The 144,179-nt window shown below is 37.3% G+C and overlaps 1 protein-coding gene across 1 annotated transcript; it reads right to left on the bottom strand.

Annotated features, from left to right (window-relative positions):
• Positions 1–50,718: 50,718 nt before the first annotated feature.
• On the bottom strand, positions 50,719–140,453 carry CA1 (carbonic anhydrase 1). Its single transcript, XM_059901472.1, has 8 exons — positions 140,390–140,453; positions 60,094–60,154; positions 59,394–59,591; positions 57,935–58,053; positions 55,312–55,407; positions 54,505–54,567; positions 51,783–51,938; positions 50,719–50,835 (listed from the first exon to the last, which is right to left on the bottom strand). Exons 2-8 carry the CDS (start codon positions 60,128–60,130, stop codon positions 50,719–50,721), a joined length of 786 nt encoding a protein of 261 aa, XP_059757455.1. The 5' UTR covers positions 60,131–60,154; positions 140,390–140,453.
• Between the last annotated feature and the right edge of the window lie 3,726 nt (positions 140,454–144,179).

Below are 144,179 nucleotides of genomic sequence, written 5' to 3'. Positions count from 1 at the left end.
TGGTGCTGTTGGAGAAGAAAAGCTAACGTGCTCTCCTGGGAGTGGGCAGACCGCAGGGAGACTGCACACCATGGGGCTTTAACATAGAACCCCGTGCTTTACTTCCATCGGCTGGTGCTGGATTCCAGTCCCTGCCAAAGGCTTCCTCTCCTTTACTCTTTAGTACGAGACAGAGAGTGTCTAATTTGTGCTCATGAATAAGTCAAGTCAGCTCATACTTGGTGTCCTGTAATTCCTTCTCTTTTGTTCTTAACTCCTTTTCTCCCTTCTCCCCCAGGTGCATCTCCAGGCTACCATTCCCTCTGGGCACATCTCTGTCACCTGCTCTGGGTATCTGTTAATCCTTTGGGCACTGTGCAGATCCCACTGCACAGTGTCTCTGCCCCTGCCAAGGGAGAGAAAGCTGAGGAAGTACTCATTAACAGTAAACATTTGATGTACCTACCCTCTGTGGTCTACTTTTACTAGCATGTAATCAGGGGAAGCGGCCTCAGGTGGAAACAAGTTTGCATGAAATTTTCCTGGAGTCAAGGCTGCTTTAATGTTTCACTTGTACTTCTATAAAAATGTCATCCTTTCCTGTGTGTTTTTTGTTTTTTTTTAATGAATGGCATAGAGTGTCATCTGTGACTGTTGTTCTCTTTCTATGCAAAAGGGATGGACTAAGTCAGGGGTCTTCAAGCAGTGCTCAGGATTTATCAGCAGATATAAGAGACTTACTTATTAAAAGCCTTCTTATCAGAGGCTTACTTACAAAGGCATCTGTGTCATTTTTACCACATAGTCTTTCTCTTTAGCATCGCCTCAGTCTTGTTGAGATTCATGGTGGGGTTAGGAGACCAGCTGGTATTCTTTCTTCAATCCTCATTCTCTGTTAGGTCAAAAACTAATAAGAACCTGCTGTATAAAAAAATAAATAAAATAAAATTCAAAACAAGCAAACAAACAAAAATAACCTCATCCCTGCCTTCAAGGCTCAGAGATTTCATGAATGGCAGTCTACTGCCTTGCTCAGCTTAGCTTTCTCCCTCAGATCCCCGTACATCCATTCACCATACACACACCTCTTCTCCTCCCAGGCCATTCTTACAGTTAGGGGAATTAAAAAACAAAATATTCACAAAAATATTCACAAGAAGGGGAGCATAACTAGGATTTTTCTAGCCATAAAATTCTAGAGAAATCAGGTTACTGCTTTCTCATAAAAAGCAATTTAAAAAAAAATCTTTTCTCAAAAAGATAAAGGCTTTTGAAAAGCCTTCAGGGTTTCTGGCCCTACCCTCCCACGCTGAATCACCCGGGACCAATCTGAGCACTTCATTCTGCACATTATTAAATTTGAGGTTAGGGACAGTGGCCGCCTAGGAGTACTGATTCTAATCAGAAGGAGGGAGGACAAAGTGTGATGGCTTATGAGCATGGGCAAGTTTCTTAACTTCTTCAGTTCTCACTTTGCTAATCCACAAAAAAAGGAGAAGAGTTTCAACGTAATAAGTTGGTTGTGCATCTTAGACAAGCAGAGACACTTAAAAGAATCATCACAGGGAAACTCAAGAAATCTCATGGTTTGAATGAACACAGTCTGTCAATGAGGGAGATACAAGAACAATCTAGTGGTTCCAGATTCCTTTTAGATTTAGGCACTAGATGTCACTGCCAATGTTTGGTACTTTCTAGATGAAGGTTAAAAAAAAGTTCTAAAGGAAAAAAAGGGATGGGGGGTTGGGGGATTGCTTTCTTAAGAACATGAGCCCGGAAGCATTCCTTTAAATATCATAATAAAAGTGAGTCAGCTTTAGAAAAGTCATAAGGCTTTAATCAACATATTTAAACATCAAGTAAGCCAGCTATGGTTTGCTGATTAACCGATTCAAGTTGATAAGAAATATATACTGATACTATATTTAAGATACTGCTGCTTCTGATATAAGCCTAAAACAAGGAAATCAGCCTCAGAAATTAGAGGCTTGGATGAGAAGATGGAGAGGGAATGTTAGCAAACAGATGAATAACAGAAGGAAGTAAAACAATAAGACATAAATCATCGTACTGACCCTGTATTTATATGACAGGTGACGTCATATAAACATAGGTCTTTTTCTTCCCATTAAATATTTAGTCAATGTACTTAAACACTGTAGCCTTATTTCAAGTAATTTCTTTGATCCGTATGTGTATAGAATATCAGATTAAGTGAAAATATTCTAAAGTAAAAATTCCTGAATTCAGTATACACCCAAGAAGAATGGAGTTTCAAGTTGTTGTGCCGATTATGTTAATCGCATTAGAGGTCTGAGAGGGAAATACTATTTTTATCAAGAACAATATTAAAAAGGGGGTGGGTGGGAGTCTAGAAACCTCATAAACACTGTTTCCTGGGGTTCCTCTACAGCAGCGGAGAGTCTTAGCTCAGGGGTGGGCCCTCCATAGCCAGCATGGGCAGGCATTTACTGGGTTTAGCAAAAGAGGAAGGAGATGGGAAGCTGGCTAAATCTGAACTTTTCTCTTTTGCTATCACACTTTACCTCAAAAATGTTACAATTGAGTGTAAGGGACTGATAATATTACTACTGATGGCTAATATCTGTTGAGGCATTGCTCTAAACTCTGTACAAAAATAAACCCATTCAAGGCTCACAGTAACCCCATGACACGGGTACTATAATTATTGCCATTTTACAGATGAGAATGCTGAGGAAGATCAGGTTAATTTTCTAAAGAATTAGGGCTAAGCAGTGATGTTGCTAAAATATATTTCCATTAAGTCATGGTGTATGTTTCTAAAACAACCTTGTAAGATAAGACTAATTATGTTCATCTATCCACCATCTTTCCAAACTTCTTAATTATGTACATTTTATACAGTTGTATGTATATATGCATGTATAGTGTGCCTGTGTTCCACTCTCTTCATTTATCACCACTCTATAGCATTGTCTCAGAAATATTTTGTGTGGCTATACACTTATTTTTAGTGACAACAGAAATGGTATACCGTGGTGCTACATGATGCTCTACGGATGTCTCAGAGGTGGTTTGGGGCCCCATGGAGGGTGGGTGGGAGCACAAACAGGAAGGCCTCAGGTCCAACCCCTATCCCCTGCTTCACTTAGAGGAGTTGCTCTTTAAAAATAAAATATTTTACATCAACTTGCGTATTTAGCTTATGTATAGTGTTTCAGTGAGGACAGGTTCCCGCTGCTAAACCAAGTTTAAATATCACTAACTAGGGCTTCCCTGGTGGCGCAGTGGTTGGGAATCCGCCTGCCAATGCAGGGGACATGGGTTCGTGCCCCAGTCCGGGAAGATCCCACATGCCGCGGAGCGGCTGGGCCCGTGAGCCAGAACTACTGAGCCTGCGCGTCTGGAGCCTGTGCTCCGCAACGGGAGAGGCCGCGATAGTGAGAGGCCCGCGCACAGTGATGAAGAGTGGCCGCCGCTCGCCACAACTAGAGAAAGCCCTTGCACAGAAACGAAGACCCAACACAGCCAAAAATAAATAAATAAATAAATAAATAAATTAAAAAAAAAATCACTAACTAAATCATAACTTATAATATCTCTATTGAACATTTAAGTTAGTTCCATTTTTTATTTTTATAAATAATATTGCTAAGGGCATCTTTTATTCTCTTTAATTTTTTCCTTTTGTTTTAATTTTTCCTTTTAAAATATATCATAATTTATAATTCTTCTATTGAACATTTAGGTTAGTTCTGTTTTTTTTGTATTGTTATAAATAATACTCCTAAGAGCATCTCTTTTTTTTCCTTTAATTTTTTTCCTTTTAATTGTTTTAATTTTTTAATTAAATTGTTTCCTTACTTTAAATTTCCAAGAGTTGATTTAGGCCCACAGGGCATGGACGTTTATAAGCGTTTTAGGCAACGTTGCCGAGCGGCCCTGTCTAAGGCAGTTTACAATTAACACTGCCAATGGCAATGTGAGCACACATGCAGTTTGCCCACAACCCAAAAGTAACAGCTTTAAAAAACAAAACAACAACAACAACAAAAATCAAACAAAACCCCAAACAATACAAAAATCAGCAACATAAATTAGTGTGTTTAAAATAGCCTAATTTAAGAGGTGCCTCCAGCTGGAAGTTGACCATGGCTGAGCTGGGTTGGCTGTGGTAGGGTGGCCAGAGGGTCCATGCGAAAATGGTATAACTCTGTCCAAGGAGTCTGTGGAAGTAGAAGACTGTCAGGAGCCATTCCTAAAAGGTTATTCAGGGACCATCGAAAAGGTAGGAGACCCTGGTCCTCCTGGAATTGTGAGGGGCCATCCTAGAGGGATGTCCAACTTGGGCAACTGGACTTGCCCAGAAGATATCTTGCCTCTGAAAGTTAGACAGGCAGAATTTAATTGGTGCAGCTCATTCACAGGCTCTATTGGGAAAATGTTAATGCATTTACCACATGCAGATAGTGGCTTTAAAATATCATTTATCAAAGACAAGAAAAAAAAAAAGAGAAAAAGATCACTCATATTCTTACTTCCACGCCAATATCACTCTGACTATTTTGCCATTTTTGGTTTAAAACAATGACTCTGTAGTGCATCTTGCTTTTATAAAGTTTTGATAATTTGTTTTACTTTTTATAAATTGGATCATGCAGTGGAGAAGTGAAGGGACCAAATAAATTGGGTGTAACTCCATGCTTGTAAGTTCCATATTTGCAGTAGGTTACAATGTTTTGTATAATATGAAGGATAAAGGCTGTTTTTTATCCAAAAGCACTAGTTTACTTTCCTCAGTCAAATATAAACCCTCCAGCAGGCTTTTTTGCCTGCAAGGCAGAAAATAGGACGGGAGGAAAAATTGTACTATTTCCTCACCTCCACATGACACCATCCATGGCAGGGTGGTGGTAAATGGTTGAAGAATGTCACACAGTGCCCTGTGGTGCTAAACTCTCTTCTCATAAAGCAGAAACATTCAGTCTATGGTGTCACACAGATACTAGGATTAAGGGTGGAGCAAACAAGGAAAGAATATGTCTTTTTTGTTAAATCTGTGTGCAAGGAGATGCCAGGATTTTAACTGGCAAAAGTCATATGTTTGCCTTTTTGCATAGAGAAATTCATTTTAAGTTTGGTTCTGTGGGATGCAGTAGGGATTGGACGAATGGGTCCATTGAATACCCCCCTTCACACATTCACACAGATCTGTGAACCTGGGAATCCTGTGTGCAATATGAGGGCCTCTGGAAGCAGGAACTCTTCCTCACACCCATTGCCCAAGTTCAGGTCTTTATTGTCATCACCTCCCACTGTCTTGCCTTCAGTCCAATGCCTCACCGCTGTACTGATCATCTCTTTACCACACAGAGCTGGTGGTTCTTCTCTGACTACACACCTTTGATGAGGACTACACAGTCGACAGAATCTTAACATTCAAGAGGTTTTGCCTTCAAAAGCTTACTCTCTCTGTCTCCAACCCCCTTTTCCAGCCTCATTTCCTGCCACTCGTGCCTGGCCAGCACCTCACCCTTATCCCCCAGCGTCTGGACTCTTCGGACAACTTGCCAAGATCTAAGCAAGCCCTGTTCTTTGCTACCTTTGCTTGTGTTCATGCTTTCTTCTTTTCCATTAAGTTCCCTTTCTCTATTTCTTTGTCCTGTAAGTACCAGCACAAATGTAGCCTCCTCTCAGAATCCTTCTTTGACCATCTCTCTCTGTTGTGAAGAACTAAGAGCTTTTTCAACTCTGCTACCATGTATTTTTTTTGTAGCATGCCTGCCTTATAATACAATTCTTTGTATTTACCTCTTCCACTCCTGGCAGACTGCAGCTCTTCTGGGGCAGGGGGTGTGTCCATTTCATGTTTTTACCCCCAGAACTAACACAGTTCAGACACATAGCGTTTGTTTAATATTTTTGAACAAACTCATTTATTTATAAATAGGTTATAGTTACTGGTGAATTAATAAAAAGTAAGTAATGGCTGTTTACTAATATTTGTTGTTTATTTATTCAACCATTCTCTCCTGAGTCCCTACTATGTGCCAGGCATTGTGATGAGCACTGGTATTGGAAGATGACTAAGTCATTGCTCCTGATCCGAAAGGGGTTTATAGCCTTGTGAGGGAGATAGACATATATGTGTGGAATATATTCATTTATTTATGTTGCAAAATGGAAAAAGGTTCTTAAATTTGGATTTTCTTCTGCATGAATTTAGAGTAAGTAGTGGTATGTTAAGAGTGTAAGTAGCAAAAACATCTAAACTATATTTAATTTCTGGCCTGTACTACTCAGAAAATATATGTTTAAGAGTAATACCTCTTTCTTTTTCCAGCAGAGGCACAGTCCTGGGTGTTTTTGTAATGCCAGGGAGAAGAGCAGTGGTGCTAGAAATAGAGAGAGAGAGAGAGAGAGAGAGACAGAAAGAGAGAGAAAGAGATTGCATCCTTCATTGCCAGAACCCTGCTGAGACTCTCTACTGTTACAGGAGTCCTAGCAGCAAAGCAATAGTACCTCCACAAACATCTTCAGCCTTCTTCTGGTAAAGTGAGAGTTTAACCAGATAACTAGAAGAGAGTCTTGCATTAGTCTTTGATTTCAGTATAACCCTACCTTATAGGCTTGGAGTGAGTGTTTGCTAGAGCCTTCCTCTAGTTTGGCAGTGTGAGACAAGGAGTCCCAGTTATTAATGAACCCTGACATATAAAAGGACAACCTGAGATAGTCAACTGGAATTTAATAAAGGTCAGAGGTTACTATAAAAGGACTTAATGACCCAGCAATTCCATTCCTGGGTATATATTCAAAAAAAGCAAAACCACTAATTTGAAAAGATACATGCACCTCAATGTTCATAGCAGCATTATTTATAACTGCCAAGATATGGAAGCAACCTAAGTGTCCATCGGCAGATGAGTGGATAAAGAAGATGTGGTATGTATATACAATGGAATACTACTCAGACATACAAAAGAAAAAAATGTTGCCGTTTGCAGCAACATAAATGGACTTGGGGGGCATTATGCTAAGTGAAATAAGTCAGAGAAAGACAAATACTGTATGATATCACTTATATGTGAAATCTAAAAATTACAACAAACTAGTGAATATAAAAAAAGAGAAGCTGATTCACAGATATAGGTAATAAACTAGTGGTTAACAGTGAGGAGGGAGGGGCAATAAAGGGGTGAAAAAGTGGATTGCACAAGCTATTGGGTGTAAGATAGGCTCAAGGATGTGTTGTACAACATGGAGAATATAGCCAATATTTTGTAATAACTGTAAATGGAAAGTAACTTTAAAAAATTGTATAAAATTTTTTAAATAAATTTTAAAAAAGGACTTGTGCAGAGGCAACAATCATTTGTCCACTATACAAGGAGGAAAATCTAGATGCATAGAATTATAAGACTAGAAGGGAACATCAGGAGGAAAAGCAGTTCAGCCCTTGCCTTTAAGAAGGAGGACATTCAATCATTCAAAAAACCAAGAGAAAAGAAAATGAACTCAATAAACCAGATCCTATTTTTGGAAGCCAAATGTTTTTCCAGCAAATGGCTCATTAACACCTGCATGGTATATGAGCTGATGTTCTAGAACAGCAAGGAACTCTTAAGACATTTTACAGTTTTCTTACCTGTATTATCAGTTTTCTTTGTTCATCTCTTGAGAGTGAGGTGTTTTTTTCTAATTAAGAGAGATAATACAATGTTGCATCTATTTTATCAGGATGTGGTACAATACAACACTGTGAGATGCAAGCTCTTGAAGATACTGTAGAAACAAATGTCACCTCTACTGTAGGAGGAAGTCTCCTTGGGAGTATTGGGGTGAGTATTGGCTCCAGATGTGCAAATGCAAAACTATAGACCCAGGGTTACTGGAGCATCAGAAGAGTCTATTAAGATTTTTTTTTTTTTGCAAAGGCACAGTAAGCTCTTCATAGTGTAAGTAATAATATTTATTAATTACCAGTTCTGTGGTATTATTTTCAACTATTTTAATGTATTGTCTTTCTTCTCTCCCTTGTCAGCTTTCCCAAAGTTTAATATAGCTTCTAAAAATGTTTTATGCCTTTTGCTACCATTTTCCAGAAAAGAGTAAAAGGCACATTGGAAATTAAGTCTGTCAATCTGTGATGTAGGAGTCTGTAAAAATTGACCTGGGTAATGACAATAAGTTTTGGCTTGGTAATGGAAGAATACGACTTAAACCAAGACTTATTTGGACTAGGTTATGGGTTTGAGATCAGAGCACTCTATGAGATAGATGTAGGGAGAAGCATCCTCAGAGCAGGCATTGCATAGAGATGTATATCCTCATTGTTATAAAATGGCCCTGAAAGATGCTCATATCTGAACGCTCAGAGCTATGGATATATTAGCTCACATGGGAACAGGGATGTCACAGATGTGAATAAAGGCAGAGACACTGAGTTGGGAAGTTATCCCAGATTATTCAGGTGGGTCCAATCTGATCACATAAATTCTTAAGAGCAGAGAACCATATCTGGCTGTGGTTAGAGAAAGAGATGTGACCAAAGAAGCAAGGTCAGAGAGATGCTACATTTTGTGATTTATAATATTAATTAAAAATTTTTTATAATTCCCCTCCCCAGCTTTATTGAAGTATGATTGACAAATAAAAATTATATACATTTAAGTTTTTAAAGATGTATAAAGTGATGATTTAATATATATACATTGTGAAATGATTACCACACTCAGGTTAATTAGCACATCCATCACCTTACATAGTTACCTTTTTTTTTTTGGTGGTGAGAACTCTAAAAATTTACTGTTTTGGTAAATTTCAAGTGTATAATACAGTATTATTAATTAAATTATTTTTAACCATACTGTACATTGGATGCCCAGAGCTTATTCATCCTATAACAAAAAGCTTGCACTCTTTGACCAATATTTTCTCATTTCCTCAATCCTTCAGCCTCTGGAAACCACCATTTTACTCTTTGCTTCTATGTGCTTTATATTTTTAAACAACTTTTATTGGAGTATATTTGATTTACAATATTGTATTAGTTTCAGGTGTACAGCAAAGTGAATCAGTTATACATATACATATATCCACTCTTTTTTTAGATTCTTTTCCCATATAGGCCATTACAGAGTACTGAGTAGGGTTCCCTGTGCTATACAGGAGGTTCTTATTAGTTATCTATTTTATATATAGTGGTGTGTATATGTCAATCTCAATCTCCCAATTTACCCCCACCCCTTACCTCCTGGTAACCATAAGTTTGTTTTCTACACCTGTAACTCTATTTCTGTTTTGTAGATAAGTTCATTTGTACCGTTTTTAAAGATCCCACATACAAGTGATATCATATGATATTTGTCTTTCTGTGTATGACAATCTTTAGGTCCATTCATGTTGCTGCAAATGGCATCATTTCATTCTTTTTTTATGGCTGAGTGATATTCCATTGTATATATGTACCACATCTTCTTTATCCATTCATCTGTTGATGGGCATTTAGGTTGCTCCCATGACATGGCTATTGTAAACAGTGCTGCAATGAATATCGGTGTACATATATCTTCTCGAATTACAGTTTTCTCTGGATATATGCCCAGGAGTGGGATTGCTGGATCATATGGGAGTTCTATTTTTAGTTTTTTAAGGAACCTCCATACTGTTCTCCATAGTGGTTGTATCAATTTACATTTCCACCAACAGTGTAAGAGGGTTCCCTTTTCTCCACACCCTCTCCAGCATTTATTGTTTGTAGATTTTTTGATGATGGCCGTTCTGACTGGTGTGAGGTGATACCTCATCGTAGTTGTGATTTGCATTTCTCTAATAATTGTGATATTGAGCATCTTTTCATGTGCTTTTTAGCCATCTGTATGTCTTCTTTGGAGAAACATCTGTTTAGATCTTTCACCCATTTTTTGATTGGGTTGCTTGTTTTTTCTGATATTGAGCTGCATGAGCTGTTTGTATATTTTGGAGATTAATCCCTTGTCCATTGCTTCATTTGCAAATATTTTCTCCCATTCTGAGGGTTGTCTTTTCGTTTTGTTTCTGGTTTCCTTCGCTGTGCAAAAGCTTTTAAGTTTAATTAGGTCCCATTTGTTCAGTTTTGTTTTTATTTTCATTACTCTAGGAGGTGGATGGAAGAAGATCTTGCTGCAATTTATGTCAAAGAGTGTTCTGCCCATTTTCCTCTAAGAGTTTTATAGTATCTGACCTTCCATTCAGATCTTTATTCCATTTTGAGTTTATTTTTGTGTATGGTGTTAGGGAGTGTTCTAATTTCATTCTTTTACATGTAGCTGTCCAGTTTTCCCAGCACCAGTTATTGAAGAGACTGTCTTTTCTCCATTGTATATTCTTGCCTCCTTTGTCATCGATTAGGTGAGCCGTAGGTGTGTAGGTTTTTTTTTTTTTTAATTTTTCATGGAGTATAGTTGATTTACAATGTTGTGTTAATTTCAGTTGTACAGCAGAGTGAATCAGTTATACATATACATATAATGACTCTTTTTTAGATTCTTTTCTTATATAGGGTATTACAGACCATTGAGTAGAATTCCCTATGCTATACAGTAGGTCCTTATTAGTTATCTATTTTATATATAGTAATGTGTGTATGTCAGTCCCAATCTCCCAACTTACCCCTCCTCCTTTCCCCCGGTAACCATAGGTTTGTTTTCTACATCTGTAACTCTATTTCTGTGTTGTAGATAAGTTCATTTGTACCCTTTTTTTAGATTCCACATACAAGCGATGTCATATGATATTTGTCTTTCTGTGTCCGACTTACTCCACTCAGTATGACAATCTCTAGGTCCATCCCTAAGTGCGTGGGTTTACCTCTGGACTTTCTATCTGGTTCCATTCATCTATATTTCCGTTTTTGTGCCAGTACCATATTGTTTTGATCACTGTATGTTTGTAGTATAGTCTGAAGTCAGGGAGCCTGATTCTTCCAGTCCAGTTTTTCTTTCTCAAGATTGCTTTGGCTATTTGTGGTCTTTTGTGTTTCCATACATATTGTAAAGTTTTTTGTTCTAATTCTGTGAAAAATGCTATTGATAATTTGATAGAGATTGCATTGAATCTGTATTTTGCTTTGAGCTGTACTTTTTAAGATTTCACATGTAAGTGAGATTATACAGTATTTGTCTTTCTGTGTTTGGACTTTTTTCGCTCAGCAAAACAAAATAATGTCCTCAAAAAATAATGTCCTCCAGATTCATACACATTGTCACAAATGGCAGAATTTCCTTATTTTTTATGGTTGAATAATATTCACATTTCCTTTATTCATCCATTGATGGACATTTCAGTTGCCCATTATCTTGGCTATTTATGACTAATACTGCAATGAATATGGGAGTGCAGGTGTGTCTTTGAGATACTGATTTCATTTCCTTTGGATATATACCCAGAAATGGGGTTACTGGATCATATGGTAGTTTAATTTTTAATTTTCTGAGAATACTCTATACTATTTTGCATGGTGGCTGTACCGATTTACATTCCTACCAACAGTGTGCAAGGATTCCCTTTTCTCCATACCCTCGATAACACTTGTTATCTCATCTTTTTGATAATAACCATCCTAACAGGTGTGAAGGGGTATCTCATTATAGTTTGCAGTTCCCTGATGATTAGCATGTTTTCATATACCTGTTGGCCATTTGTTTCTCTGTGACCTTTAAAGATGGAGGAAAGTGACCATGAGCCAAGAAATGCAGGTGGCCTCTAGAAGCTAGAAACATGTTAAAGAAACAGGTTCATTCCTCGAATTACCAAAAAAGGAACTCAGCCTTACTAATAATTTGATTTTAGCTTAATGAGAGTCATGTAGAATTTCTGACCTAGAGAACTGTAAGGTAACAAATTTGTGTTGTTTTAAGCCACCAAGTTTGTGTTAATTTGTTAAGGAAGCAATAGAAAACTTACACAGGAATGCATTATGATAATAATTATAAATATCTGACAAGAAGAGTTGAGTCTGACTCATAGAGAAGGATGCAGTGCACAGTTCATTGTGATTCTTCATGGGGGCCATCTGCTGGCAGGTAGTTCCCATTCAGTAGTGTCGCTCAGTTGGAGGGAGTTAATAATTCTGTTTCCTATGTTTTCCTCTAAGAGTTTTATAGTGTCCGGTCTTACATTCAGATCTTTAATGCATTTTGAGTTTATTTTTGTGTATGGTGTTAGGGAGTGTTCTAATTTCATTCTTTAACATGTACCTGTCCAGTTTTCCCAGCACTACTTATTGAAGAGACTGTCTTTTCTCCATTGTATATTCTTGCCTCCTTTGTCATAGATTAGGTGACCACAGGTGTGTGGGTTTAACTCTGGACTTTCTATCCTGTTCCATTGATCTATATTTCTGTTTTTGTGCCAGTACCATACTGTCTTGAGTACTGTAGCTTTGTAGTATAATCTGAAGTCAGGGAGCCTGATTCCTCCAGCTCCATTTTTCTTTCTCAAGACTGCTGTGGCTATTCAGGGTCTTTTGTGTTTCCATACAAACTGTAAAATTTTTTGTTCTAATTCCGTGAAAAATGTTATTTGTAATTTGATAGGGATTGCATTAAATATGTAGATTACTTTGGGTAGTACAGCCATTTTGGCAATACTGATTCTCCCAATCCAAGAACATGGTATATCTCTCCATCTGTATGTGTCATCTTTGATTTCTTTCATCAGTATCTTATAGTTTTCTGAGTACAGCTCTTTTTGCCTTCTTAGGTAAGTTTATGCCTAGGTATTTTATTCTTTTTGATGAGATGGTAAATGATATTGTTTCCTTGATTTCTCCTTCTGATCTTTTGTTGTTAGTGTATAAGAATGCAAGTGATTTCTGTGCATTAATTTTGTATCCTGCAACTTTAACAAATTCATTGATGAGCTCTAGTAGTTTTCTGGCAGCATCTTTAGGATTTTCTATGTATAGTATCACTCTCTGACATAAATTGCAGTAAGATCTTTTCTGATCCACCTCCTAGAGTAATAAAAACATAAACAAAAGTAAACAAATGGTACCTCATTAAACTTAAAAGCTTTTGAACAGCAAAGGAAACCATAAACAAAATGAAAAGACAACCCACAGAACGGGAGAAAATATTTGCAAATGAAGCAATGGACAAGGGATTAATTTCCAAAATATACAAACAGCTTATGAAGCTCAATGTCAAAAAAAAACAAACAACCCAATCAAAAAATGGGTGAAAGATCTAAACAGACATTTCTCCAAAGAAGACATTTCTCCAAAAAACACATGAAAAGATGCTCAACATCACTAATTATTAGAGAAATACAAATCAAAACTACGATGAGGCATCACCTCACACTGGTCAGAATGACCATCATCAAAAAATCTACAAACAATAAATATTGGAGAGGGTGTGGAGGAAAGGGAACCCTCCTACACTGTTGGTGGGAATGTAAATTGATACAGCCACCATGGAGAACAGTATGGAAGTTCCTTAAAAAACTAAAAATTGAGCTTCGATACGATCCAGAAATCCCATTCCTGGGTAAATATCCAGAGAAAACCGTAATTTGAAAAGATACTTGCACCCCAATGTTCATTGTAGCACTATTTACAATAGCCAGGACATGGATGCAATGTAAATGTCCATCAACAGAGGAATGGATAAAGAAGATATGGTACATATACACATTGGGATATTACTCAGAGATTAAAAAAAAGAACGAAATAATGCCATTTGCAGCAACATGGATGGACCTAGAGATTGTCATACAGAGTGAACTAAGTCTGACAGATAAAGACAAATATCATATGACATCACTTATATGTGGAATCTAAAAAAACAGTACAAATCAACTTATTTACAAAACAGAAATATCGTCAGACATGTAGAAAACAAGCTTATGGTTACCAAGGGGGAAAAGGGGGGGAAGGATATATTGTAAGGTTGACATTGACATGTACACACTACTGTGTATAAAATAGATAACTCATAAGTACCTCGTATAGCACAGGGAATGTTACCAGTACTCTGTAATGTCCTATATGGGAAAAGAATCTTAAAAAGATTGGATATATGTAGTTGTATAACTGATTCACTTTGCTGAATACCTGAAACTAACACAACATTGTAAATCAACTATACTCCAATAAAACTTAATTTAAAAAAAAGAGTTGTGTTGGAAAAAGGAGAAAATAAAATCTTTAGCCACTGCCCAGGAAATCTGGAAATGATCAAACAAATTCTTATTAGCTGATTTTTACTTGACATTACTGGTTCATTGCTGAGAACTAAGATGCTATTGATCACTTTACAAAATATTTCATTTGATCTTCACAACTACCCTGATTTGTATCATTCTTATTTTATATGAGAAAAACTGTGGGTAAAAGTTAAGTGAAACTACAGGTAAGATGTTAAATGGTCCATCCAAAAAGTGGGGAAAAAGGACTCAGAGCCCATCACGATGCCCTACAGGTTCTCCTCATCCTCAAAACAGATGTTGTTTTACCGTAAGACTGGGTCATTCTCTTTCTTAGTCTTGTTACATATCCTTGAGTATTGAAACACAATAAAGATTTCCTCCAAAAGTTGTGTTTTGTTTTCTACCTATGGTGCAAAAATGTATATCTACTATTTTCCCCAAACTGTTTTTGAAAATATTTAAAAAATTAAAAAGTTGGAGTCATCTCAGCCTTAGGTTAGCTAATGTTTGCTTAGCATCATTGAGAATGGTTTATACCCTTTTCACAGCAGGAAGCCTAGCTCTGATGGAAACCATTAGTATCAGCTATTGCTTTATTCAGGTAATGTAAATTAAGCAGCTACATAGAGAAATGTGTACTCTTGTAAGTAAATATAGTCAAAGTATAGCATAGTGCAGGTAAGGCATTTTTCTATACTACCAGGAGCTGTAGGTAGGAAAGAGGAAAATAAGCCACTGAAAGATAATTGAAAAAGTATTAAAAATGTTTGAAATTTACCTGTGCTTTCTTATTAACCACAGTAATTCAGATGCAGAGAGGGAGAACTTCTATAAGTGAACTTAAAAAAAGCACGATTGAGACATAATTCACATACCATACAATTCACCCATTTCAAGTGTAAAATTCAATGTTTTTTATTGCATTACAGTTTTGAGTTTTTTCATTGCAATAAAATATACAAAAAATTTGTCATTTTAAGTGTGCAATTCAGTGGCATTCATTACATTCACAATGTTGTGTAACCATCACCACTATTTCCAAAACATTTTCGTCACCCCAAATAGAAACTCTGTAACCATGAAACAATAACTCCTCATCCCTCCCTCCTCTCAGTCCCTGTAACTTCTTTTATTTTTTTTTTAACGTCTTTATTGGAGTATAATTGCTTTACAATGGTGTGTTATTTTCTGCTTTAGAGCAAAGTAAATCAGCTATACATATACATATATCCCCATAACTCCTCCCTCTTGCGTCTCCTTCCCATCCTCCCTAACCCACCCCTCTAGGTGGTCACAAAGCACGAGCTGATATCCCTGTGCCATGCGGCTGCTTCCCACTATCTATTTTACATTTGGTAGTGTATATATGTCCATGCCACTCTCTCACTTCGTCCAATCTTACACTTCCCCCTCCTTGTGTCCTCAGGTCCATTCTCTACGTCTGCGTCTTTATTCCTGTTGTGCCCCTAGGTTCTTCAGAACAATTTTTTTTTTTTTTTTTAGATTGCATATATATGTGTTAGCATACGGTATTGGTTTTTCTCTTTCTGACTTACTTCACTCTGTATGACAGACTCTAGGTCCACCCACCTCACTACAAATAACTCAATTTCATTTCTTTTTATGGCTGAGTAATATTGCATTGTGTATATATGCCACATCTTCTTTATCCATTCATCTGTCGATTTCTGTTTTTACAAATTTGTCATTTTAGATAGTTCACGTAGTAGAGTTCTTTTGTGTCTGATTTGTTTACTTAGTATAATATTTTCAAGGTTTATTTTTTTACAGCATGTATCAGAACATTTCTTTTTATGACTGAATAATATTTCATTGCATATATATGCCATATTTTGTTTACCGTTCATCTGTTGATGGACACTTCAGTTGTTTCCACGTTTTGACAATTGTGAATAATGCTACAATGAACATTGGCATATAAGTATCTATTTGAGTCCCTGCTCTCAGTTCTTTGGGTATATACCTAGTTATGGAATTGATGGATCATATGGTAGTGTATGTTTAGCTTTGTGAGGGACAGCCGAACTCTTTCCAATGCGGCTGCACCATTTTACATTCCCACCAACAATGTACAAGGGTTCCAATTTCTCGGACCCTCATCAACACCATCCTGGTAGGTGTGATGTGGTATCTCATTGTGGCTTTGTGTAAATGAACTTTTAAACTCAAAGCAATTGCTGAAAGTTTTGACTGCAATGAACAGAAATAATTTATGTTGTTTTTCCATGATGTTTGCTACTACTCCCCAAGTTACTCCCAGATCATTAGTGGTCTAGCTCTTTCCCTTTCTTAGAAAGAGCCAGGTCATCTGGAAGGAGACTCAGGAACAGGAAATAAAATATAGATGTAGGAATTCTGTGCAATAGGGAAGTGTATGTGGTAAATAAAAGAGGGCGAGAAGGGAGTGTACATAAAGAGGTATACAGTTTATAAAGGATTATAAAAATTATGTAAGATAGAAAACATGGGTGTATTCATGGAAACATGATAGAGAAAATGCAAAGCAGCTGCACTCTGTGAATATAAGTCATGGTTCAAAGTTGTCAGGTCTATGACTTTAGGCTTTGTTGTAGAGAGAGGATGGATTTGGATTCCTTAAATCCCACTTAATGAAGAATGACAATATCCCCTTCTTCTCCCCTAGGGCAGGTAGGAGCTCCTGACACCCTGTTAAAGACAGGAAACTCATTTCCCCAAGCCACCTTCAACTGCCACAGATGATCAGACATGGCCCAATGGATCTGCTGTGGGTGCTAAGGCCAGTCTGCAAGATTTAGGGAATCTCAAGTTTCCCTCAAATGAGAGCAAAAACCCGATATTATTTTTTCCTAAGGAGATTCTCTTTATCAAAGCATTAGAGCCTATATTTTGTTGATTGTCCCTGAGCAATGACAACTGTGATCCCATATGGAAGAGGACTCCTCACTGTCCCTAGGACACCAGGTGTGCCTTTCAGAGGAAATTATGCAAATTTCAGAGTAAAAAAGCTTGAAATATGCCTACTCTTTCATCTTTTGTAAATTTATGCCAAGAAAAAAACTGCCAGTGTGTAAATATTTATGTACATGTTGTTCAATACAATCACCTCAGAGTCACCTGAAAAAAAATATTGACAACAACTCAAATGTCTAACTGTAAAGGATAAATTATAGCATTTACTAGAATACTATGACTTACTAGAATACTATTTTGTCATTAAAGATTACCTTATAGAAATTTATTAACTGACATGGAAGAACATTAAAAAATTATTGACAAACAAAACAAGCAAATCATAAAAGCATAAAGTCTCAATTTGTCCTCCGTTCCTTCCTCCCTCCCTCCCTCCCTCCCTTTCTCTCTCTCCCTTTTCCCTTTCTCTCTCTCCCTTTTCCCTTTCTCTCTCTCTTGCTCTCTCTCCAGGTTGATTTTGTCTATCTAGAGATTGTGTACCAAAATCTGAGTAGTGGTCTTTGTGTAGTAAGATTATGGATAAGTTTTATTCATTCATTAGGATGATTTGTATTTTACAAAATGAACTTGTATTACAACACTGCATCCTCTACACACACATCCTGGAAAATGCCAGATGATGGCAACTTCACAGTTCTGTTTATGAAAGGGGATGCTTCTCCTGCACATATATAGCATCACATCTCCTAGTCTCCATATATTCAGAAGACTAGCGTGATATTCTGGGTCTCCTTTAAAAAAAAGCGTTCTAAATTCTTCTTAGAGGAGACCAGCAAGATACAATGCTACAAGGCAGCAAATGCTGATGGGGAGAGTAGAAGTGAAGATGGTTCAGCAATGACGAATCGTACTGGTTTGGTTACAGAAAAGGGGAGCGTTGCCAGTTCCCGTAGTCGGGATGCCTTTTGTGTTCTGCGTCGTTTTTTTAGCTCAGGGATTATCAGAGCAAGGTTTCCATTCCAGAGCATTCAACACGGCACGCCCACTCAAATTCAGAGCTCAGTGTGATTACTACCAGCTTTTAAAAACTTTGCTAGTTAAAGACTTAGCTCTTGTTAACAGGGTCCATTTCTTATGGATAACGTATTAGTTCAGGAAGAAAGGAAAAAATGCTATGGTGACTTTAATGCACCACAAAGGCATTTGCTTAGAGTCAATTTCAGCAGAGTATAATCTTTCAGTTGCTTTGTTACTATAATGTCCAAATCGTCTTTTCCACACTGACTCTTTATATACTTGGCTCTCATAGTCTGTGGGTGTCACAGAGACACACAGGACCTGATGATCTAATTGCCATTTATGCTGTCAGTAAGGAGCAGTGGCAGAACTGAGCTCAATATTCCTTAGTTCACCTGATATTCATTTTTAAGATCTAAATAAAATATTAAAAGTGAACTTTTAAAATGTTACACCACAGAGTGAAATGTGTAGATTTTTAAAATTATTTTTTGTAGTTACTTCTGAAATGTCCCTTGAAAGAGGTTGGGTTGAGCCAGTGTTTAGTCTCTAAGCCTGTTTTTCCAGAGGCTCCCATTAACAAGGTCCTGAAGGGAATTGTAACAAATCTAAGACCATCAGGTCACAGATTGAGAAAGATGTTTCAAAATTGAAGCCATGCACTGATAAGACTTAGGTTCTTAACTCAATCTGGTTAAGAGTGTACGAGAAAAGATCTTTATTCCAGTAAACTGGAAAAGGATTGAAGAACTTTCTTCACGTAGAGTGATTTGGGAAGTCCCTTAGCAAGATCTTTTAAATGGGATCTTGAAGTTTTCTATATCCTAGTTCTCATGTAAACTTGAGATAACTTTCTCTCTTTCTCCTGGAAATATCTCTTCTAAAGGACAGTATTTCTACTCGTTAGAGTCAACAAGATTTATTGAATGTGGACTCTGCCTCTGATTCTTTAATACTTGGTGTCTTAGAATATTCTTTAAAAATCATTGTTGTCTCAGAATAGTCTCAAAAAAGTATCATCAATTTGCACATGAGAAAATGAGGTCCAGAGGGCTGCTTTCGTCTGTCCGCTAACTGGTTTACCCCTCCTCCTGTCTTGCCCAACTCCAATCCATCCTATTCTTGCTGGTAATGTTTCTTTAATTGGACTTGTTCCATATGAGAAGTTTAGGAAATGGAAGATTTTGGAAGTTAATAAAGAACTTACATAGACAACCATTGGGTTGTCTGTGTAAGCCTTGCTACTACCATACTAGAATTCTGGCAGACATTTTCTATATAATTTCACAAATCTGCTCTTTTTTTTTCTTCCCCAAGAACAATAAAATTTCACTCAGAACAAAAACAAAACAAACTTACCTACTGACAAATGTGTTGTCTGTATCAATGAACAAATATTTGTGTAGTACCTACTATGTGTCAGACAGTTGGAATGTGGCAGTGAAATGATAAACAAGGCCTGTGACCTCATGGAAATCTCAAACATCAATCTGTAATTATAAGTGTGATGAGTGCTGGGAAGAATGGCAATGTGGGACTATCTATTGTTTTCTCTCTTTCTCTTCCTTTAATGACTCCTATTAAAAGTTAATGTTATCATATATACAATGGAATATTACTCAGCCATAAAGAGAAACAAAACTGAGTTATTTGTAGTGAGCTGGGTGGACCTAGAGTCTGTCATACAGAGTGAAGTAAGTCAGAAAGATAAAAACAAATACCGTATGCTAACACATATATATGCAATCTAAAAAAAAAAAAAAAAAAAGGTTCTGAAGAACCTAGGGGCAGGACAGGAATAAAGACACAGACATAGAGAATGGACTTGAGGACATGAGGAGGGGGAAGGGTAAGCTGGGACGAAGCGAGAGATTGGCATGGGCATATATAGACTACCAAATGTAAAGTAGATAGCTAGTGGGAAGCAGCCACATAGCACAGGGAGATCAGCTTGGTGCTTTGTGACCACCTAGAGGGGTGGGATAGGGAGAGTGAGAGGGAGGTGCAAGAGGGAGGTGATATGGGGATATATGTATATGTAGATATATGTATATGTATAGCTGATTCACTTTGTGATATAGCAGAAACTAACACACCACTGTAAAGCAATTATACTCCAATAAAGATGTTAAAAAAAAGTTAATGTTGTGTCTTATGCCTCTGTGCTCTAGAATCTACACTCACTATGTACAGCAAATGAATTCTTAAAGAATATATTATGAACTTGTAGACAGTATAGAGTGTGCTCAGAGAATATAAGAGCAACAGCCTGAAGCAGGAAGAATACATTGTACAGTATTTCCAGAATTGTGATATTGGATGTCTCTCTGTCCTTTCATCTATCCTTCTTTCAATTCTAGCAGGCCTCCTCAATTTTCCCATTGGTAAATTATCACTCTATGGATTAGTACAAATCTATGGCATTTCTACTATGACATCACCATCTTGACTAAATCCATTTATATGGACTGTTCTTACTTCAACAGGGCAAGTGGCTTGTCATGTTCCTTCATGTATGATTCCTCTGTTGACATTTGGTCTATTTCTTAGTATGCTTTCTGACTATACTATCTAGTTCTGCCTGCCAGGGTAAACACAGAATTATGTAATATCCCCAGATTTATAAATTTAAATCCCTCCCATTTCTGGCCATGTTAGCAGGTACATTTTATAAAACCTGTGCCTGGCTATTTTATTTTCCTATTAGATTATAAAATCCTGAGGGTAGAGAATATCTCATGAAAAGTTTATAAGTCTGATAGCATAAAACACAGTGACAACACCCTCAAATCCCATGAAGTAGCTTAGTAATACAGATCTATGGAGCTAGGATAATTCTAATTTGTTCAGGAACAAGCATCAAAGTCATTGTCTTAGCTCCAAAGATGACCTGACAGAAGTCATTTCATTTCATTTTTTTTTTAATCAGGAAGGTATCCACGATTTTTATGTACTTCCTGTACCATAAAATAAATATAAAAGTGCTTATAAAATACTTCAATATCCAAAGTCTTTTAGGAGGAGCATGCTGTATTTTGGAGGAGCATGCTGTATATCTAATGACATAGATATTTAAGCTCATTTCTTTTATTCACATTTAGCAATAAAATATATTACTTTTTTTGACTTGTTGTCTACTAAACTTTTATTGATTTGCTGTTTGGATTTAAAACAACTTTCCCCTTGAAATCTTTTTAGAACATCGTGACAATTAAAAAATTAAATAAAATTTAGCTTTAAAAAGAGCACTTTTCTTAAATTTTCATAATTTATGTATATGTACATATATTTCAAAGTGATCATATCTGGAAAGAAAATTCATTTGGTGGTTAAGGGTTCAGGCTCTGCTGCCACAAAAATTGGAATTCCAATCCTGGTTTTGCTACTTTGTGGTTTTTGGGCAAGCATATAAAGCCCTTCAAGCCTCAATTTCTTCATTTGTAAAATGAGGATAATAACTATACATAATTCATAGCGTTGCTGTGATGATGAAATGAGATACCGTGTCTAGTGAAACCTAAACAAATGTTATCTGATTTAATTTAGGGACTGATTTAGCAAATACTAACTACCTAACGTGCAGCCACAATTTTAAGTTTTTCTAAATATTAACTCATTTAATACTGCGTTTAATACTTCAGCGCTAGCAACAAACTTTTGAGGTAGGCACTCATTACTTCTACTTTGTAGGTGAAGAAATCCAGGAGCTGAGAGATGAAGAGGTTACTACTCTAGATTAAGAGACAATATCAGAGCCAGGATTGCAACCTGGGCAATTAGGCTCAATAATTCATGTCCTTAGACAATGCTGCCTTGTTTTATTTATGTATTAATTCAACCAATTTATTTAACTTCTACCACGTGTTAGGAATTTTCCTAAGCACTTGGTTTACAAAGATGAAGAAGTCTCTACCCCTGAGACTACCACAGTTAATACCAAGAAAAAGTTTGTGAAAAAATAATTATAATGCAATATTACACATCCATAGGAGACAAATGTGCAGGGGCTAAGGAAGCATAGTGGAGAGAAAGCTTAACCCAGGCCCACTCATAACATTTGAGGGGCTGGAGAAAGTACAAATGGAGACCCACATTCCGTATGCCCAAATATTTAAACATTAAAAATAAAGTTTCACAAAGCAGTTTCTGTAATGAAAAAATTAAAAATATGTGTAAATCTATGAATTTTTTATTACTAGAAGTTGGCACAATATCAAAGGCAACTGAATTAAATATTAGTGGGCATGTCTGTGTATTCTGTGGAAGGGCTGGCAATATTTGGATGGGTAATAAAATAAAAATAAGCACAATTAATAAACAAAACATATATTTCACAAATATATTTTTCTGGACTTAATTTTAGCAAAATAACAAATGATAATTTAATAATTAAGATTTTCATGTAGTTTGTATACTGTTGATGACTAAATGTCTAAATATACACTGTTTAAAGTGTATAAAATTTGAACATATTTTCATCAAATTGTAAGTTTAAACAAATATAGAAAATTTAAAATTTAAATTATTCTTTCATATTTTTTCAAAAATTTATTTTTATGTATTCAAATATATCTATTAAAAATAAAATAGAAAGTGAAAACTTATTAAAAATTTTTATTTAGCTACAGCTGAAATTTCTTATTCATTCTTTTGAAAATTTAATGAAATTGTATTAAATATTTTTATAAAAATCAAACGAATCCCAATTAACAGTCAATATCCATGTAGTTGTCAGTTGAGGTGATGAGTTACACATGTTACATCTAGACCTATTTATATACAAATTTAAAAGTAATATGGGGCTTCCCTGGTGGCACAGTGGTTAAGAATCTGCCTGCCAATAGAGGGTACACGGGTTCGAGCCCTGGTTTGGGAAGATCCCACATGACACGGAGCAACTAGGCCCGTGAGCCACAACTACTGAGCTTGCGCATCTGGAGCCTGTGCTCCGCAACGGGAGAGGCCGCGACAGTAAGAGGCCCGCGCACCGCGATGAAGAGTGTCCCCTGCTCGCCGCAACTGGAGAAAGCCCTCGCACAGAAACGAAGACCCAACACAGACAAAATAAATAAATAAATTTATTTTTTAAAAAAAAGTAAAAGTAATATGAATTGCAAAATTTTCCCAGCTGCCTGTTGTAAATACTAATTTCTGAGTAGCTCTGGAACCATACATTTGAGCCCACACACGAACAAGAAAATGGATACTTGGCTCTACTGAGAACAGCAGTTTGTTTTGCAAGGACGTATGCTATCTGAAAAGAATGATTACTGTGGCCTTTCTCTTGCCTGTAGCCCATGGTTGCTGCTCAAATCCTCCCCACACTCTGCAGCAGGGGCAGAGCCCACAAACCTTTGTGACATTCAGACACTGTTCCTTTTTGTTTCAAGGATGAAGGGCTAGAGATATGGAGAGGCTCTCCTGGGGAATGAATCATGTTAGTTATGAGAACAGATATTTAGGGCTATGGATCTTGCTGTGCTAGTGCTGAGCACCAGACCCTGAGAGACAGAGGTGTCCATATGATCTTTCATAAATTTATTTTTGCTTATGATGTCTGAGGCCCTCCGAAGGGCAGAGCCCAGCCCAGGGTCCTTCTACCTTGGGTCTAAGGGTGATACTGTGTAACTACTACCTCTGGGACCAAGGAATTTTTAGATGAGGCAAATATTTGGTTGAATCTTGAAGGAAATAGAGCACCATGAGGCATGTTGCTGGCGGCATATGCAAAGGCACTGAGGTATTTAGTTGTGTAGCCTGTTCAGGGAACTGCAGACCTGCCTGTATGGCTACAGCACAGGAGGCCTAGGGAAGTAGTGGGAGGTGAAGCAGGAGAGACCAGGAGGGACACATTACAGAGGTCTTAAGGGCCACTTAGAGTTTATCCCAAAACAAGGAGGAACAGTAAAGGGTTTTATACGGGGGAGGAGTTTGGATTGAACCTTGTTGTGGAGCACAGTTAGAGCAGGACCAGAACAGAAGCAGAGGTACCACTTGGGTCGGCCAAATTATTCCAGTGAGAAACAATGATGACCTTAACAAAGTTGTGGTGGTGGAAATGGAAATGATGAGAGAGGCTGAGGGGGATTTGGGATATCAGATGCCAGATGTCCTGGTAGGCCTGGCACATTGTAGTGGTTTAATAAATGGTTGTTGAAGTGATATGTGCTCCTGTTTCCAGTGCCCCCAGCATTTTCACTATGTACACTATCACATACCTTTGTTTCACTGTGAATTAATTTAAATATATTGTTTTAATACTTTGAGTTGCAAAGTGGGTACATTCTTACCAAGGAAAGATTGATTCCAAGGAGAGTCAGTACTAAGAAGTTCTCAGTGAAACTGGTCTGATGCTGTTACACAACTGTGTTCAATCCCAGTATGAACAGTTTCTTGGCTACTGTCTCTTTGAGTCCAAGATGTTCATCTGACAGGCCTGTCAGGTCATAGATAATTAGGTTATAATATAGCTGCTCATCAAAAATTTTCTGTACATACTATATTGCCCTGCAGTTACCTTTGGTAAGAGTCTTTGTCTACTTTGTTCAGTGGGAAACAGTTGGAATCCTTCTTGAGTTTTCTGAATAGACTTTAACTTTACAGAATGTTCCTTTGTTTTTTAAAGTGCTGAATCATTTATTTATAAATCAAGTTTAACTTAAAATGACTTTTTTGGGTTGCTTTGTTGTGTTTTATTTGACTTCATGTAACCTTTCAAAACTGATTGGGAGCAGATTTATAACACTTGTAGCTTGAAGTTGACCAGGCAATGAGGATTATGCTGTTTATCTCTTCTAAAAAATTCTTTCTTATTCATGCTTATTATATATCGTCTCATCATAGCTGGGGCCACTGGACCACTTGATGCAAATTTAATTCTGCTGGTCTCTAAAACTTATCCTGACCTTAAATAGAGGGATATGATAAATCTAGCCATAACCTAAGACTACACACCTGCCAACCCTGCTACTGACCTTGTTACTACAGCTTCGAAAATTACTGCTTCTGCCCAGACTCTGTATAGCAAATTCCAGGCAATGATAACCCAATTCGCCTAAAATATGGACAACAATTGCTTTAATCCACTTTTAATTTCACTCAGGAATTGAAGTCTGGTTCCTCAATCTCAGATTTCTGTCTGGTGTTCTTCATTCTGTGACCACATTCTGGATTATCCAACTGGTCCTGGTTTTCTCCAGGGCATGACATTAGCTTGTGTTTGAACTTTCAGTATATGTCCACTACTTTTTGTCTGTTGTCTTACCTCTTACATATTTTACTTTGCATGACAAGATGGCCTTTCTTCAATTCACTGAGTTAAGTCTATTCCCCTAGCACATTCCTCATTCCAGGAGACAAGACTGAAAATAGATTCCAAACTCTTCTATTGTGTCCAACTTGTTGAAGCAGGTTGATTGTGCCTTGAAAGATAGACAAATTTGTATCTCATATAATGGTAAAGAAACCTGGCTACATGAATAGAAATAGGAAATTAAAGTTAAATCATTCTTCTTCCTTCCCATAGCATTTTTTGCATTTATATTATTATATTTATATTATTATATTATATATTATATTATATTATATTATATTATATATTTAAGCCTAATTTGATTTACAGTTGTTTACATGGATGTCTCCCTCAACAGATTGTAAGCTCCTCTGTGACCCATTCTATTTTTCTTTATTTCTGTATTTACCCAGCATTAGCATTAGTATAGTGCTCTCCAAGTGGTAAACACAGAGTAAATGGCTGAAGAAACAGACATAAAATTAGAGTTTGTAAGATGCTTATTAATAGGATCAGTGTTTTATTCATTTCTTTATCTCCCACAACATTAGTGTAGTGCTTTCTACATACTAAAATACTTTGTAAATGTTTGAAAGAAGAATAGAATTCTAATTCAGTTTTTCAAATGTCTGAGTTAATAATTTACTGTTTGAGATTTTTCCCGCTTAGAATCAGAAACCACTATTAAATTGATTGCTTTTGCTTAATTTTCAAAGGCAATGTGTTATTCTTTTTTATAGCCAGAATAACTACATGTTTGTTCAAGTCAAATACGCTAAATGCTCATGATATGCTCTAACTTTTTGAGTTGTTCAGGAGACACAAAGATGAGTGGTACAATGAATCACTGCCTTCCTGACTTTTTCTTTCACTTGCTCTTTTTGAGATGTTTATAGGTTAAAAGAAGAGATAAGTGGAGTGTGCAGGAATTATGAAACAAGACAAGAAAGAAGAGCTCAGTGAGATGCCCATGTAATGTTCTCTGGGGAATTCTATGCTAGGGAAGACTTGTATCCAGCTGTGGCAACTCAGGAAGCTTTCTTGACAAGTGACATTTGAAATCAGCCTGAAAGTATGGGTAGGATTTTAATGGTAGAAGGAGTAATAAGCCATTGGAAAAGGGAAGAGCATGAGCAGAGTCAGGGAAGCACTATGTCTAGAGAATGACAAGTGGGTTTACCAGGCTAAATCATAATGTGCAAATAGCAAATAAGTGGGAGGTAAGTCTTACAAGGTAAGGTGGTGATGTGGGTGGGTGGAGCATAATATAAGCTTTAGGGAACTTGTACTTACTTTGGAAGATGATGGGGAGCCACAAACTATAACTACAGCAGGTCATCATAATCACTTGGGGGATCTTTGAGGAAGATATTGAATCATCTCGGGTCTGTAGAATGAGAACATTAGGGTGACTTAGAAAACTATACTTAAAAAACAAACAAAAACTCCTCCGATGATTAATATTTCCCAGGTTTGGGAGTCACTTATGGATTATAGATTACTGGCTAGGAAATTCTATTCATTCATTTATTAAAAGTCTATTGAGTACTTACTGTATAACAGACATTGTGCTAATTACTGGAAATATAGAAAGGAAGTCAACAGACACTGTCATTGATCCCAAATTATAACTGTATTAAGTACTGTCAAGAAGTATAGGGTGTCATGAGAACATATAATGGGGAGCCTGACAACTCTGGCTGGGGGAGACCACCTTGAGGAGGAAGAACTTTAATTAACCTCAGGGCTCAGGTAAGGAAAATGTTTGAAAGCCATTTTACCAATAGTAATTCAGGGTAAAACAAAGACCTGAAATAGAGTAAAGGAGGGGCTTGATGTGTTTCAGTTTCCTCGTGAAACCAAAGGAAAAAATATTACAAGAAAAGTACCAGGAGGTAAAGCAAAAAAAAAAAAAAAAAAAAAAAAAAAAAAATGAGCAAGAAGAACGTGAGCCAACCTATTGATGGAACTATACCTTTGCCAGGTTTTTAATGACACTTGATGCCATTGTCTGAGCAGTTAAATTTTGACTTGAGACTTTGCTCTCTGGAATTGAGAACTCACTAACTGCTCCTTTAGTGCAACAGAAAACTACATGGCTGCTGGGGTAAGGGATTTAGAGTTTACAGATCATTCTTGTACAATGCAGATTTACAAAAAAAACAAAAGGGAATACATTATTTTTCCAATTTTAGAAAGGAAAAAATGGCTAAGTGATCTCTTAGTTTTGAAATATTTCTCCAGATATCTTTTCTCTCTTTAGCTTTCACTGAGTCTTAGACATCTAAGAAAGTGATAAGTGTCACCAAGGACATCAATTTCTTTTTCTTTACTTGTTCTTTAAATTGCAGAACTTTCTGGGTTCCTAATTTCTATGGAACTAACAAAGGCCCCTGTTTAATCTATGTTCCATCTGAGAGCTTAGATATCATTTTGAGTTAGTTTTCTGAAGATCATAACAACTTGTTTTTTCCTGGACCTGGCTTAATGATTAGTTCTGGCACTTACAAAGTAAAAATAATTTCTTGACCTGCTATTCAATTCATGTAGTGAGTGGAAGGAAATTGCTGCTTTTGAAGCCCAGTTGCCATTGCATATATTAGGGAACATTCAAGATTTCGGAGTTGGAGACATCTTTCTAAACTATGGCCAGTTTAAACTTTACCTACCAGTCTAAATATTTCTTTTCTTTGTTTCTCTCACCTTTAAGGCAGTGGTAACCCATTTTGGGGTTTCCATTTGGCTCACAATAACTCTCTAAACTGCATCTGCTCTCAGAGACTATCTGTTCCTGGAAGCCAGTGAATTCAATGGGATCCCCATCCAGTGCCCAGCCAGAGTTGATAGGACCAACACTGAGCTCCATCCAAGCTGGGTCAATTGAAGTCCTTTTCCTAGGAAACTGAGACTAGAAAAATGCAGAAAGTAACTACTAAACGGGAGTTTAGCTTAGTCTGAGAGCACTTTGCTTTTGATGACAGTGTTGACCTAAAACAAATAGAATGTCAGTTATTTCTTTAGAAAAAAAAAAAAAGAGGGGGTTATTTGGGATCAATTGTTTTTTACAATTCAAGGTATGCAACCATGGTGAGCCATGTGCAAGTTCCATACAGCAAGGGAAGGAGAACTCTTACAGAGAGGAAAAGAAAGCTGGGAGGGCTAAAGTAAACAAAAAGTTCATGGTTTTTCATTGGCTGAGTTTTTGCCAAGAAAGGAGTCTTTCTTCTTTCTTGTTGGGCTCCCCCTTCTGGTATCCTGACTCTATTTGATTGAGGTTTCTGTTTATTAATTTTTTACATTTCCCACTTTGATCAAGGTCTTTCTCTGAATGCATTGTTGATCAAGTGTTAAGATTCCTGGTTTCAGTAACTTTTTGTCCCTCAGTAATAGAAAGAACCTTTCCTGGGTGTAATGTCTCATGTTGGAGGGAAATTTCACAGACTGGAAACCTATTGAAGTCACATTTGAGTAACAAGGAAAGGTAGGAGGGAGAACTCTTAGGCACTTTTAATCTAAAATCCGTATGCTATCAAGACCAAAGATCAATGTCTAATTGGAGTTCATCTAAAGCATATGTCGTCATCAAAGGATTGGTGACAAACTTCTAACAGGCCTGATCTGGATATCTAGGGAAAGCTGTGTCATCAGATGTCATCTGCTTCAGTTCTGGATAATGTTTACTTTCAGGTCACCAGATGATGTGCAGGTCCAGTTGGGGTTCAGTGCTTTCTTCAGGTATGTACCCTGAATCCAAGTATCTATTCCTTAGAATTTGGTGGCACAAGAGTTGGTTAGCAGTACCTGATAGGGGCCTCTCTAGTGAGATTGAAGTGTTCTGGAGGTGCCTTTTCCAATGGACAAAATCTTCAAATTGCATGATGTAATGCTTAAAGTCTTCGTCTCCTGAGAGCACACTGTGAAAAGATTGCTCTACCAAAACATGGTTCTTTTTAATAAAAGCAATTGGGCCTTTGCAATAATTGGAATATCTCTCTCTTTATGGTTTGTGGGTCGAAGGAGGCAGGATTGAAGTGCACTGGGCATCCTGTGACTATCTCAAAGGTTAAGAATTTATGAACTCCTAAAAGTGTGGATCTGAGACTTATAAAGACAAATGACAATGCTTTTGGCTGAGGTATTTGGAAGGCCTCTACAAATTTTGCCAATTCTGTTTTAGTAATGATGTTAGTGTATTAGACTAAACCAGAGGATTAAGGGTGGTAAGCACAGTGAAAGTGTTGTAAAACTGACCAAATAGTGCACACTTGTCAAAATATCTGACAAGTAAAATGGTTCTTTGATCACTATGATATTTGAGAGGGCTTCCCCAGGTAGGGATAATCTTTTCCAAAAGGACTTTAGCCACATAAGAAGCAATAGCCTTTCTTTAAGGGAAGGCTTCAGGCCAGTGTGAAAACATACAGACCATGACTAAAATATATTTATATCCATTAGACAGAAGAAGCTGTATGAAATCCATTTGCCAGATCCCAAAGTGCTCATCAAGCAGTTTAAAATGTCTGGAGCAGTAAGAACAGGCTTCCCTGGGTTGTACTTTGGACAAGTGGGTCTAGTGAGGCAGGCAATTTTTGTGACTTTGTTCATTTTTTCCACCAATATTGATTCATGAAGGCTATCACTTTTTCAGTAGAACAATAGTTCAATGCATGTACAGTGGTGAGAAGTGAGAATTTTAGAGTCTCCAGTAGGACTAGGTTGTTATTTGGTCCAAACCAGAGCCTTCTCTTTTTATCAAACCAACAATTGTTGAATTTCCCCCTTTTTTTTTTCCTGAGGCCAGTTGTTGGGCTTCTCTAGTCAGTTTTTTGAAATCAATATTTGGGGAAGTATCTCCTTGGAGCATGACAGAAGTTTGACTGCTGTTGGTTCCTCTAAAGGCAGCATTCCTTGCAGAAATATCAGGAAGGTGATTTCCTTTAGCTTCCAGAGTCAAGTTTAGAATACCCCCAAATCTTAATAATAGCTAAAGCAGCAGGTAAAAGTATTGCGTCTAAGAATTCCTGAATATAGAGGCTATTTAAAATTTTATTTCCACTGAAAGTAAGGAAGCTATGTTGCTTCCACATTTCAAAGTCATGAGGTATACTCTAAAAGTATATCTACTATCAGTATAAATGGTTCTGTTTAAGGGCTTTCATTTGCTGAATTTGAAGATTAAGCATTTTGGTGGTCTTCCTTTTAGGTGCCTTATCCAGATGTATGAGAGAGCTGATTTGCCAGATTAACTAAATCTGCAGTGTACATAGTTTCTCATTCCATTCTGGTCCATTTTACTTGAAGGGAAGGGTCCTAGTTCAGCCCATTAATAAACATAGATAAATAATAACATAACAAACATAAGCTACTCAGGGGGAATCAATATCTGAAGGAAGACCAGAATTTTCTTTAAAAATAATCCAAAGTCAATTGTAATAGCCATGAACATATACATCAGATTTTTGTGTGCAGGCCTGAATTTCGTTCCAATCAACAGGCTTTTGAAAAGCCCTAGGATTTGTCTGATGAAATCATCTAGCAATTGCCCAAACCTGATCATATAATAAGTTAGCTGGCTGGTCTCCAAATTTTAATTCTAGAGATCTTTCAGGATTTTCCCAGTTAGCAGTTTTCATCCAATGCTGCACCTGGCCCTCACCAATGAGCATATGAACTAGCTAATACAAATCAGAGAAACGAGGTTGATAAGTTTGAATGACTATATTAAATTCCTCCACAAATCTGTGAGGTTCTTTGGCTACTTCGGAAATTCTTTGACTATGGCTTGCAGTTCAGCTTCAGTCTGGGGAATATAAAAAATTAAGGGTTTAGCCTCCAGATCCTCAGAAAGCTTAATTTTAAAGGGACAGGCTCTGATAAGTTTAGAGAAAAAGAGAGTGGGGAAAATTCCAGAGAAAAGGGTAAGTTCGATGAGAGAAGTAGTATGGGAGAACTGAGTGTAGAGGAGGTGTAAGCAGCACACAAGAGAAGGAGGAAGATGGTGCTGGTGGTGGGGCTGGGGCATGACCACCAAGACCAGAGAGAGAAAGATAATGCCAGCAGCAGAGCCTGAGACAAAGAAGCCAAGGAAGAAGTCATGAGGTTTTGGAAACCATTTTATCTATCTTTCTTTAATAGTTTGTTTGCCTCAGTTATTCTTTTTTTTTTTTTTTATTGGAGTATAGTTGCTTTACACTACTGTGTCAGTTTCTGCTGTACAGCAAAGTGAATCAGCCATATATGTACATATATCCTCTCTTTTTTGGATTTCCTTCCCATTTAGGTCACCACAGAGCACCGAGTAGAGTTCCTTGTGCTATACAGCAGGTTATCATTAGTTATCTGTTTTATATGTAATAGTATATACATGTCAATCCCAATATCCCAGTTTATCCCATCACTCTCCCTTTTCCCTTTGGTGTCCATATTTTTGTTCTCTACATCTGTGTCTCATTCCTGCTTTGAAAATAAGATTATCTATTCCAAATTTTTGGATTCCTCATATATGCGTTAATATAAGATATTTGTTTTTCTTTTTCTGACATACTTCACTCTGTATGACAGTGTCTAGGTTCATCCACGTCTCTACACATGACCCAATTTCGTTCCTTTTTATGGCTGAGTAATATTCCATTGTATATATGTACTGTACCACATCTTCTTTATCCATTCTTCTGTTGATGGACATTTAGGTTGCTTCCATGTCTTGCCTAATGTAAACAGTGCTGCAGTGAATGTTGGGATGCATGTATATTTTTGAATTATGGTTTTCTCTGGGTATTTGCCCAGCAGTAAGATTGCTGGGTCATATGGTAGTCTATTTTGAGTTTTTTAAGGAACCTCCATACTGTTCTCCATAGTGGCTGTATCAATTTACATTCCCACCAACAGTGTAAGAGGGTTCCTTTTTCTCCACACCCTCTCCAGCATTTATTGTTTTTTTTTAAAAATTTAATTTTATTTATTTATTTTAAACATCTTTATTGGAGTATAATTGCTTTACAATGGTGTGTTAGTTTCTGCTTTATAACGAAGTAAATCAGTTATAGATATACATATATCCCCATATCTTTTCTCTCTTGCATCTCCCTCCCTCCCACCCTCCCTATCCCACCCCTCTAGGTGGTCACAAAGCACCGAGCTGATCTCCCTGTGCTGTGTGGCTGCTTCCCACTGGCTACCTATTTTACATTTGGTAGTGTATGTATGTCCATGCATTTATTGTTTGCAGATTTTTTGATGATGGTCATTCTAACCAGTGTGAGGTGATACCTCATTGTAGTTTTGATTTGCAGTTCTCTAATAATTAGTGATGTTGAGCATCTTTTCATGTATTTGTTGGCCATCTGTATGTCTTCTTTGGAGAAAAGTCTATTTAGGTCTTCTCCCATTTTTTGATTGGGTTTTTGGTTTTTTGATATATAGCTGCATGAGCTGTTTGTATATTTTGGAGATTAATCACTTGTCAGTTGCTGTGTGCAAATATTTTCTCCCATTCTGAGTGTTGTCTTGTTTATGGTTTCCTTTGCTGTGCAAAAGCTTTTAAGTTTAATTAGATCCCATTTGTTTATTTGTGTTTTTATTTCCATTTCTCTTGGCTGGGTCAAAAAGGATCTTGCTGTGATTTATGTCATAGAATGTTCTGCCTATGTTTTCCTCTAAGAGTTTTATAGTGTCTGGCCTTACATTTAGGTCTCTAACCCATTTTGAGTTTATCTCTGTGTATGGTGTTAGAGAGTGTTCTAATTTCATTCTTTTACATGTAGCTGTCCAGTTTTCCCAGCACCAGTTATTGAAGAGACTGTTTTTTCTCCATTGTATATTCTTGCCTACTTTGTCACAGATTAGGTGACCATAGGTGTGAGGGTTTATCTCTGGGCTTTCTATTTTCTGTTTTTGTGCCCACAACGTACTGTTTTGATTACTGTAGCTTTGCAATATAGTCTGAAGTCAGGGAGCCTGATTCCTCCAGCTCCATTGTTATTTCTCAAGTTTGCTTTGGCTATTCAGGGTCTTTTGTGTTTCCATACAAATTGTAAAATTTTTTGTTCTAATTCTGTGAAAAATGCAATTGGTAATTTGATAGGGATTGCATTGAATTGGTAGATTGCTTTGGGTAGTATAGTCATTTTGACAATATTGATTCTTCCAATCCAAGAACATGGTATATCTCTCCACCTGTATGTGTCACCTTTGATTTCTTTCATCAGTATCTTATACTTTTCTGAATACAGGTCTTTTGCATCCTTATGTAGGTTTATTCCTATGTATTTTATTCTCTTTGATGTGATGGTAAATGGGATTGTTTCCTTAATCTCTCTTTCTGATGTCTCATTGTTAGTGTATAGGAATGCAGGAGATTTCTGTGTATTAATTTTATATCCTGCAACTTTACTAAATTCACTGATTAGCTCTATTACTTTTCTGGTGGCATCTTTAGGATTTTCTATGTATAATGTCATTTCATCTGCAAACAGTGACAGTTTTACTTCTTTTCCAATTTGGATTCCTTTTATTTCTTTTTCTTCTCTGATTGCCATGGCTAGGGCTTCCAAAACTATATTGAATAATAGTGGTGAGAGTGGACACCCTTGTCTTGTTCCTGATCTTAGAGGAAATGCTTTCATTTTTCAACACTGAGAATGATGTTTGCTGCGGGTTTGTCATATATGGCCTTTATTATGTTGAGGTAGGTTCCCTCTTTGCCCACTTTCTGGAGATTTTTTTATCATAAATGGTGTTGACTTTTGTCAAAAGCTTCTTCTGCATCTATTAAGATGGTTTTCATTCTTCAGTTTGTTAATATGGTGTATCACATTGATTGATTTGTGTATATTGAAGAATACTTGCATCCCTGGGATAAATCCCACTTCATCATGGTGTATGATCCTTTTAATGTGTTGTTGGATTTGGTTTGCTAGTATTTTGTTGAGGATTTTTGCATCTATGTTCAGCAGTGATATTGGTCGGTAAAATTCTTTTTTTTTTTGTAGTATCTTTATCTGGTTTTGGTATCAGGGTGATGGTGACCTTGTAGAATGAGCTTGGTAGTGTTCCAGCCTCCGCAATTTTTTGGAAGAGTTTGAGAAGGATAGTTGTTAGCTTTTCTCTAAATGTTTGATAGAATTCACCTGTGAAGCCGTCTGGTCCTGGACCTCTGTTTGTTGGAAGATTTTTAAACACAGTTTCAATTCCATTACTTGTGATTTGTCATTCATATTTTCGATTTCTTCCTGGTTCAGTCTTAGAAGTTTGTACTTTTCTAAGAATTTGTCCATTTCTTCCAGGTTGTCCATTTTATTGGCATATAGTTGCTTGTAGCAATCTCTTATGATCCTTTGTATTTCTGCAGTGTCAGTGGTAACTTATCCTTTTTCATTTCTAATTTTATTTATTTGAGTCCTCTCCCTTTTTTTCTTGATGAGTCTGGCTAGAGGTTGATCAGTTTTGTTTATCTTGTCAAAGAATCAGCTTTTAGTTTCATTAATCTTTGCTATTATTTCCTTCATTTCTTTTTCATTTATTTCTGATCTGATCTTTATGATTTCTTTCTTTCTACAAACTTTAGGTTTTGCTTTTTCTTTTTTCTCTAGTAGTTTTAGGTGCATGTTTAGGTTGTTTATTTGAGATTTTCCTTGTTTCTCGAGGTGGGATTTTATTGCTATGAACTTCCCTCTTGGGGCTTCCCTGGTGGTGCAGTGGTTGAGAGTCTGCCTGCCAATGTGGGGGACACGGTTTCGAGCCCTGGTCTGGGAGGATCCCACATGCCGCGGAGCAACTAGGCCCGTGAGCCACAACTGCTGAGCCTGTGCGTCTGGAGCCTGTGCTCTGCAACAAGAGAGGCCGTGATGGTGAGAGGCCCACGCACCACAATGAAGAGTGGCCCCCACTTGCCACAACTGGAGAAAGCCTTTGCACAGAAACGAAGATCCAACACAACCATAAAAAAAACAAAAAACAAAAAACTTCCCTCTTAGAACCACTTTTGCTGCATACCATAGGTTTTGGGTCATCGTGTTTTTGTTGTCATTTGTTTCTAGGTATTTTTTGATTTCTACCTTGATTTCTTTAGTAGTCTCTTGATTATTTAGTAACATATTGCTTAGCCTCCATGTGTTTGTGTTTTTTAGTTTTTTCCCTGTAATTGATTTCTAATCTCATAGCATTGTGGTCAGAAAAGATGCTTGATACAATCTCAATTTTCTTAAATTTACCAAGGCTCGATTTGTGAACCAAGATGTGAGCTATCCTAGAGATGTTCCATGTGCACTTGAGAAGAAAGTGTATTCTGTTGCTTTCAGATGGAATGTCCTATAAATGTCAATTAAGTCTATCTGGTCTAATGTGTCATTTAAGGCTTGTGTTTCTTTATTAATTTTCTGTCTGGATGACCTATCCATTAGTATAAGTGGAGTGTTAAAGTCCCTCAGTATTATTGTGTTACTCTCACTTTCCCCATTTATGGCTGTCAGCATTTACCTTATGTATTGAGGTGCTCCTATGTTGGGTGCCTAAATATTTACAATTGTTATGTCTTCTTCTTGGATTGATCCCTTGATCATTATGTAGTGTCCTTCCTTGTCTCTTGTAATAGTCTCTATTTTAAAGTCTATTTTGTCTGATATAAGTACTGTTACTCCAGCTTTCTTTTGATATCCATTTGCATGGATTATCTTTTTCCATCCCCTCGCTTCCAGTCTGTATGTGTCCCTTGGTATGAAGCAGGTCTCTTGTAGACAGCATATATACAGATCTTGTTTTTGTATCCATTCAGCCAGTCTGTGTCTTTTGTTTGGAGCATTTAATCCATTTACATTTAAGGTAATTGTCAATATGTATGTCCCTATTACCATTTTGTTAATTGTTTGGGGTTTGTTTTTGTAGGTCTTTTTCTTCTCTTGTGTTTCCCGCCTAGAGAAGTTCCTTTAGCATTTGTTGTAAAGCTGGTTTGGTGGTGCTGAATTCTCTTAACTTTTGCCTGTCTGTAAAGGTTTTAATTTCTCCTTTGACTCTGAATGAGATCCTTGCTAGGTAGAATAATCTTCATTGTAGGTTTTTCCCTTTCATCACTTTAAATATGTCCTGCCACTCCCTTCTGGCTTGCAGACTTTCTGCTGAAAGATCAGCTGTTAACCTTATGGGGATTCCCCTGTCTGTTATTTGTTGCTTTTCCTTTGTTCCTTTTAATATTTTGTCTTTGTATTTAATTTTTGTTAGTTTGATTAATATGTGTCTTGGCATGTTTCTCCTTGGGTTTATCCTATATGGGACTCTCTGTGCTTCCTGGACTTGGTTGATTATTTCCTTTCCCATATTAGGGAAGTTTTCAACTATAATCTCTTCAAATATTTTCTCAGATGCTTTCTCCTTCTCTTCTTCTGGGTTGTGTATAATTCGAATGTTGGTGCATTTAATGTTGTCCCAGAGGTCTCTGAGACTGTCCTCATTTCTTTTCATTCTTTTTTCTTTATTCTGCTCTGCAGCAGTTATTTCCACCATTTTATCTTCCAGCTCACTTATCTGTTCTTCTGCCTCAGTTATTCTGCTGTTGATTCCTTCTAGTGTATTTTTCATTTCAGTTATTGTGTTGTTCATTACTGATTGTTTGTTCTTTAGGTCTTCTAGGTACTTGTTAAACATTTCTTGTATCTTTTTGATCCATGCCTCCATTCTATTTCTGAGATCTTGGATCATCTTTACTATCATTACTCTGAATTCTTTTTCAGGTAGATTGCCTATTTCCTCTTCATTTATTTGGTCCTGTGGGTTTTTATCTTGCTCCTTCATCTGCAACCTATTTCTTTCTCCTCTCATTTTGTCTAAGTTACCGTGTTTGTGGTCTCCTTTCTGCAGGCTGCAGAGTCGTAGTTCATCTTGCTTCTGTTGTCTCCCCCCTGGTGGGTGAGGTTGGTCCAGGAGACTGTGTAGGCTTTCTGGTGGGAGGGACTGGTGCCTGCATTATACAATTGCCTGGGTTCAGTCACGTATTCAGTCGGTCTCAACATTTTATTCTCTCAAGGCAGCATCCTTGGAACAGCTCTCACTGAGGGAACGGTGGGCAGATGACTTTCCAAGAGAGCCGAGCTTGTGAGGTGCCTCAGAGTTATATTCAAAATCTTGTAATAAACTATAATGGGAAAGAATCCTCTGGCAAACTGATGCACCAGTGTGTCCCTCTGGCTCATTCTCTCTCTCGCATGTCCTCTGGGTGCTATGGTGGGATGCAGATCTGGCCACACGCAACGGCCGCAGCTTCCACCCCAGACTAGAGCTGCATGGTGCCCCAGTGATGGTGAAGGAGCTGATACAGACACAGCTGCGGAAGGCGAGCAGCGCAGCCCTCCCCGTGGTGCTTCAGCCACGCCACCTCCTGCTCTGGCTCGGTGCTCACCACTGGTGCTGGAGGACAGTGCCTGCCTCAGTTATTCTTAAAATCTTATTTTGCAGAGAGGCAAATTTAGGCTTCTGATAATGTTTGGACGCCTTCAAATACCAATCAAAATAAGCATTCTGTTCAATTTTAACACTATTGTAGTGCAATTCAGTTTTAAGAAATTTAAGTTGGGGATTTCAAAAATTCCCCATAATGGCCACTGATATTCTAAATTATTTTTGGTCAGGTAGGTCCATTTAGCTAGAAATGCACATGAGGAAGGACATCACTTTTTAAACATAAAAATCAGCTGGAATTTCTGTAGGGGGTGTTCCCTTGAAATATTTAGATAACTGGGATTCCATTTCTCAGAGGTTTTTTTTTTTTGTTCAAAGAAAATAAGTATTTTCAAAACCTTCAACAGCACAGACAGCATATAGCTCAAACAATTCAAACAGCTTGCAATTCAAACAATCTGCAGACCTAATACCAGTCAGTTCTAAGGGAACAGCTTGATCCCGTAGGAGCCGAGCCAAAGGATTTTCAGCCAGTTCCCATAGAATAGCCCCTATTTCAAAGGAGTGGGCTGAAGGCTTAACTAGCACAGTTTCTGTTGAAACAGTCTTATCTCAAAATCAGACCAAAGTGCCGAATGAGTAGTCACACATAGAACAAGGCCTTAACTGGAAAGATGAAACCTTAAAACAGATCCTGGATAAAGCCTGGAGAGCTTCAAATGCAAGAATGGCGTAAGTTTGGATCCAGGAGAGAAGCAAACCTTCAAGCTCCAGTGTCAGTGAGAAAAACAGTGAGATCAATGGTCTCAATCGTGGGTACCCCATCTGTGTGTTCACCAGCCCCAGAGCCTATGGGGGTCTTTTCTGGTCCCTGAATGGGCCATCAAAATGTTGACCTAAACCAAATAGTCTGCCAGTTATTTCCCCAGAGGTGAAAAACAGATTTATTCAAGATCAGCAGAGGATTGCAATTCGGGGTCTTCAACCATGGTGAGCTACCTTCAAGTCGCTGCATGGCAAGTGAAGGAGAAGGCTTTTATAGTGGGGCAAAAGGAAGTTGGGAGGCTACAGTAAACACAATCCCTGGCTTTTCATTGACAGAGTCCTTGCCAGGGAAAGTAAGTCTTTGGGGCTTCTTCTTGTTGGGTTCTGCTACTGTCACAGGGCATGAGAGCTCTCCCTTCTGGTCTCCTGACTCTATTTTATTGAGGTTTCTGTTTACTAGTTTTTTTAGAATAGACAAAGAGGGTTATAGCGATAAAGGGAAGGTTATATTTGAAAAGTTAGAACCAAAGGAATCACTTCAAGCTCAGTGGTGGCATCAGTTAGTCAGGGTCATATTTTACCTGTTTCCACCCTGCAATTGCTCCCTGGGCTGTGAGCAAACCATCCTGCCCTGTCACCTCTGTGCCCACTGGGGCTGGTAGGCACCAGGTCTGGGTGGGCTCCAAGAGTTGTGTTTTGAATAGGTTGAGATGTCCTTGTGACAACGAAGTGGAGACATCAAACAGTCAATTGGATGAGAGAATTTGAAACTTGATCTCAGATGAAAATATAAATTTAGGGATCATAAATGTAAATAAATAGAATTTATATAGACTTTGGAACCAGGATAATAGATAAGATAATCACATTATAGCAAATCTAAAATTCTGCAATTTAAATTTCCTTTCCTACATTGAACTTATAGTTTACTTAGTTAATTTTTGGTAATAAAATTTCTTCTGGAACACAACTTTTGCTTTATTCGTGAGCAGACTGTACTATTGATACTTTATGCTCTTTCCAGCAATGTATGAGTTTTTATTTCTTTACTTCACTGACAACACTGTGTATTATATTTAAAATATTTACCACTATTATATGCAAAGAATTAGAGAACATTGTTTAAAGTTGTACTTCTTTGATTATTAAGATTGAGCATTTTTTCATATATTTATCAATCTGTCTTTCTTTTTTACAAAGTTGCCTGTTCATATCTTCTTGCTATTTTCTCTTGGGGATTCAATTTTTATGTTAATAACTAGTGAAAGCTTTTTCTATAGCAGAGACCTTGTATCTGTGGATGTCATTTATATTGAAAAATTTTCCCCAGTTATCACTTTCCTTTTCATTAAATTTTTTTTATTATTGTTGCTTGACCTACATATTTACATTTTTCATAGTTCAATCAATTATTCTGTTATTTCTTGATCTGTGCATTTGGTGTGCTTTTTTTTTTTTTTTGAGAAAAAGTTCTTCTCCAACCGTATATTTAAATATTTACTTATTTTTATAGTACATTAATTATTTCATTGAAAAATCTAACCCATCTCAGATTTATTTTGGTGTATGAGTGAGATAAGTGTCTATTTTTTTTTTTCTGAGTAACAAAGCATTATTCCTGCATGGTATGCTTGTTTGTTTTTGCTGGTAGTTTAGGTGATTTAATAACATGATGGAAAATAACATATCCAAATAGCTTGGCATGTATCTGTTTCTAAAGGGTGTTAAAATATTTGTTGATTATTTGAGGAAGTTATATTCTCTAGTCTTTGAGGGGAAAAAAATAAGGCCACTTAAACTCTATTCCTTTCTGACATAATTGCTGTCTCTACCTTCTCATAGTAAAGGGATTAGTCCAGATGCCATTCTGAGAAACCTTTAGTAAGTGCACTTGTCCTCTGAGCATTCTAATGCCTGCAAACATTACCCTTTGTCCATCCATTTACTTTTAGGATAAAGATACTAAAGATACAAGATGAGGGTATACACGTTTCTTTAAGACTCTAGGTTACTCCTAGGAGTTGCTTCTCAATTGAAAGTGAGATCTGTAAGCAGGAGTGCTTGAGGCTCTTTCTCCTAACTTCTTTCAAGCATGTTACATTTCTATTAAGATCTTTTTTATTTTATGCATTTTCTCCTTAGCTTTATAAATGTGTCCATATAAGCCTAGGAATATAAAATCCACTATCTTCTTGCAGTAGGTTAAATAACCCACTATTATTCTAGGACTGCTCCATTTTGTCAAATAGAGAAGTTCTAGAATAAATGCAATTATCTATTCATTTATATCTATGCTTATTTGTCTATCTGTCTCTTTGTCTATCTAGTGAGATTTAAAATAGTCAAATCTAATAAGAGTAATAAGGGAATCCTAGTACAGTGTCTCAAAGAGAACAGTGGGTAAATAAGTATTTGGTATTTATAGATAATCATGAAGAAAATGCTGAAATAAGTATTTCTTTATGCTTTCATGGTCTTAGATACAAAGTGTGTTGATGACTTTCAGAGTGATTTGGGCCCAGTATTATCTGATGATATCTTCCCCAAACAATTTTTCTTCTAAGCCTTTTTACTCTCATTTGTAACTCTTTGTTTGTCTACCCACTAATAAATGAACCAATTCACTAAGGTTTGGATTATCTTTCTTTTTTTATCTTTTTATATCTGTTTTACAGTGGGACCTCATACCAACTCAAAATAATATTTGGAAAATAGAAAAACAACAAAAAAATAATTCATGAGCTATAGTGGAAATATACTGTCATTCCACCTCTAGGGATCTGCTGTAAAGAATGAAGTAGAAAAGCAAAAATAAATGTTAAGTTAGAAGTGAGATCAAGAGAGACATGGAGTCCATTGTAGCTCAGTTTTTATAGTTTAGAGTCAGGATCTTATCCTGGGGTCCAGGACTGACTTTGTGATGAGGAAGGAAGGAAAGGAATGAGTCCCTACATACTGTAAAACTCAGTGTAAAATTTCAGCTATATATAATTATTTACATTTTGGGGGGAGGTAGGGAGAAGATTCATAGCTTTAATCACATATTTATAGGAATTTGTGGTCACAAAATTGTGAAGAACCACTGATAATAGAGTAACCAGGATTATAATAAATGAATGAAAATTTTCTCTTTTGAGTTCTGTCAGGTAATTAATTCTTTCAACATTTCTCTCCCTTCCTTTCCTTTGCCCTAATTCCCTCTGATGAATTTAATGTTTTTAGAGTTATTTTGCTAAAGCTTACCAAAATGAATAATTTAGAAAATATCTTGAGCTACCTGGACTCACAAATTAGCTAAAAGGTTTCATTAATGCTCAGCATGATATTTATGAAGAGGGAGGTGGTAAATAAGACAAAAAACAGCAGGGAGTAGGAGAATCCTTCTACCCCTGAGCCTACTGCTGAGTCCCATCAGTTGGCATTGTCATTCTGGATGATTAGAAGCCCAATAGATTTGGCATAAAGAAAGTCATGGAAGAGATAGAGAATCCTTGCAGGATGTTCGAAGTCTCCACCTAAGTTGGCAAGGGAAGAGAGCACACAGCAGGAGGGTGAGTCACAGAAACATATGAGTTGCGTTCTCAGATGATCCAGTGCCTGTCCACATACCTCCTTTCAACAGCTGCTTTTATCGGCTACTTCAGAGAAGAGTGGAAAGCTCCCATAATGCACCTCGTCTGTTCTGCCAAATATGTGAAATTTTGGCAGAAGCAAGTAAGGGGAAACATGCTTCCCAGTTGGCATTTAGCTTAGGGATAAAATTTGATGGCCATCATATATCTTCTGTCACTTCTTTGCCCTTTTCATAATAAGACTTACAGATTTATATTTAAATCCTGGAATCCATTTTAACATTCTTAAAGAATATTGGTCATCAAGTCAAATACTTTTCAGGTCCTTGTCATGACATTTAATTTTAAATTGCACAATTTCTTTATTTTGTTTTTTTTATTTTCTATTTTTTTATTTTTAATTTTTTATAACTTTATTGGAGTATAATTGCTTTAAAATGGTGTGTTAGTTTCTGATTTATAACCAAGTGAATCAGCTATACATACACATGTATACTCATATCTCCTCCCTCTTGCGTCTCCCTCTCACCCTCCTTACCCCACCCCTCTAGGTGGTCACAAAACACTGAGCTGATATCCCTGTGCTATGCGGCTGCTTCCCACTAGCTATCTATTTTACATTTGGTAACATATATAAGCCCATGCCACTCTCTCACTTCACCCAGCTTACCCTTCCCCCTCCCCATGTCCTCAAGTCCGTTCTCTACGTCTGCGTCTTTATTCCTATCCTGCCCGTAGGTTCTTCAGAACCTTTCTTTTCTTTTTTACGATTGCATATATATGTGTTAGCATACGGTATTTGTTTTTCTCCTTCTGATTTACTTCAATCTGTATGACAGACTCTAGGTTCATCCACCTCACTACAAATGACTCAGTTTCTTTTCTTTTATGGCTGACTAACTTTCCATTGTATACATGTGCCACATCTTCTTTACCCATTCATTTGTCAATGGACACTTAGGTTGCTTCCATGTCCTGGCTATTGTAAATAGAGCTGCAATGAACATTGTGGTACATTACTCTTTTTGAATTATGGTTTTCTCAGGGTATATGCCAAGGAGTGGGATTGATGGTTAGTATGGTAGTTCTATTTTTAGTTTTTTAAGGAACCTCCATACTGTTCTCCATAGTGGCTGTATCAATTTACCTTCCCACCAAGAGTGCAAGAGGGTTCCCTGACTGGTGTGAGGTGATACCTCACTGTAGTTTTGATTTGCATTTCTCTATGATTAGTGATGTTGAGCATCTTTCATGTGTTTGTTGGCAATCTGTATAGCTTCTTTGGAGAAATGTCTGTTTAGGTCTTTTGCCCATTTTTGGATTGTGTTGTTTGTTTTTTTGATATTGGGTGGCATGAGCTGCTTGTAAATTTTGGAGATTAACCCTTTGTCAGTTGCTTCACTTGCAAATATTTTCTCCCATTCTGAGTGTTGTCTTTCCGTCTTGTTTATGGTTTCCTTTGTTGTGCAAAAGCTTTGAAGTTTCATTAGGTCCCATTTGCTTATTTTTGTTTTTATTTCCATTTCTCTAGGAGGTGGGTCACAAAGGATCTTGCTGTGATTTATGTCATAGAGTGTTCTGCCTATGTTTTCCTCTAAGAGTTTGGTAGTGTCTGGCCTTACATTTAGGTCTTTAATCCATTTTGAGTTTATTTTTGTGTATGGTGTTAGGGAGTGTTCTAATTTCATTCTTTTACATGTAGCTGTCCAGTTTTCCCAGCACCACTTATTAAAGAGGCAGTCTTTCCTCCATTGTATACTCTAGCCTCCTTTCTCAAAAATAAGGTGACCATATGTGCGTGGGTTTATCTCTGGGCTTTCTATCCTGTTCCATTGATCTATATTTCGGTTTTTGTGCCAGTACCAAACTGTCTTGATTACTGTAACTTTGTAGTATAGTCTGAACTCAGGGAGCCTGATTCCTCCAGCTCCGTTTTTCTTTCTCAGGATTGCTTTGGCAATTTGGGGTTTTTTGTGTTTCCATACATATTGTGAAATTTTTTGTACTAGTTCTGTGAAAAATACCATTGGTGGTTTGATAGGGATTGCATTGAATCTGTAGATTGTTTTGAGTAGTATAGTCATTTTCACAATGTTGATTCTTCCAATCCAAGAACATGGTATATCTCTCCATCTGTTTATATCATCTTTAATTTCGTTCATCAGTGTCTTACAGTTTTCTGCATACAGGTCTTTTTTCTCCTTAGGTAGGTTTATTCCTAGGTATTTTATTCTTTTTGTTGCAATGATAAATGGGAGTGTTTCCTTAATTTCTCTTTCAGATTTTCATCATTAGTGTGTAGGAATGCAAGAGATTTCTGTGCATTAATTTTGTATCCTGCTACTTTACCAAATTCATTGATTAGCTCTAGTAGTTTTCTGGTAGCATCTTTAGGATTCTCCATGTATAGTATCATGTCATCTGCAAACAGTGACAGCTTTACTTCTTCTTTACCAACTTGGATTCCTTTTATTTCTTTTTCTTCTCTGATTGCTGTAGATAACACGTCCAAAACTATGTTGAATAATAGTGGTGAGAGTGGGCAAGCTTGTCTTGTTCCTGATCTTAGTGGAAATGGTTTCAGTTTTTCACCATTGAGAATGATGTTGGCTGTGGGTTTGTCATATATGGCCCTTATTATGTTGAGGTAAGTTCCCTGTATTCCTACTTTCTGGAGGGTTTTTATCATAAATGGGTGTTGAATTTGTCAAAAGCTTTTTTCTGTATCCATTGAGATGATAATATGGCTTCTCTCCTTCAATTTTTTAATATGGGGTATCACGGTGATTGATTTGCATATTTTGAAGAATCCTTGCATTCCTGAGATAAACCCCACTTGATCATGGTGTATGATGCTTTTAATGTGCTGTTGGATTCCCTTTGTTAGTATTTTGTTGAGGATTTTTGCATCTATGTTCATCAGTGATCTTGGCCTGTAGTTTTCTTTCTTTGTGACATCTTTGTCTGGTTTTGGTATCAGGGTGATGGTGGCCTCGTAGAATGAGTTTGGGGGTATTCCTCCTTTTGCTATATTTTTGAAGAGTTTGAGAAAGATAAGTGTTAGCTCTTCTCTAAATGTTTGATAGAATTTGCCTGTGAAGCCATCTGGACCTGGGCTGTTTTTGTTGGAAGATTTTAAATCACAGTCTCAATTTCAGTGTTTGTGATTGGTCTGTTTATATTTTCTATTTCTTCCTGGTTCAGTCTCGGAAGGTTGTGCTTTTCTAAGAATTTGTCCATTTCTTCCAGGTTGTCCATTTTAATGGCATATAGTTGCTTGTAGTAATCTCTTATGATCCCTTGTATTTCTTCAGTGTCAGTTGTTACTTCTACTTTTTCATTTGTAATTTTGTTGATTTGAGTCTTCTCCCTTTTTTTCTTGATGACTCTGGCTAATGGTTTATCAATTTTGTTTATCTTCTCAAAGAACCAGCTTTTAGTTTTATTGATCTTTGCTAATGTTTCCTTCATTTCTTTTTCCTTTAATTCTGTTCTAATCTTTATGATTTCTTTCCTTCTGCTAACTTTGGCGTTTTTTTGTTCTTCTTTCTCTAATTGCTTTAGGTGTAAGTTTGGGTTGTTTATTTGAGGTGTCTCTTGTTTCTTGAGGTAGGATTGTATTACTATGAACTTCCCTCTTAGAACTGCTTTTGCTGCATCCCATAGGTTTTGAGTTGTTGTGTATTCTTTGTCATTTGTTTCTAGGTATTTTTTGATTTCCTCTTTGATTTCTTCAGTTATCTCTTGGTTATTAAGTAGTGTATTTTTTAGCCTCCATGTGTTTGTGTTTTTTACATATTTTTTCCTGTAATTGATATCTTATCTCACAGCATTGTGGTTGGAAAAGATACTTGAAACGTTTTCAATTTTCTTAAATTTACCAAAGGTTGATTTGTGACCCAAGATATGATCTATCCTGGAGAATGTTCCATAAGCACTTGAGAAGAAAGTGTATTCTGTTGTTTTTGGATGGCATGTCCTATAAATATCAATTAAGTCCATCTTGTTTAATGGGTCTTGATTTTGTATCCAGTCAGCCAGTCTATGTCTTTTGGTTGGAGCATTTAATCCATTTACATTTAAGGTAATTATCAATATGTATGTTCCTATTACCATTACCTTAATTGTTTTGGGTTTGTTATTGTAGGTCTTTTCCTTCTCTTCTGTTTCCTGCCTAGAGGATTTCCTTTAGCATTTGTTGTAAAGCTGGTTTGGTGGTGCAGAATTCTCTTAGCTTTTGCTTGTCTGTAAAGGTTTTAATTTCTCCATCGAATCTGAATGAGATCCTTGCTGGGCGGAGTTACCTTGGTTGTAGGTTTTTCCCTTTCACTTTAATCACTTTAAATACGTCCTGCCACTCCCTTCTGGCTTGCAGAGTTTCTGCTGAAAGATCAGCTGTTAATCTTATGGTGATTCCCTGTCTGCTATTTGTTGTTTTTCCCTTGCTGCTTGTAATATTTTTTTCTTTGTGTTTAATTTTTGATAGTTTGATTAATATGTGTCTTGGCGAGTTTCTCCTTGGAATTATCTTGTATGGGACTCACTGCGCTTCCTGGACTTGATTAACTATTTCTTTTCCCACATTAGGGATGTTTTCAACTATAATCTCTTCAAATATTTTCTCAGTCCCTTTCTTTTCCTCTTCTTCTTCTGAGACCCCTGTAATTTGAATATTGGTCCTTTTAATGTTGTCCCAGAGGCCTCTGAGACTGTCCTCAATTCTTTTCATTCTTTTTTCTTTATTCTGCTCTGCAGTAGTTTTTGCCACTATTTTATCTCCTAGGTCACTTATCTGTTCTTCTACCTCAGTTAATCTGCTATTGATCCCTTCTAGAGATTTTTAAATTTCATTTATTTTGTTGTTCATCATTGTTTGTTTGCTCTTTAGTTCTTCTAGCTCCTTGTTAAATGTTTTTTGTTGCATTTTCTCCATTCTATTTCCAAGGTTTTGGATCATCTTTACTATCATTACTCTGAATTCTTTTTCAGTTAGACTGCCAATTTCCTCTTCATTTGTTTGGTCTGGTGGGTTTTTACCTTGCTCCTTCATCTGCTGTGTGTTTCTTTGTCTTCTCATTTTGCTTAACTTACTGTGTTTGGGGGTCTCCTTTTCACAGGCCACTGGTTTGTAGTTCCCGTTGTTTTTGGTGTCTGCCCCCAGTGGGTAAGGTTGGTTCAGTGGGTTGTGTGGGCTTCCTGTTGGAGGAGAATAGTGCCTGTGTTCTGGTGGATGAGGCTGGATCTTGTCTTTCTGGTGGACAGGATCATGTCCGGTGGTATGTTTTGGGTGTCTGTGACCTTATTATGATTTTAGGCAGCCTCTCTGCTAGTGGGTGAGGTTGTGTTCCTGTTTTGCTAGTTGTTTGGCCTAGGGTGTCCAGCACTGTAGCTTGCTGGTTGTTGAGTGGAGGTGGGTCTTAGCATTGAGATGGAGATCTCTGGGAGAGCTTTTGCCATTTGATATTACATGGAGCTGGGAGGTCTCTGGTGGACCACTGTCTTGATCTCACCTTTCCCACCTTAGAGGCACAGGCCTGACACCAGGCCGGAGCACCAAGACCCTGTCAGCCACACAGAAAAAGAGAAAACGGAAAAAAATATATATATCATTGCTCCCAAAGTCCACCACCTCAATTTTGGCCTGATTCATTGTCCCTTCAGGTATGCCACAGATGCACGTACATCAAGTGGGTTGTGGAGATTTAATCTGCTGCTCTTGAGGCTGCTGGGAGAGATTTCCCTTTCTCTTCTTTGTTTGCATAGCTCCTGCAGTTCAGCTTTGGATTTGTCCCCACCTCTGTGTGTAGGTCGCCTGAGGGCATCTGTTCTTTGCTCAGACAGGATGGGGTTAAAGGAGCAGCTGATTAGAGGGCTGTGGCTCACTCAGGTTGGGGGGAGGGAGGGGTACGGAATGCGGGGCGAGCCTGCAGTGGGAGAGGCCAGCATGAGTTGCACTAGCTTGCTGTGCACTGTGTGTTCTCCCGGGAAATTTGTCCGTGGATCGCAGGACCCTGGCAGTGGCAGGCTGCACAGGCTCCCAGGAGGGGAGGCGTGGATAGTGCCCTGTACTTGCACATGGGCTTCTTGGTGGCTGCAGCAGCGTTTCATGCCCATCTATGGTGTCCCCGCTGATGGCTGCGGATTGTGCCTGTCTCTGGAGCTCGTTTAGGTGGTGCTCTGAATCCCCTCTCCTCACGTACCCCGAAACAATGGTCTCTTGCCTCTTAGGCAGGTCCAGACTTTTTCCCAGTCTCCCTCCTGGCTATCTGTGGTGCACTAGCCCCCTTCAGGCTGTGTTCATATAGCCAACCCCAGTCTTCTCCCTGGGATATGACTTCCGAAGCCCGAGCCTCAGCTCCCAGCCCCACCCATCCTGGCCGGTGGGTGAGCAGAGAAGCCTCTCGGGCTGGTGAATGCTGATCAGCCCGATCCTCTGTGCGGGAATCTCTCCACTTTGCCCTCTGCACCCCTGTTGCCACGCTCTTCTCCGTGATTCTGAAGCTTCCTCCTGCCACCCCCTGTCTCTGCCAGTGAAGGGGCTTCCTAGTGTGTGGAAATTTCTCCTCCATCACAGTTCCCTCCCAGTGGTGCAGGTCCCATCCCTATTCTTTTGTCTCTGTTTTTTCTTTTTTCTTTTGCCCTACCCAAGTACATGGGGAGTTTCTTTCCTTTTGGGTGGTCTGAGGTCTTTTGCCAGTGTTCAGTAGGTGTTCTGTAGGAGTTGTTCCACATGTAGATGTATTTCTGATGTATTTGTGGGGAGGAAGGTGATCTTCACGTCTTACTCTTCCGCCATCTTGAAGGTCTCCCTGCAATGATCACACTCCAGCTACAGAAGCCGTCTTCCTGTGTGTTCCATTCAATTTATTTTCAGAAAACACTTTCAAACATTGTAGGTCAAGAGCATCTTTTGCAAATATATTTCTTGAATTAAACTCATACTCCTCTTTTGGCCTTCATGATGACCACTGATAAATGTAGATTAAAATCCTATCAAGGTAACTTAAGTGAAATAAGAGGGTCATAGGACAGGTGTAACTGTTTCATGCTTTCTCAATATCTGGTAAATATATATTAATATACACAGTCAAATTACTTTTGCAAAGAAAGTATTTTATTTTTATAGACAAATTATGGGGGTTGAGCTAAATGAAGTGTTACTTGGGTCCATTACAATTTTTTTTTTTTTTAAAGATTTATTGATTGATTGATTGATTGATTGCTATGTTGGGTCTTCGTTTCTGTGCGAGGGCTTTCTCTAGCTGCGGCAAGCAGGGGCCACTCTTCATCGCGGTGCGCGGGCCTCTCACCATCGCGGGCTCTCTTGTTGCGGAGCACAGGCTCCAGATGCGCAGGCTCAGCAGCTGTGGTTCACGGGCCCAGTTGCTCCACGGCATGTGGGATCCTCCCAGACCAGGGCTCGAACCCGTGTCCCCTGCATTAGCAGGCAGATTCTCAACCACTTCGCCACCAGGGAAGCCCCCCATTACATTTTTATTAAAGAAGATTCACTTAAATTCTGGGCTCCAAATAAAAATATCAAAAGATGTCTCCTCGGATTTTTAGGTAGAAAATAAACACAGCCTTTACACAAAAACTCCCTCAGAGCTATGAAAATCTGCTTTGTCTGCCTTTTTAGCTACGATTACAGTTATTGAGAGGTTCTGACTGATTCTGACATTAGACAAGACTAGAACATTGGAATGGATGTGCTCTTTGTCTCTAATATGATTTCTCAGAGAAGAGAAAATAAGTAAATCACAAGACTAAACAATGGACACAAGATTTGTAGAATTCTGAATGTAGATATGGCTTCAGAAAGAACAGCTTCAGGTTCAGGTTATCATTTTTATAAATAATTCACTGGTAACTTTTCTTCCAAATTTGAAGTACAGATTCTCCATGCTAGCTAACTAGTTATAATAATGGAAAAAAGAAAAACAACACAAAAACAGTGACCTTGCTAATGGTGGGTGGGTGGGGGGAATGGAAGCAATAACCAGAAGCATCATTTCCTGTATGAAATATATCATTTTTATCACAGGGTACACGAATGGTAGCAACGTTGGCCCAGCATAATAATATTAAATCCATTGTCATCCTAGCTGTCTTTGTCTTCAAGAGTAAGCAAATGAATTCTCAACATTTCATCTCAAGCTACTCTTAGGTTATTACATTTGAGGCAAAATAATGTTGCAAATAAAACATTTAAAATTCTTGAATGTAAGTGGGGTAGAAACCTAATGCCTTTTAAAAGTAGAGTACATAATAGACAAGAAGAAAAGGATACAGTTATTTTATTAGTTCAATTAAAATGAATAAAATGGAAAGAGATAAAAATCACTAAGAAATTAAGTACACATCACTAAGAAATTAATTGCATTAAAAAGAATTCAACAAAATAGACTTGAATTTAAGCACAAGTTTTGTAAACTTACAGATTACTATTTGAGTTAAGCATTAAGAAAAAAAATTAAAGCTTTTTAGTTCTGCAAATTAAATTTGAAAGTAGGCTGTCTTGCTAGTATTAAAAAAAACTTGTTTCTTAAAACTTGCTTTATTGGATTACATCAGAAGCAGAGTTGTGTTCCTTGAGGGAGGATAAGTTTCTTCCTGGGCCCATCAGAATGAAGCTTTCACTGTTCTGCCCTTCAGAGGCTGGGGTGGTCGGTTGTTGTGCTTAATGGGGACTTCTTTATCACCTTCCACATTTGATAGAAGACTGCGGAACTGTGCCAGCTTGGAAGGAGGATAGAATATTTAAAGAGTCAAAGCTATTAAAGTTACACAGAACACTTTTCTTCTAGTATAATTGATGCACTGATATTTAGAAAATCAGGTTGAAGGTTGCAATGGTTTCACAGATGGGAAGGGAAGAAGCCAAAAATTCCTTCACATTTCTTTGCACTAGGCATTTGGCTTAAATTATCAATGATTGACTGGATTAGAATACTAGCTTTCTCACTCTTGGGTAAGAGACTTATCTGCTTGGTGCCTCAGTTTCCATATAGTACTATATCATTGCATTGTTGTGAAGACTAAATGGGTCAATACATGTAAAGTTCTTAGAATGGTGTTTGGCCTATGGCATATGCTCAAGAAGTGTTAGTTACCAATAGGTCACACCACCTGCCCTAAAGGTTTGTTATGAGAATTGACTGACAAAACGTACATAAGTAACCTAATAAAAGTAGTTGTTCAATCATTGGTAGTTACTATTTGCATAATTATAAACAATAATTAATGGGATATTTTGTTGAACATTTAAGAGCTTAAGTTTCAAAAAAGAATAAAAACCCATGTCAGCTATCAAAATATGCCACTTGAGAGTCACAATTCCCCAAAGTCTTAATAGTACTTCTAGTGCCAGTTTTTTCTTGTTTTTGAAACTCTTAGGAAGATATTTAACAGAGTTGGATTTTTCCTTATTAAGGCGAAAAGAATAGCAAGAGTTCTGAATCTCATATATTTTTTCCACATAAAGTAAAAAAAGTGTTTATAAATACACTTTTAATTTTGATTATTCAATAGACCTTATGTCACAAATAAATCTGTTTCAGTTGGAAGGGAAAATGAACTCTTCGAAATCTAATTGAAATAATAATTTCCCCCAATAATACTAGGAATTGAAATGGTATTCCTGCTTTGCACTTCTAATGCTCACTCATTCACCTTTGAAACTCTACCTGCTCTGAGCTGATACTGATGTTTTCCTTAAAGATGATCCAGATTATACTCTCATAAAGAGGAGGATGAGTCAGAGAGCCAAGGTAGGTCCAGTAATCCCAGGATGAAGGAAGGAGAACAGAGGGGTCAAAATTTGTGAATGGGGCTTTTTTGCCCTGAAAGAAAAAGAAAAGTAATATATTATTATATCATGATATAAACTATTTGCATCATTACATATATGACATATATGTTATATTATTTAGTAGATAGATAGATCTTAGCTAAGAATTTAATCAATTTTTCTACTATATAGTATTTCATGACTGGTATGTTTGTGGATATAAACAATAAAAGTAATAGAAGACTGAGAATATGCTACACTGGAATTTTGACTGAACAATCTGCCTCCTTCTTCATTTGGTTGAAGATAAGCAAAGTTTCAAAAACTTTTTATAATCTGTATTCTTTAAAAAGATATTTAATTTCCAATATAAAACATTTATTGCTTCTCTAGGAATGATACCAGATACTGTTCCAGTGGTAAAGATATTTATTGACATGTATATTGGTATGTTTTATCTTTATTCTATTTATTCCTATTTTCTTTTCTGATTGGTTATATTGGTGTATAGAAAATGAATTGATATTTGTATGCTAATATTTTATGTAGTCAACTTTATTAAACTTGTGTATTAATTCTGTTTTTTACCTGTTTGATTTGTATTTTCCAGGTGGATGTCAATGATCATATCCTCTGCACTTGAGGATAGATTTGTCTTTTTTTTTCCTAATATTTATCCAAATATGTACTCTTATTTCTTTTCTTTCTTTATTACATTGATTAGGACATTCATTGTAATGGTCAGTTGTGGTGGTCACAGTTGACACCCTGGTCTTATTCTTGATTGAAATTGAAAGGCTTCAAATATTTCACTACTAAGTTTGATGTTTGATCCAAGTTGGTATGTGATATTCTTTCTTAAGTTCAATAAGTTTTCAGAGACATTTCTTTCTTTTTTTTATTTTCAGGAATTGGCATTGAATTTTTATCAAATGCTTTTCAAGCATCTAACAAGTTTGTAATATGGATTTTCATCTTTAATTCGTTACTGTACTGACATATATTGGAAGATAGTCTAATATCAAACCATCCTTGCATTCTGGGGATAAAGTCTACTAGTTTGGAAGCATTACTCTTTTAATATACTGTTGAATATGATTTGCTGTAATCGATTTCAATATTTCTTTTAGCTATATTCCTAAGAAAGATTAGCCTATGATTTCCTTTTTTGTGGTGTTCTTACCCAGCTTGGGTATTAGGTTTCATTTAATAAAATCAAAATAAAGTTTTCTGTCCCCTCATCTGAGCAGTTTAGTTAACAGTGGCATGATTGTTTCTTAAAAGTTGTGGAACACTTCCCCATAAAGTGGTCTGGGCCTAGAGTTTTCTTTCATTAGATACATTTTTTACTATTTTTTCAATTTCTTTTTAGATTCTTGATCTGTTTAGGCTTTCAACACATTTTGAGTCAGTTTCTCTGCATTTTCCTAGAAATTCATCCTTTTAATCTAAATTTTCAAATTTACTGGTATAGTGTTATACAGCTGACCCTTGAACAATGTGGGGGTTAGGAGTGCTGACTCCCTGCACAGTCAAAAATCCATGTATAACTTTATGGTCATCCCTCATAACCACAGTTTTGCATCAGCAGATTCAATTAAGTGGCAATTTTGTAGTGCTATAGCATGTATTTATCAAAAAGAAAAATCCATGAATAAGTGGACCTGTGCAGTTCAAACCCATGTTGTTCAAGGGTCAAGTGTACAAAATTTTCTCTTTTAAAACTTTTTACATCTTTAATTATGACCCAGTTCCTTATTTCTAATAATTTTTTTTGTATGTGTACCTTTTTTTCCATCATCAAACTTGCCAAAAGTGTGTTTTTTGTTGTTTTTTTCCAAAGAATCAACTTTTCATTTTATTAATAAAAATTTACCTTGTATTTATTCATTTTCTTTCTTATTTTATTAATGTTTTGCTTCATCTTCATTAATTATTTCCTTCTATTTTCTTTTCATATATTATTTTTTATTTTCCTGAGTTGAGTGCTTATTTATCTTCAGACTTTCCACTTTATAATATATCCATTTGAAGATTAATTTTTTAGACTAAACATGAACTAGATTTATTTTATATAAAAATACCATGAAAGAAAATGACATATCTCTGACATATGATTTAACTATTTACTATTAAAACAGTAAAGCTAAGGTTAAATATATCAGAAAATCCATCTTTTTTTTTTTTAAAGCTGACAGGAGGAATCATGGTTATCAGACACTGCATATTAAAGGGATTTTAAAACAATACCCTTAACTTCTGTATTTTTGTATTGATAAAAAATAAAGATATCTTCCTCCATGATGTAAAAAAATTCACATTTTAGTTGGTTATAGTTTTTAAACAAATTTGAACAGCTATGAAACCCATTCTTCTACAGGCTTCATCGTGCCGAAATAGATGACCAATAACTATGAAAAACAAAACTAAAATAAAACAAATATCTGAGTCAGAGACCGTCTCAGGAGCAAGGAACATCTAAGTAGTACCTTGATTTTCAGATTGGTAGTTTTTGCTTCGGCCTTCCTACTCCTCACATCAAATATGCAGTTAAATGACTTCTGTAGTTCTGCGGATTCTTGTTCTCTGATTTAAACTAACTTAATTAGTCTATTTACCTTAGTTTTAACTGCTTTTAGGGCATCAAGTACTTTCTGCAGGTTTGGATTGGCCTGACCCACCTGGAGATTAAAAAAAAATAAAGTGTGAGATAAAAATTGTTATCAAGTCAAATCCTATTTAGTTAATTTTTTTCAATTTAAAACAGTAACTGAAGAAAAAATATGCAAGTCAAAATATAGGAATTTAGCAAAACGGTAATACAAAAACAAACCTCTTACCTTTTGTTCTATTAATTATAATTAGTACAATGAATGGCATGTTGTAAGTGTTCAATAAAGGTTAACTAGAATCACTATAATTCCAAAAGTTAGTCACCCAAATATACCCACTCTAATAATAACTTCCCTATAGAACTTTTCAGGGACTCTCCTACAGAAGATGTGAACAAATCTTCCATTTTAAATATCAATTGAACTTTCTTTATGGGACAAAAATCCTCTTAATATATTTTTCTTATGAAATATTAAATTGATAAACTCCTGACTCTATGAGGTAGGAAGTTTAGAAGAAAGGGACTTTGGAAGAGCTGAAAAATAAAAAAAAAAATTAGCCTCACCTTCAACACCTTTCCATTTCATCTCTACCTGAAATTTATTTCTCTCTTCAAGTGGGAAAAGCCAAGAGAAAACAAACTAACAATACGCTAGGGAACTGTTTGTTCACCTGTGGTCAGTCATTAGTAGAAGGGGAACTTTCCAAAAAGAAAGAAAGACTCAATATTCTTTTGCCTTATTTCATCCTATTTTGAGGTCTGATTGGTAAGAAATAGTTTTAGCAGAGCTCTGTAACTCTCTATAACTCACCTTCACCAAAACACCAATAAGTGCCAAACCATCAGCCTGTGAGGCAGCTTCAGCAAAGCTGGAGTACTTCGCAGAATTCCAGTGAACTATATGAAGCTAAAAATGACAATGTGGTTGAGTAGTTATTTATACCGTTGTGAAGGTAAAAAGTAAGTTAGACGTTAATGTGTTAATATGTAAAGATATATCTTGGCTTTGATAGATAAAACTTATGTGACCCTTCATCCAGGGCATGGAAAGGGCTATGTTCTCACTCTTAAGAAGGGTTATCTGTGTGTTGAACAGAGTGGGCAAGTTGCAAATACTGGAACCAGTAAGTAAAATTTCTTTTCTAACAATGTCATAACTATTCAATATTACTCCTTTTTTAAAAAAAAAACCTCTTTGGTATAAGAAGATCAGGAATTCTGGCTAACTAGTTTGGGGACAAAAACTTAATTTGCTCTCACTTGAGGTACTTAGTAACTTTATGAGAAGGGGTTCCTGAAGTATCTGGAGTCTTGGCCAAGGACAGATTCTCTTGAGCACATCCAGACACCTCTCAAGCCAACATCTCTAGCCTAACCTCTCTATGGAACTCTAGACTTGTATATCCAAGTATGTGTGTATGTCTTCTTGATATTTTCTTGATATCTCCACATGGATGTTTAATATGAATCTCAAATTTAATATGGCCAAACTAGAACTCTTGATTTCCTCCTTGCCAGACCTGTTTCATTTTCCCTTCTTAGGAAAAGGCACCACCTTCCATCTAATTGCTCAACCAAAAAATACAACAGTTGTCATTAATTTCTTACTTTTCTCCACTTATCAACATCCATCTTTCAGCACATCTCATAGATTATACCCCTTCACTTGGTTCACAACTTTGAGTCTTTGCATTAGCTGCTGATTTTCTCTGGGGTGTCCTTCCCCATAATCTTTCAACAGCAGGATTTTGACTTGAATTAAGGCTGAACTCAAATGCCAGTTCTGAAAGAATCCTTTTCTGACCACCCAATGTAAAGTGATCATCTGGTCACTTGTATCACTCTAAATCAAACCAATTCTCTCCATGCCATGTATCCCTTCCCTTCCCTTCTCTTCCTTTCCCTTCCCTTCCCTTCCCTTCCCTCCCCTCCCTTGCCCTCTCTTCCCCTGCCGTCCCCTCCCTTCCCCTCTTCTCTGTCTCTTCTCTCTCTCTTTCTCCCCACCTCTTCCTTTCTCCTGCTCTCCCTTCCATCCTCCCTCCAACCATCTGTCATATGTTGAACTTTGTGGCTAAGTGCCTGTCATCTCTACCCTGGATTAATTTTATTTTTCTCAAATTAGATGAGAGAATAACCAGTTTATATTTCTTAAATACAACCAAATACCCTCCTCCAAAGATGCTATTAATACTAATTTAGGCTTTCAGCGCATTTGATTGTAGTCCACCTTCAATTTTATGAAGGAGAAATAGGAAAAAAAACATTTAATGGATTTCTGTAACATTGAAAGTTATTAGCCTGGCTTTACAATGTAACATAAAGTAAGTTATATTTGTATACTATTCCCAAATCCTCTATTAAAATGAAAAATGCATATACCCTGTACCTAACAATCTCTCTTATGAAAATCTGCCCTACATAATTGCTTTCACTAGGGTGTAAGATATATGTACAGATGTATTTATTGCAGCATTTTTTTTTCCTTTGGTAAAAGCAAAAAACCCAACAGAACAAAAAGGAAAAGGCATTGTAATTGTCCATATGTAGGGCTCAGCTAATAAATTCTAACATATGCATACACTGAAATATTGTACAGACAGTAAAAGAAGAGGTGCAATTAAACCTACTGACTTGAAAAAATGATCATGATAAATCGGTAAGTGAAAAAAAAAGCATGTTGGAAAACCATATATATTATGAACTCATTTTATAAAAGTAAAATAAAAATGCCAACCAGTCTATATTGGTACAAATGTATTGTATATTCATACATATGAAGAACAAAAGTTCTTTGTTTTCAGTCTTCCATACCCTCTGTTGACAGTTTGCTGCAAATGTTCTTTATTTTTCCATGGATATCAGACAGAATGTCTTGAATTAGATCACAAACTTCCATGTGGGGACGAATCAAGAGGCCAGAGGGGAGTGGCCTGCAGCCAGGGAACCTCAAACCCTCATCTAGAGTATGCTACTCTGTGATGACTCCTGTGATTAAACTTGCACTCTTAGTAGAGTCTTACCAAAGTGTTCCAGCCTAGCTACACCTATGCTACTGGTGTGTCCAAACATGAACATTTAAATAAGAAGAGAATGATGGTGTGTTCCATTTGGGGGTCAGAGCTTTAAGAGGAGAGCAACATTTCCCCTTGAGGCTAGACTGACATCAAGATAAGTTTTCAAGGCATTCTGAAATGAGGGTATTCTGGGGCTCATGAGTTTGACTCCAAGTTCACCTGCCTCTTTCACATGAAAAATTTCCCTCTACTGCCAAACACAGTGTGTCTGTATTTGATTTTAATGGAGCCTGGGAGTGCCTTTCAGGGACCAGAATGCTCATTCATTTGGAGCCATTATAATGGTGTCTTATGTTATAAGGGAGCTGCTTCTGGGAGGACTCTCAGTGTAGTTCTCGCTCACTCGCTAAGCTACCTTACCTCTGCAGAATATTTGACTCCATCTACTAAGTGCTCAGAACCATAGTCATCTTTGACACCCCAGTGAAAATGGAATTGATGGAGCCTATAGCTTTCAGGGAGAGGACCGCCTTTCAGCACTAGAAGAAAAAGGAAACTACTGTTAGTGTTACAATCATAAGCTCCAGCTTATCTTTGCATTTAATATAAACTAACATTAAATTGGATTCAGTAGAAATGAAAACAAACAGTAGCGCCAAAATTTCCATCTTGTTGGTTTTTTTCCCCACATCCACAATGATGGTCTTCATATGTATGGTGCACCCTAAGATAGTGCATGAGTTATATATAATTCTCAGCACATGAGCTGTAATTTTACCTTTTTCTGCCTTCAAGAAAGCATATTGGAAAATGAGTGAATTATATGATTACAGGGCTTTCCTTAAATCTGCTTTAATTTGCAAGTTCATTCATTCATTCTTTTAACAAAGACAGTAGTGGGCAGTATGCATCAAGATCTTTAGTAATTTATTTTTAGTAACAAATTATTCAACACATACCTTGTAACTGATCAGGACACAAGAGGGTATCTTGACAGCTTTGTTGAGAATCCCTAGCCAGGGACCAAAAGAATGTTCCAGTAGAACAGCACGGTCACTTTTAAAATTCTAACATTGAATGACCATGTTTCTTTAGAGAGTCTATCCAATCATATGATTAATAAAACACACATAATACCAGACCTAATCCTAACAGTGGACATAGCAGCAAGGTGTCTAAAATTTAGGCTCAGAACCTTGTAGGAAAGTGCTAAAATAAATTTTGCCTTTTGTCAGTAGAGTTGTTTTATGGAATTGTCATTTAATAAATTATTCAGTAAACAGTTTTGAAAATTTTACTACGTGCTAGATTCTGGGATATGAAGATAATTCAGTCACCATGGCCTAGCAAGGAGAGGGGAATATAGACAAGTATACTTATGCACAGAATTGTTCCATGCAAGATGCCCACAAGATCATTTTCTTACTGGCACTTCACAGTTACGGAGCCATTTTTCTGGTCACACAAAATAAATATATTCTTCACCTCTGTTTTTCTTCCCTGCTAGGATCCTCCACCCTCATCTCGATTAGAAAATATTTGCCTTTTCAGTTTTTATATTCATGATAGTTCATAGACCTTTTTGAAAAGCTACTGTTTATTCAGAGGGTGTGAAGTGAGCAAAAAGACATTGGAAACAAGAAGAAATGGAATAGTGTCCCTGTAAAGGAGAAGGACTGAAAAAAGACAGATCTGGGGGTCCCCCAAATCATCTTTACCACTTGTAAATTTTCTAGAAATTCAAGATACTTCACCAGATTCCAGCAGTGTTACACATGTGCACAAAAGACTGCAGATGGTCGTTTGTGTTTCTTAAAGCCCCATTGTTTTAATTTCCCTAGTAAAGTCAAAGAAAAATTAGAAGGATCTTTTGGCTCACCTGATCGATTATCATTGTCCTCAAAGTTTACATGGAAGGAATGTCCCACGTTGATGATTTCTTTGGCTGTGTCTGGACTGTAGGAGACACTGATAGGTTTGAGAGAGGCATCATGTTTGGTTTCACTGGTTTTGATGTCGATGGGAGATTGTCTATTTCCATTTGCGATGGGGTACAGCTTGCCCCACTGTTCAGGACCTACCAGGACAAACATATGCTTACAATCAAAACTTGATCAAATGCTCAAATCCAAGTTTTAGGAATATAACTTTGTTTATTAGATTAGGATTTACTGAGGATCTTAAATGATATTCTGTTTAACTTCATGGAAATTCAATGTTTGAGAATGCCCCTTTTCTATGCTATACAATAAAATAGTGTATTTGTCAATACAAGTAATATGCTCATAGTCTGTGGGATCAGACTATACATATTTTACTGTTATAGAAATAGATTTCTAATATACACATATGGAGAGAGAGACAGAGGGAGAGAGAGGAAGAGAGACAGAATGCATTTTGTAGACAACAATGACCCAAAGGACAACTGCTAAGAATACATGCAAAGCTATTATAATTCAACGTCAGGCAAACCAAATCATTAATCTATGACTACATAGGTATTTTAAGTGCTCAATATCTCTTTTATTGGAAAAGAGAGGAAGCCGTTATTTGATCTACATGAACAGAAGAACGCTTACCATTTTCACCGTCATATCCCCAGTCAGGACTTGCCATGATCTTCTACTTAGTTTTCTTTTTCTGAAAACAAAGATAATACCTGAAATAAATGACTGCAACTGAATGTGCAATAGACAACTGAAACCACAATTTGTAGGTTTTTATAGAACCATCTCTACCCTTAATATGTTACTATTTCATCACCTCTACCTATCAGGAAGTATATACATGTAAAAAAAATAAGTATTCTAAAAGAAGCCCACAAGGGTAAGGTCAGTTCCAATTGTTTTATTTTCTTATATTGTAAAAGAGAAATACAGAAATCTTAGCTTTTATAAAACCAAGCGCTGTTTCTCTCATGTTAGTAGAAGATATGGCTGAGTATTATCATACATGATTCTTTGAATTTCTAACTGAAAATGACTGTGCACTTGAGATTTCCAATTTTTACCCTTGCTGGACACTTAAGCAATACTAGCAACAGTAATTTAGTAAGAAGAATAATTTGCGTGTTTACAGGCTGATCAGAACAAGTATCATGATGTTAATTTAAAATCAGGTAACAGAATCACTAATTATTTGTAATATATATTATTCATAATGGTACATTTCAAAGACACACATGATGAGAATAAAGTCCTTCATTTTTAAAGGAGTTTGGATTCATAAATGGAGAAGATTTTATTAATATTGAAATTAAATATGGTCCAATATTTATTTTACACATCAAATAGAGGTCTTCTGTATATTTCTATACAATTTATAGAGCACTTTTGTATTATTTTATTTTACCATCACCACTACACACATAAATCCTATACAGTGAGAATTATCATCTTGTAGCTGAGAGATGTTGAGGGTCTTCACCACAACTAGCAAGAAGCCAAGAAGCCAAGACTTCAGCCTCCAAGTGCAGTTGTTTTCTTTACTACACCTCTGCTGAATGCCAAACTGAGCTATGAGGTGGATGATCCCTAATTCTCTATCTATGCCCACAATTCTCTTAAGTCCAATTTAAGCTTGGACCATGGTGAGACTTGCCACTTGTTGAGTGATGAGAAGATCTATAGGACTTTTCAAGGAGGCAAAGAAAACCAATTAGTATGTGTCAGACTGGCTAGGTCCATATTTCCAAGGCTCTAAATGTGCTCAGAGGAAACACAATTGGAAAACATAAGCTTCCATAGTAATGACTGATTTCCATGCCTTGGTAGTCATACTTCCTTTCACACTTTGGAATTGTCTGAGCTACCTAGGCTTTCTGAAATAAGTGAATCTGGCACAATTTTTAGCAAGGCTGACCAGAGGCACATTATTTGTCCCTTTTGGCTAATGATAGCCAACTAGCTCAGATGCAGATGGACTATGTATGGCTCATGAACAAAGTTAGAAGAGGCCTAAGCTTCCATTCCACACTTTAGTAGGCAGAAGAAACTATTACTTGAAAGGGAACTTTTTTTAAACATACCATTTATTAAAGGTCCAGTATTACTCAAATGCTAGGCTAAACAGTCTATATGCAGTAATTCATCTAATTCTCACAATAACCAAATTAGGCATTAAAATGTGTATTCCACATAAGAGGAAATTGAAGACAATTCCTCAGGGTTATGCAAAGCTTGTAAGTGGCTGCTTATATCTTACAAGCCTAGGGTTTAAACTTAGATCTGTCTAACTCCAAAGCTTGTACTCTTTCTTAAACTTCCACTGTCAACAAATGCCCATTGACCTCCACTTGATTCTGTTTTCTGGAGGATTGGATTGGTTGATCTGGTCTGGTCTGGCTCATGATGACCAGTAGTCAGACTTGACCCTTGGGCTATTTCATTCTAGACACAGAGTCTCAGGTTGGCCAGAAGCTCATGGAATGATAGAAACAGGCTACTCTTTGCCAGATAAGTTGCTCCTCCTAATTGCTATTTTGTTAAAAGTAACTTTAAATCAAACTACTATATTAATCAACCTATTTGGAAAAAAGGACAACTTCCAATTGAATCAGGAGCAAGTAGGCTGATGGAAAAACCTATAGTTTTTTAAAAAGTAATGTAAAACTGGATAAATAATTTTGATTAAGAATTGGTTAATTGGTAACTCTTAGAAGTATCAAGTTATATGTCAATTATATGTCAATAATATGGAAAAAAAACCAATTGTAGTACTTTAAATAGAGATTTTTAAATGTTGAAAGAATGATGTGCAGAATGTTTAATTTTAATAATTACATTGGTTTAATTTGCAAATTTGATGAAAATGTTTTAATGGGCTGAGGGTAGAAGGGAAAGAAAGATTTCTTCCTTTACCTTATGAAATGGAATTTTAGAGGCCAAATATTTACTGAAAAAATATTTAAAGATAAAATGTTGATATTATCTTACCCTTAAACCATATGCCATAATTTTATCTTTTGACCTTCTTTCACAATAAATAAAATTCTTGCAACAAACACACAAGCAAAAAGAATTATGAAAAGTGATAAAAGATTTACTATTATTATTAAGGAGAGCTATTTCACCGTGCACTCATCTAGGGGTACTGGAGTAGGTTAGAAAAGACTATTGTTCATTGAATAATTACCATCTGTCGGATCCTTTAAAATAATGACTTAATTCAGTTTCACAGTAGACCTAAGGATTAGGTTAGTCTCACCCCACTTTTAAAGAGGAATAATTGAGGCTCAGAAAATTCAAGGAGAAGAGCCAGGATTTGAATCCATTTCTGGTTACCTCTAAAACCCATAAGTGCATCCTCTTCTCTATTTTATTACACCACCATTTTAACAAGCTGTCTATAAAACATTTGTTTTAAAGTTACTTAATAGGACTTCCCTGGCAGTCCAGTGGTTGGGACTCTGCGCTCCCAATGCAGGGGCTGAGGGTTCAATCCCTGGTTGGGGAACTAAGATCCCACATGGGCCTGTGGCCAATAAAATAAATACATACATACATACATAAATACACAAATACATAAAGTTACTTAATATCTTATTACATTTATTTATTGAGTAGCATCAACTAACTTTGTTGAAGATTTTTTAGTGCCCTGAAATGTTTTCAAAAAAGCAGAGACATTTTCTCAATGTTTTACAAAATTTGAAAACCATGTTTAGCTAATTTTAAATTATATTTAGCATTTCTTATTTGATTTTTTTTCCTCCTAATCTCTTAAATGAACATTTTCCTCTGATTCCTACTTCAGTCTTTTAAAACTGAAAGCATGAACTCTTATGAAGGCAAGTAAATTATGATGAGTTTCAAATTTAAATTTATAATTAAAAAATAATTCTTTGGTATGGAAGGAACTAGGAATGTGAAAGAGTGCTGTGTCTAACTATGGTAGAGATCTGCTAAATGCCACTGAAAAGAAATTCCAAAAGGCAATACAGTTCTATAATCCTTAGCATTACATAAGGATAGGTGGCTTCCCTGGGACCCATATTTTCCCTAAAATAAGGAAATATACACAGTGAAAATCAAGTGTCATGTTTATTAAATTTGGCATAACTCTCACTTTGCTCCCTAATTTCCCTGCTTTTCCAGAATTGATACTGTTTAGGGTGACAAGAGAAAGCTTATTTCTAGTGGAGAAGTGGGTCATGGAAAATGGTTATATTATCTTGTACATTTCTGCAGTAAGACAATTGGAAATTCTGCTGAATCAGTTTAAATGGCAGGATGGTTTATCTGGATTTCACAGCTATTATTTCTTCCAAACTGGTCTTTCTCTCCACTTGTAACAAGATGTCTTACCAACTTTATTCTTCCCAGTGGATGTCTTTGTCTCCATCCATACCAAGCTTGTTCCCATTTTAGGACTTTTGCACTTGCTGTCCCCTCTGTCTGGATGCCTCTGTATCCAGATCTTTACACAGGCTCAAATTTCACCTCCTCAGAGACAAGTTTCCTGACGTCTAAATTTAATATACCCCCTACTTCTCAGTCACTCTATTAATTCAGTCTGTCTTCTTTCTTTCATAGCATTTGTTACATCCTGAAATTATTAAATTTTTGGATCCTGAAATTCATTTGTTTACTTGCTTAGTATCTATAACCATCTCTATAATGACACCTGGATAATGATGGACCATTTTATTTTTTTAAATCACTGCATGGAAAATAGTGGTGTTCAATAAATACTTTAGAGAGGACAATTAAGTTGTCATTTTAAACTTCAATTACTGTATTTCTATAAAGACTTAGAAGAAAAAACACTCATCAGGGACTGCATCCACCCAAACGTACTGGTCTGAACTCAGGGGTGTGTGAATGAGTTTTGCTGGAGATGAACTCATGTTCGTATTTGGAACTAAGGAAAAAGAGCCTTTCCTCTCTCAGTTCTATTAATGGAGGAATGAAGTGACCCGTCTGTGTCTGTCAGTCATTGCTGGGAGAGTGAGAATGTTGGTCTTTATAAGTGTCAACTTTTTTGACACTTTGTAAGTATCAAAACTTAACTCTTGAAATGTGGTTTGAACTTTTGACATAGAAATTTCACAGATCCATAACTCATGGATTTTATTACTGTAATAAAAGAAAAACTTTCAACCTTATATTTCCTGCCTTGGAACATTTTATTTTTATTTTTGAAGGCAGTTTTAAAATTCACTAATGAATATTTTTTATTAACCTAGTCAACTCTACATAGGTAACTATTTTAATCCACAGCATAGAGGTATTCAATTTCTTACAATTTCTTGTTTTTGAAAACATTACATTTTAAATATACCTAGTTGATTGTCATATGCATTGAAATTACTGGTTGGAACGATATATACTGAATACACTGAAAATATAGGCTGTGCACTTTTTTTTAAAAAATTATTTATTTAAAAATTTTTTTGAATTTTATTTTATTTATTTATTTTTATACAGCAGGTTCTTATGGCTTGTGCACTTTTAAGCTAATTGTTAGGAGTCTCTTCTACTGGATGAATGGGTAACTTGTGCAGATTAATTGTACCATCTTTATATTTATTTTTAAAACAGACAAAATAATATTTGTCTTATCTCCTATAACTGTTTAGGGAATTGATGGGCTCCTCTATAACAGATGACATAATTAAGCAATATTTTTCATCTCAAAAGAAAATAACATGCATAATCCTTAATGAACCTTAAAATACTGCACAAATGTAAATGATTAACTTCAGCCTCCAAAAAAAGTTTGATTTTAACTCTCAGGTAAATACATAATATAAATACATGAAATAAAATAAAATAGTTCGAATGATTGCATGTGGCCTGAAATTCAAACAATTGAGTAAAAGACATCTGCTTGCCACAGATTAAACTAAATCCCACATGTAAACATGAAAGGAGATAAGTTCTCAAATGTAAATATTAATGGAGGTGAAGGTCAGTCACATCAGTCACCTTATCTTAAGATGTTTCATGCAACCTTTGTTGGGGTCCATCTACCTAAAAATTATCTGAAGATTTAAAAACATTTTCTATTGACTTCCCCAAATAATTCTGTTAGCTCTCAAACCCTTTTATCAAAGACTAGATTTCTAAAACACATTTGAAACTGAATATGTCCTCTCTTAATACCGTGTTTCTTAATGTATAATCTGTAGATCACCTGCTTCAGATTCACATATATGTGAACTAAAATGCACATGCATGTCTCATCCACTCCCTTACTTTTGTGAGATGACCTGATGCAATTTAGATTGCTAACATATATCAAGCTCTGTTGGTAAGTATTGGTAGCCTTTTATAGACGTATCTGGGGGCTATAGGAATCTGCCTTCACAATCTAATTACTAATGATATGTTTCAATGAAAGCAAGTCTCTGATCAAACCCCCTCCATTGTACATTCATTAGTAGCAAATTGGCACAAAATAGTCATGTGACTTGTCTGCAGTTTCAGGAGGGCTTGCTGCAAGTGAGGCTCACCACCCAGCACCTTGAATGAAGGACTCACTTCAAACACGCTTTGATGATATCAGGACTGGTGATCTTTGTTGTTGGTTCAGGCAGCTGGGTCCACTGAGGCCCAATGAGGCCTAGACTTACATACTACATCAATGGCATTCAAGTATTGTACTTGTCCACTCATATATCTTGTTCATGTAAGAACTATGGATTTAGCAAATTTTCTCTAGTCACTTATTACTCTTGATACCACTAATTTCATGAGCACAAAATTATTTTGAATATCCTTTATAGTAAATAACTAACCTTTCAGTGTTGAGTTAGCTGTAGATATGGTAAGTAGTCACCTCTGAAGATCCTAGGTCCTGATTAGGATGCTATTATGCATTCCTATTAAGCATTAGATTATATTAACAAACACATTATTAATACTGAAGTAACACCTACTGAATCAAAATCTCTTCACAGGAGGCCTGAGAATCTGTTTTAATGAACATTCCAAGGTGACATTTTAAAACACATTTGGACACTTTTACCAACACTCTTTTAAGAGGAATGTCATTTTCCTCACATGCCTTCCTCTTTTAGGAAGAATACCAAATATTAGCAGCCACTTGTAAAAATATTTACTGTTTTACTAGTTTTTATCCTCATAAGACTTTAAAAATCCTTTAATGCTTTTACTAGTACCTGCCTCCAGAGGAGAAATCTTTTTTTCATTTTTTTTTTTTTTTGATGCTTTTTTATCTGTTGGGTCAATGTGCTAACAACAGGGTGGTGACGTCTTCTGCAGGGGTTTTTGAATCAAATGCTCAAGTCGGTTACATGGTTAAGTGAAGACAAGCATAATAACCAAATGCCTTTTAGTAGTGGAAATATCCATGGCTGCATGCAAGAAGTTGCCACTTTAATTCTCTCTTAACTGATTCCTGTCCTAGTAGGGCTACCAAAGAAAAGCGGCAAGACCACTAATTGAAATACCGGTTTGCAGAATGACTCAGAGTGCACAGAAGAAGTACATTACAGAGAACCCCTTTACTGATCTTAAAAGAGTGATCACTTTGTTATAAAGCAGAAACTAACACACCATTGTAAAGCAATTATACTCCAATAAAGATGTTAAAAAAAAAAAAAAAGAGTGAACACGGACACTTAATGCGGATGAAGCCATAGCTACAATGCTCCTTTGGTCTCTAAAGACTTTCTTTAGAGTCACAGCTATTTTCAGGTGTTGTTAGCATTAACTAAAATTTGTCTATCTGTCTAACCTAATTTCTCTGAATCATTCTATTTCTTTATTGTGAAGCGGGCTAATGATCGTACTCACCTTGAAGGTTTTGCTTTTTTATGAGGATTAGAGATAAAGGCACATAGCAGATGCACAGTAAAAGATAGCTATTATATTTTCACTGAGTGTACTACTAATAATGGAAAACTGCGTGGGTTGTGGTTAAATTGGATGGGAGAGTTAAATGACCCTGAGAGTTGAGGACACAGGTCTGTGTCAGAACTTCCAAGACTTTGACTGATGAAGTATATTAGCTAATCAGCCTTTAAACCATGGGACATAATCCTCCTTAGGGTTTTTTTTTTTTTTTTTCTAAGAAATAGGTAAGAAATAAATTGAATGATTATAGATGCTTTTCAAGAAAGAAACTCTTTCTTCTAGAACAGGCCCATAGAAAGGGGCTTTTACTCACTGTAATTTTACTCACGTGATCTTACTTATAACTTTTAAGAAGATTGTGAGCTGAGTAGAACAAATGTTAGTATCCCTCTTTCAAAATGAAGAAAGAGGCTTTCACAGATGAGAAAGTTAAGCTACTTACCCAAAGTCAGATGTAAGTGTTAGAACAGTGTCTTCAAGCTCTGTATCAAGCATCCTTTCCAGTGACGAATTATAAAATCAAACTAAAAATAGTGTTTCTTTCATCATTTTGTACTTCATTATTAAAAAAGAGTTCAGTGATATGGTTAGTTATTACCTCTCAAACAATCTTTGTATTTTCCTTAAAATAGACTTCTTAATGTCAACATAGACAGGGCTTGGCTTTTTTGTTCATGGGAGGGGTCAGGGTGCTATACGGGCCATCATCTTTCCTGAATGATGGCTGCTGTGGGTTTTTGCATCTCCACAGCCAGGCTGTCCAGGCCCACAGAGCCATCACACATCCTTCTTGATGTTCTTTCAGTGTCTACCCTTCTAACATTTCTGTAGAGAAACCAAGCTACACATGATTTCAACTCCCTGGTTGCAATGTAGCTCGTGAACATATATCTCTACATTTCCACAAAAATCTACTTTATTTCTTCTAGTCCTAGGGTGAAGGATCAGAGCCAGGATGGAACATAACAGATCCTCCTCCCTTATATTTCTAGGGCTGGAGGAAGAAAAAGTAAATTTATATTAGATTTCCTACAACAAAATTTCAAAAACAATAGTTGTTCTTTTAGCTAAAGGCTAAATAGCAAGATTTGAATGAAAGTCCTTCCAGATCCTGTCTCCTGTAAATAGATTACTTGTGTAATTTAGTTGCTAAAGGCCATATGTCTTATTCTGACTTTTCTCTGCTTTTCTTTAAATTTTTTAAAAAGTTGCTCTAGGCAAATGAGAGCTACTTAAATATATAACTTATACTAAGCTGATCTCAAAGATAGACTTGGCTACAAGTAAGTGAAGAATATTAAGAACCCTTGAAGATCTCTGGTAAAATATAACTCTTCCTTCAGCACTGACTCACATAGTGAGAGTGCACAGGGTCTTTTCCTGTAGTTTCTTAGGGATCCTTTCTGGAATCAGAAAACTTTGGAGAGGCTACTTGGGCAACAGTTCTCAACTGTTGACTTGAAAGGCCTTGGGTTTCCAAACTTCAGGTTTGAGAGTGAAAAGATGTTGATTGCATTCCCTTACACCTCGTTTATCTGGTCTGTGGTGGAGTTCCTTAATATGCAATAGTTAGGTAGTTCAATAACAAGCCTAAGTCCTTTAAGACTGTCCCAGACTGTGCCTTTAACTACTTGGTAAAGTTCCACACAACCTTTGTGCAACTGCCTGAGGATTACAAAATGAGGCAATGACATGTAGATTAGTGCCTTAGTTTTCCGTCATCACCCAGGAGGCAGCCGGAACCAGTCTGGTGAGAAAGAACTCCAGGAAAATCACTTCCCCAGGTTCATGTCAGTAATGCTTTTAAAATGAAGACCCACAGAGTCCAAAGGATTCCTTAAGGGCCTTAGTGGCTAAGAATGAAGCTCCAGTTAGAATGAAGCTTATGAGCATAAACTTCCTAGAACAAATAGGACTGTTTTATGCAGTGATTTGATCTGGGGAAGGTGAATTCCTGGCAATGTTATCAGTTCCTCCTGTTGGTAATTTCTGGGGGTGCTAGCTAGCTGGGTTTACATTTGACGTTCTTACAATGTGGTCTTTTGTTTCTCCTGTTGCAGGCTCCAAGAGTTCTCAGAGATCCCCCTCAGAGTTGGACATGATTCAACTGTGCGGTTGCTTGCAGCTGGCACCAGCTGTTGCTACACTTTTCAATCTTAATTTTGTTTTTTGGTTAAGATTGTGTTTCTAGTCCTCCCCCAACTTCTGATACTACACATATAGTGCCAAGTTGTTTGCTGGTGAGCATGATATTATTAGTAAAGGCCAGTGGCTCCTTTCAAAGGAGCCTCAACTATTAACCTAAAATCACTTCTGGAAATAAGGCTGACTGTGTCATTTATTTTGGTTACTACATTTTTAAAAGAATCATTCTAAGTTTAAAATAAGAGGTGGCAAATAAAACTTTGCTTAAGGATTCAAGTCATTAAAACATAAAGTTGGAGTGGTGAAGAAGAAAGGAAATCATCATTTAGCAGCCGCTAAACGTCATAAAGCTTGAAGAAAAGATAGGGTGACTTTTATTAGATCAAATATTAGCAGCAATGCTCTGGCATGATGAACATGCCTTCTGTATGACATGAGTTTGATATCCACTCAAAAAACAGCCTAGTGAGGAGAGAAACGCCAACCATAATAGATGTGACCTTTCAGTGCCTTGGCCATTGGCATTGCATGAGTGTAATCCTAGATCACCCATTTTTCCATTTGGATGTAGCTGAGACTGACGGGGCAGGTGTCCTGCCTAAACCAACTAATTTACGATCTGCTTTCAGTCTCCTTCCTACTTGCCTCTTCCAAAGTGAGCTTGAAAATCCAATTCTTTCCACTACCTCTTCAGAGAACCTAGAGGTAAGGTAGCGATATAGTATTTTTGTTACTGGTAAGGCTGCTTGAGCCAATGCAAAGATTGATGATCAATGCATGCACCTGAAAAAAATATTTAAATCTATTAAATTTAGTAAGATTGAAATGCAGCTACTCACCGAAGACTTGAATTGCAGTGTCTAGAGAAAGCTAAATTGAGCACAACTTAATCCCCTCATCATAATATGAACAAAGCATAAGACAAATGGTACCACGGCAGTCGGGCACCACAACTTATGGTTGTCAAAATGAGCTATGGATTGATTTTGTGACTCACGATTACTCACACACTTCCATTAAGGTCACCAACCTGCCTCCTTAATTATCAGGGCTGCCCCCAGATCATTCAATCCAACTCCAGGCGATGGACAGTGAAAATTTGTTGGGATTTTGGTGACCCATCACTTCTTAGAGTATAAAATTGGGCTGGACAACACTGCATGTGAATGGGGAGAGAATCACATTCACTACATGTTACAAGCAACACTTACAGATTCCTGCCCCTCTCTGATTTGTCCTCAGGAGGAAAAGTGCTTAAAACCAGTCCAGAGGGGATGTCATAGTTCCATTCTGGAGTAAACATGTGTGAACCTATCTTTTCTGGAAGTTTAACTCTGTTTTTAGTGCCTGGCTTGAATGTCAAACCTACACTTGTATGCCCAGGTTCAGTTCTATCTGATGCCATCCAGAGAAGCTTCACTCTCTGGGCCTCCCACCTGGACTCTGACCTTGCCTTTGTCTGGGGCTGGCCATCACAGATGGACTGCTGCCTGCCTCAGGACCCATGTGCCTTCTCTGCCTATCCCCTGCCTGCAAGCTTAGCCCAGCTTCTCATCCAGAATCCTCTTATTCTATCTGTTCTGTGACCATTAGTTGAATTCAGGCTCAGATAACCGCTTAGACCAGAGGCTGAGAGTATTTGCCAGAGAAGAATACTGTCCGGGGACCTAAGTGACAGAGGGATAGTGCAGCCTGGCATGAGCCAAAAACAAAGGACAGTGTGCGCTCTTCAGTGATCAAAAATGTGTGGAAAAACATCTGGCCTAAATGGGAAAAAGGTGAAAGCAAGAAGAACATGAGCCATTTATTATGTGCCACACTAATGACTAATGCCAAGCTGTGCACTTGTAACTCAGCTGACTTGGGTAGCGTTTGTGTCTTGAGTCTCTCACACATTGTGAAAAATCATTCATGGATATATTTATTTATGACTTTAATTTTTTGAATGGATAATAAGTTCATATTGTTCTAAATTATGAAAGGGTACAGAATAAAAAAAATCTCCCTCCCATCATCCCAGAGAGAACCAAAGTTATCAATTTTGCTCATACTCTTCTAGTTGATGCATATACATGAAAATAACTGCATATATTTTCTCTTTCAAAAAATACAGATAGTATTCTCTGTATACTTTTTTGGCCCTCACCTTTCCCCTTTAACACGTTATTTAATTTTAAAATTAAATGTCTTTTTGCTTGAACAAATGACCCCAAACTTCTCTTGGGATCAAGTACAGCTAATACCTTGGAATCACAGAATGAAGTTACTTTAAAGAAAGCAAGAAGATAAGGCACATTAGAAAATTCCCTAAATTCCTCTTTGTGCATGAGAGGAAAATGATATAAAATTACTTCAACTTTGAAAAAGCTTTGTGGACTATAGAGTCATTCACAAATATAACAGATTACCAGTTGCTCATCTGAAACACTTGGGACCACATGTGCTTCAGACTGTAGAATGTTTCAGATCTTATAAGAGCATTACAATGCAAATATTATATAAGTAATGCCCTTAGTGGTGCCTGGTGGAGCACCCTGTAATTTAACACATTACTATTTTTATAGCAAAATGTATAAGCAGTCATAATAAGTGGAATAAATAAGGACTATAATTAGCTTCATATCAGTTCAGGTCAAGTTTTGTTCACAAATGAGTTCAGGTCAAGTCAGGTCAGAATTTTGCAGAAAAACTTGGTTTTCAGAAAGTTTGGGATTTCAGGGTTGGAAGCAAGTCATAGTGGACCTTTATGTCCCTCTCCTATGTTGAGTGGGTCAACACAACGGCAATGTGGGTGATAGGAAAACAGTCAGATCTAGACTCAAGGGTCTAAATACCTGCTCTACCATTTAATCCTTAGATGACACTGTGGACGTTTCTTGACCTCTGTAAGTCTCTGTTACCTCATCTGAAAAATGAGGAAAAGAATTCCTACCTTGCAGGACTGTAGTGAGGGCTAAATTATGTTTCAAGTATCTGGTACCTGGTAAGCAAACTAGGATGATTGACAGCTGTTATCATTGTTTATGGAGGTGTAGTCTAATGAAATAGAATTAAAATCTTTTATTTTTCATGAAGAATTTGAAAGTAGCCAGAGAGAGAGGTAGGAATTTAGTATAAGAATCCCAGGAGAGTTCTTTAAGGAATAAGGAGCAATACCCCAAAGCTCCCTTTCTGGAATTTAAATTTATGGAAACCTGTTAGGGTAGACAGTGCAGTGCTGACTTAAGCTCAGAGTCCTGGAAGTTCCAAAGAGCTTCTGAAAATGAAATCTCCAGAAAGTGGATAGTCCAAAACCAACCTGGAATGAGAAGGACAACAGTAGTCTGGGCCCATCAGGAATCGGACATATGAAGATGTCCCACTCCAGGCATTTGTGGTCACACTTTCAGACTGGGATTAACTATGCTAATTCCTTTATTAATTCATTTAGCAATTATTTTTTAATGCTGAATAATCATTGTTCTATGAAAATATTCAAGAAATCTTGGGACATGACCCTATTTTATATGGGTATTATAGCTTATTGGGGACTTATAATAAATAAGTAAACAACAAGCAAATTACTGAAAATTGTAAATTCTTTAAGAGAGAAAACTGGGTAGGGAGTAGTGAGGGCAAGAATAGGCTACGTTAGATTAGGCAGACAGAGAAAGCCTATTGAAAATAGTGATCTTCAAGCTGAGATGAGAAGGCAGCAGCTGTGTAAAGAGGAAGTCAGGAGGTGGCCAGGGAGGGTAGTGGTGGAGGTACAGGAGCTATTTCTTCTGCTTGGAATACTCCTTGCCTGTAACACCCTGTGGCTGGCTCCTTCTCATCATTCGGATTTCAGATTCAGTGCCATCTGCTCAGATCTTCCTGACCTTCTTGCTAAACTTAACTTCTCCACTTTTGCCAGTCACTTTCTACCCACTACCCTGATTTATTTCTTCAGAGCTCTTATCACCATCTAAAATTATCTTGTTTGTCGTTGCACTTGCTTACTGTGTGTTTCCCCTCTTTAGAAGGAAAACCTCGTAAGAGCCCTGAGCACTTTGTCCAGTACCTGTGGGTATCTAAATATTTGTTGAATGCCTAAAAAAAGAAACTATGGAAAGACCCTAAAGTAGAAAAGAACTTGGTGGATTCCAGGAAATGAAATCAGGCCTTTGGGTCTTGTCACATTAATGGCCCCCAATGAATCTTGCCTCCTGGTATCCATGCTCTTATGAAGCTCTCTCCCACATTGACTTTGGGCTTGGTCACATGACTTCTTTGGCCAATGGGACATCCATGAACAACATAAGTTTGGTAAGTGCTTATTTGGAACACAGATGAGCCATGAGAGAGAGCCCTGTCTGGTCTTGCCTCCTTCAAATGGAAATACCACCTGGAGAGCAAAGCCCTGTCATCTCAGAGTCCCAATTGAACTTTGCTTCCTGCTGATCCTCTGGTTAAATACAGCTGCATGAGTAGCAAAACCAGAAGAACAACCCTCCTAATCCCCTGAACCCCCACACCACAGAAATGTGAGATAAAAAATAGTTGCTTTAAACCACGGAGTTTTGGGGTGGTCTGTTACCTGCAAAAGAACTGGACCAAAGCTGAAGCATAGTGAGCAGGGGAAAGTGATATGAAATGAGTTTAGAGGAGTAGACAGGGAAACAATCATTCAGAGCCTTAAACATGTAAAGTTATTTTACATTAAATGTGATGAGAAATTATTAATAGGTTTGAAAGAAGGAAAGAATTTATGATTGAAGAGATCATTTAGGAGGCTATTCCAGTCATCTATTGATGCTTTGACTAATGGAATATCGTAAAAGAAACTTTACTGATTTCCAGGCTCAGGCCTCGAGACTGACACCTTCTACTTTCTTTCTCCAGAAATAATCTCTTAGAGGCCTGAGCCTCCATTTAAAAAGTTGATCCTCTGCTGGAGAAATCATGTTAAGAGGCCCTAAGTCACAGAACCCCCCCAGATTCAACAGGAGCGGATCTACTCCAGCTATCTTTGGGAAGAGTCCAGTCTGCCATAAGGCCCCAGATATTATCTTTCATTCCTCACAATAACACTCTTAAGTCATTAATATCATTTTAATTTTTATGGATCAGAAAAATAAAGTTTAGTTGGGTTATACCACTTTGTTTAAACTTTCATAGAGGTAGAAATTCCAAAAGCAGACTACTTCTACTATAAGAGATTAGATGGGATCTGGATTGGTAATATACAAGAAACTTAGTGGCAGAAAGAGGAGAGGCAAACGTTGTTAGAGTCAGGGAGAAGATAAGAGAAAAGGAAGGAATATTCCAGGAGAGCAACTCTTTCTTCTTACTGCCCTTTTCCCAAACTATACCCCACCCCAAGTACCTTCAGTGACAGCTATAACCACAATCTCTGAAGAATACCTCCTTATTCTAAGTTTTCCACACTACAATTGCTTCAAATCCCTTTAGAAGGAAAAAAAAAATTATTAAAGCATTTTTTTGCAGTAGTTAATAGCTAAAAGCTGGAAACAAATATCATCCAACAGAGAGATGTACAAATACATTGTGACATTGTCCTACAATGGAGTATAAACAGAACTATACGCATCAACACAGATAAATCTCAAAAATGTAAGCAAACTAAGCAAAAAAAGTTAAATTGAATAACAATGGATATAGTATAATACCAATTACATAAAGTGTAAAATATACATAACAATGCAAAATATTATTTATGGATTTATACTATGTAGTAATAACAAACAATATAATTGAGGAAAGTAACCATGAGTTTCAGGTGATCATGGTCACCTCTAGGAAGGGAAAAATAGAAAGAGAACAGGAGGTGTAGACTAAAGGCTTTAATTGTATCAATAAGTTCTTATTTTCTTAAAAAAAAAAAAAAAAGCAAAATGGCAAGTAGAAGTCAAAGGAACTGTCTTTAAAATGGATTTTGTAAGATCAAAGGCCAAAGCAAAATTGTTTAAGGGCCCAGCTGACAAATTGCAACAACTTGGGGGACATTCGACCCATTAGTTCACAAAATACCACATAGTACCTGGAACACAGTGGGAATTGAAAGAAGTAAACTGCAACATGATACCTTGAAGTAGTGCAGTTGGGGAAAAAAATGCATGGATTTTACCCTAGTCAGGGATGTAGCATTCCCACAAAGGTTTTCAGCAGCCAAGGTAGTGGTGGCATCTCTTTCAAATTGCTTTTGAGATAAGTAAGGCTATAACAGGAAGGCAGATGGAGGAACATGAGCAGACTTGCCCCTGAGCATACAAAACATCCTGAAAGACTCCAAGGGTGAAAATGGGGTGAGGTTTTGATTGGGGTGGGAGTATAGAGAATCTTATTCTAGCAGGTCAGATCAAGAAATCAGTGATTTAATTTGCCTTATAGGTTGGTGGGTGAGGCCTAGGGAAATATAAGTTAGAAAAACCTGGATTAGCTAACATAAAGAAAAATGAGGTTTGACCAAATGCAAATGATAACATCAGGACCTTTTTAATTTTAATTTTAATTGGTGGAGAGGGTTTGAAAGGAGAAAAACAATGGGCCTCAAACTAAAAGAAAGGCTGACATGGAGATAAAAGTGAGGCAGAAAAGGATGCTGGAGAAACAGAAGACCAATTTTGTTGAAGGTTATTTTCTTTTCTCTTCATCTTTGCAAGAACCCAGTGGAAGCTGCTTGCAATGGTACTTTACATCTAGTTGACAACTTAGTGAAAGTTATAATAAAGCTCATTTTACCATGACCCATGATGAACACTGGCCTCCTTCAGTTACTCTGAAATACCCAGATTCTCTGAAAACTGAGCCCTAAGGTAAGCACAACTGGCTAAAAACCATCTACTGGTGTTATATATGACATACTAATGAGGAGACCAAATTCCTTGGAGGAACACAGAGAGCTTGTGGTAATGCTCCAGACAGATTATGTTTCTTGGTTGTAGCATTTGGTTAAATGGAAGAAATTAAAAAACAAAAGACATAAAGATACAGAAAGAACAGTTTAAGCTCCATTAAATTTTTGTCAGCCAATCTTTGGGAACAAATTACATAGTCCTTTCCCCATAAATCCTTCCAGGAAAATAAAAAATATGAGATTTTATAGGTTTTTTTTTTTATCGCCTGTAGCCCTACATGCATGAAATAGTCACTTTTTCATATATTAAATAGAAAATTAAGCCAACCAGATTTTATTTATAAGTTGAAATACCAGCATCCCCTGAAAATAGGCATACATGTGTTCTAAAGACACTACTCACCTTTACTTGTCAACCTATCAGGTGAAAATTATATATCAAAATTGGCCCAGGAGGTGTGTTCAAGATGGTGGCCTACAAAGATCCTGAACTCATCTTCTCCCAAAGACACAACAAATCTGCAACTACATATGAAATAATTCTCTCTGAAAGGGACACGAAAAGTGGATGAACAGAGCCTCCACAACAAAGGGTAAAAGGGTATCATTGAGATAGGTAGGAAAAACTGAGATATGGTCATGCTGAGGAAAAAACCATATCCCAGCCTTGGTGATCCACAATCAGGAAGGATCACAAAGGTAAGATTATTTTCCCTGAGAAGCAAGAGATTTGAGCTCCACATCAGGCATCCCAACCCTTAGATTCTGCACAGAAGAGAAGAGCTTCCAAAACACCTGGCTTTGAAAATCAATGGGAAATCCAGGAAAACTATTAAAACTACAGGGAATGGGAAACTCACTCTTAAAGGGCTTGCACACAGACTTGGCCCCAAAACCAGCACAAAAGCATTAGATTGAAAATTGCATGGACCATAGGTAAAGGGGATCCACTTACTAACTTTGAAGTATCTGCTGGAGAGGCAGGGAATAGTTGGAATGCTCTCTCTGGGGACTGAGACACTGGCAGGAGCCACCTTGTTAATGCCAGCACAGGTTGCATTTTGGAAATCTCCATCTAACCTGTTAGCCCCAGTGGGCACACCTGCAGAGAGCCTTGCTCACCCCTGCAACCTAGCCAGGACTTACAGCTGATTGGGCAATAACCATGCCCACCAGCACCTGGCAGCATCCATGGCCAGGTCCCATAGCAGTTCTGAGGTCCAGCTTTGCCCATCAATGCCCAGCAGCTGCCATGGCTGGGTTCCAGAGCCATTCCAGGGACTATCCCTGCCCACCAGTGGACTGCAACAGCAGCTGCAGCCCTACCACAACAGGAGAGTGTATGTAGCCCACATAGGAGACATCACCTGAGCATCTGGCTCTGTTGGCCAGTTGGGAGTGCACTTCTGAGCCTCACAGAACATATCCTACATAAGTGTACTCCTTTAAGACTGGGAGAGGCAGCAGATTTACCCAGTATATAAAAACAAAAACAGAGAATTAGGCAAAATGAGGAGACACAGAAATATGTTCCTATCAAAACAACAAGACAAAGCCTCAGAAAATGATCTAAAGAAAACATAGATAAGCAATCTACCTGGTAAAATGTTAAAAGTAATTGGTCATAAAGATGCTCGCTGAACTTGGGAAATGAATGGACAACACAGTGAAAACTTCAACAAAGAGACAGAAAATATTAAAAAATGCCAAACAAGTTATAATTGAACTGAAAAATACACCAGAGGGATTCAACAGCAGATTGGATGAAGTAGAGGAATGAATCAATGAGCTGGAAAACAAAGCAATGGAACTCACCCAGACAGAGCAGCAAAACGAAAACAGAATTTAAAATAGTGAAGATACTTTAAGGGACCTTTGGGACAACATCAAACAGAATAACATTCACATTATAGGGGGTCCCTGAAGGACAAGAGAGAAGAAAAATTATTTGAAGATATAGTGGCTGAAAACTTCCTTAATCTGTAAAGGAAACAAACATTCAGGCCCAAGAAGCCCAGAGAGTTTCAAATATGATGAACTCAAAGAGGCACACACCAAGACACATTATAATTAAAATGGTAAAAGTGAAGTATAAAGAGATAATCCTAAAAGCAGCAAGAGAAAAACAACTTGTCATATACACAGGAAACCCTGTAAGGCTATCAGCAGATTTTTCAGCAGAAAGCTTACAGGCCAGAGACAGTAGCATGACATATTCAAAGTGCTAAAAGGAAAAAAAAAACCTTTCAAGTCAAGAATTCTCTACCCAGCAAGGTTATCACTCATAACTGAAGGAAAGTTTAAGAGTTTCTCAGGCAAGCAAAAGCTAAGGGAGTTCACCACCACTATACTGGCCCAACAATGTTAAAAAGGGCTCTTTAAGCTGAAAGAGATGGTACTAATTAATAGTAAGAAAATGTATGAAACTAAAAATCTCACTGGAAAGGTAAATATATAATAAATGTAGTGGATCAATCACATATAAAGCAGGCATACAAGTTAAAGACAAAACTAGTAAAATTAACTAAAATTACAAGAATTAACTAAGAGGTACATAAAATAAAAAGATGTAAAATGTATCATCACAAGTATAAAAGGGGGGAAAGATAAAGCTTTGGAATGTATTCAAATTTAAGTTGCTACAAACTATTTACATAAGATGTTATATGTGAGCCTCATTGTTGACTACAGGGGAAAATCTTATAGTAAATACTCAAAAGGAAATGAAAAAGGAAACTAAACATAACACTACAGAAAGCTACCAAGACACAAGGGAAGAGAGCAAGAGAAGCAGAAAGAAACAGAGAGGTACCACAAAACAGCCAGAAAACAATGAACAAAATTGCAATAAGTACATACCTGTCAATAATTACTCTAAATGTAAATGGACCAAATTCTCCAATCAAAAGACACAGAATGAATGAATAGATACAAAAACAAAACCCATCTATATATTGCCTACAAGAGACTCACTTCAGAAGTGAGGACACACAGACTGAAAGTGAAGGGATAGAAAAAGATATTCCATGCAAACGGAAATAAAAGAAAGCTGCAGTAGTTATACTCATATCAGACAAAATAGACTTTAAAGACTATAATAAAAGACAAACAAAAGCATTACATAATGATAAAAGGGTCAATAAGCAAGAAGATATAACATTTATAAATATATATGCTGCCAACATAGGAGCACCAACACATATAAAGCAGATATTAATGGACCTAAAGGGTCCATTACAATAATAGTAGGAGACTTTAACACCCCACTTACATCAATGGATAGACCATCCAGACAGAAAATCAATAAGGAAGAGCAGACTTAAACAACACATTATCAGATGCACTTAATAGATATATACAGATATAGAACATTCCATCCAAAAGCAGAAGAATGCACATTTTTCATGGCTGCACATGGAACATTCTCCAGGATAGATCACATGTTAGGTCACAAAACACGTCTCAATAATTTCAAGAAAATTAAAGTCACATCAAGCATCTTTTCCAGCCACAATGGTATGAAATTAGAAATCGATCACAAGGGAAAGAATTGGAAAAACCACAAAAACATGGAGATTAGACAACATGCTACTGAATAACCAGTGAGTCAAAGAAATCAAAGAAGAAATTTTAAAAATATCTATAGAGAAATGAGAACAGAAATACAACATATCAAAATTTAAGGGATACAGCAAAGTGGTTCTGAGAGGGGAGGTCATAGCAATACAGGCTACCTCAAGAAACAAACAAATAAAATTCCCAAATAAATAATCTGACTTTATACCTAAAGGAACTGGAAAAAGAACAAAGACCAAAATTAGTAGAAGGAAGAAAATAATAAATGTCAGAGAGGAATAAGTGAAATAGAGGCCAAAACTACAATAGAAAATATCAATAAAACTAAGAGCTGATTTTTTGAAAAGATAAACAAAATCAATAAGCCATTAGTTAGACTAGTCAAGAAGAGAGAGCTCAAATAAAATCAGAAATAAAGAGAAGTTACAACTGATACCACAGAATAGACTACTATGAACAATTATATGCTAACAAATCGCACAACCTAGAAGAAATAGATAAATTTCCAGAAACATTGGTCTTCCAGGACTGGAACATGAAGGAATAGAAAATCTAAATTGACTGATTACTAATCAGGAGATTGAAATGGTAATCAAAAAGCACACAACAAGCAAAAGACCAGAACCAGAATTTTCACTGGCAAATTTTACAAAACATTCAAAGAAGATTTAAGACCTATCCTCAAACTCTTCCAAACAATTGAAGATGAGGGAAAACTTCCAAACACATTTTACAAAGCCAGCATTACCCTATTACCAAAAGCAGACAAGGATAACACAAAAAAAGAAAATTACAGACCAGTATTCTTGATAAGCATCAATGCAAAAAATCCTCAATAAAATATTAGCAAACTGAATTCAATATATTAAAAGGATCATACACCATGAATAACTGGAATTTATTCCGCAGATGCAAGGATGGTTCAACATTCGCAAACCAATCAAATGTGATACATGACATTAACAAAACGAAGAATGAAAATTATACTATTATCTCAATAGATTCAGAGAAAGCTTTTGACAAAATTTATCAGCTATTTATGATAAAAACTCTCAACAAAGTGGGTATAGATGGAACATAACTCAACATAATAAAGGCCATATATGACAAACCCACAGATAACATCACATTCAACAGCAAAAAGCTGAAAGCTTTTCCTTTTAAGATCAGGGACAAGACAAAAATTCCCACCCTTGCCACTGTTATTCAAAATAGTACTGGAAGTCCTAGCCACAGCAATTAGGCTAGAAATAAAAGGCATCCGAATCAGAAAGGAAGAAACAAAACTCTCACTATTTGCAGATGACATGATACCATAAATAGAAAAACCCTAAAGACTTCACCAAAAAATTGTTAGGACTAATAATGAATTCAGTAACGTTGCAGGATACACAATCAATATACAGAAATCTGTAGGGTTTCTGTACATTAATAATGAACTAACAGAAAGAGAAATTAAGAAAATAATCCCAAGTACAATTGCAACAAAAAGAATAGAATATCTAGGAATAAGTTTAACCAAGGAGATGAAAGACTTGTACATTAAAAAACTATTAGACACTGATGAAAGAAATTAAAGAAGATATCAGAAAATGCAAAGATACTCTGTGCTCATGGATAAGAAAAATTAATATGGCTAAAATGTCCATACTACCCAAAGCAATCTCTATCAAAATGCCAATGGCATATTTCACAAAACTAGAACAAACAATTCTAAAATTTGTATGAAAACATAAAAGACTCCAAATAGCCAAAACAATCTTGAGAAAGAAGAACAAAGCCGGAGGTATCAAGCTCCCTGATTTCAAATCATACTACAAAGCTATAGCAATCAAAACAATATGGTACTGCCCCAAAAGCAGACATATAGATCCATGGAACAGAACTGAAAGCCCGAAAATAAATCCAGCACACATGGACAACTAATATGGACAATTAATCTACACAAAGGAGAAATGAACATACAGTGGAGAAAGGACAGTCTCATCAATAAATAGTGCTGGGAAAACTGGACAGCTACATGCAAAAGAATGAAACTGGACCACAATCTTACACCATACACAAACATTAACTCAAAGTAGATTAAAACATTGAATGTAAGACCGGAAACAATAAAATTCCTAAAAGAAAACATAAGTGGTAACTTCACTGACATCAGTCTTAGTAATGTTTTTGTGGATCTGACTCCAAAGGCAAGGGGAAAAAAGCCAAAATAAACAAATGGGACTACGTCGAACTAGAAGACTTTTGTACAGTGAAGGAAACCATCATCAAAATGAAAAGGCAATCATAAATAGAGCTACAATGAACATTGTGGTACATGACTCTTTTTGATAGCCAGGACGTGGAAGCAGCCTAAGTGTCCATTGACAGATGAATGGATAAAGAAGATGTGGCACATATGTACAATGGAATATTACTCAGCCATACAAAGAAATGAAATTTAGTTATTTGTAGTGAAGTGGATGGACGTAGAGTCTGTCATATAGAGTGAAGTTAAGTCAGAAAGAGAAAAACAAATACCATATGCTAACACATATATATGGAATCTCAGAAAGAAAAAAAAAAGGGTTCTGAAGAACCTAGGGGTCTGACAGGAATAAAGACGCAGATGTAGAGAATGGACTTGAGGACACGGTGGGGGGAAGGGTAAGCTAGGATGAAGTGAGAGAGTGGCATGGACATCTATACACTACCAAATGTAAAATAGATATAGTGGGAAGCAGCCACATAGCACAGGGAGATCAGCTTGGTGCTTTGTGACCACCTAGAAGGGTGGGATAGGGAGGATGGGAGGGAGACACAAGAGGGAGGAGATATGGGGACATATGTATATGTATAGCTAATTCACTGTGCTATAAAGCAGAAACTAACACACCATTGTAAAGCACTTATACTCCAATAAAGATGTAAAAAAAAAAATGAAAAGGCAACCTACTGAATGCAAGAAGATATTTGCAAATCATATATTCAATAAGGTGGTAATATCAAAAATATATGAAGGATTCATACAATTCAACAAAAATTCCCAAAACAACCTGATTTAAAAATGGACAGAGGATGTGAAAAGACATTTTTCCCAAAGAAGCCATAGAGATGGCCAACAGGCACATGAAAAGTTCAACATTCCTCTCAGGGAAATGCAAATCAAAACCATAATGAGGTGTCACCTCACACCTGTTAGAATGGCTATTATAAAAAAGTCAAGGAATAACAAATGTTGGAGAGGATGTGGAGGAAAGGGAACCCTTGTACACTGTTTATGGGACTTTAAATTGGTACAGCCACTATGGAAAACAGTACAAAATTTCCTCAAAAAATTAAGAATAAAACTACCAGATGACCGAGCTATTTCACTTCTGGGTATGTATCCAAAGAACATGAAAACAATAATTCAAAAAGATATATACACCTATGTTCATTATGGAAACAAGCTAAGTGTCCATCGATGGATGAATGGATAAAGAAGATGTGGTATATATATATATATATATATATATATATATATATATATATATATACACAATGAAATACTACTCAGCTATATAGAAGAATGAAATTCTGACATTTGTGACAACACGGATGGACCTTGAAGATATTATGGTAAGTGAAATAAGACAGAGAAGGATAAGTATTGATTACTATATGATTTCACTCCTATGTGGAGTCTAAAAACAAAACAAAACAAACTCATAGATACAGAGAATGGATTAGTGGTTGCCAGAGGGGAAAAGTGTTGGAGGGTGGGCAAAGTGGGTGATAGGGGTCAACTGTATGGTGATGGATGGTAACTAGACTTGTGGTGATGATGACTGTAGTGTATATAGGTGTTGAACTATAACACTGTCCACCTGAAACATATATCTAAAAATTTGGCCTGGACACTCAACATTCAAGCTCTTTTTAGAATGAAACAGAAGCTAGCAAAGTTAACATGTCCAAAATGTAACTCTAATCTCCCATCCCCCACAATGCTTCCTCTCAGTATTCCACCTATAAGTGGCACTACTACCTTCCCTATTTCTTGAGGAAGAACCCTGGGAGACTTTTTTGAGCATTTCTTTTCATAAAACCTATAAAATAAACACTAGCAGGTTTAATATTTTCTTCCTTTTAAATATATTTTAAGTCCATCTACTTTTGCCCAACTTCATTACATCTTCCCCTTTGCCACGAGTTCTCTCTTACAGAACTACCAGGCCCTGGAGAGATTTCACTCTTGGAGAAAATTCTGGTCATGCAAGAGGTAATTGATCCTTTCAGGAAATGCACACTCTCTCTCCTAAACAAACCCCTAAATTGAGAGCCGGGTCTTAGGGACAGGTGTGGCATCACCCTTAGAATGGGTACCAATGACCATTCTGAGGCTTGGGTCACTGGAATCTGAACCCATTACTCTCCTGCTGAGCCAAGACTCTCAAGGGAACTGAACTGGCCCATGTTGGGGGTGATAGCCACTGTATACTGACCTCTCTGAAGGAAAGATTGCCCAATTTAGAATTTAGAACTCCCACAAATAATGATCAGATGATGAGCTTACTACAATCAAAGACTGTGCATACTCAAGAAGACAAGCACTGTATATCTCACAGACATTTAAAAAGATAATACAGGAGAAAAAGTCAAAGAGGTAAGATATGTAAAGCATTTAGCACAATGTCTGAAATGCAGTGGGGGCTCCTTACTAGAAGCTCTATTTGGATCTCACTTCTTCCTTTCTTCTCTGAACCAGTGCTCTCAGCACTGGTTCTCCAGCTACTGTCATCCTGAGCTATGCACTGATCATATAAGTTACCTCACTCTGAGCAAGCAGTCCACAGCTTCATGGTCCAGGGTTCATGGCAAAAGATGCATAGAGGTAATATAGTAGTTTCCTACTGCTGCTGTAACAAATTACCCAAAATTTAATAGCTTAAAACAATGCAAATTTATTCTCTTAACACTTCTGGTGGTCAGAAGTCTGAAATGAGTCTTAGGGGCTAAAATCAAGGTGTTGGCACGGCTGCATTCCTTCTCGAGGCTCTAGGGGAGATCTGATTCCTTGCCTTTTCTAGATTCTAGATACTGCCAGGATTTCTTGTCTCATGGCCCCTTCTCTATCTTTAAAGCCAGCAGCTTAGCATCTTTTCTCTTTCTGCTCTTCTGCCTCCCTCTTATAAGGAATCTTGTGATTATATCAGGCCCACCTGGATAATTCAGAATAACCTTCCCATCTCAGGATCATTAATTTAATTGCTTCTGCAAAGTCCCTGTAAAGTAACAAATTCACAGGTTCTGAGGATTAGGACATGGGCATCTTTGGGGGCCATTATTCAGCCCACCACAGTTAGGGAGCGGAGCAGAGAGCAGCTTCTCAAAGATTCATTGAATAGTGGCGGAGATTGGTGGTGGTGGTGTATTAAGGAGGAAAGTGGCTAAATGGGGAAAAGAGATGAATTTCAGCCCTGGACATGATGGGCTTGGCACATTTAGGGAAGGAGAGTCAGGGAAATTAGCTTCATATTGAGCTTAAAATGATCCAGGGATTTTGCTTTCTAAAATGCAGGTATAATTGTGTGTGTTATGGGTGTGTTGGGGGCGTGAATAGGGGTGCTTGAAATAATATGATAAACTAATAGTTTCATTACTACTGTAAAGAGTATTATTCTTTGGATATTTTTTAATTGACTGTGGTTGATATAGCAGAAAGGAGTAGATTTTTCTACATTGCTATTTCGTCTGGTGATCTTACTGGATTTTCTAAGTTCTAATTGGTCACCCATTGATTCTATTGGATTTTCTAGGCAGATAACATATATATTATTTTCAAGAAAATATCAGTGCTGATACTTGAAGAAAATATCAATAATAGACACATAAGAGGAAGTGGTTAAGGAGAGCTGAAAATGTATATTTTGGCAAAATGATTACCAATAAAGTCATTTATATGCACTGTTCACCTTTAATTCCCCTGCGGCACAGTAGCACGAAGGTGAGTCAGATTGATTTTGATGTGAGTTTTATTTTATAAGGGCTGTTAAGTCTACACAGCTTTCCTTAGTCATCATGGTTGGTGTTTTGTGGCATGTTCATCCCCTCACAGCTTAAGGAAAAAGTAAAGGGAACATTTTTCTTTTTCAACACTTTGGCTTCAGGTTGCCCCTTGTTACTTTTACTACTAATGGGAGAAACTCCAATTTCTTAGTAGTTAATTTAAACACTAACTTTTTTTTTTAAAACATCTTTATTGGAGTATAATTGCTTTACAATGATGTGTTAGTTTCTGCTTTATAACAAAGTGAATCAGCTATACATATACATATATCCCCATATCTCTTCCCTCTTGCATCTCTCTCCCTCCCACCCTCCCTATCCCATCCCTCTAGGTGGTCACAAACCACCGAGGTGATCTCCCTGTGCTATGCGGCTGCTTCCCACTAGCTATCTATTTTACATTTAGTAGTATATATAAGTCCATGCCACTCTTTCACTTTGTCCCAGCTTACCCTTCCCGTTCCCCATAAACACTAACTTTTACCCATATCTTTCCCGCTCCTGGTGGAGTGCCACACACAGGAGCACAGCACAATAAATAATTTTGTTCATGCAGGTGATGAATGTTGTCAAGTGTTCCATCTGTTAATCATTTAAGAAGTGTAGATTTACATACTTGCAAGGCATAGCTATGAAAATGTTACTTCTTTAACTAAAAACTTATCTACTTGATCTTTCTGCTAAAAGATCAGCACTAACTGAATGACTTGCCCTTACTCTGAGCTCTTCCTGCCTCCAGATGATCTCATGCTCGTTCTCCTCCTGTCTCCAGTATGTTGGTTAATGTTGCCACCAAAGCCCAGGGTCAGGGTCTAAGCCCACAGGCCTGGACTTCTCATGTTCTCCTTCCCTTTCCTTAGGCTTCCACATGTGAATGCTGTCCATTTTATCTCCACAACACCTCTGGCATTCCTCCCTTCCACTTCCTTTTCATTGCCACTGCCTCTCACCTGCTGACTTAAATTGCATCCTACCTGGCCTCATTGCCTGAGCCTCTCTCCCCTCCAATCCAGCTCAAGTCCTCCTGTGAGAATAATAGCCCTGAAGCCTAGTACCAATCAGCTCACTCCCGGTCTGTTAAATTGCAACAGCTTCCCAATACTTTGCATAAAACGTGAATACCACAGCCTGGCATTCAAGGGGTGCAAATCTATTTTTCTAGTCTTGTATCTTGCTAGTTCCCTTCATATTGTTTATGTTTCAGTCAAGAGGATTATATGTTATCCCCAAGTTGATTCTGTGTCTCTCTCCACCTTCAGGTTTTGCCACGTGCAGCTTTCATGTGAAACATCCAGCTTCTCAGCCCAAACACACATATCCACTTGTGAAAATCCAAACTATTATTCAAAGTGCATCTCAGATGATAAGTATTTCCTTAATGAAGTCTTTCGTGAAATTCATACTCTTCCAAGTGTTTTGGCTGCATTGGGTCTTCATTGCTGCGCGCGGACTTTCTCTAGTTGCAGCGAGCGGGAGCTACTCTTCATTGCGGTGCCCGTGCTTCTCATTGCGGTGGCTTCTCTTGTTGTGGAGCACGGGCTCTAGGCACGCGGGCTTCATTAGTTGTGGTACGTGGGATCTAGAGCGCAGGCTCAGTAGTTGTGGCGCATGGGCTTAGTTGCTCCGCGGCATGTGGGATCTTCCTGGACCAGGGCTCAAACCCATGTCCCCAGCATTGGCAGGCGAATTCTTAATCACTGCGCCACCAGGGAAGCCCTGTTTTGTATCTTTCTTATGACACTTCTCATATTCAAACCTTGGTTACGCTTATGTGTATACTTGTCTCTCCACTAGATGATAGGATGCTAGGAATCTTCCACTATCCTTAACAGATCCTCAATAAATATTTGTCAAATGTTGGATGGATAAACAAGGGAGTTGAGTTTGTTCATTTATTTCCATGGGATGTGTGTGATGCTGGGAACAAGCAATGTCAGGCCACCAGAATATGTGCCTGGAGCTGGAATGACAGCATTTTCAATCGAGGAAGACTGTTGTAATATACACTAAGCTAAGAATGATCTCGTCTCAGGAAAATTGGCCAGAATCTTAGCACACCATTTTCAGGAAAGGGATACTGTCTCTTTACCTAAGACTTGGTCTAATCTTAGTACCAGAAACCTGAAACCTCCTAACTGGAGAATAAATGTTTCAATTTTTAATATGTCATAAACGGTGACAGAGGTGAAAGTATCATATTAGCCTGAATACTGGCCACCCCACCATGCCAGCCAAGGGGTATGTGGTGACAGAGCAGCTAGAGAAGCCTGAGGAGGGTGGGTCCTCAGCTTCTGGTCATGGTACTGGCAGCAACAGCTGCTACTTGGCTCTGAAGGCAGCCTTCTGCCCTCCCTCTTTGGCTAAGAGATGGATGAGAAAAGTCACACAGCTAAGAGATCCAAGAAGTGATGGGGAGGTGGGTGTACAGATGGGGCAGGGGCTCCAGGAAGACTCTGGCCTCAGAAGTGCAGCTGAGCTGCATGAAACAGGATGATTCGTTAGATCGTCTTCAGCCTATACAATGGTGATGATCTCTAAATTGAGTCATAATATCTGCTTGAGAGACTGGGGTGTAAACTTACAGGTGCCTCATTTTGGAGCAACATGAAAAAATTACAGGCACATAAATCTAGAAGTAGATAGCTTCGGCTCTATCATAATGGATGATGAAAAGTGAGATTAAATGATTCTGAAATTTTACCTGACATGATAAACCTCTATGACTTAAGAAAGTGAAACCTGCTTGGCTGGACACAGCCTCCCTAATATTATTATGGTAAAAGGAATTTCTTATATTGCAGGTCGGGGAAGCCAAATATGATCTTCATGTCACAGTGTCCTGCACCCATCCATACACAAGATATTACTTTAAGATTAGCACTTGCAAGAATTGGTAAATCAGTTAATAGACTTTGTGTGGGTTTTATTCTAGATAAATATATAAAGGGTTGATCCACTTTTAATATTTAAAAATTTTTCTCCTTTTCACCTTCAATATAGCCTGGACTTGTTAATTTGTTTTTAAGTTCATGGAGAACAACTGTGGCCATAATCTCTTAGCACACAGATGAAGAAGACACAAAAAATTGGGAAAGATGAAAATCTCATTGCAAATCCATGACCCCCTCTCCTTGTCAATGCCTTGCTGGCAAGATTCAACCAGTTGATAAGCAATGTCTGTGGGTCTCCAAAATACAAAGTCTTAAGAACACACACAAACGTGGGCATCAGCGTTTACAGAACTGAGGAAGGCAGTGGCTTCTGGCTGGAAACAGGCTTGATGTTCTAGGGTGAGAAACTCAGAAACTTTGGCTCCCAGACTGGGGACAACCAGTTAAGCCCAGTGGATCCCCCTTGGTCTTTGGAGAAAATTTGCTCAGCCAGTTTCCAGTGTGCAGCCTGCTTCTTGGAGGTCAATTCTAGAAGCTCTGGGGAAGAACTGCAACTTTGTGCAGAATTTGCTAATCCACACAGTTGAAGAGGGGAAAAGCCCACCATGCTCTTTCTCACAAAACACAAAAAGGTGTTTTGCCTTTTGCCTTTTGTATCCAGAAGAAGAGATTTTAGACTCTGCTCACCAATAGGCAATAGTGTGTGAAAAGACTCTCTATGTGACCATTGTGTAGGAAAATGAAATTCAAAGCAATGAGAAACCAAAAGAATGGGGGGTAAAATGCAAAGCATTGATAATATTCCTTATGGAAGCATAAAGTGGTACAATCATTAGTTTGTATACTCATTTGAATTATAAATGCATATAGACTTGGGTCCCTAAATCTCATGTTTAGAACTCTATGCTACAGAAGAATTGACCAAAATAATTTGAAGTTTAAGGACACTAATTGAATCAGAGTTTGTAAGAGAAGGCATTTCAAAGTAACCTAAAGACTGAAATAATGATCTTAGGCAACTGTGCTTGTAATATTTTAAGTGTAAAAAGTGAATTGCAGAGCAACAGCATAATATGATCCTGATTTTGTATATAACACATTTTTTGCATGTATACATGCTTATGCATTCATTGAAGAGTGAGCGGAAAAAAACACTAACCTGGTAACGTTTGTTGCCTTGAAGGGAATATGATTGGAAAGAACAGGAGATGAAGGACTCAACTTTTACAGCTATTCACATTAGAAAATAAATAAAAACACAGAGTATTGGAGGGAAAAGAAGGCTGATTATTTGTGAATTGCATTTGTAATTTAAAAAATCCTTTCTGTCTTTAGTTGTGGTCCATAACTGCTTTAAGCATATGGAAGTATTTTTTCCATTTTATTTCTATAAAACAAACATAAATACCCTTTTGATGTTTGTGTTTTATTCTAACTGAGGCAATTGACATGCACAGTAAGCTCTTTTGGGTTTCCCTATAATATTTTCAAGACTGACCCTCTGCCTTTCTTAAAATTTAACTGTTTTTGAAAAAGAGAAACATGTTAGAAAACTCCAGATAGATATAATTATGTAATATTTGGGGGAGGGGTAGTGTCCTATTCCTAAAATGGTCCAATAGCTATGCATCAAACCAGGAAGTTCCAGGCTCGTCACCATCATGTCAATCTTACAACTTTCCCAACAAGGTCCTGCCTCCCAGAAACTAAATCTGACTTTCTCCTTGAGCCAGTACCAAGTCTCTGGGCAGAGCTTTAATGGGAGGATTTTGGGGTCATGGGTTTTCTCCAAGGAGGCTCAGAAAATGCTTCCCTTGCAGTTGGAGTTTGAAGGCTGCAGCTCAGTGGCAGACCAGGACAGCTAAGAATATTTTTAAGCAAGTAGCCACTTTTCTTCTCCTCTCACAGCCTTGTATGTACCCTGTTCTCTGTGCTCTTCCCTCTGAGGTTCTCCTCTGTTCCAATTAAACTGTACATCATAATTGCATGACCATCTCAGATACACTTTAAAATATCATGTTTACTTTGTGGAAGCTCTTACTTTAGGGAAACCAGAGGTCTGGATTGCAGTTTGTTGACACATTTGTGAAATGGCTTTGCCGTCCTACTTCCTTGTTCACATCCATTTTATCTTTCATGGTATTATCTCTTTTCCAAGTTTATGGTTTTCTAATACTACCTCTTGTCTATACTACTTTGGACATTGGACTGCCTAGGACACATCTCTCTACCTTCCAACCCTGTATCCAAGCTTGTCTAACTTTAGCAAGTTAACCATCTTGAAATGAATTCACATCAGTGTGTTAATGGTAGAAAATGGTTTAATACGGTAACTTCTTTCAGTCACATCTGCATTTTATATAGTGATTTTAAACTCAAGTGAAAGAATATATTTTCAACAACATTTTCATGGACTAGCACAGGATAGAGAAGGAGAGATCTTTGGCCACAGCTGCTTCTCAGGGTCCCTCACATTGTAATAGTTACCCCAAGTTGAGATGCTGCAAAGGTTGTACTTGACAGGAAACAAGTGAACAATGTTCTTTTTAAAAAGCATACTCTCAGCCTCTACCTGAAGAGGAAATGAATGGGCACCCTGGCACTGTGATGGATTGATCTCAACATCCTCCATTCATCACTCATGTTATTATATTCCTTACTGATTGGAAGTTATGTTTACTTGTGTGATCCTTGCATGTTCTTTGAGTAGCCCCCAACTATTATGACTTTATTACCATCTTTAGCATCGATCTACAGGCTCTGGACCAATCCCGTGTGTAGGTAGAGGGAGTTTAAAGGAGATTTAAATTATCCCTCCAGCTTCAATGACACTTAGGGCTGGGAGCTGATTCTGTGGCTTAGTCCTATCTTGCCTAAGACCTGAACCTAAATCACAATTTGTATAAAAAGCTCTATTTTTTTCCCTAAACTTCAGACTCTGACTTGATAATTGGTCAGGTGCCCCAGGCCTCCTAGATTTGTCATTTTTAATCCTTTTTGGTCATGAACTCCTTTGAGATTCTAATAAAAGTCCTATCTATGTCTGCACATATTCTCAGACTCACATACCCTCCTCAATTTCAAATATAGTTTTAAGGTTTTTATGAACACTAAGGCCCACCTAGGAATGGGATCCCCAAATCTTGTAGGCTTTTGTGTCACATATAGTGCACCCAAGCAGAAATCAGCTCAGCTGGGGTGGTACCTAAAACACATGCTACTGATCTCATCTGCCCTTGGGGCACCAAAATCTCGTGAGCAATAGTCAGGTAGAGTCCACCCAGGACAAATATTTGTCTAAAGTAATACCCAGAGAGGCTCTTTGACTTACAACTTTATGAGAAAAATAAAACTATTTCCTGAGCGTGAGTGAGCACTAGAGAAGGAGAACAATACAGAGTTTACTATACTGATAAGACCTTAATTGCATAGAATGAATTACAGAGCAGCAAAATTCTGATATGTACTTTCAGTTCTGCACTAAGGAACTTTTGAACTCCTATATTCACAGTGGTTAAAAGAATTGTGACCTGTGTTCTACAGACTAATATAAGCTCAACCATGAAATATTTGTTAAACGCTGACTGTGTGTCAGACCCCAAGCTAGGTTTTGTATATAAAAATATGAGTGAGAAGCTCAAATATAGTACAGGAGAAAGATGTGTAAATAAATAATAGTAAAAGTACTGTTACTTTCTAAGTGTAGGCACTGTGTTAAGGGTGTCACATATATTACTTCACCAAATCTTCAAAACAATTCTAGAGGCTGGCTTATTATTACCCTCATTTTATAAATGGGGAAACAAAAAACATAGAGAAATTGAGTAAATTGACCATATACCATGGTGGAGCTGAAATTCAGACCTGAGTCCAGGGAAGACCCAAGTTCTGGGGACCCTCTGAAATATGGAATACCCTTCATACACATTAGTTGGCTATTATCAAAAGCCAAGCAAAACGAAACCAAAAAAACAGAAAATAACAAGTGTTGACAATGATGTGGAGAAATTGGAACCTCTGTGCACTGCTTGTGGGAATATAAAATGTGCAGCCACTGTAGAAAATGGTATGGTGGTTCCTAAAATATTAAATATAGAGCTACCATATGATCTAGCAATTCTACTGCTGGGTATAAACCTAAAAGAATTGAAAGCAGGGACTTGAACAGATATTTGTACTCCCATGTTCATAGCAACATTATTCACAATAGCCGAAAGGTAGAAACAACCCACATGTCTGTGGACAGATGAATGGATAAGCAAAACATAGTATATACATACAATAGATTATTATTCAGCCTTTAAAAGGAATGATACAACATAGGTGAACCGTGAAGACTATGCTAAGTGAAAAAAGCCAGACTCAAAAGGACAAAGGAATAATACAAATATAATTCCACTAATAAGAGGTACATAGAATAGTCAAACTCACAGAGCTGGAAAGTACAATAGTGGTACCAGGGGCTGAGGGAAGAGCAACTGGGGATTTATTGTTTAATGGATATGGAGTTTCAGGTTGAGAAGATGAAAAAGGTCTGGAGATGGATACAGTGGTGACAGTTGCACAATAATGTGATATACTTAATGCCACAGAACTGTACACCTAAAATGGTTAAAATGGTAAATTTAATTTTTTCACAAAAGATAATACAAAATTAATAATAAAATTAGCTACTAAGGTGAATATCTACTTAGGACGAAAAAATCATAACAAACATTAAAAAAATTTAGCAAATATCAAAACATCACAAAATCCAGAAAAATAATACAATATTTTATATTAAGCTGCCTGATACAACTCTGTAATACCTTTTCCTTACATTTTTGTTTCATAACCTTCAATTACCTCTTCATATGACAAAAAGTATATCATTTTCTATAGAGAGAATAGAAAGATAATTTAGTCTTCCAGCCTGGTTGATTAAAATTTGTTTTTTGTTATTGATAATGGGATGCATAAAACTTCACACACATTTGAAGTTCTGCTTCACATTTGTGCCTTACAAGCAGGATTCTCATAAATTTAATTTTGTATTATTCCCATCAAAAAATATGATGTGGTTTTAATTGTATATAAAGCACTATCAGATCTATTCCTAAGAGGAAAGAATTACTGTCTTGACTAGGAGGAGAACCAAATTCTCTGTCTACAATTTTATATATTTGGTGATTGAATTTTTTTTCTGACAATCTGCTCTGTCTCTACATTTCAGTCTCTCTTCCACAGTCTACCAATTTCCAGAGCTGGGAGCTGTTAGGACACTTTTGCATTTTGATAAGACTTTGGGCTCTGCATGTTTCTTTTGGCATATTGGATGCTACCATAATGGCTAGCAATAAATTATCAATATACAGAAATGACTGTGAACCACATAAATATATCCCATTAAACCCAAACTAAAATTCAACATTCCCTCATCTGGATCTCAAAATACCTGCAGCCTCTCTAACAACATCTGACACAGGAAACATGATGATGGTGAGATGTCAAAGTATAATTGTGGTTAAATATCTTTTGTAAATTTTATATAAACATATGACCACCTGAAGACATTTCTAGGGCCTTTCCAGGATCTTGGAAGTAGGTTCAAGCAAGTTGAAGTGTCCTGAAGCTTAAGCATCATATTTTCACATTAACACCACCTCTACCCAAGTCTCAACGTTTTTGCTTCTCAAAACAATACTATTCCACCACAGACAGTTATAAAGTAGGCAAAGGCAACAAGAGAAACCTAACTAGACATTAAAGTCACACCAACAAAGGACACATAAAACAGCCTGGGTCAAGGAAGGCTTTGGATGAATTCACCTACCTCGTGCTGGCCTTTACTAGGATAGCACTGTCGTATTTCAAGCCTTTCATCTCCACTTTCAGAAAATTAACACTAAGCACCTCTAATTCCACATCTTGCCCACCTGCCTTATCCTGCCCAATGGTGCCATAAAAGATCTGTTTACTCCTTTTTTTAAAAAACAAAAAGTTTTGTTTAGAACACATATTTACAACAAATTAAAAGATTAAAACAAATGTCGGCATGACAGAAGCAAAGAATAAAGTAGGCAAAAGTTCCCAAGGCAAGAGCTCCATGCTTTCAAGGAATTTATGTCTTTTCAAGAGGTATAAGATGCATGGTATTGAGGGACTGTTTGGATAAGATGGATGAACTGCAACCAGGAACTCCAAGGTACAGTGGAGACTCCCGTATGATGACCGTATCCTGGCACCTGCTAGCCCAAACCGCAGAGATGGAAGGGTGTATGTAGGTGAGCTACAAATCGTGAGCTCGATGCAACCCTAGGTAATATTCTAAAATAAGTATCAAATCAATTGTGTTAATCAGGTAGGGAATAGTCAATAAAATGACAATAGGGTTATCGATAATGAACAAGATACGTAAAGTATAAAAACATGCAGACTTCAATCATACAATAAAGAGGTAAATTAAATTTAGTCAAGTGGTGAAGAATATTAGCCTGTAGAGGGAGTATCAACTAACAAATCAGACAATTAATAGTTATAAAAGAGATTAACATTAAAAACTGGGGAAAGATACACATAATGTACAAGGTTGTACAAAATGGTGTGAGCTTGAAAAGTTCCATTGCCTCAAGGACACACCCACATGTTGACCTTTGGCTCATGAGGAGGCCCCCTGGTCCTGGGTAATACCTAACTGCGTCCCTGCTCCTCTCTCAAATTCTTTAATTGACATTTCAACCTTGACCCTGATCTTCTGATACAGTAACCTCAGCCCAACGAGATCATATGTCTCTTCTCTCTATTTTAATCAGAGACTATGCAAAACTGTGAAAACAGTAAAGTTGAAATTAATCAAACCTACAGTATTAACATGTTTGTATTGAGTTTAGGAATAATTTAACCATTGGAATAATCTATGAAATATTATTTTTAAGGTGCTCAAAACAGTTAATAGAACTTGACATTTTAGAATATTATATATATGAGCCATTTTATTTCAAAGGTATAAGAGAACTTTCTTAAGTTTGTACAGTGTTTAAACATTTAAGAGAACATAATTTACTAATGCATACATTTGATTTATTACTTTTACCAGAGTTACTTTAATTATTAGAAAAGCCTGTCCCCCACCCCTACCCCAGCCTTTAACTTGTCAAGTGTGTAAAAGACTAACATGTCAGGCATTTGAAATATTTGAAAGACTCCAATAAACTAAATTTATAATTCATATATTTTAAAATATTTAAAGCAACTTTTAGTTAACCAGGCCTATCAATTCCATTGTATGTTTAGGGGAATTAACATTGGATTGAATATTCATCAAGGATTAAGTATAATTTGTATTTTCCACCTAAAAATACAAAAGCTTTAGAAAAACTAATTTTTAAACTTGGCAGCTTTAATACAGTAAATGGTGATTAAAGCCTATGTAGGACTATATTTTATAAGATTTAAAGATACCTTTGGTGGTGGGGCACAACACACTGAAAGGCAGAACTTTTTGTTACTTACAGCTCTGAAGGAGAGAAGGCTGCCAGGCAGGGCGGCACAGTGGGTTGCACCTGGAGACAATGTAACAGCAAGCTTGAGCTGTAGGAGCAGGTTATGTATGGCAAGCAGGGTGGGGTTAGCTAGGTTTCCCGGGCTCTCTATGGATTGGCTAATTTTAATAATTTTGGCGGGCCCTGGGGCATGGGCATGTCCCCTAGTTGTCTGGTACCTGGCCTGGTAGAGATTAGGATAAGTGTATAGAGGCCCCAGAGTGTGTGAGCCTGATAAGGAAAGTGGTTGAGGTGTGGACTTAATCAGTTGTTCAAGAAGGGGAGCTGTCTAGTCTCTAGCCAGGGCCTCAAAACTGAGTCAAGACAGCACAATAAATTAAAAGTTTATTAAATTAAAATTAAAAATTATGTCTATACCTATATATATCTCAGTTGAGCCCTTAATGTTTTGACACCAGTTTTCTTTTTTTTTTTATTGTGGCATTATTTTTAATTGCAAAACATCAAAAATAATCTGAATCCTATACGTGAGATATTGTTATATTATGAAGCTATACAAAAAAAGAGGGTGATGTGTATTAATTATTTGTGATTTTTAGCATATACTGTTGGGTTTTTTTCAATAAGTAAAGTTAGCATGCTTTTTAATGTCAGAAATTAAGAGGAAATATGCATTACGCATGTTTGTTTATACATATATAGTCCTTATTTTTGCAAATGAAAACTAGAAAGGTATTATAATAAGAAATTGGTTACCAACAGATGATGATTTGTAAATAAGGAGAAAGGAATGAGGAATGAATGACACTTCTTTACATGTGTGTTTTGCATAGTTTTGATTTTGGAATTTTTAAATATGCATATTAATAAAAGAAACTAAATCAACAAAAATGGAGAAAAAAGTAAAATTGAATGTAAATGTAAAAAAACCCAAGTGTATTTCCAATGAACAACACCTCACATAGAAAAAAAAAGTACAAATAATTTTGAACACAGCACTTTGACTATATTCTCTCAGTCTAAGGATAAAAAGAACTTAAAAAATATTGAGCCCTAATTAGTAAGCTTGTTGTTCACAGTGATAGGGGTGTAATAATTCTGAAACTGCATTGTGTGTTTTATAGGACTGAGCAAATGAAAAAATATATTGATTGACATCAATTTTGAGCTCAATTATTTGGGTATTTGAGTGACCTGAATAGCAGAGGAGACCTCTAGAGAGTAGGATATAAGTTGCCCTAAACAGCACAGAAAACATTTCATTATGACAGTAAAAAGGAGGAAATGAAAGCAGAAGCAAGAAAAATATGAAGAGTCCCTAAAGGCTGGTTTGCAGCCAGGCTCCACATTTGTTTGATGTTAACCAGAAGAATAAATCAGTCGTGAAAGAGGCCTCCAGTAATATTTTGGTTGAATTACAGAGTACGTTAAAGGCGCAAGTTATGCTTTTTAGGATGTTGATTTCATGGTCCAGGCTTTCTGTTGAGTGGACACTAGATTGGTGTTCTTATCCCATGTACAAAGGGAAGTATTAATAACATCACAAACTTCTCCTTGACTAGCTAGGGCAAATCTATTGTCAAAAACTATTTTTGCCAGGGTTCTCTGGCCTTGATTAAGTGGCTTAATATTTGTTGTACTTTAGAAATATGAGATACTAGAGTTTCAGACATTGGTAGGTTAGTTTCAATGATTTTTGACTGTTGGGTTAGAGCATTGGCCTAACCCTGTGGCCATTCCAGCAAGTCCCAGAGTAGTAGCGAATCCCAATATTACAGGTATAAATGCTGCATGTCGATGATGTTTGGCCAGGGTCAGGAAAAATTATTAAAGTTTATATAAATTGAAGATCATTAGAGGCTGGAGTTCATGATGGGGCTTGTGGCTGGGAGGTAATGAAGGGCAAAGTAGAGGAGATGAGACCCTTGTTCGTAGGACCACAGTGTAGTTCTGTGCTGTTGCCTTTAGATTGAAAAGCTGTACCTTGATTTTGGTAAATGGTAATTATCAACGAATGGGATTGGAGGAAGACAGCAATTTTTGCTGGGTATATGTTGAGGGTCAGTAGCTCCCACGTGGTATGTACTGAGGAAACGTGACAGCAGTGACTTGCCATGAGGGGGCACTCCAGAATCAGGGGAGATGGCTACTTCCCTATATTTTCCTCCTCTGGGCCAGATATCACCTGGATAAATGTGTGATGTGGTATATGTGGAAACCGATTGATAGCAAGTCCGACAGTTATGGGTAGTCAGTGCCTGAGAGGCTATTTCAGTCAAATGTATGCCTATGTTAGATATGTAAATATTCAAGAGTCTAGGGTATTGGGTTTGCATTTTACTTGCCTTATAGTCTTTTAGAGGGAAAGAGGCATAGACACTTAGGCATAGACAGACTAAGGTGTGGGTGTGGGTGCTGAAAACTGTGGAGGGGGAGGGGAAGAGGATGAAGGGGAATGCATGGTCTGAACATTGAGAGGCCAGCAGAATTCTCCTGTTAAATCTAGGAGAGCACACAGTGTGGAAACTTTGGTAAGGCTGCCCTTTAGGAAGGAGTGGTGGATGGTATTAGAGCAACCTGAATCTTGGGAGCATTGGGGAGACATTGGACTTGGTCCCATAGGGGCTTAGCATGGTATAGGTTGAATTATAATCATAGGGATAGAACTTATTGTTTTACAGGTATCAAAACGTAGAGTTGGGTCATGCAACAAGCAAATTGCTATACCTGGAAAGTCACTCCAGTCTGGTGGGTCCCACCTTTTATAGCAGGACTCAATAGTGATAAATCATTGGAAAATCAAGAGTCTGGGTCTTCTGTGGGTGGTGAGGCTTTCCCAGCTCTGGTATAGTTGGGACTCCTGGTAGCTGGTTGAGAGTCAGAGGTGAAGTCATCTCTTGGGCACTGTGATACTGCAGTATCCTTCCCATGTAGATATCCACTCAGGTTGCTGTGGGTCATATCTTTGTGGCTCTATGGTTTTAAACTGAGGCTGAGCAGCTTGTAGAATTTGAAGATAGCGTTGGGCCCTGGAAGCTTCATTTGCAAATATCTTTTAAGTCAAAAGTTTTGTGGGTACACAGCTAGCATGATGCTGGCATCCATGATACTGCTGTCATTAGAGCAAAGTGCCAGAACATGACAGGCATAATTAAAGCTCCACTTAAAAGTAGCTGAATCTATAAGTTCTCAGTTGTCCAAGGTTTTGCCCAGATAGGTGATGAGAGGAATTCTGCTGCAAACAGGTTTTAAATCATAAGGCCTGATTTGGGTCCATGTGGTTAATAGGCTTTTAGGTGGTTTGACAATTAAAATATCCATGGCTGAGGTTGGAGCTCCAGTATTAGCTTCAGACAAGCCCCCCAATTTAACCAATTACTATGGGGTTTTTGTCTCAGTTATTTTTTTCTTGGTTGGTGTTGGGCAAGCCATTGAGATTTGGGGCTACAGGGTTTGCATTATTGAAATTCAATGGCATTTGGGCCTCAGAATTTGCCATATTTGGTTGAAATAATGGCTTATTTGGAGGGTTTGTGTGTCTGGATTGCAAACCAATGAAAGTACCTAGACCCATAATAAGACCAAGATCCAACAGAATGGTGTGCAGCTACATCTTAAAGGTTTTTTGTTGCTTGGTGTTTCTGTCTGGCATGAATTATTACCAAGGAGGGGGTTCTGGTTTTATCATGATGGGGTAGAGTGTTGGTTCTAACATTATTTTTAAGTGTGATTTTAATTTATCAAGTGGAATTGCTCATCTCCCTTCTTGGTAGTCCACATCATCTGTGGAAATGGCCCTGGAGCAATAATTTCAATTTCCTTGAGGGGTTGAGACTGAAAGGCTGGATTAATCATCCATCCATTATAGCTTGAATAGTATAGAAGATTTTTAGGTGATGGAAATTTAGGTTCAAATGGGTCCCCTAACAAGTGGATGCATGCCGAGCCTGTAGGACAACCTATCATGGATGGGTCAGCTTGTTCATTGAAAAGAGACTCAGGCCTGTTGGCCTTGGTATGAGCAGGGACATAGGTGACCCAGATTTTAAGACAATACTCATCAGCTGTTGCCAAATGGATGGCCCCTATGGCTCATTATCCTGGATAACGAAATTGTTCTTTTTCTATTGGCCAGACCAAAAGCAAGAACTTTGGCTATTACCCAGGAATTTTGTAAAAGTTGTCGGTCTTTGAACATTATGTGGGGTGATAGCCAACTTCTGACTTGAAACTGAGTCACCGTGGCATCCAGGTCTTCCTGGATGGCCTTTAGTAATTGAGATTTTAAGAGAATATCATATATATAATGACAGCAGTGAGTAGAAACAAAGTAGGTATATTATCCAGGTCTTGGTGACAAAGGTTATGGGCCATGACAAGGCTGTTTAAATATCCCATAGGCAAATAAGTAAAGGTATATTGCGTACCTTGAAAGAAGGCAAATTGAGTCGGCGAAGCCTCAGTATAAGAACAGAATAAAACACATTGGCTAGGTCAATGACAGCAAAATATTTCCCAAGTGCCTTTGTCTTCGGTCACCTCAACAATATTGGGCATGGGTGCTTTGATGGGAGAAACCACAGCATTTAGATCATGATGACCAATGGTAAGCCTCCATTTTTTTAATGACCCTTTGTATATTTTTATCATTAAGATTTTACTTTCTGAAGAGACTTTTAGGTTCACAGCAAAATTAAGAGGAACATTCAGAGATTTCCATATATCCTCTACCCAGACACACATACTCTCTCCCACATTATTAACATCTCTCACCAGAGTGGTACTTTTGTTACAATAAATGAACCTACATCGACACATCATAATCACCCAAAGTCCACAGTTTACATTGGGGTTCACTCTTGACGTTGTGGGTTTATGTTCATTTTATGTGTTTGGATAAACATATAATGACATGTATCCATCATTATGGTATCATACAGAATATTTTCACTGTCTTAAAAATACTCTGTGCTCTGCTTATTCAACTCTCCCCATCTAACCCCTGGCAACCACTGATCTTTTTATTGTATCCATAGTTTTGCCTTCTCCAGAAAGTCATATAGTTGAAATCAGACAGTATGTAGCATTTCAGATTGGCTTCTTTCACTTAGTAATATATATTTAAGGTTCTTCCATATCTTTTCAAGGCTTGATAGCTCATTTCTTTTTAGTGTTGAATAATATTCCATTGTCTGGATGAATCACAGTTTAATTATACATTTATGTACTGAAGGACATCTTGGTTGCTTCCAAGTTATGGCAATTATGAATAAAGCTGTTATAAATATCCATGCATAGGTTTTTGTGTGAACGTAAGTTAACTCATTTGAATAAATACCAAGGAACACAATTGCTGGATAAAATGGTAAGATATGTTTAGTTTTATAAGAAACTACCAAACTGTCTTACGAAGTGGCTGTATCATTTTGCATTCCCATCAGTAATAATTGAGAGTTGCTGTTGCTCCACATACTTGCCAGCATTTGGTGTTGTCAGTGTTATGGAGTTTGGCCCTTCTAATAGGTATGTAGTGAAATCTCATTGTTGTTTTAATTTGCATTTCCTTGATGACATATTACGTGAAGAATCTTTTCATATGTTTTTTGCCATCTGTATATTTCTTTAGTGAGGTGTAAGTTAAGGTCTTTGGCCCATTTTTTTCTTTTTGGCTGCACCACGCAGAATGTGGGATCTTAGTTCCCTGACCAGGGATTGAACCCATGCCCCCTGCAGTGGAAGTGCAGAGTCTTAACCACTGGAACACCAGGGAAGTCCCATGGCCCATTTTTAAGTAGGGTTTATGTTTTATTTTTTATTTTTGGCTTTTACCTTCTTATCTCTTCTTTTTTTTTTTAACATCTTTATTGGAGTTTAATTGCTTTACAATGGTGTGTTAGTTTCTGCTTTATAACAAAGTGAATCAGTTATACGTATACATATATCCCCATATCTCTTCCCTCTTGCATCTCTCTCCCTCCCACCCTCCCAATCCCACCCCTCTAGGTGGTCACAAAGCATCGAGCTGATCTCCCTGAGCTATGCAGCTGCTTCCCACTAGCTATCTATTTTACATTTGGTAGTGTATATATGTCCATGCCACTCTCTCACTTTGTCCCAGCTTACCTTCCCCCTCCCCATGTCCTCAAGTCCATTCTCTACTAGGTCTGCGTCTTTATTCCCATCTTTCCCCTAGGTTCTTCATGACCATTTTTCTTTCTTTTTTTTTTTTTAGATTCCATATATATGTGTTAGCATACAGTATTTGTATTTCTCTTTCTGACTTACTTCACTCTGTATGACAGCATCTATGTCCATCCACCTCACTACAAATAACTCAATTTCGTTTCTTTTTATGGCTGAGTAATATTCCACGGTATATATGTGCCACATCTTCTTAATCCATTCATCTGTTGATGGACACTTAGGTTGCTGGCACGTCCTGGCTATTGTAAATAGAGCTGCAATGAACATTTTGGTACATGACTCTTTTTGAATTATGGTTTTCTCAGGGTATATGCCCAGTACTGGGATTGCTGGGTCATATGGTAGTTCTGTTTTTAGTTTTTTAAGGAACCTCCATACTGTTCTCCATAGTGGCTGTATCAATTTACATTCCCACCAACAATGCAGGAGGGTTCCCTTTCCTCCAAACCCTCTCCAGCATTTATTGTTTGTAGATTTTTTGATGATGGCCCTTCTGAATGGTGTGAGATGATATCTCAATGTAGTTTTGATTTCCATTTCTCTAATGATTAATGACGCTGAGCATACTTTCATGTGTTTGTTGGCAATCTGTATATCTTCTTTGGAGAAATGTCTATTTAGGTCTTCTGCCCATTTTTGGATTGGGTTGTTTGTTTTTTTGATATTGAGCTGCATGAGCTGTTTGTAAATTTTGGAGATTAATCCTTTGTCAGTTGATTCATTTGCAAATATTTTCTCCCATTCAGAGGGTTGTCTTTTTGTCTTGTTTATGGTTTCCTTTGCTGTGCAAAAGCTTTTAAGTTTCATTAGATCCTATTTGTTATTTTTGTTTTTATTTGCATTTATCTAGGAAGTGGGTGAAAAAGGATCCTGCTGTGATTTATGTCATGGAGTGTTCTGCCTATGCTTTCCTCTAAGAGTTTAATAGTGTCTGACCTTACATTTAGGTGTTTAATCCATTTTGAGTTTATTTTTGTGTATGGTGTTAAAGAGTGTTCTAATTTCATTCTATTACCAGTAGCTGTCCAGTTTTCCCAGCACCATTTATTGAAGAGGCTGTCTTTTCTTTACTGTATAGTCTTGCCTCCTTTATCTAAGATAAAGTGACCATATGTGCATGGGTTTATCTCTGGGTTTTCTATACTGTTCCATTGATCTATATTTCTGTTTTTGTGCCAGTATCATACTGTCTTGATTACTCTAGCTTTGTAGTATATCTGAAGTCAGGGAGACTGATTCCTCCAGCTCCGTTTTTCTTCCTCAAGATTGCTTTGGCTATTCGAGGTCTTTTGTGTTTCCATATAAATTGTGAAATTTTTTGTTCTACTTCTGTGAAAAGCACCATTGGTAGTTTGATAGGGATTGCACTGAACCTGTAGATTGCTTTGGGTAGTAGAGTCATTTTCATAATGTTGATTCTTCCAATCCAAGAACATGGTAAATCTCTCCATCTCTTTGTATCACCTTTAGTTTCTTTCATCAGTGTCTTATAACTTTTTGCATACAGGTCTTTTGTCTCCTTAGGTAGGTTTATTCCTAGATATTTTATTCTTTTTGTTGCAATGGTAAATGGGAGTGTTTTCTTAATTTCACTTTCAGATTTTTCATCATTAGTGTATAGGATTGCAAGAGATTTCTTTGCACTAATTTTGTATCTGGCTACTTTGCCAAATTCATAGATGAGCTCTAGTAGTTTTCTGGTAGCATCTTTAGGATTCTCTATGTATAGTATCATGTCATCTGCAAACAGTGACAGCTTTACTTCTTCTTTTCCGATTTGGATTCCTTTTATTTCTATTTCTTCTCTGATTGTTGTGGCTAAAACTTCCAAAACTATGTTGAATAATAGTGGTGAGACTGGACAACCTTGTCTTGTTCCTGATCTTAGTGGAAATGGTTTCAGTTTTTCACCATTGAGTATGACGTTGGCTGTGGGTTTGCCATATATGGCCTTTATTATGATGCGGTAAGTTCCCTCTATGCCTACTCTCTGGAGGATTTTTATCATAAATGGGTGTTGAATTTTGTCAAAAGCTTTCTCTGTATATTGAGATGATCATATGGTTTTTCTCTTTCAATTTGTTAACATGGTGTATCACATTGATTGATTTGTGTATATTGAAGAATCTTTACATTCCCGGAATACACCCCACTTGATCATGGGGTATGATCCTTTTAATGTGCTGTTGGATTCTGTTTGTCAGTATTTTGTGGAGGATTTTTGCATCTATGTTCATCAGTGATATTGACTTGTAGTTTTCTTGATTTGTGACATCTTTGTCTGGTTTTGGTATCAGGGTGATGGTGGCCTCGTAGAATGAGTTTGGGGGTGTTCCTCCCTCTGCTATATTTTGGAAGAGTTTGAGAAGGATAGGTGTTAGCTCTTCTCTAAATGTTTGATAGAATTCACCTCTGAAGCCATCTGGTCCTGGGCTTTTGTTTGTTGGAAGATTTTTAATCACAGTTTCAATATCAGTACTTGTGATCGGTCTGTTCATATTTTCTATTTCTTCCTGGTTCAGTCTTGGAAGGTTGTGCATTTCTAAGAATTTGTCCATTTCTTCCAGGTTGTCCATTTTATTGGCATAGAGTTGCTTGTAGTAATCTCTCATGATCGTTTGTATTTCTGCAGTGTCAGTTGTTACTTCTCCTTTTTCATTTCTAATTCTATTGATTTGAGTCTTCTTCCTTTTTCTCTTGATGAATCTGGCTAATGGTTTATCAATTTTTTTTATCTTCTCAAAGAACCAGCTTTTAGTTTTATTAATCTTTGTTATTATTTCCTTCATTTCTTTTTCATTTATTTCTGATCTGATCTTTATGATTTCTTTCCTTCTGCTAACTATGGGGTATTTTTTTTCTTCATTCTCTAATTGCTTTAGGTGTAAGGTTAGGTTGTTTATTTGAGATGTTTCTTGTTTCTTGAGGTAGGGTTGTATTGCTATAAACTTCCCTCTTAGAACTGCTTTTGCTGCATCCCATAGGTTTTGGGTCATCGTGTTTTCATTGACATTTTTTTCTAGGCATTTTTTGATTTCCTCAGTGATCTCTTGGTTATTAAGTAGTGTATTGTTTAGCCTCCATGTGTTTGTATTTTTTACAGATTTTTTTCCGTAATTGATATCTAGTCTCATAGCATTGTGGTTGGAAAAGATACTTGATATGATTTCAATTTTCTTAAATTTACCTAGGCCTGATTTGTGACCCAAGATCTGATCTATCCTGGAGAACGTTCTATGAACACTTGAGAAGAAACTGTATTCTGTTTTTTTTGGATTGAATGTCCTATAAGTATCAATTAAGTCCGTCTTGTTTAATGTATCATTTAAAGCTTGTGTTTCCTTATTTATTTTCATTTTGGATGATCTGTCCATTGGTGAAAGTGGGGAGTTAAAGTCCCCTATTATGATTGTGTTACTGTTGATTTCCCTTTTTATGGCTCTTAGTATTTGCCTTATGTATTGAGGAGCTCCTATGTTGGGTGCATAAATATTTAACAATTGTTATATCTTCTTCTTGGATTGATCCCTTGATCATTATGTAGTGTTCCTCTTTGTCTCTTGTAATAGTCTTTGTTTTAAACTCTATTTTGTCTGTTATGAGAATTGCTACTCCAGTTTTCTTTTGATTTCCATTTGCATGGGATATCTTTTTCCATCCCCTCACTTTCAGTCTGTATGTGTCCCTCGGTCTGAAGTGGGTCTCTTGTAGACAGCATATACATAGGTATTGTTTTTGCATTCACTCAGCCAGTCTGTGTCTTTTGGTAGGAGCATTTAATCCATTTACATTTAAGGTAATTATCGATATGTATGTTGCTATTACCTTTTTCTTAATTGTTTTGGGTTTGTTATTGTAGGTCTTTTCCTTCTCTGTGATTCCTGAGTAGAGAAGTTCCTTTAGCATTTGTTGTAAAGGTGGTTTGGTGGTGCTGAATTCTCTTTGCTTTTGCTTGTCTGCAAAGGTTTTAATTTCTCCGTCAAATCTGAATGAGATCCTTGCTGGGTAGAGTAATCTTGGTTGTAGGTTTTTCCCTTTCATCACTTTAAGTATATCCTGCCACTCCCTTCTGGCTTGCAGAGTTTCTGCGGAAAGATCAGCTGTTAACCTTATGGGAATTCCCTTGTATGTTATTTGTTGTTTTTCCCTTGCTGCTTTTAATATTTTTTCTTTGTATTTAATTTTTGATAGTTTGATTAATGTGTGCCCTGGCGTGTTTCTCCTTGGATTTATCCTGTATGAGACTCTCTGTGCCTCCTCACTTGGTTAAGTACTTCCTTTCCCATATCAGGGAAGTTTTCAACTATAATCTCTTCAAATATTTTCTCGGTCCCTTTCTTTTTCTCTTCTTCTTCTGGGATCCCTATAATTCAAATGTTGGTGCATTTAATGTTGTCCCAGAGGTCTCTGAAACTGTCCTCAGTTGTTTTCTTTTGTTTCTTTATTCTGCTCTTCAGTAGTTATTTCCACTATTTTTTCTTCTGGGTCACTTATACGTTCTTCTGCCTCAGTTATTCTGATATTGATCCCTTCTAGAGAATTTTAAATTTCATTTATTGTATTGTTCATCACTGTTTGTTTGCTCTTTAGTTCTTCTAGGTCCTTTTTAAACGTTTCTTGTATTTTCTCCATTCTATTTCCAAGATTTAGTATCATCTTTACTATCGTTATTCTGAATTCTTTTTCGGGTAGACTGCCTATTTCCTCTTCATTTGTTAGGTCTGGTGGGCTTTTACCTTGCTCCTTCATCTGTTGTGTGTTTCTCTGTCTTCTCATTTTGCTTCACTTACTGTGTTTGGGGTCTCCTTTTCGCAAGCTGCAGGTTCATAGTTTCTGTTGTTTTTGGTGTCTGCCCCCAGTTCCTGAAGTTGGTTCAGTGGGTTCTGTAATCTTCCTGGTGGAGGGGATTAGTGCCTGTTTTCTGGTGGATGAGGCTGCATCTTGTCTTTCTGGTGGGCATGTCCATGTCTGGTGGTGTGTTTTGGGGCATCTGTGGCCTTATTATGATTTTAGGCAGCCTCTCTGTTAATGGGTGGGGTTGTGTTCCTGTCTTGCTAGTTGTTTGGCATAGGGTATTTAGCACTTGAGCTTGCTGGTCGTTGAGTGGAGCTGGGTCTTGGTGTTGAGATGGAGATCTCTTGGGGATTTTCACCGTTTGAAATTATGTGAAGCTGGGAGGTGTCTTTTGGACCAGTGTTCTGAACTTGGCTCGCCCACCTCAGAGGCACAGCCCTGAGGCCTGGCTGGAGCCCCAAGAGCCTGTCATCAACATGGCTCAGAATAAGAGGGAGAAAAAGAAAGAAAGAAAGAAGATAAAGTAAAATAAAATAAAATAAAAGTTATTAAAATAAAAAATAATTATTAAAAATAATTTTTTAAAGTAATAAAAAAAATGAAAGAAAGAAATAAAGAAGAGAGCAACCAAATCAAAAATCAAATCCACCAATGTTAACAAGCACTGAAAACTATACTAAAAAAAAACAAAAAAAAAACCGGACAGGGGCTTCCCTGGTGGCACAGTGGTTGAGAATGGGCCTGCCAATGCAGGGGACACAGGTTCGAGCCCTGGTCTGGGAAGATCCCACATGCCACGGAGCGATTAGGTCCGTGACCCACAATTACTGAGCCTGCGCGTCTGGAGCCTGTGCTCTGCAATAAGAGAGGCCACGATAGTGAGAGGCCCGTGCACTGTGATGAAGAGTGGCCCCCACTTGCCACAACTAGAGAAAGCCCTCGCACAGAAACGAAGACCCAACACAGCCATAAATAAATAAAAAAATAAAAAAAATAAATAAATAAATAAATAATTTAAAAAAAAACAAACCGAAAAAAACCAGACAGACAGTACCCTAGGACAAATGGTAAAAGCAAAGCTATACAGACAATATCATACACAGAAGCATACACATACCCACTCACAAAAAGAGAAAAAGGGAAACAAATATATGTATTGTTGCTCCTTAAGTCCACCTCCTCAATTTGGGATGATTCATTGTCGATTCAGGTATTCCACAGATGCAGGGTACATCAAGTTGATTGTGGAGATTTAATCCGCTGCTCTTGAGGCTGCTGGGAGAGATTTCCCTTTCTCTTCTTTGTTCGCACAGCTCCTGGGGTTCAGCTTTGGATTTTCCCCCACCTCTGCCTGTAGGTCACCTGAGGGCATCTATTCATCGCTCAGACAGGACGGGATTAAAGGAGCAGCTGCTTCGGGGGCTCTGGCTCACTCAGGTCGGTGGGAGGGAGGGGTATGGAGTGCGGGGCAAGCCTGTGGTGGCAGAGGCTGGCGTGACGTTGCACCAGCCTGAGGCATGCTGTGTGTTCTCCCTGGGAAGTTGTTCCTGGATCACGGGACCCTGGCAGTGGCAGGATGCACAGGCTCCTGGGAGGGGAGGTGTGGATAGTGACCTGTGCTCACACACAGAATTCTTGGTGGCGGCAGCAGCAGCCTTAGCGTCCCATTCCTGTCTCTGGGGTCCGCGTCAGTAGCCGTGGCTCGCGCCCGTCTCTGGAGCTCCTTTAAGTGGAGCTCTTAATCCCCTCTCCTTGTGCACCAGGAAACAAAGAGGCAAGAAAAAGTCTCTTGCCTCTTCGGCAGCTCCAGACTTTTTCCCGGACTCCGTCCTGGCTAGCTGTGGCGCACTAGCCCCCTTCAGGCTGTGTTCACGCAGCCAACCCCTGTCCTCTCCCTGAGATCTGACTTCTGAAGCCCGAGTCTCAGCTCCCAGACCCCACCCGTCCCGGCGTGTGAGCAGACAAGCCTCTCGGGCTGGTGAGTGCTGGCCAGCACTGATCCTCTGTGTGGGAATTTCTCCACTTTGCCCTCTGCACCCCTATTGCTGCACTCTCCTCCGTGGCTCTGAAGCTTCCCCCCTCTGCCACCCGCAGTCTCCGCCCGCAAAGGGCTTCCTAGTGTGTGGAAACCTTTCCTCCTTCACAGCTCCTCCCACTGGTGCATGTCCCATCCCTTTTCTTTTGTCTCTGTTTTTTCTTTTTTCTTTTGCCCTGCCCAGGTACGTGGGGAGTTTCTTGCCTTTTGGGAGGTCTGAGGTCTTCTGACAGCGTTCAGTAGGTGTTCTGTAGGAGTTGTTCCACATGTAGATGTATTTCTGATGCATTTGTGGGGAGGAAGGTGATCTCCACGTCTTACTTTTCCACCATCTTGAAGCTCCTCCCTTCTGTTTATTTTCTTATTGTTGAGTTTTAAGAGTTCTTTTTATATTTTGGATAACAGTACATATTTTATCAGATGTGTATTTTGCATATATTTTCTCCCAGTCCATGGCTTGACTTCTGATTCTCTTGGCACTGTCTTTCACAGAGCACAAGTATTTAATTTTAATGAAGTCCAGATATCAATTATTTCTTTTACAGATTGTGACTTTTGTGTTATATCTAAAGCCATTGCCATTTCAACGGTCATGTAGATTTTTGCCCGTGTTATCTTCTAGGAATTTTATAGTTTTGCATTTTACATTTAGGTCTCTGATCCATTTTGAGTTAATGTTTTTGAAGGGTGTAAGTTATGTGTCTAGATTTGTTTATTTGCATGTGGATGTCCACTTGTTCCAGCACAATTTGTTGAAGAGACTATCTTTGCTCCATTTTATTGCCTTTGCTTCTTTGTCAAATATCAGTTGCCTACAGTCAGCCCTCTGTATTAGGGAGTTCTGCAACTGTGGATTCAACTAACCACAGATTGAAGATGTCTTACTTCTTCCTTTCTGATTTGTATGCCATTTATTTATTTATTTACTTACTTACTTAATTAATTAATTAATTTATTTATTTATCGTGCCTGATTGCTCTGGCTAGGACTTCCAATACTAAGTTGAGTAGGAGTGGTGAGAGGGGGAATCCTTGTCTTATTCCTGATCTTAGCAAAAAAGCTTTTAACTTTTCACCATTGAGTGTGATGTTAATTGTAGGTTTGTCATATATGAGCTTTATTATATTGAGGTATGTTCCTTCTGCACCCAATTTGTTGAGAATTTTTAATTATGAAAGGATGTTGAATTTTGTAAAAAATATTTTTCTGCATATATTGAGATGATCATATGATTTTTATCTTTCTATTAATGTGGTACATCACACTTATTGATTTGTGTATGTTGAACCATCCTTGTAACCCAAGAATAAATCCCACTTGATCATGGTGAATGATCCTTTTAATGTGCTGTTGAATTCATTTTGCTTGTATTTTGTTGAAATTTTTGCATCAATATTTATCAAAGATATTGGCTTTTAGCTCTTTTCTTGTAGTGCCTTTATCAGACTTTGGTATCAGGCCTTTAAAATGAGTTTGGGAGTGTTGCCTCCTCTTCAATTTTTTGGAAGAGTTTGAGAATTGACATTAATTCTTCTTTAAATATTTGGAGAATTTACCAGTGAAACCAACTGGTTCTAAGCTTTTCTTTGATGGGAGGTTTTTGATTACCAATTCAATCTCCTTACTAATAATTGGTCTGTTCAGATTTTCTATTTCTTCATTATTCCATCTTGGTAGATTATGTGTTTCTAGGAATTTGTCCATTTTTTCTAGGTTGTCCAATTTATTGGCACATAATTATTCATAGTAGTCTCATGACCTTTCACATTTCTGAGGTATTAGTTGTGCAAATCAATTTAATAGTTAAAATTATATCATCATCTTAATAGATGGAGAAAAATTATTCTGCAAAATTCAACATCCTCTTTCATTTTGATTTTATTTATTTGAGTCTTCTCTCTTTTTTCCTTGGTTTGTCCAGCTGAAGGTTTGACTATTTTATCTTTTCAGTGCTTCAGTGAGTTTTTTTCTATTATTTAGTCTCTATTCCATTTCCCTGAACTGAGGGGTTTAATTAACTTGATATCTGTACCTGAGAAAAGTATATAACTAGAGGAATGAAACACTGTCCCTGTCTTCATGGAACTCACTCCTGAAACTCTAACAGGCAGATAAGGTGGAGACATGGTTAGTTCAATAATGGACATAGCACAGGCTGCTTAAAAATAGTACTTAGACTGCAGGGTGGCTGGGGTAGAGGGCTATTATAGGAGAGATTTATTTGGACAGGTACAAGTTAACCAGGTGAAATAGTGAGAAAAAGCAGAGATAATCCCAGACAGAGAATACAGAATGTCCAAAAGCACAGCTGAGATGAAGAGAATGATTTGGAAAACTATAAGTACAACTCTGAGAGACCAATATTACTGTCTTGTTAGTTCATTCAAGATTATTTTATTAAACACTTACTATGTACCCAAGTGCTTACATGTGCAACCGAGATTCAGATGGTTTGTATTTTGCTTAAGATCAAACTTAACATAAGAGTTGAATGAGCTGGAGCCAGGATTCAGGCTCAGCCCTTCTGATTTCACAAATACCATGCACCTTCCCTCTCTCTCCTCTTTCCACAAGTGGTAGAGAAGGAATTCTTGAATTAGATGGAGAGTTGGACCAGATGACCTGCAAGATTTGGGATTGTTTTCTGTGAATAACATTACTAATCCTTTAATGGTTTCTGACACTCTTGGAGGTCCATCCATGACACCTGTCTACAGACAATTTAAAGGTAGAGCAGTTGTTCTAAAATGTTTCTGAAATAACTGAGCAGTGAGTATGAACTTCAAACATACACAAGGGAATGTTTTAATATCCTGTTCTTAGGTAAATGCCAGAAGCAGGCTGGCTGAAGGTCACTGGAGAGGACACATAGCTGGGCTTAGAGAATCTGACCTGGGCAATATTTGAAAGCCATGGACAATGACACTACTTAGGGGTCATGGCAATGCATTGGCCTGGAATTGAGGCAGACACTCAAAGGAAGGGATAAGGTAGAAGGTCAAGACACTAGGAATCAGCAGTGGTGTGAAAATATAGTTCCAAATGTATTTTAATTGATCTACAGATTAAAATATCCTTTGTGACAAAGTAGATTACTGATCAATTCATCACCAAAAATGGAAAAGAGTACTCTGAATCATTCCAATGATTGTAATCTGTATTTTTCCTTTCGTCATTTGCATTCTTATTTCTTAAAGAGAAAGTGTGTGCTCACTAAAATCCATCTTTATATGACTTTCTTTAAATTTTAGAATACAAATTTAGATATATACCCAACCTCTCATTCACAGGTTAACAGGCACAGAGAACAAACATATATAAAAAAAACATATAAAACATATAAAAAAATTTAGATATATACCCAACCTCTCATTCACAGGTTAACAGGCATAGAGAACAAACATATAAACAATTTAATCTATAAGTAATTGAAATGTAATCAGGTTAATTTCAAGTTCTTTTCTTTTTAAAAATAATTTGCAAAGTTGTTTTCCTGTTTCCTCATTCTCCATGAACCTTTTAGTAACTGGCCAGCAGACAGGTAAAAACAATAGGAGAAGAAACACAGAATCTAGATAATTTTTAAATTCTATGTTCAGCTTTTACTTTAGTTTAGAATTATTTACGAATACTTTAGGGGGAATTTAGTCTACATTTTTGTTATTATAATATTTTAAATATCCATTATTATGGAAAAATATTAAACTGCTTGGTGTGTTTTCTAAGTCAGCCCTAAGATTAGAGTGGCACTAAAGCTAAGCATCATTTCTCTGTAAGTAAGAAAACTCTCCAAAAATAAAAATATTCTCCATAAATCCCAGAGGAAAGGAAGAGGTGAAAATTGATTATTTTAATCATGATTGCAAAAGCTGCCAAGTCTGCAAATGCACAATCAATCAATCTTGCTGTTAGATTCAGTGCCATGTCTCTGTAGGGTTCAAACAAAGCCCTTTCTGATTTTAGATTTTAATGGGCCATTTGGAACTATCACTCAAGAGTCAGGACTCTGAAGTTAGAGTTTAAAAATCCTTATCGTCAATGATGACATTTTTCTCAGCAGACAAGTGATTCCACCTGAAATTTAAGTCTGGCTTAAGGCTGTATTTAATGTCTAGGATCATCATCATCACTGACTTTCTCTGATCACCTTGGCTTATCTGAAAAATAGCAGTTATAAATATCAACTGTGTAGGGGGCTTGTAAAGCTTAAATAAGATAAGGTTTAAAAGTACTAACATAGTGCCCAGAACCTAGAAGTTCTCAATAAACTGTAGCTTCTTTTTTTGAAAAAATATGACTTTGTGCATTTGTATGCATGACTTTTGTGCTGAACTAGTTTTTATCTAACGTGTTTGATTAGAATGGCTTTTTTTCATAAATAATCACAACTTTGAGGTCAGAGTCTATCTAAATATTAAAGACCTCCTACATTTTGATTTTGTTCATTTGTAAATTTAGAGATTCTTACACAATTTTTTCCTTCTGTCACCAAATCTTCTGAAATCTAATATGATATGTGTGAACAAGATACTGTATATTTCCAGTTTAAGTACTTTATAAGCATTGTGATTTTAACTATAATCCTAAAATATGTATAATATGCATTGTTCATGTTAAATTCTTTAACAGGTCTTTCTATGAGATTTCTTTTAAACATTTAAGACATGAGTGACAGAAAAGAAGGCTTTGTGTTTCCCAAGGAACTGATAAAATTTCTCCTCTCTGAAAGTTAGAGCTTTGCAACAGATCATAATTTCCTTTCTGCCCCTGGCTTCCATATGACCATTTCACTATTTCTTGAACCTTATTTCATATTTCTTTTTTCTTAAACTCATGTCCATATAGTTTAATGTAAGCAGTTTCCATTTTGGGGGGAAAATAGGTAGCACATTTTATTAAAGAATTTTATAGTTACTATCATATGGACCCAATGTGGGCTTCTAGCATTTTCAGGAAAATGTCAAGGGTTTTAAGACATTTTGGAGAAGTCCTACTAACTTCCTCCTCTTCCTCTTCCTTCTTCTTCATTTAAAAACAACTTTATTGGATATAATTCACATACTATACAATTCAATAATTTCAGCTGTACAATTCAATGGTTTTATATATCCATAGATACATGCAATCATCATCTCAGTCAATTTTAGAACGTTTTCATCACCTCAAAAGGAAATTCTTCTAGCTATTACCTGTTTCAGCTCCCCCAACTTTTGCCCCTAGTGCTAAACAACCACAAATCTACCTTCTGTCTCTATAGATTTCCCTATGTTGGACTTTCATATGAATGGAATCATTTAGTATGTGGTCCTTCATTACTGGCTTTTAGCACTTAGTATAATGTTTTCAAGGTTCATCCGTGTTGCAGCATGTTTCAGTATTTCATTCCTTTTTATTGCCAATAATATTCTATTGTGTGGATATACCATATTTTGTTTATCAATTTGTCCATTGATGGACGTTTGGATTGCCTCCCTTTTTGGCAATTACGAATAATGTTGCTATAAACATTTATGTATAAATTTCTGTTTAGACATATCTTTTGATTTCTTTTGGATGTATACTTAGGAGCAGAAATCCTGGATTATATGGTAACTCTATGTTTAATTGTGTGAGAAACTGCCAAACTGTTTTCCAAAGTGGCTGTACCTTTTTACATTCTCACCAGTAGTGGATGAGGGTTCTGATTTTTGCACAGTCTTTCCAACATTATCTGACTTTTTGTTTCTAGACATCCTAGTGAGTGTGAAGTAATATCTCATTGTGGTTTTGATTTTTATTTCTCTGATAATTAATATTGCTGATCTTTTCATGTGCTTATTTGTCATTTGTATATATTCTTTGGTGGAGTGTCTATTCAGATCCTTTGTTCATTTAAAAAATTGGCTTATCGTCTTTATTACTGAATTGTAAGAGTTCTTAATAAATTCTAGATATAAGCCCCTTGTTAGATATATAATTTGCAAATATTTTCTCCCATTCTTTGGGTTGTCTTTTCTCTTTCTTAGTGGTGCTTTTTGAAAGACAAAAGTTTTTAACTCTGATTAACTTCAATTTATCATTTTTTTTTCTTTTGTTGTTCAGGCTTTTGGTGTCATATTCAAGAATCATTTGTCAAATCCTATGTTATGAAGATTTAATCCTATGTTTTCTTATAAGAGTTGTATAAGCTTTACTCTTACATTTAGGTCCTTGATCGAGTTTGAGTTAATTTTTGTTATGGTGTGAGATGATTCATTCTTTTGCATATGGCTATCCAGCTGTCCCAGCACCACTTGTTGAAGAATATTCTTTCCCCATTTAATGGTCTCTACACGCTTGTTGAAAATAAGTTGACCATAGTAGATATATGGGTTTACTTCTGGACTCCCAATTTTAATCCTTTGATATATATATCTGTCCTTGTGCCAGTACCACACTGTCTCCAATACCATTACTTGTAGTAAGTATTGAAATTGTGAAGTATACTGACCTCTTCTTGAAACAAATAGATCTTGAAACTTCAACATTGTTATAGTGTTCTTTAACTCTAAAATAATAACATCATATACTCTTTTGGCACAATCAGGTTTGCATTTAATTTTTTTACATTTTTATTGGAATATAGTTGATTTACAATGTCGTGTTAGTTTCAGGCATACAGCAAAGTGAATCAGTTATACATATACGTATATCCACTCTTTTTTAGACTCTTTTCCCATATAGGCCATTACAGAGTATTGAGTAGAGTTCCCTGTGATACACAGTAAGTTCTTATTAGTTATGTATTTTATATATAGTAGTGTGTATAAGTCAATCCCAATCTCCCAATTTAACCCTTCCCCCCTTTGCCCCCGGTAACAGTAAGTTTGTTTTCTACATCTGTAACTCTATTTCTGTTTTGTAGATAAGTTCATTTGTACCCTGTTTTATGTTCCACATATAAGCGATATCATATGATATTTGTCCTTCTGTGTCTGACTTACTTCACTCAGTACGACAATCTCTAGGTCCATACATGCTGCTGCAAATGGCATTATTTCGCTCAATTTTATGGCTGGGTAATATTCCATTGTATATATGTGTCACATCTTCTTTATCCATTCCTCTGATGATGGACATTTATGTTGCTTCCAGGTCCTGGCTTTTGTAAATAGTGTTGCAATGAACACTGGGGTGCATGTATCTTTTTGAATTATGGTTTTCTCCAGATACATGCCCAGGAGTGGGATTGCTGGATCATACGGTAGCTCTATTTTTAGTTTTTTAAGAAACCTCCACACTGTACTCCATAGTGGCTCTACCAATTTACGTCCCCACCAACAGAGTAGGAGGGTTCCCTTTTCTCTACACCCTCTCCAGCATTTATTGTTTGTAGACTTTTTGATGATCGCCCTTCTGACCAGTGTGAGGTGATACCTCATTGTAGTTTTTATTTGCATTTACCTAATAATTAGTGATGTTGAGCATCTTTTCATGTGCTTTTTGGCTATCTGTATGTCTTCTTTGGAGAAATGTCTATTTAGATCTTCCACCCATTTTTAGATTGGGTTGTTTGTTTTTTTGATATTGAGCTGCATGAGCTGTTTGTATATTTTGGAGATTAATCCCTTGTCAGTTGCTTCATTTGCACATGCTCTCTCCCATTCTGAGAGTTGTCTTTTTGTTTTTTTAAGGTTTCCTTTGCTGTGCAAAGGCTTTTAAGTTTAATTAGGTACCATTTGTTTAGTTTTGTTTTTATTTTCATTACTCTAGGAGGTGGATCCAAAAAGATCTTGCTGCAATTTATGTCAAAGAGTGTTCTGCCTATGTTTTCCTCTAAGAGTTTTATAATGTCTGGCCTTACATTTAGGTCTTTAATCCGTTTTGAGTTTATTTTTGTGTATAGTGTTAGGAGTGTTCTAATTTCATTCTTTTACATGTAGCTGTCCAGTTTTCCCAGCACCACTTATTGAAGAGGCTGTCTTTACTCCATTGTATAGTCTTGCCTCCTTTGCCATAGATTAGTTGGCTATAGGTGTGTAGGTTTATCTCTGGGCTTTCTATGCTGTTCCATTGATCTATATTTCTGTTTTTGTGCTAGTATCATACTGTTTTGATTACTGTAGCTTTGTAGTATTGTCTGAAATCAGGGAGCTTGATTCCTCCTGCTCTGTTTTTCTTTCTCAAAATTGCTTTTGCTATTCGGGGTCTTTTGTGTTTCCACACAAATTGTAAAATTTTTTGTCGTAATTCTGTGAAAAATGCAATTGGTAATATGATAGGGATTGCATTGAATCTGTAGATTGCTTTGGGTAGTATAGTCATTTTGACAATATTGGTTCTTCCAATCCAAGAACATGGTATAATCTCTCTATCTGTTTGTGTTATCTTTTATTTCTTTCATCACTATCTTATAGTTTTCTGAGTATAGGTCTTTTGCCTTCTTAGGTAGTTTATTCCTGGGTATTTTATTCTTTTTGATGTGATGGTAACATCATATACTCTTGACTAAAGTAAGGAATCTTCTATTAGGAAACATCATCTTCTATAAGAAAATGTGTAGTGTGTAGTTTTCAAAAGAATGTCCATGGACTCAAATAATTAAAAAATTCAGTAATGTAGAAGAATATTAAATTACTATAAAGAAATAATCTGTATATACACAAAAATAGCCAGTTAAATGATAAAATGATACAGAAAACTCTATTTACATAGCAAAAGAAGATAAAATTCTTAGAAATAAATTTAGCAAGAAATCTGCAAAATCCGTGTGAGGAGAACACAAAGGTAGATTTGAACAAATGAAAAGATATCCACTATTTTGGGGTAATATGACTCAATCATAAAGATGTCAATTCTCTTTATGTTAATTTACAAAGTTAATACAATCTTAATAAATATCAAAAAAAATTTTATGGATTTAGATAAATATTTACTAATATGCAGAAAAAAAAATCTCTCCCAGAATAGACAGCAGAATACTGAAAAAGAAAACCTGTGAGATGGGACTAACCTTCTTCCATAGCTATTAACATATACTAGAAAGCCTTTATAGTTAGCACAGTGTGGTAACTGGCACATGAATAGGCAGATAGTTCAGTGAAATCAAATAGAAAGTCCAGAAATAGTCCCAAATACATATTTAACTTCATATATAATTAAAATGATGCCTCAAATCACCAGAGAAAAGATGGACCTCTTTTGAAAAATGAAAACCATTAAATAAATTGCTGCAGAAAGAGAAAAACCATTTGAAAAATAATACAGTCAGATCAATACCGCACTCTTCACGCAAGGAAAGCATCACATGGATCAAAGATTAAAGAGACAGGAGAAAGAAAGAACGAAAGAGAGAGAGAAAAGGAAGGAAGGAAGGAAGGAAAGAAGTTACAAGTACTAAAAAAAAAATGGGTGAATTCTTCTATAATCTAGGTGTGTAGGGAAAGATTTTATAACCATGATTCAAAATCCATATTCAATAAAAGAAAAGATTGATATATTTGACTACATAAAAAATGTTCTCAAGACAAAAATTCCATAAATGAAGTAGAAAAAAACAAATGGTAAATTTGAAGTAATTTTTTGCAACTTATGTCACAGATAAAAGGCTGATATTCCTAATATATAGGTAGCTCTCAAAAAATTGAGAGGAAGAAAGACCAAAACCCAGTAGGAAAAAAACAGGCAAAAGTCAACAGGAATAGACAACACAAAATGTATTTTTATATTTCACAAAAATTATATAAATTATCTTTAAACATATGAAAAGTTATTCAACCTCAGTTAACAAGAGGAATGCAAATTAAAACTACACTGATACCAACTGTCACTTATCAAATTGGCAAAAAGTGTAAAAGTTTAACAACATACTCTCATATGCAGGTTCTCACGCATTGCTGGTAAGAATGCAGAATGGTATGACCCTTACGGAAGGGGATTTAACAGAACTACATGTGTGTTTAATTTTTGACACATCAGTCCCACCTCTGGGACTTTCCCATGAAGATACACCTTACAACAATAGAAATATTATGAACAGGATTATTCAATGCAGCATTTTTTTGTCATTGCAAAATATGGACACAACTAAAATTCCCATACATGAAGATCGGGTGTGTAAACTATGATATGTCAGGCAACTTAGTATTCTGCAGCTGTTTAAACAAAAAGAAAAAGAGGGAGGGAGATGATTACTATAAACTGATAAGGCACAATTTTCAGAAACATTAAATAGGGGAAAAAGCAAATTTAAAAGTGTCTGTAATATGCTCTCTTTTGTGTAACAGAGAATGGGAAATGAGAAAATAAATATGTATCTTCTTATTTTTTAAAAGAAACACAAGAGGGGTGGGCCACAAAGCAGTGTGATAGGTTTCCTACAGGTGGTTAGTGACAATGGGGTAGAAGAAAGAAGGGGGTCGAGGGAGGGATGTGTCTCTAGTATACTTTTTTGTATAGTTTTGACTTTGGAAACTTTGCTAAATTTTGATGTTCCCCCCAAAAAATAAATAAAACCAGAAAATATTGGGGAAAATACAAAATTCAGTACAAACAGAAACAAATGAACTGAACTTTCTTACACTTTTTTTTTTGAGGTCAAAGACCAATATTTCATTGGACTTGGCTTTGACGAGTACTGACAGACCTTGCAGACCCAAATACAAAATGATTTTTCCCCCAATTTTTATTTTAGAATTTCAAATACAGAAAAAATGTTTAAAATAGTACAATAAACCTATTCTTTACTTATATTCACTAATTGTTAACATGTCACTGTGTTTGCTTTACCTCTGTACAGTTTAAGGATTACTAACAGACATTGGCTTCATTTTTTTCAATTAAATAAGTATGTTAATACAGATCTTTGTAATAATAATCTAACTTTATTTAAACATCTTTATTGGAGTATAATTGCTTTACAATAGTGTGTTAGTTTCTGCTTTATAACAGAGTGAATCAGCAATACATATACATATATCCCCATATCTCCTCCCTCTTGCTTTTCCCTCACACACACCTTTTCCCACTCCTCTAGGTGGTCACAAAGCACCGAGCTGATCTCCCTGTGCTATGCGGCTGCTTCCCAATAGCTATCTATTTTACATTTGGTAGTATATATAAGTCCATGCCACTCTCTCACTTCGTCCCAGCTTACCCTTCCCCCTCCCCGTGTCAAGACCATTCTCTACGTCTGCGTCTTTATTCCTGTCCCCGCCCAGGTTCTTCAGAACTTTTTTTTTTTTTTTTTAGATTCCATATATATGTGTTAGCATACGGTATTTGTTTTACTCTTTCTGATTTACTTCACTTTGTATGACAGACTCTAGGTCCATCCACCTCACTACAAATACCTCCATTTTGTTTCTTTTTATGGCTGAGTAATATTCCATTGTATATATGTGCCACATCTTCTTTATCCATTCATCTGTCGATGGACACCTAGGTTCCTTCCATGTCCTGGTTATTGTAAATAGAGGTGCAGTGAACATTGTGGTACATGACTCTTTTTGAATTATGGTTTTCTCAGGGTATATGTCCAGTAGTGGGATTGCTGGGTCATATGGTAGTTCTGTTTTTAGTTTCTTAAGGAACCTCCATACTGTTCTCCATAGTGGCTGTATCAGTTTACATTCCCACCAACAGTGCAAGAGGGTTCCCTTTTCTCCACACCCTCTCCAGCATTTATTGTTTGTAGATTTTTTGATGATGGCCATTCTGACGGGTAGGAGGTGATACCTCATTGTAGTTTTGATTTTGCATTTCTCTAATGTTTAGTGATGTTGAGCATTCTTTCATGTGTTTGTTGGCAATCTGTATATCTTCTTTGGAGAAATGTCTACTTAGGTCTTCTGCACATTTTTGGATTGGGTTGTTTGTTTTTCTGATATTGAGCTGCATGAGCTGCTTATATATATTGGAAATTAATCCATTGTCAGTTGCTTCGTTTGCAAATACTTTCTCCTATTTTGAGGGTTGTCTTTTCATCTTGTTTATGGTTTCTTTGCTGTGCAAGAGCTTTTAAGTTTCATTAGATCCCATTTGTTTATTTTTGTTTTTATTTCCATTTCTCTAGGACGTGGGTCAAAAAGGATCTTGCTGTGATTTATGTCATAGAGGGTCCTGCCTATGTTTTCCTTTAAGAGTTTTATAGTTTCTGGCCTTACATTTAGGTCTTTAATCCATTTTGAGTTTATTTTGGTGTATGGTGTTAGGAAGTGTTCTAATTTCATTCTTTTACATGTAGCTCTCCAGTTTTCCCAGCACCACTTTTGAAGAGGCAGTCTTTCCTCCAACTGTATACTCCTGACTCCTTCATCAAAGATAAAGTGACCATATGTGCATGGGTTTATCTCTGGGCTTTCTATCCTGTTCCATTGATCTATATTTCTGTTTTGGTGCCGGTACCATACTGTCTTGATTACTGTAGCTTTGTAGTATAGTCTGAAGTCTGGGCGCCTGATTCCTCCAGCTCCATTTTTCTTCCTCAAGATTGCTTTGGCTATTTGGGGTCTTTCGTGTTTCCATAAAAATTGTGAAATTTTTTGTTCTAATTCTGTGAAAATTGCCATTGGTAGTTTGATGGGGATTGCACTGAACCTGTAGATTGCTTTGGGTAGTATAGTCATTTTCACAATGTTGATTCTTCCAGTCCAAGAACATGGTAAATCTCACCATCTGTTTGTATCATCTTTAATTTCTTTCATCAGTGTCTTATAGTTTTCTGCATTAGGTCTTTTGTCTACTAAGGTAGGTTTATTCCTAGATATTTTATTCTTTTTGTTGCAATGGTAAATGGGAGTGCTTCCTTAACTTCTCTTTCAGATTTTTCATCATTAGTGTATAGGAATGCAAGAGATTTCTGTGCATTAGTTTTGTATCCTGCTACATTACCAAATTCATTGATTAGCTTTAGTAGTTTTCTGGTAGCGTCTTTAGGTAGGATTCTCTATGTATAGTATCATGTCATCTGCAAACAGTGACAGCTTTAGTTCTTCTTTTCCGATTTGGATTCCTTTTATTTCTTTTTCTTCTCTGATTGCTGTGGCTAACACTTCCAAAACTATGTTGAATAACAGTGGTGAGAGTGGGCAACCTTGTCTTGGTCCTGACCTCAGTGGAAATGGTTTCAGTATTTCACCATTGAGAACTATGTTGGCTGTGGGTTTGTCATATATGGCCTTTATTATGATGAGGTAAGTTCCCTCTATGTCTATTTTCTGGAGGGTTTTTATCATAAATGGGTGTTGAATTGTGTCAAAAGCTTTTTCTGCATCTATTGAGATGATCATATGGTTTTTATCCTTCATTTTGTTAATATGGTATATCACATTGATTGATTTGCACATATTGATGGATCCTTGCATTCCTGGGATAAACCCCACCTGATCATGGTGTATGATCTTTTTAATGTTATGTTGGATTCTGTTTGATAGTATTTTTTTGAAGATTTTTGCATCTATGTTCATCAGTGACATTGGCCTCTAGTTTTCTTTCTTTCTGACGTCTTTGTCTGGTTTTGGTATGAATGTGATGGTGGCCTCATAGGATGAGTTTGAGTGTGTTCCTCTCTCTGCTATATTTTGGAAGAGTTTGAGGACAAGTATTAGGTGTTCTCTAAATATTTGATAGAATTTGCCTCTGAAGCCATGTGGTCCTGGGCTTTTGTTTGTTGGAAGATTTTTAATCACAGTCTCAATTTCAGTGCTTGTGATTGGTATGCTTATATTTTCTATTTCTTCCTGGTTCAGTCTCGGAAAGTTGTGCTTTTCTAAGAATTTGTCCATTTCTTCCACGTTGTCTATTTTATTGGCATGGAGTTGCTGGTAGTAATCTCTCATGATCCTTTGTATTTCTGCAGTGTCAGTTGTTACTTCTCCTTTTTCATTTCTAATTCTATTGGTTTGAGTCTTCTCCGTTTTTTTCTTGATGAGTCTGGCTAATGGTTTATCAATTTTGTTATCTTCTCAAAGAACCAGCTTTTAGTTTTACTGATCTTTGCCATTGTTTCCTTCATTTCTTTTTCACTTATTTCTGATCTGATCTTTATGATTTCTTTCCTTCTGCTAACTTTGGGGGTTTTTTGTTCTTCTTTCTCTAATTGCTTTAGGTGTAAGGTTAGGTTATTTATTTAAGATGTTTCTTGTTTCTTGAGGTAGGATTGTGTTGCTATAAACTTCCCTCTTAGAACTGCTTTTGCTGCATCTCATAGGTTTTGGTTCATCATGTTTTCATTGTCATTTGTTTCTATGTATTTTTTGATTTCCTGTTTGATTTCTTCAGTGATCTCTTGGTTATTAAGTAGTGTATTGTTCAGCCTCCATGTGTTTGTATTTTTTACAGATTTTTTCCTGTAATTGATATCTTGTCTCATAGTGTTGTGGTCGGAAAAGATACTTGATATGATTTCAATTTTCTTAAATTTTCCTAGGCTTGATTTGTGACCCAAGATCTGATCTATCTTGGAGAATAGTCCATGAGCACATGAGAAGAAATGATATTCTGTTGTTTTTGGATGGAATATCCTATAAATATCAATTAAGTCCATCTTGTTTAATGTATCATTTAAAGCTTGTGTTTCCTTATTTATTTTCATTTTGGATGATCTGTCCATTGGTGAAAGTGGGGTGTTAAAATCCCCTACTATTATTGTGTTACTGTTGATTTCCCCTTTCATGGCTGTAAGCATTTACCTTATGTATTGAGGAGCTCCTATGTTGGGTGCATAAATATTTACAATTGTTACATCTTCTTCTTGGAATGATCCCTTGATCATTATGTAGTGTCCTTCTGTGTGTCTTGTAATAGGCTTTATTTTAAAGTCTATTTATTTGTCTGATATGAGAATTGCTACTCCAGCTTCTTTTGATTTCTATTTACATGGAATATCTTTTTCCATCCCTTCACTTTCAGTCTGTATGTGTCCCTAGGTCTGAAGTGGGTCTCTTGTAGACAGCATAAATATATCTTGTGTTTGCATCCATTCAGTCAGTCTATGTCTTTTGTTTGGAGCATTTAATCCATTTACATTTAAGGTAATTATTGATATATATGTTCCTATTACCATTTTATTAATTGTTTGGGTTTGTTATTGTAGGTCTTTTCCTTCTCTTGTGTTTCCTGCCAGAGAATTTCCTTTCGCATTTGTTGTAAAGCTGGTTTGGTGGTGCTGATTTGTCTTAGCTTTTGCTTGTCTGTGAAGATTTTAATTTCTCTTTTGAATCTGTATGAGATCCTTGCTGGGTAGAGTAATCTTGGTTGTAGGTTTTTCCCTTTCATCACTTTAAATATGTCCTGCCACTCCCTTCTGGCTTGCAGAGTTTCTGCAGAAAGATCAGCTGTTAACCTTATGGGGATTCCCTTGTCTGCTATTTGTTGTTTTTCCCTTGCTGCTTTTAATATTTTTCTTTGTATTTAATTTTTGATAGTTTGATTAACATGAGTCATCATGTTTCTCCTTGGATTTATCCTGTATGGGTCTCTTTGCACTTTCTAGACTCGATTGACTATTTCCTTTCCCATATTAGTGAAGTTTTCAACTATAATCCTTCAAATATTTTCTCAGTCCCTTTCTTTTCCTCTCCTTCTTCTGGGACCCCTATAATTTGAATATTGCTGTGTTTAATGTTGTCCCAGAGGTCTCTAATACTGTGCTCAATTCTTTTCATTCGTTTTTCTTTATTCTGCTCTGCAGTAGTTATTTCCACTATTTTATCTTCCAGGTTATTAATCCGTTTTTCTGCCTCAGTTATTCTGCTATTGATTCCTTCCAGAGAATTTTTAATTTCATTTATTGTGTTGTTCATCATTGTTTGTTTGCTCTTTAGTTTTTCTAGGTCCTTGTTAAATGTTTCTTGTATTTTCTCCATTCTATTTCCAAGTTTTTTGGTCTTCTTTACTATCATTACTCTGAATTCTTTTTCAGTAGCCTGCCTATTTCCTCTTCATTTGTTTGGTCTGGTGAGATTTTTCCTTGCTCCTTCATCTGCTGTGTGTTTCTGTCTTCTCATTTTGCCTAACTTACTGTGTTTGGGGTCTCCTTTTCACACGCTGCAGGTTTGTAGTTCCCGTTGTTTTTGGTGTTTGCCCCCAGTGCCTAAGGTTGGTTCAGTGGGTTTTGTAGGCTTCCTGGTGGAGGGGACTGGTGCTTGTGTTCTGGTGGATGAGGCTGGATCTTGTCTTTTGGTGGGCAGGACCATGTCTGGTCATGTGTTTTGGCATGTCTGTGACCTTATTATGATGTTAGGCAGCCTCTCTGCTATTGGGTGGAGCTGTGTTCCTGTGTTGCTAGTTGTTTGGCTTAGGGTTTCCAGCACTATAACTTGCTGGTTGTTGAGTGGAGCTGGGTCTTAACGTTGGGATGGAGATCTCTGGGAGAGCTTTCTCCATTTGATATTACATGGAGCCGGGAGGTCTCTGGTGGAGCAATGTCCTGAACTCAGCTCTCCCACCACAGAGGCACAGGCCTGACCCTTGGATGGAACACCAAGACACTGTCAGCCACAATGTTCAGAAGTAAAGGGAGCAAAAAAGTAAGAAAAAAATAAGTAAATAAATAAATAAAATAAAGTTATTAAAATAAAAAATAATTATTAAAAATGAAAAAATTAAAAAGTAATAAAAAAGAAAAAAAGAAATAGTAAAAAGAAGGGAGGAAAGAGGAGAGCGACCAAACCATAAAACAAATCCACCAATGATAACAAGCACTAAGAGCTATACTAAAAGAAAAAAATAAAATAAACCTGACAGATAGAACCCTAGTTCAAATGGTAAAAAACAGAGATATACAGACAAAATCACACAAAGAAGCATACACATACACACTCACAAAAAGAGAAAAAGGAAAAAAAAAATCTATATTTAAAAGAAAAAAAGGAGGAAGCGAGCAACCAAATCAATAAGCAAATCTACCAATGAAAATAAACTCTAAATACTAAAGTAAGATAAACATAAAACCAGAAAGAAATTAGATGTAGAAAGCAAAGCCTAATTCTACAGTTGCTCCCAAAGTCCACCGCCCCAATTTTGGGATGATTCGTTGTCTATTCAGGTATTCCACAGATGTAGGGTACATCAAGTTGATTGTGGAGATTTAATCTGCTGTTCCTCAGGCTGCTGGGAGAAATTTCCCTTTCTCTTGTTTGTTCTCACAGTTCCTGGGGTTCAGCTTTGGATCTGGCCCCACCTCTGCGTGTAGGTCACCTGAGGACATCTGTTCTTCGCTCAGACAGGACGGGGTTAAAGTAGTAGCTGATTAGGGGGTTCTGGCTCAGTCAGGCCATGGGGAGGGAGGGGTATGGAATGCGGGGTCCAGCCTGCAAGGCAGAGGCCGCTGTGACGTTCCAACAGCCTGAGGTGTGCCATGTGTTCTCCCAGGAAAGTTGTCCCTGGATTGCGGGACCCTGCCAGTGGCAGGCTGCACAGGCTCCCGGGAGGGGAGGTATGGATAATGACCTGGGCTTGCACACAGGCTTCTTGGTGGCTGCAGCAGCAGCCTGAATGTCTCATGCCCGTCTCTGAGGTCTGCACTGATAGCCGCAGCTTGCGCCCGTCTCTGGAGCTCCTTTAAGCAGTGCTCTGAATCCCCTTTCCTCACACACCCTGAAACAATGGTCTCTTGCCTTTAGGCAGTTCCAGGCTTTTTCCTGGACTCCCTCCTGGCTAGCTGTGGTGCACTAACCCCTTTCAGGCTGTGTTCACTGGGTGCAGCCAACCCCAGTCCTCTCCCTGGGATCTGACTTCCAAAGCCTGAGCCTCAGCTCCCGGCCCCCACCCGCACTGGAGGGTGAGCAGACAAGCCTCTCTGGCTGGTGAGTGCTGGTGGACCCCAATCCGCTGTGTGGAGTCTCTCTGCTTTGCCATCTGCACCCCTGTTACCGTACTCTCTTCCTTGGCTCCAAAGCTTTCCCCCAGCCACCCCCGGTTTCTGCCAGTGAAGGGGCTTCCTAGTGTGTGGAAACTTTTCCTCCTTCACAGCTCCCTCCCAGAGGGTCAGGTCCCATCCCTATTCTTTTGTCTCTGTTTTTTCTTTTTTATTTTCCCTACCCAGGTACGTGGGGAGTTTCTTGACTTTTGGGAAGTCTGAGGTCTTCTGCCAGTGTTCAGTAGGTGTTCTGCAGGAGTTGTTCCACATGTAGATGTATTTCTGATGTATTTGTGGGGAGGAAGGTGATCTCCATGTCTTACTCTTCTGCCAACTTGAAGGTCTCCTCCAATAATCTTACTTTTGAATTTGAATTCTGAGACAGATAAAGCACAAAACCTTGCAATGAGTTCGTCACCTAGAAGAAACAAGACATCACCTTGAATTTTTCTTTTAGATACTTTCTTTGCTTTGCTTCCATGGGACTTTCCTTCAGGAGAAGTGCTTTTGTAATAATTGAAAATTAACAGTTATACAACAGTTGGAGGATAGAACAGAGGAAGTCATTAGCACACCCTATCGCTTACTACTACTTTATAACATATTCAATTTAGAATATTGCAACAACAGATACAAATACTGTTTTTCTAACACCATATTTTTGTCTTAACAGAAACATATACAAGAAAAGGAAAGACACAAAGCTCCACTGTGCTATCTGGTGCCTTGATATAAAGGAGTTTTGGATGATATCAGCATGTTGAATTTTCCCTTTATACGTGAGGTGATGAATAGTAAAATCAGGAAAGGTGAGAAATAAAGTGAAAGATGGTCAACATCATTTAAAGAGACCTGAACAGGGTCAACTCTTTTAAACAGAGGCATTGCCAGCACGTGAGGTGAAAAGATAAAACTGCAAACCTCAACAGATCTATAAAGAATCATGAATGAGGATGAGTACATCAATGGAGAGATTATAGATATGCCAGGTGAGTACAAAGATGCAGGTTAAGCATTACACTCAAGAGACTTTCAAATATTCACTGTCATCAAAAGCATTTGGGTGAAGGGGGTCAAAAGGTACAAACTTCTGCACGTTTGAGAGTTGCTGGGAGAGTGAATCTCATCACAAGAAAAAACAAGTTTTCTTTTGTGACAGTGTGGTGTGACATATGTTGAAAAAGAATCATTTGAGACTATGAACAAAGACAGTGTCTGAACTCAGAGTCAGGACAGTGGACATATGGGTATCAGTAAAAACAGCAATTTAGGAGGGACATGATGGGGTCAATTCTTATTTTACTTACTGTACATGTGACTCTTCAGTAGTTTTTGTCTATGTTTGACCGATCTCAGAATGATGGCTCTGATACACATTTGCAGCATTTGTATGTCAGTTCATTTTACAGAACCATAGGAATTTATATCTGACCTTTGTCCTCTCTTAAAGCTGGGTTAGGAATCAGTAGTGTGCCTCTCCAGTAAGAAGCTGGAAGTACCAGCCCATCCTGTTCTTTCCTTCTTTTTTTTTTTTTTTTTACTTTTTTATTTTTTAACATCTTTATTGGAGTATCATTGCTTTACAATGGTGTGTTAGTTTCTGCTTTATAACAAAGTGAATCAGTTATACATATACATATGTTCCCATATCTCTTCCCTCTTGCGTCTCCCTCCCTCCCACCCTCCCTATCCCACCCCTCTAGGTGGTCACAAAGCACCGAGCTGATCTCCCTGTGCTATGCAGCTGCTTCCCACTAGCTATCTATTTTACATTTGATAGTGTATATATGTCCATGCCACTCTCTCACCCTGTCACATTTTACCCTTCCCCCTCCCCATATCCTCAAGTCCATTCTCTAGTAGGTCTGTGTCTTTACTCCTGTCTTGCCACTAGGTCCTTCATGACCTTTTTTTGTTTCCCTTAGATTCCATATATATGTGTTAGCATACTGTATTTGTTTTTCTCTTTCTGACTTACTTCACTCTGTATGACAGACTCTAACTCCATCCACCTCACTACAAATACCTCCATTTCGTTTCTTTTTATGGCTGAGTAATATTCCATTGTATATATGTTCCACATCTTCTTTATCCATTCATCCAATGATGGACACTTAGGTTGCTTCCATGTCCTGGCTATCGTACATAGAGCTGCAATGAACATTTTGGTACATGACTCTTTTTGAATTATGGTTTTCTCAGGGTATATGTCCAGTAGTGGGATTGCTGGGTCATATGGTAGTTCTGTTTTTAGTTTCTTAAGGAACCTCCATACTGTTCTCCATAGTGGCTGTATCAATTTACATTCCCACCAACAGTGCAAGAGGGTTCCCTTTTCTCCACACCCTCTCCAGCATTTATTGTTTCTAGATTTTTTGATGATGGCCATTCTGACCAGTGTGAGATGATATCTCATTGTAGTTTTGATTTGCATTTCTCTAATGATTAATGAAGGTGATCTCCGCGTCTTACTCTTCCGCCATCTTGCCCAGACTCTCTCTTTCCTTCTTATACATCAGGTTTCTTCCTTCTTCTTTATGAAAATCTATCATTCTTTCCCTTTTTCTAATACTGTCTTCTCATACAATCTTTACTTAGAAAGAAAGAGAGCTACATTTCCTCATTTAATTCACTATAATTATGAAAGCAGAACTGCAATAATGTAGCATATATTCTATTCTTTGATATGTTCATAACAAAACTTGAAGTCACAAAAGACCACATACAAAAGATCAGTGGTTGCGTAGGGCTGGCTGGGGGAATGAGGAGAAAAAAAATTTCTCCTAATGTATGTGGAGTTTCTTTTGGGGATAATGAAAATGTTCTAAAACTGATTGTGGTGACAGATAAATGACTCTGAATATACTAAAAGCCATTGATTTGTATACTTTAAATAGGTGAATTATATGGTATGTGAATTGTATCTCAATAAAGCTGTTAAAAAACAAATTAAGTAAAATTTATGGCTAAAACATAATAAAACCTGGATTCTTTAATCGATTAAATAAAAATTGAATTGAGAAATGATTAGGGAAGTCCCAGGAGTTAAAGGTGTATGTTTTTTTCAAATGGTGAATTCAGTTTTTAAAAATATGTTACGTTTGGGGGAAAATGACTTTATTATATTCCAGAACTTTTTAGATTGCCTAACTTCATTTTTATGTTTTCCCATTTTTAGTTGAGGAAAATGGAACTTCCTTGTACTCATTTTGGATAGTTGTTTAATTATTATATGATCTACCAAAATCAGCTAATTTTGGCTTTAGTTTCCAAAATACACATCACCCACTGGGTAGTTCAGTGACAGGTTACTGAGGATAAAACCTACTGGTTCAAAGGTTTCAGTCTGTTTGCTCTTCTTAAAGCGAGATACTATTGAAACAATGATTTCCAGTCTACCCCTACAGATTTCAAAATACTAATATGGATTCTAGAAGCCAGCTTGTTACTTGAAATGTGCTTAAGTGGGAAACCAGCACTTCAGTTTACTTCTATTCAGGGGGTTATATCAGTGTAGGTTTTTCATTAAAAAGCGAAGCACCTCTTGGGCTCCTTTCCTTCCTTTCTTTCTTTCTAAATATGTTTCTGAGAATAGAACTCTATTAATTAGACCTTGACATTTTGGTGACATTGTATTTTCAAAGTGTTTTAAAAAACAACACATCCTAATCTCATCAGAATATAAAACATCTTTTCTTTCCTCAAATACAATACATCTTATAGCCAACTCTTGCTCAGTTTTCTTAAAGCATCACCCCTTGTTCACTCACCCCTTAAGAATTTATAGTTTTTTCTTTGCTATCTATTAAATTAAGTCTTAACTTCTCAACCTCATTAATTTGGGATTCATTAATTCAAAGAACCTTAAAGATAGAACAACACAACTTTCATACTTATGGGACATATTCCAGCTTTTTAGATATGGGAGAACTAAAACCTGGGATTGAATATACCTGTTAAGCCTGTTTCTCCTGACCACCAGTACCCATGAAAAAAGTTGAACATTTCTTATTGAAACCTATCTAGAAAGCAGCTTGGAAACTGAAAGACCAAGAAGGTAAGGGAAGTCAGCCTATAGTATGGCAGTTATGGTTACGCTAAAGGCTCAAGTGGCTGTTAGTGGTAGTCAAGATTCTTGGAGCAGGGTTTTAGCACACTGGATGAGCAGAAGAAAATCACTTCTTTCTGCTTTTCTTCTGGGAGTAAGCGTGCTAAATTCTTCCTGGATTAACTCTTTTAATCTTCACAAGCTTTTAAACCTCACAACAAGGAGAAGGTACTCTTATAGACTAATTTTGTGTGTAGAGTAAAATAAAGTTAAGCAACTAGCCACAAGCAAGCAGAAGGTGGTAGAGTTGAATTCAAAGCAAGGCAGTCTGACTTGAGAAACTAGAGAGGAGTCTTTAAATGAATATGCTGTGTAGCGAGAGAAGGCTACAAAAGACCTCACATCCCCAGAAAATGATAAGATTTGGAGGCTCTCCCTGATTTTTTCAACTAATATTGGAATGTCAGTTTTTTGGGCCCTCTTTCCACTACCTCAGTGTGCTACACTTTGGGTGCTAAATGGTACAGGAAAAAAATATGTAAAGGAAGAAGTTCTTAGAAGGGAGCAAGATTAAGGCTGGGTCAGCTAGGGAAGGGAAGTGAGTCATGAACATGACCTTGAAGAACAGGTGGAACATATATTTTTAAAAGAGGAGAAATCAAGGAGATTTCAAGCAAGAGAAAGTTCCTTTCTCTCACTACTATATCCAACAGTCTTATAATACGATCATTAATATCTTCTATACAATTCCATTTCCATAACCTTTAGTTTTCATCATTACCTGAATGCTCTTATTCTTTTTGTCAATTCAAATCCTTTCCCATAAGGTCTGCCTCACTTCTCTCCACTGTGAAACTCTGCCCAGGCCAATTTAACCCCCAAATGGTTCTTTTCCTCATCTGAAATGCCTTCAGTCCTCATGGTCAAAATTGACAGGGTACCACCTTGGGCATCAGTGCTTGCCTTACCATAGCTCCCCAGCTGTGCCATGTATGTGATTCTTCTCTCCTCAGACTCAAGGGAAAGAGTCGTCTCTTTTACCTCTTTTGTGTCTTAAGAAGTTTTTATTTATGTTTTCACAAACTATTTAATGAGTGGCTCCTAGAAGTCAGGCAGTTGACTAGACGCTGGATACGAAAGGTGAGTCAGGCCCTGAGTCGACCCACAATGAGGGTGCTAAAGCAATGGAAAAGACAAGAATGCAAATTCTTATTATTCAGTTATAAAAATTTTTATTATGGAGATATGTTCTAGGGAACTCAATTGAAAGTAGTCAACTCTATTTTTTCTGTAACTCTACCCTTCAAGATATGTTGGGACACAATAACTAAAACATTAGACACAAATGACTTGTATTGTGAATATAATTTTCTATGTGTGGCTCCATAGCAATTCAACAAAGTATAATGTTGGAAGAATTTCTGACTTTATAAAATTACAAAATTTGTACTCAGAGTCCTGCCAAGGTTAACAGTTGTTTTTTTTTTTTTTTCTTTTCTCTAGTTTTTAGTACTCTTGAGTCTCTCTATGACTGACAAACTCCCAATCAGACTTTCACGGTCAGTTGGTTTGAAGATAGATTCCAGAATTAGAAGATGCTGAGAATGAACCCCAGTATGAACCCTCATTCTGTCCAGACAATATAGATGTATTTGCTTTTCTTAGAGAAACCAGAAACAGAAAGGATTTTTTCCTCCATTTACACTAGGTGAGTGAAAAAAGAGTAATGAATTCATTCAGGCATAATAGGGGTCAAATTTGGGAGCAGAAGCAAAGTTTTGGGCCCACAGTAAATGTTTAATAAACTCTTGGTCAGTGAAGCCCCTTAAGGCATGTGCCCCCTAGAATTCTCTCCTGGGTTATAGTTTTAAAAGACTCTCAGTTCCTCTTAACTCTCTGGCTTAGGAGTGCCAATGCTCAGAGGTTTAAGCTCAATTCTAGAGTAGCTAGCAAAGCATGCTCAAATGTATCGGCATGGGGACCTGCTTTGTACTCTAGGAAGCCACCTATACAGGGTGTCAGAGAGGTTCGAGAAATCAGATTTGTGAAAGTGAAAAGGAAGTTGCAGCCCTGGAGAGGTTTCAGAACCACCACAGTTGGCTGCCAATGGCTGTATAAGGCATTAAGACATTGTAAGGGTAAGAGGGGACAGAGAAGGATCATCTAACTGCACAGAGCCTGTCCAAAAATGTCCCATGGAACAAACTATTTTCTCTGCCCTGGGATTATAGAGGCTCACTGAAAAGGAAAAAGTCACTTCAGATTCCTCTGTTATTAGTTGTTAAAGGAGCTACCAGAATGGATGCAATGTATAAACTATTATAATAAGGATAAATTATAATGCACAGGACATCCTACAAGGACATTGTTTCTGCACTGTGACTTATAATTGTTCTGAACTTGATGTTTTGATTAATAAACACAGCTACCATGGAAATATATGAATATATTAACCTAATGTGTATAATGGATGAGGATATAAACAAAAATATGACCTAAGAGAAACACTTGCAAACTTTCTAAATGTTGTAAATTATAAATGTTGAAATTGTTGGGTAACTTGGCCCTGAAGGATGATCAGTTTTGATTACTGATAGTTATGATTCATGTAGTAAAAGAAAATATCTAGACATTTGCAACTAAACATAAGCAATGTCAATGAATTAAAGCCATTCATTCATTTATTCAACAAATATTTTTGACCTCTTATACTATTCCAGACTCTGTGTTAGATACACAGACCTCAAGAAGTTCACTACCGGAGAAGAAAACACATTAACATGTGCTAAGAGTGCAAGATGAGCCCTGAAGTTATAAAGACAGACCCCTTTGCAATGGGAGTCTACATTTGTTTGGGACCACAGGATGTAGCACCTGAAAGACAAATAAGTGAATGAATGAAAATAAGGAATCTCACAAGTGGGAAAAAAATTACAAAGGCATGAGATATGAAAGCATGTTGGATATACTAGACAGGATACTTTTTTCTTGCAATCAATAGAAACCGATGCTGGTTAACTTAAGCAGAAAAGTGATGTATTGAATGATATTTGCATAGCCCCCAGAATCCTCAGGAAGTCTAAAGAACTAAGCTCAGAATAGAGAAAAAAAAAAACAATAGGAGACTGGGTAGCTAGAGGTGACACTGATAGACCCTGGAAGCATCCACTGGCAGTCTTGGCCTTACTGGTCTGGTCACTGGTCACCATGACTGCCATTCCTGAGACCACTGCCTCTTGACACTGGACTTTGCTGCTGCCAGAGCCATAACTGAAATGAATGCTTTACTGTCCCCTCTTCTTTACATCTCTTATTCCAGGGACAAAGTCCTGGGAGCGATATCCCTTTGGGTAAATGTAGGTGCTCTAGCTTCAGGGAACTCAGAAAGGGAGTAACACTCTTCTATCTTCATCTTTCAGAGTTAGAAGCAGGGCTCCACTTTTCATCAATCTTCTCATTTCCTCAAATAGGAAGGTTGTTTGGATGCTGGTTATTAAGCTCTGTCCTTCTGTTCTCTGCTTAGTGGTGCTGGGGCTGAGACTCTGCAAACCACATTTCTCCTTTGCCTGCTGTAACCCTGATAAATTCTGCTGATAGGGGGTACTAGAGGAAGACTAGAAGGTTACAGGATGGAGAAGGGGCTTGTTTCTTCCTCTTTTCCTCCATTCTCCTATCAGAGTCCCCCTAGAAATGGTTGTTCAACTTGATAGGGGCAGCTGATTCCAGTCTTGAGTTTTTCCCCACATGCCAAGAAGCAATGTCATAACTGCCCATCTCCCACCGAGATACCTACTCCAATAAGCCAGTGCCCCCTTTTCAGTAATCTGGAACTAAGCTACATGGAGACTTACTTCTGAGATACTAAAGCATCAGGAGGGCTGCACCTCCTCTTGGGATGTCTGGATCCCAACTCTACAAGGCCTTTTCCCCAAGCTTCCAGGTTCTACTAATCCCAATATCTTCCCTTTGTTCCCCCAACCACAGGCTGACAGATGCCTCCTGAAGTTACTATTTGTGTTGCCTCAGTTGTTTCTTTTGCCTTTTCAGTCCCCCAGTACATATTCAACTGATTCATTTTGTTAAATTCTTCCTATTAACAAAACTACTGTGGGTCTTGGGTTTTTTTTTTTTTTTTTTTCTTGTTGCCGTTGAGCATCCAAAATGACAAATGTTCTCTAGAGCACATATGTTTATAACTTAGTATTTCTGGAGCACAAAGTACGAGAACAAGCATGGCAGGAGATGAAGCTGAAGAGTCAGAGAAGAGCCAGATGACGGGGGATTTGTTTGATCTTTAAGGAGTTTATACTTCACTCTATAGGTGGCAGAGAGCTATCAAATATTTCTAAACAGAGGGGTGAAAGTCAGATTTATTTGTTAGCATAACAACTCTGGTAGTGCTATGGGATGAATTGAGGAGGACTGAGTATAGAGAGAATAGTAGGAGAGTACTGCAAAGGTACTAAAACTATTGAAGCAAACACAACTGGTTTGGATGACCAGAAGTTCACATTCATTAAGAAAGGGAATATTGGAGGAAGAGCAGACTTGAGGGTTAAGATGAGGTGATTAGTTTTGGAAATGTTGAATTTGAAGTGTCTGTGGGACGTCCTGGTGTATGCTTCTGATATACAGATATAAATTTGTGAGCTGTAAATTTGTGAGCCTTTAATTCATAAGTGGGAGTTGAAGTAATCTGGTGAGATAATATAGAGTTAAAATATCCTCCCACCCATCAGGAGGGCAAGGGTGTGCTAGACCAATGCATCAACCATGCAGGTCAATACCCCAGGACTAGAGCTAGGTCCAAGCAGCCCACCTGAGGCCTTGAGAAGGAAGAACAAGAAGAGAAGAGTTTGCAAAAAAGACATACAATGGCCAGGAGAGGCAAGTCGTTAGATGGGACCAAAGGCTACGGGTGGGATCACAATTGGGAAAGAAGTCAAAATGAGGCACTGGTAGCAACTGGAATAGAACCATAACAAGGCTGAAAAATATTCACTGAGATTTGCAATTAAAGGTTAACTGCTGACAGTAGAGAACACAGATGCAGAAGAGTAGGGGTGCAAATGTCGGTGGGTAGAAGACTACACAGCAAGAGAGCAAGTGGAGTTAACAGAGTAGACCTCCTGCTTCTAGGAGAGAAGCTATGCAGGGAAGAGAGACTTAGGCAGGGTAATTGAAGGCTTTTAGTTTTGCTTGTTTTCAGATGTGAGTGAATTAAGCTTTTTACGTGCTGAGAAGAAATGGAAGAGGAAAACTTTGAAGACATAAAAGGAAAACTGTGTGGGTTGGATTCAGGTTCAGAACTCAGATAAAAGGATTATGTTTGGTTGGAGGAGCAAGAAATCTTTTGGTGTGGGTGTGTATGTGTGTGTGACAAAGGGAAAGAAGGTATGGATGGAAAAGGGCGGGTAATTTTGCAGCTAGGATTGTTGAAGAGGCTCAATCCAGAATGCTTCATTTTCTCTGGAATCACAATCTTGGGTGGTGGATGGGGAGTAGGCAAAATATGGAGACTGCAAAATTGTTGTGAAGAATAAGAGAAAAAGATAAGAAAGGCAATAGAAGAAGGTTTTCATAGACTGATTAAAGCATAGCTGAATCATTTTATGTCATTGCCAATTCCATGATTCAGAGAAGAAAGCATTAATATTTTAAGAGGAGAAAGTTTCAAAGTGAACCAATTGGAAGACATTTCACAGTTTCTTATAAAACTAAACATACTCTTATCATGTGATCCAGCAGTAGCTTGGTATTTGCCCAAATGAGTTGAAAACTTATGTCTACACAAAAATCAGCATGCGGATGTTGATAGCAGCTTTATTCATAATTGCCCAAACTTGGAGACAACCAAGATGTCCTTCAGTAAGTGAAAGGATAAATAAACTGTAGTACCTTCAGACGATGGAATACTATTCAGTGTTAAAAAGAAATAACAAGCCTTGAAAAAACATGGAGGAAACTGAAATGCACATTACTGAGTTAAAGAAGCCAATTTGAAAAGGGTTCATAGTGTATAATTCCAGCTATATTACATTCTAGAAAAGGTAAAACTTTGGAGACAGTAAAAAGATCAGTAATTGCTGGGAGTTGGGGAGGGGGAGGGATGAACAGCCAGAGTACAGAGGATTTTTAGGGCAGTGAAACTATTCTGTACGGTGCTATAATGATGGATACATGTCATAAATTTACAACCCATATAGTGTACAACACGATAGGGTGTACTTTCACCCCTAATATAAACTATGGGTTTTGAATGATAACAGTATATCAATGTAGGTTCATTGATTATAACCTCTCTGGTGGGGGATATTGATAGTGGGAGAGACTGTGCATGTGTGCCGCCAGGGGATATAGGCGAAATCTCTATACTTTTGGCTCCATTTTGCTGTGAACCTAAAACTGCTGTAAAAATTAAGTCTATTTTTTTAAAAAGTCAACCAATCAGGATCTTAAAATTTTGTTCCTGTTTTTTTCTTTGAAACAAAGGCTGAATTAATAATGAATATTTAAGGCCCCAGAGGAAATACAAATTTCATTCTTCAGTCTTATGCTGATGTAGCATTCCTTTCCACAGGAGTGAGGTAGCCAATCTCAGGGCTGGCCCCCAGCTTGAGTGGAGAACTGCTGTGGAAAGATTAGATATGAAGTAGCTGTGTCAATCAGATTATTTCTCTTGGCAGTTTGAATTTACAAACATGAAGCGAATCAGTCCTCTGAAGGAGAGCAGAAGTGAATTGGCCACTCTGAGAGAGGCTGTGAGGGCAGTGGGCCAAAGTTGTGAGTTTCATTTAGGTGGAAGCAGGGACCTGAGGTTAAGGGAGAAGAAAGTAGGTAGCAGTAGTCAGCACCAGGATGGTAGCCGGCAGCTGAGTGAGGGGCAGATCGCATGGTCTCCTGTTGCTGATGGGACACAGGTTGTCAGCCTTCCAGTTCCCTTCTCTGTGATACAGCTGTCCTGTTGTGGTTCCTGTCCTCAGAGGTTTACAAATAAGGATCCTGTTGGCTTTAGTCTTAGTATCCTTACAATTACCTTTCTTCACTGAGCTATCTGGGTGGAGTCTTTATTCCATGCATCCAAAAGCACCTGTTTAACATGGGTACCATAAAAAGGGAGAGAGCACATTGTATATTCAAACAAGTTTAATTCACTTTATGAATTTTTCAAGTCATCTCTCCTAGTCAGAAAATATGCTCTTTGAGCAGGAATTGTATATAGTAATCAAACATTTGCCAAGACAGAATTACTCTACAGTGAAAATCCTTTTCTACCTCATATCTTCCTTCTTAAGTGTAGTAGTTCCAATAAGAATATACCTTCTGGTTTCTGAATAAAGTAAAAATTTGATAAATCAGATTATTCGGGGGGTTACTTATCCCACAAGTCTTTATGATGACCTTAACCCATCTCTTTTATAGGCTTAACAGCCTGCTTTTTATTCCCTTGATGCTAGCATAGTGCTAACACATGATTGAAAATTAACTTATTGTCCTCACTTTTGTAATATTTCTATATCTTTATTTTATGAGTATAGAGATTCATTGATAAGAAACAAGCTCTTAGTAGGAAGTTAATAGAGTCATGCAACTAAAATGTGTAGACCTGTCCTATGCCCTGGCTACTCTAAAATAGCCTCGCCTCTCCTCTCCAAGGAGCTTACAGTCCAGTGTAGGAGATAGAAACATAAAATAAATTCAATATAATGTGACAACTGCTAGAATGGAGCTAGGTGTGAAATGCTCAGAAGCACAGAGAGAGTGACTAACTCTGAGGGAAGAGAGAGAAGGAGGAATGAGGGAGATTTCGATCCATCACAATATTGCTGGTGTCATAGGAGCACTTGAGTTGCAAGATCTTGAAAAGTGAGTGGAATTGTCCCTGGCTGACAAAGACAGTGGAGATGAATGTTGAGGAATGTGGGTGACTGTTGGAAGCCATCCAGACGCTGCAACACCATGACAAGGTCATGGGGCGCTCCAGTGCGGAACTGCAAGGCGGAACCACACGTGGAAGGTGGACTACACTCCTCGTAAAAGCAATACTTATAATTTCTATATATATAAATTTAAGTGTGGCAGGATTTGCCCCAAGGAAAAATCTTAGATTTCCTGACTTCCCCTTTGAGTATTGTTCGGCAAGGCCCGGTGCCTAAAGAGGGACGTTGGGAAACAGTGACTAAATCTGGACATAGGGAAATGTTTCTTTGGAAAACACCATCCTCCCTAGAGATATGGCCATATGAGGGTGTTTATGATGGTAATAATAATTTGTGGTTCAATATTAATGGTGGTTTAATGATATTTGATCAATTAACTGGTGAACAGATATGTTCTAGATTAGGGACAAATAGAAATGATTTGGAAAGTTATTCTTTAATAGATTATTGGGATCCTAATATTGTTTGTTGCTATATTAAATTGCCTTGGAGTAGCAATATTCAAAATAGAAATTGTAAAATATATTTTAGATATTTTTATGGCATTATAAAAAAGGAATGTCCATGTAGGAAAAGCTATGTGGGGGCTAAGGATATATAGAATATAAGGATATATTTAGACTTAGGTGTTAAGGTTGGTTAACCACCAAGAATAATTCTTAGAACATGTGCTGTACGTAATGGTAACCTTGGAATTTATCTTATGAGAAAATCTAGAAACTAAAAGGTATGGTTTACGTAATCTTTTAAGGAAATCTTTGTGGGTTCAAAATGATTCATTCTTTCAACTCAAAACAATAATATTACAATGTATGTTAATGATTTATGTAATTCTACTGTAATCTATATATGAGTATATGAAATAAAGAAAGCACGAGATGGTGCTATTTTTACTTGGCTGAGTCCACGAGTCTCAGTCTCCTTCCTGTTGACTTGGCTGAGTCCACGAGTCTCAGTCTCCTTCCTGTTGTTCATTGCCGATGCTGTCCATCCTTTTGGGGTATCCTGGATCCTGTTGGAGCTGGACTCCGACAGGTGACATATTAATAACCATGGACTGAATTGAGACTTATTTTAAACAGAGAGAATAGCATCTTTAAAAAGAGTGAGGAGGTGAAAGGTCATTTGTGTTCAGGAACTATAAGCAGTTTGGTATTTATATCATGTCTATCCATTCTGTTTGGCCACACTAAAGCTCTGTAATAAATTATTCCAAATCCAGTGGCTTAAACAACAAACATTATTATTTACCATGAATCTATGAGTAGGCTGAGTGGTTCTGTGGATCTGGCTGCATTCTGCACATCTAAGCAGGATTCACTCTTGCATCTGTGATCTACTGGTCTGTAGCTGGGAGCTGGCTGGTCTAAGATGGCCTCAGCTAGGACGACTTGTCTCTGCTGCGTGTGAACTCTCCTTCTCCACCAAACTGGCATGGGCTTGTTTTTGTGGCCGAGGCAGGGTTCTAAGAGACAGCAAAAGCACATAAGGCTTTTTGAGGACTGGATATGGAACTGTGCCCCATCACATTCAATTAGGCAAAGCAAGTCACTAGAAGGAAAATCAGTGGGTGTTCTATAGTCACATGGCAGCGTCGGGGGGTGGGTAGGGGACTGGCGTCATTTTTGCTATCAATCTATGTCACTAAATAGGAATGGAAGGAGCATGTGAGAGGGTGGAGGGAGGTGAGTCTGGAAAGTTTATAGCACCCCAGGCCTTGTAAATGGAGGTAAGAAATGCGAACTGGTGGTCAAGTGAGACTTGGAAGGATTGGAGGCGGAGCAGTGATAGGATCAGTTTCTCACTTTAGGAAAATAACTCTGGCAGTATAAAGAGGATGGATTGGAGGCATCAGACCTTTTCCTTGTAAACAAATATCTGAGATGGAACTCTGCATAGTTATCTATTTATTTATATCCCACCTCATTCCAAAAAAGATATGATGCTGCAACTCTTCCATAGTTGCTCTCAAAAATATACGTATTTACACCCTTTCTATGTCTAAAAAAAATTTGAAGCAGCTCTAGTTGAATTAGGCCCAAAAACCATCTTGGAAGTATGTTGTTGTCTGTCTTAACTGAGCCACCGGTAAATGAAGCTCCCAGAGCTTCTAGCCAAAGAATATTCCTGGAGGTGAAATAAACAGAGGTGAATTTGGCTGCTTAAAAACACATGTAAGTTCTTTATTTAGAACTCTGATTCCATGGTGGCTGAAGAGAAAGAAAGGTATGGCAGGCAGGGTGAGTTCAAAAAGAATATTTACCATTCCAGTCCATCATAGGAAACACTGCAATAATTTCTGCTTAGCAGACACAAAAATAGGCTGGTAAAACTGATACCCTGCAGGCAGAACAAAGCTGAAATAACCAAAAAGGCTCTGCAGAGATTGAACAAGTAATTGGCAAAGTTGAAGTTGCCTTAAGCTTGTGGTTAACATTGGGATAAACTTGAAAATATCTATTTCGCTTTCACTCTTTACATTTGCATGTGAAAACAAAGTGAAGTAGAAGTGAGGGTTAGAAGCACTGACATTTTCTTAGGAGGTTCTTCCTGAAACTCAATCAGTGTGGTTTTTAATAACCAAGAGGGAAAATTCATTTCTTTAGTTCAGTGTTAGTCAGTGTAGTAAATCATATACTTTTCAGGATTAAGAACCTCGATCACACCATTTTCATTTGACTTACCTACATTTATTGAAGATGCATTGTGCAGCTCTGTGCTGAATCCTGAGGCTCCAGAGATGAGTAAGATAGTGCTCTTTATTCTTGAGTTGCTCACAGATAGGCGGGGAATAAAGCCAAGGGCCACATATCTTTCAAGTGCTAGTATCTAAATATGAACAGAAAGGTGTGGTGCCACAGGAAAGAGGGCAAAAGCCGTGGTTTACTCTGTATCACTGCCCTTTGGTCTCAGAGTTTGTATCCTTGGGACAAAAGGCAAAACAGAATTATGTTCTCACTTTCTACACACTAACATGTATTGAGGCTCATTGAATCAGGGACCAAGACCAGAGGTGAGGCTTCTAGCTGGTACTATCACATAGGCTTCTCTTGTCTAAAATGATCCCAGAGAGCTTGTGATACTTCACGGTGCATATGCACAGATGAGATGCGTGTCTTCTTATTTACAGACGTGATACTAAGAAGCAGTCTTCCACTTCTTGGTGCAACCCCAGTTTCTGTCTGTTATCCGAAAGTATTTATTAATAACAACCCCCTCTAAAGAGTTCTAGTTTGGCTGATAAATTATATGGTCACCATACTAATATTAATGACAGACCCTCTGTTAAACCTGAGTAACTGAGCTGGTTTTCCAGTCATGATTCTTTTTGGTGGGCTCCAAGTCATCCCCACTCTCTTTTTTGACCAGGGATGTGAACTCTCATGATGTCCTGCCTAATTTAAGAGTGCTGTTAGTGGTTATGCAACAAGTTTTTCTCAGAGCAGAGATAACTACTCTGTGTGGAGACCATGACCATGGGACCATGACCATGGTTCCCCTGCACTAACCGAGAGGGAAGCTGACTCTAGTAACAACTTGATAACTGCAACTTTGGCAAAGAGGAGAGAGACAGTCCCTCCATATTCACCTGAACAAAAATTCACATGTCAATCTTGAAGGTTCACCACTGTGTTATTTCAGTACTTGAGTATTTGTTAAATACTTGTCATGCTTCCTAAAATATGCTGAAAATAAAGGTTTTAAAAATAATTTTGTAAGGTCTTATCTTAGGACAAAACCTTTTCTGCTTTGTGTGTGTTATGGGCAGGACTAGGATTTTGGCCTTTGTTCTCCTTTCCTGTCACAAATGATGCATAGATTTTTCACGTAAATTGATGGCTCTTCAATTAACTATCCTTAGGAACTTTACAAATTGGATGTGACTCAACCATTCCTTGTTTGGTTAGTAAGCTTTTGTGGCTTGGATTTCTATATTACTTACTCTTTGGAAAGGGCCTGGTTTGAGTTCTATTATTACATGAACTCCTGGAAAGACAGACTATGGTCTTTAGACCAGTTTTTGAGCCTGAGCATTGCCAGTCTATAACTGTGTGACCTGGAGTAGGTTACTTACCTTCTCAGACCACAGTTGCACTATTTGTCAAATGGGTATATTAGAGTCTCATGTAAAGAGGCTCTAGAGTGGTATTGTGAGGACCATTATAGGGCTTTATATCTAGTAGATGCTCAACACATGCTAATTCATTCCTTTGCATCCTACTAAAGAAAATATCTCTCCCAACCTTTTGACTCTACTATTTCAGGGATCTTATCTTACTGTCATGAAACTACCTGTAATCAAATTCTTTGAGTATAAATATCCTTAAATAATATAAATATTCTTGGAAGAATGACACCAATGGTTCTTCAGGCTTCAGATTTGGGGGACTCTTTTGCTAATTCAAATGCAAGTGTCTGATTTAAGGAAATAAAAAACTGGTAGGCTGCTTTCTATTTGTACATATAAAGTGTTGGATTAAACATTTGTTAACTAACTTAAATATAGCTTTCTAAAATTAGCTGGGATTATTTTTCCAAAAATTTTAAGAAATGTGTAAAAAGATTTCTCTAGTAATAGAGAATAATGACCCACATAAAAAATAATAGAAACTGGCAGCTTGTTCTGAAAGAAAAATACATTGCAGCATGTGAGGAAGATTTAGAAGAGTGAACTTGGAGACTATGTCCAAAAGCAGAAATTTTGTAGAGGACATATATCTATTATAAGACAGTCATGGTATAAGACAAATGTTTCTTTAAAATGCCATTTAGAGGAACAAATATCTCTCCTACTGGGAGAACACACCCTCCATTGTAAGCCGTGGAAAGATATTTGATGAACTGGAAAAGGGACAAGTATGCATGGAGGTGGAAGAACACCACACAAAAATGGGGGGATGTTTTACACAGGCAGAAAGGCAGGTGCTGCATGTCAAAGGGAGACTTTGAATGGAAAACATCATGACAACTACTTGAACAGAGAAACCAAATCATGGAAATATCTTCTAATTTTTTGTGCAAATGTCATCCTTGCAGGGAA

The sequence above is a fragment of the Balaenoptera ricei genome, chromosome 17 (genome assembly GCF_028023285.1).
Source record: "Balaenoptera ricei isolate mBalRic1 chromosome 17, mBalRic1.hap2, whole genome shotgun sequence".
NCBI lineage: Eukaryota > Metazoa > Chordata > Mammalia > Artiodactyla > Balaenopteridae > Balaenoptera > Balaenoptera ricei.
Note: the sequence above shows the minus strand (reverse complement) of the source record. Positions and strands in the feature narration are given on the sequence as shown.

What these genes read in the sequence shown, in the direction of transcription:
- CA1 (XM_059901472.1), bottom strand. Translation starts at nt 60,130, where the DNA reads ATGGCAAGTCCTGACTGGGGATATGACGGTGAAAATG. An exon ending in TTATTGGTGTTTTGGTGAAG is followed by an intron (nt 54,568 to 55,311) that starts GTGAGTTATAGA and finishes TTTAATCTCCAG; the next exon opens with GTGGGTCAGGCCAATCCAAA. An exon ending in TCAGTATCAGCTCAGAGCAG is followed by an intron (nt 50,836 to 51,782) that starts GTAGAGTTTCAA and finishes CCTCCTTCCAAG; the next exon opens with CTGGCACAGTTCCGCAGTCT.